Here is a 144179-nt window from a genome sequence, read left to right on the forward strand (position 1 = left end):
CATGGTGGTAGTCTCAGTGACATCACCGGTTGGTTTCTGAAGTGGGTGGTAGTTGTCATATTGGAATTGTTCACTCAACCTACTGTAGCTTGTGGTTGATGAGTGGCAAAGAGGTGGAGTTGAGGCAGGTACAATGTGCCTGCCTGTGAGTCAAGTCAGCCAATGCCTTCACAAACAAATTAGTTATTAAAATAATACAAATTCAGGGGCACCATTGGCCTAGGGTTTTAAGTGTGCACCCTAATGAAGAGGCTATAGTCCTCATCGCAGTGGTTATGGTTTCAATTCCCAGCCTCCAACATTTTCTGCATATTTTCCCCACACTCTTTGCTCCCAACATTTACTGTCTCTCTTCAGCTGTCCAATCAAATAAAGGCAAAAGTGCCCCCCAAAAAATATATATACATTATATGTGTGTGTATATTCACACTGTTCAATGTGTACAGATAGACAAATAAGTTATTCAGATCAAAACGTTTTTTTGATGCAGTCTGTGGACGTGTTTATTCCTACTGTAAATAAGGGCATTTTAACATGGGTGTTAATGGGACTTGCTGGGCTATTAGAGCCAGCCTCAAGTGGACACTTAAGGAACTGCAGGGTTTTGCACTTCTGCATAGGATTCATTTTTCATTGCAGTTTGCCGCTTGGCCCCAATGTACAGAGGCTGTAGTCTTCATTGCACTGGTTACAAGATTGATTTCTTGTCCAAACAGGCTTTGGTGCATTTCATCCTCCACTCTCTCCCCACGTTTTCTGTCTCTCTCTCTCACTGTACTATCAAATAATGGCTAAACCTCCCCCCCAAAATTAAAAAGATATGTTGAGCATTTTAAAATAGATTTCAAAGGAGACTGTATTCAATTAAACAGCACTTTGCCATAACCTAACCCTGTCCTTCACACAAAGTAACGATAACTATGAATGAACCTTGATTTCCTCTGGTTATTACCCTCTACTGTATCTGGTTGTATCTGTCGACATCTCAGTTTCCTCCATCAAAAAACAGTTGATAACAGATGATTGTGGACACCGCACGCATTTTCATTTCACAGTTTGTAAAATTGAAAAGTATCACAGCCACAGATGAACCACTGGTATGATGGCGACAGAGCAGGAGACTGTGTGCTGAGGAGAAGTTGATTTAAAAGTGATGATGTACGATACTGCATGACAGCCTCACACAGCCTGAGGGTGGTATCTCTTCTGCATCCTCTTGAGAATTATACATAAATCCGATGAATGACTCTCCCTCACCTTAAATCCATCGTTATAGTCCCTTGTCTCTGCCTTCATTGCACTTGGATGTATTTTGTATCTATTCAATATGTCAAAGGCAGAAGAAGAGAAAGGGGGGAACTAGAGAGAGAGATGAATATACACAGAGAGAAAAGTAGCACATCCTTCAATATTCCATGTAATTTAAAAACAAGAGAACATAGAATACAAATCAATTAGATACAAGACTCTAAGTGATTGATTGCTGTGAGTGTGAACATTCAAAAATTGGAATCAGTGAAGGGTGAAGAGCTGAAATGAGAAAACAAGTGTGATTGCAATTCACCACACAATTCTGGGAAAAAGAACAAAGCCGAAACAGAAAGACTTGCTGTACCTCTAAATGTGTCTCACTTACCGTAAAGTGTCATTTTATTGCACAATAATAAGAGAAATGTGAAAGCATAGCTAAACAGAAGCGGTTTGGATGAGAAAACAATGCATTTTCTTCAGAAAAGAACACTGAGTGCAAAGGGACCGAACATTGAAAACTAAAAGTAATTACAAAAACGACTGAAAATGTAGAAATATGAAATGGATAGTCAGGGAAAATGTTGAAGATGATTATCAGCACTGCTGAACAATCTATGAACTGAAATGCATCACAGCTCAAACGCCTCTGTAATTACTTTTATATTGATAAAAGTAAAGATGCTACCAGAGCATTAACTCATTTACAAGAGGCATGGATTCATGATTTTAAACATTTCCAAAGATGATAACGTTTTCTAAGATGATCCAAAGAGAAAAGGACAACATAAACAGAGAAAAAAAACTCACAATATGATAAATGAAGAAGATGAACAACAGGAAAGTAGGATGAGTTGATCATATAGTTTTGCAAGTTGTATGTGTGTTTTTAATCATCTTTTTTTTACTTCTTCATTTTTGCTATTGTGTCTTTGGACAGCAAAAACTGTTCTAAAAAATATTTTGTGCTTCTCACACAACTGTCTGTCTATTCTTTCAAAATATATATAGATATATATATACTTTTATATTGATAATATATCATGTTAAATGAAAACTTCACTAAATTCATTTTTATTACATTATGTAATTAATACAATTAAATACAATTCTAAAAATTTAACAGCAGTTATGCTAAATTTTGACTACATTTTTACATTATTTCTGTAATCAGAGAGTAATAGCAAATTATAGGAGAACATGCAATTCTGAAAATAAGATTACAAAATTACTAGATTATTACCAAAAATAGAATTTTTTTCTACATGTGGAGGAGAGGTTGCCCCTTTTGTTAATGTGTACAAATTCCAAACCCATACTTTTTAATGCAAACTTACTGTATCTATGCTATATTAACTAACCTCCCAGCAGCATTCATTTTAACATTTGAAATTAAAATAGAATGGAATTAGAGAGTTGAATGATAACAACAAAAATTTAATTGAGTTAGAAATATGTTCCTTTCTCTGTCGGATAAAAGCAAAGATGCCCCTAAAAGAGCATTATCTGATAGCCCACCTGGTTAAGCATGTGTCTCATCCATCATAGTTTAGCTTGCTTCTTAGCCTTAGATTTGGATCCATGCTATGACAAGCAACTCCCCATCTAATCCCTTCATCTTCTATTTCTTCCAGGATTCATTTTACACTTTTCTTGCTCAGTTCAGTTCTAAACTCCTCCAAACTACTGCCCAAACACGTCAGTAAACTAAATATGCATCTTATTTCAGTATTAATCCTACAGTGATATAAAGCTGCCCACAATTTAACACTGAAAAGCATCACCTTGAACAGCAACAGTAGTTTTATCTAACTCTCAGTCCTGAGTGTGATTCCACCCACTGCCCAGTTTCCTCATTTAAGTCCATTAATAATATATTATTGTATAACTTTTATTACAGTCACATTAGACTAATTTTAAAACTGCAAACAATTACAAATTAAAGGAGTACACAAGTAGCTCAACTGTAGAAGTGATGGCCTCATTTATCAAAGCTTATTGTCTCACACCTTTTGTCAAATCTACATCATCCACTGCCCTACTTTCTCATTGTAGTGGTAAAATACTTTTCCTACACTGTCTATAGGTGAATAAAGTGCTACAGGCCTGTCTTTAGTTGATACTGGCAATGATAAGCCTCTCAAACTTATTTTATTTTCATAATCATCTTAGCATCCAGCGAAATTTAAAGATACAAAATAATGTTGGAGTAAAAGTACACTTTGTAACACGAAAGAGTTTCGGCAGTCTAGTTACTACGGTGGCCCTGAAGGACAAAACAAATTTACAACAGACTGAACACTTTTACAGACTTGGAGACAAATTTAAATTTTTGAATTTTTTTTTTACATTTTATAAAACAAAATTACTTTAGCAAAACCCTTTTACCAAGGCCAAAACACATTTACATTTAAGGAAACAAATTTACAAAAGATGAAACACTTTTACAAAGCTGGAGACAATTTTACAAACAACGGAACACTTTTACCATTGAGTCTGACTCCATTGAGTCTGACTCCGTTTAGCCTGAGGCTATGTGGTCTGAGGCCGTCTCATCTGAATTCTGACACATGATGAAGGTTTTGCGGAGATAGGACGGAGCTTTTACGGACACATGATGCTTTTTCATCTGAGGTCTGACACCTCTCTTTGAGACCCGAGGATGTCCCAATATGTAACCATGTCCATCTCCATTTGGCTTCTCTCCATCAAAACAAACTAAATGACCCCTCACTCGATCACTTCCGGTATTTGGTACATTCCCTTTCCGTAAAAATGAAATGTTAAATTGTTTCAGAAATGGTAAAAGTGTTCCATCGTTTGTAAAAATGGCCACAGTTACACGATTTTTTTTTTAATTCAGAATTAACTAATTCAGAATTAAAGTATTCTCCTTCGTGTTTACATGGAAATAGTAATTCCGAATTGAGGTTTACATAGAAAACACATTCAATTCGTGGTTTATTCAATTCCGCTTAAGGTCTTGGGGTTAGGAAGGGTTCTGATTGGACAGGGGCGGGCGTGACGTATTAACGTTTACCGGAAGAAAACAGACTCCAGTTCCTGTTTCTTTGATTTTCAGTTACAACATGGAAGACCACACAATAAGTGCAATTTTCTCTTTGATTTTGATTATAGTTTTGAATAAGCTTCTCGACAAAAACATACTGCTTCACTTTCATCAGCTGAGGAGGAGAAGAGAGATAGAGGACCGGAGTAGGGAGGTGGATGACTGTACTTTGGCGAATCAAAGCCGGTTAGTTCAACGGCTGCTCTACCTCAGCCTGAAATATGTGCCCGCCAGCGCGGAATATGTGCGTCATTGTTACAGGACAAGGGAACGAGCATGCAAAGAACGACCGGAATTAATTTAAAGCGGAATGAACGTATACATGATCGAGGAATTAATTCAATTCGGATTTTAAATCAGAATAAACCAGCCACTTACATCGGATTAAATTTAATTTGGAAAGATCATTTTCATTCGGAATTAGGTGTTTACAAGGTCATTTTTAATCTTTTTAAAGAGGATTTAATTTTAATTCTGAATTAAAGAGGAATTAAAAGTCTCATGTAAACGTAGCCATTGTCTTCAACTTTGGAAAAGGTTTTCATCTTTTGAAAATGTGTTTCCTTAAATGTAAATTTGTTTTGGCCTTGGTGAAAGTGTTTTGCTGATGTAATTTTGTTTTATAAAATGTAAAAATGTTTTCCAGAATGTAAATTTGTCTCTAACTTTGTATAAGTGTTTCATCTTTTGTAAATTTGTTTGTCCTTCAGGGCCACCGTAAGTTACAGACTACATAAGACATGAGGCATACGGTATCTCATGCTAAAAACTAATGATGGTGTGATGAAGCCTCATGAGGCTTCGAACCACTCTAGCCAATTGGTTGGAGAAAGGGTTCATTTCTCGAAGCTTCATGTGCACACGAAACCACCTACTGGCCAGGTTTATCATTACATGCAGCTTGATCTTAACCACATAACGTGTGATGCGTTGAATTTTTGTGTCTGTTATGGGAATGACTATGAATTACAAAAAATGTATGAACAAATAATTTATGGACATAAATGATCATATATGTGTATGATAAAATATTTTTGAATGTATTCTGTGTGTGCACATTTTCCAAAATAGGTAGTATCATATGATATGGCAGTTTGTGTAACTATATTTTTCTGTCACTTTAGGAAAATGGAATTGGCTTAAGCAGACAGAGGACAGTGAAAGTGATTGTGGAACTAGGAGGAGGGCACTGAATATGCTTGTGTTATTAGGAGTTATTAAATCAAACTGTTACCACACAGGGTAAATCCTCCTTTTTCCTTTTTTTTCAAAGTTATATTTTTGGGCTTTGACACCTTTTATTATAGAGGAGAGGACAGTGTAGAAACTGGGAGAGAGTGGGAAAAATGCGATTAAAAAGGAGCAGGCTAAACTCGAACTCGGGCAAAATGTATCTAATTTGGCTTTTTCTAGCTGGCTCCGTCTTACCTGTCCTCTCCTCACTCCTACATCTTCAAACCATCTCTCTCTAAACTCTCCAAACTATATAAACGCTATCCAAACTCTAGTATCCAAACTATCTAAAACTCTATCTGAACTCTGAACTAACCGCAACTCTCCATCAAACACCCACATTTTGAATGGAGCCTGAGGGGTTTATATTGCTGTCAAACCTCGCAGCAAAATCTGAACCACTTGCCGAAGCAGTCACGTGGTACAGTCGGGCAGCGAGGCTTCGGACGTCATCATTTTCAGCTCCTCCCCTCGATGAAGCAAGCCTCGATACGCGCTTCACGGAAACGCCCCCTCCATTACTCGACACACGCTTCGAAGCCTCGGCACATCCATAGACTGTATAAATAGGGCACATCTCGTAACATCACTACTAAAAACCTTTATTTGTTATTTGGGGGCACGTGAGAGAAAGGACCTGGGCGAACAACCAATCAAAGAGCGCTACGACAATATTTGGCGACTGACCATTTTGACGTCATTACTGCGCGACACGCCGGATGAAAGAAGGCTAGAAAACACCACAACCTGCAAAATTGTGGCTGCAGAGTTGATTGGTGTGGCGACGTTTAAATTGTGAATGTCATTATGAAGACGTGAAGTGTCAGTAACTACGTAGGGGAAGCCTCGTATGTTAAATCCATTCTGATATTCTTACAGACAGAGTTTTAGTATTTAGTGCCATCACCGCTTTATTTCTGACGGCGGGATGAGTTACGGATATGGCGGTGGAGGTGGGAGAAGAGGCAGAAGAGGAGGTCGAGGACACAGAGATGGAAGTAGAGAAAGATGGGACAGAGGAGGTGGAGGGGGTTCAAGAGGGCACAGCTCCGACTATGGCTCAGACCGAGGAGGTGGTGGTGGTGGAGGAGGAGGAGGAGGAGGTGGAGGAGGAGGAGGAGGCGGCGGTGGTGGAGGAGGTGGACAACGGGACCGTCCTCCTCCACACTTGAAGGGCCGTGAGATAGGTCTGTGGTACGCAAGATATGGAGCTGTGAGGAGGAAACAGGCTGACCGGAGATCGGTATGAATTTCATGTGGTTGCATGTTTCATGCTTATGATGTTGAGCAAAGGGGGATACCTGCAGACTGTTAGCTCAAAGATGACAGACATATTGGAACATTTAAATGCAGCAAAGTCTGGTTATATTGGAAATGTTATATAGCAAATAGTCGTGTACATTATGTCGGATTGTACACATTGATCTGTGGGTCAAAACACTGCATGTATTTTCATTAATACCCTGAAAAATAACCCTAAAGTTGGTTAAGCAAGCAATTCTTACACATTAGTTATGATGTTGTTTACCTCCTCAAAAGATTGCTTAAAAGCAAGCTTTAATGTTATGAATGGATAGGACTGATCTCTCTCCTTGACTTGTCTGTGCGCAGCGGGCGGTGGTCCAGATGGATGAAGCCAGGGAGCAGCACATTACCAAGCTGCTAAACTCTGTCCAGAATGATCATCATGGCCCAGGGAGAGACAGCAGAGATGCAAGAGCCTCTACTTCCAGAAACTGGCAGGCAGCTTCTAGTGATAGTGGTCATTGGTAAGAACACCCTGCTGTCCGATAATTGTACAAGGGAATATCTCGCTTACAACAGAGACAAAGAAAAACACACCTTGAAACGTTGTGCTCTAGTGATTTTAGACCTGAAACTGCAGAGTCTGACTCTATTTAAAAATGTATCTGGCCTGTGTATGCAGCTACTTTGATGGAGATCCTCCTGAAGAAGAGAAACTGAAGATTGAGATCAAATCTGAAGAAGACGAAGAAGAAGATGGCCAGAAGTCAACTACTCTTAAATCCAAACGGTAACTTTTTGCCAAATTAGAGGCGTGCTGAGGAACTGTGACATGCTCCAATAATATTGATGTTGCTTTGTGCCACAAGAACAACTAATATTGGCTGCTTTTTGTCTTTTTTGTTTAGTTACTTCTCACATGCAGTCCCTAAAGATGAGACTCCAGACAGCTGGGATGATGAAGGGGAGCGGAAGCAGCAGCTGGAGGAGAAAGAGGAGAAAGAGAGACTGAGAAGGCAGGACAAGGATCTGGAGTTCTTATTCCAGGACATAGTCAGAGACAGTCCACTAGACGACTCATTGAAGAGAGATTTGGAGAACAAGAAATCAGATCCAAAGTACAAGGAGATGTTGGTGAGTGCTGTCAACTTTTAAGAAGATAAGAGAGATATTCAATTATTCTTCCCACAACGGGGACATTTAAAGTGTTACAGCAGCAAAGTAGAACAGTATAAAGCAAACAAGAGCCTGTAAAATAGAAGTATTACAAAATTATTAGCAATTAACAAAGTGAATTAGCATATCTTAAGAAAATATACAAAACTAAATAAGTACTTTTACATGTATTTACAAAACCAGTGATACAGTGAGAAATGTGCACAGACTAGTAACATAGGTTAAAAAACAACGTACAGAACGAAGAAGATGGGTAGAAAAACGTACTGCACATGCTTAAGAGTGAGATGAAGGAATAATTGCACTTTAATAAACAGACGGGGAAGATATTGCACTTGATTACATTTTTGGTGAGATTATTGTTGCTGATTATAAAGTCTGACGACCTGCTGTATCTCTCTGTTAGACCCCAGGTGAAGGAGCCTGTCCCTGAACGAGCTTCCCAGTGTTGCTTGAACTTGATATAACTATATATTTTAATGCTAATGTTTTCATAGTAACATATTTATTTTAATGATGTCACTGTTTTGATTTTTGATTGAGTGTGTGAATGGTGCTTTATAAATAAACATGGAATCTGATAAAAAAAAATGATGTGCTTTAGGGCACATTTTATCATGTTCTTTGATATCCAGCCTTATTGATATTATATTGATAAAGTCATCAGGTTGCAGCATCATCTCTGAGGGAAGAGTCATGTATAAAAGCAATGAAAGCTGGAATTCAAGTAACGGCATGTAATTTGTTGAAAGGCAGCGCAACTGCCAAAATCAGCATGCATTTACTTGTGCCCTATTTGCTATGTTCGCTGCTTTGCTATTACCTTAGATTTATTCATCAAAGGTTGTTTATGTTTACATTTCTGAATATTTTAGCACAAGACTCTAAACTAATACAAGGCTAAGCGATACAGTGAGTTAGTAACGCAGTAGTCAGAAGAATGTTATAAAAATATTCCTTTTATGAATTTCCTTTTCACAAAATCCCAATATTGTGATGCCATATTATTCTACTGAGTAAAGGTTGAGATATGATAATTTTGAAAACAACCACAACACATATACTGTGATTATTAAATTAAATAAGTAATGTTTTTGTAGGTAGAAATATTAATTTGTTAGTTATGAAGGTAGAATAAATGGAAAAAAGGTCTGATTTATTTGCTAACAATTGTTTGTTTTTCTGTCCTCAGAAATTCAGAGAGAAACTCCCATCCTATGGGAAAAAAGAGGTATGTTTTCGATTTCATGCAGGCTCCTCCTTATCATGAATTTCACCATTTCAGAGATATAATTTATTTTATTCAAATACGAACACCTCTGTCCTCTATCATTACCTCTTTCCTCATCCTCATCTCACGATCCTCCCCCTTTCTCTGACCTGCTTCTGCCTTGTCTGCTGCCCTCAGGAGCTGGTGGAGCTGATTAACTCAAACCGTGTCCTGGTGGTGAGTGGGGAAACAGGGTGTGGAAAGACAACCCAGGTCACCCAATTCATCCTTGACGACTACATAAACAGAGGCGTGGGCTCAATGTGTCGTGTGGTCTGCACACAGCCTCGCCGCATCAGTGCCATCTCGGTGTGTACTCGTATGATTATTCCAGTGTGAATGTGTCTGTTTGCAACACGGGTACAGATGTATTTGCATAGATGTTTAATGTGATGTTTCAGAATCACACATCAGTTTGATTGCTATTTGCAGTGCTGATTGTTTGCTGACATGTCTTCATTCATGTGCTCCTTTCAGGTGGCAGAGCGTGTAGCTGCTGAGAGGGCAGAAAGTGTAGGCAATGGAAACTCTTGTGGATACCAAATCCGTCTGCAGAGGTAAGGAAGTCTGAAATGAAATTAAGTTGAGTTAAATCAGATTTTTAAAATGACAGGTGAGTTTCATAGATGTATGACAAACATTGATTATGCTCCCATACACACAGAGTATGGACATTTAGCAAGCTATTGATTTATGTACTGATTTTTTCAAGATAAACCAGGTTAATACATAAAACAAAGATTTAGTTCCCAACTTCTATTGCTTGTGTGAAATTTACACAAATTCAAAAAACATTTATTTAATCGTCAATTTAAACAAAATATTAACATTAACATTGAGGTGATTGTGTTCACAGTCAGATTACTCAGACTAATTCTTAGAACTAAAAGATTATTACTTTTTTTTACATTATTTCATTATTTATTATTTTATTTGTATTCTATCTTCTTATTTTTTAAATTATTTTATTTTATTTTTCTGGTATTTATATAATTTAATTTAATTGATTGACTTTATTCAATTTAAATCATTTAATTTCTATTTTTAAAGTATTTCATACCACATCCCTCTATCTTGTTTTAGCCTTGTATCATTTTATCCGTTGCTGCTATTTTCTGTCTCTGTTTTTTTGTGAAGCACTTTGGGCTGCATGCGTGAATGTATGAAAGGTGCTATCTAAATAAAAATGAGTTGAGTTTAGAAAAGAGACTTCTAGCACTGCAGAACAAGTGAAACTTTACTGTATGATATTTTATGTATGTAAAGTACTAGGGATGCACTTAGCAGAACAAACTTAGTGGAATATAATATTCATAAGTCTGTTTGAATTAGTGCATCAGCTCCTAGATATAACAATCATTATGTATTTTTTTTAACTTAGAGTGAGCCTTTCATATCTACATAAGGGCGAAGGCGAAGACGAAAAAGAAGAAAGCAATTCTTGTTGTTATGCACAAAATGATTGGTATTGATATACGTTTTTGAAGGTAAAAACTTAACAAATAGGGATTATAATTATCATACAGTACATCAAGCGTTCCATTCATTTTCCATTCATGTTACCGCAAAGTATTCCCATTTCTACACACTGTACCTTTAATGTCAATATGCCTGTGCTTGTCACACGTTCCTCTGGTCGGATATATGCCCGCTTAACCAGAAACAGCCTGCATACAACTTTATCTCTGCGATGCGCTGTGCAATGAGGTGCCATGTGTCTTGTGTACTTGTTTACATCCTACCAGGAGAGCATTGTAGCATTATGGTAGGAGGTAGGAGCCACAGCTTCAGCCAGTGGTCAGTGGTAGTGCTATAAACAATATTTGACTGGCATTTCAGGCCTATAATGATATGAAATATTAATAATGTGTTTAATTGGCTATTAACTCTGGTGCTGACTAGAGAGGGTGACAATGTTTGCTTTGGAGCAACAACAGACAACTGTATCCAAGGTAAGAGTAAGCAACTGAGCCAAGAGCCTTTGTAGTAGAGACTGAAAGTGGCGACATTGAAGACTCTGTTATAGTTGCAGTAAAGTTACTGTACTCAGGGACTATCTGCAAACTGATTTAATGACCTCTAGATTTTGCTGTTGCAGTTATACTAGCTAATCCTCAGAAAAAAGGAAGTCCTACCTATAAACGTGTACTCTTCTGTGTATCCATAAACACAAAGTAGCATGCTGGCCTGACCCCTGTAACAGCACTATTTTTTAGTCCTAGTTTCTTTTAGAGATCCTGTGAGCATTTTTTTTTTAGACAGTTATGAAACCGATCAAAATCAATATTGATGCCTCTTCATGACCTACAGAAGCAAACAAGGTTATTAGAATATAGATTGATGTTTTTCTGTGTTGGAATTTTTGATGTCTGAAACTCTGCTGGGGGTAGGTGTCGGATGAGGTGAATAACAAAACTCCTGCCAAGAAAACCTTTTCTTAAGTATGGCTGAGATTCCCGAATGGCGATATATTTGAAAGTTGAGAGAAAGCAGGATGATATTTTTGTGTTTAAAACACGACTTTCTCATGTAAAGGTCAGGTTAGTGAAGAGTTAGGGCCTACTGCTTTGTCCACAGGGGGTGCCAAAATTGTCCTCATAGTAGCTGTCGTGACCATTTGTCATAAAAAAGGATAATCAAAATATCAAACTCAAACTTTAACTAAACATAATCAAAGGGTCACTGATGCACTGTGGGGATGTGATGTATGCAGGCAAAAGAAGTCCAATGTCCATGAAAAAGTTCAGTGGTTTCCAATGGTTTATTTGGGGGCAAGCAAGAAAACAAAAAGAACAAAGAAAATCATGGTTCCTGCTGCCTCTCTTGCGCTGGTAAGAAAAACATAGGCGAACCCAGGTGCATGCTGGCCTTCTGCCACCTACCTACCTAAATAAACCCAGGGGCCCACTGTTTCTAATCACCAAACAAAAAAAAACAAAAGAAATACTAAATACACAAAAAATATAAATATACAACAAACAAATGACTAGCAAAAATATATCCCCAAAATCTAACTTGAATTAACTATAAAAAAGAAAAGTTTAGATAAATCTAACAACTAGTACTACTTCTTAATTCTAAACTAAATAAACAGCTAAATACAAAATATAAACAAGTAGCTGCAACAGTAGCTTTAAATACTTTCTTGATGTCGGGCTAAACTACGATGGGTATGTAATGATATGAATAAAGACCACAGAGTTAATAAAACAACATATAACATTTTTTGATGGATGTGAGATATTCAGACAAGCAGATAGTGGATAGAGATTAATCACAAAGCAAATCTGAGGAAAAAGGCACTTGGACCAAGAGAGACTACAGTGAAAAATTTAACACAATAGAGCATAGAAGATAAGAGAGGATAAGATGAATTGAGGCTCTTTTGTGATACCAAGGGAGACTGATACAGTGGATGAGAGATAAGAGACAGAAAAGTTATTACTGACTGTAAAAGGAACGAGGCAAACAACAAAGTGCTAGACCGTAAATTTAAAACCATTTCCGACTTATTTTCAGTTGTTGTTAATGTGATGGGTTTTTTTTAATCTTGAGTTCCTATTCACTGCAGTTCTGATTCAAGCTCTCCTTGAGGGAGAAAACACTTAAAGTCTGGACAGTTTAGAGAGACTCCTTCACTGCTGATGGTGTCCGGGGGTGTCTCTATGTTAGTATGGATGACAATTCGGGTAAAATGAAGATTAGTTGAACTGCCATTGATGTTATTCAACCATCTACTTAAATGAAAGGTGACTAGACTTCCTCAGTACATGCAAGGTTGAAGGTTTAGCCATGAAAGCTCAGTTCTTATTGAATTCAACAGGTGTTTGCTAATTAAAGCTAAACTTGTTTGGCAGTTTGCACAATCAGAGCACAATTAGAGCACATTTAGAGCCAACCTGATGAGAAGAGCAAGATTAGCGCTGCTTAATTACTTTAACTTCAGGTTTTTAGCTAGTTTTGTTTTGTTTGTTTGTTTGTTTTTTAAATGGGGTTGCATGAGGCACTTGTCAAAAGTAAGTGTGTTAGCCAAAGGGGATGTTGATTGGCCAGGCCTCTTTGTTGGGAAACTGGCCACTGAACCGGAACAGAAGCTATCAATCAATCAATCAATCAATCTTTATTTGTATAGCACCTTTCATACAAATCAAATGCAACCCAAAGTGCTTTACAGCGACTGAAAAACAAGAAAGAAGCAGAAATAAAACAATGGCAAGAGATATTAGGGGAAGATAATAATAATAATAATAAAATAATAATAATAAAAATAGAAAATAAAAATAACATAAAATTAAATTAAATAGAGATTAATGCAAACAAAAATTTAAATATGTGTAATTAAAATAAGTTAAAGCATCAAGATTAAGAATACTAATAGTTAAAATAAATATATTTAAAAAGGGTTGAAAATAAAAATGAGGCTAAAATATCAATAAAACTGAGTAGATGAATACAAATAAATAAATGAAGGAATAAATATATGAAAATAGTGTAAGATAACAAATAAAATTACTAAAATAGTAAAGCAACATTTAAATTAATATTATAGTAAAAGATAAGTAACTAAATTGTTAAACCCTACATAAAAGCCAGACTGAATAAATACGTTTTGAGTTTACGTTTAAAAGTCTCAATATCTTGGTCAGCTCCTCTCAGCTGGGCTATAAACCACTGCAGGATGGGGTCATCTCTAAGAAAATGACCCAAACACTGATGTTGGTGTGAGCGCACACTCTAGTTAGAATTTTTTCAGTACTTTACTTTCCTGTCAGAATGCCCATTCATTTTCACACAGTCCTCAGCCACAGCACTAACTTGTTTTTCTGCCTGCAGCACACTCACGTCAAGGAAAAGCATTTTTTTTAAAGTTCCTAACAGAATAAGTCTCTGCTTAGATTAGGATTAAAATAAATACAGCATCCTCTCATGATTGCAATAAACTTTCCATCCCCGACAATTGCTTATGAAAAACACAACTGATGTAAAAAGTGTGAACACAATTACCTCTTACGACCACTTCTATTACTTATTAAATAGCCATCTCTGTATCAGCAACATTTTATAGCAGCATCAATCTCAGCTTGATGTGCAGCACCGTGTACAGGATAAGCATTGCCTCTGTGAAATAATCATTAAGCAATCGGCTGTAAAAGTAACACATTAAGTTTGTGTGGAATCCATAAATGAAAATAAGCTTGAGCATGCTGTAGAGATAATTGCCTGATTTGTAAAGCAGTCATGTACACATATTGCTGCAGAGATGAAAAGACAATCCAGGGAGTCTTTGTTTATTTTGGTGTGAGTTTGTGTGATTTCAGAAATGTTAAAGATTTTCTTCTGTGTTTCTTTTTCTCCCACTTCTTAGCCGGTTACCACGGAGACAAGGTTCAGTCCTGTACTGTACCACAGGAATTATTCTTCAGTGGCTTCGCTCAGACCCGTGAGTCCCCTCCTTCTCCCCCAGCCTCCTTGACCTCATCAAATCTCCTCTCAGTGTTTCCTTCCTCTGTGCTTTAGCTCCATGTGTATGTGCTTTTTCCTCTGTATCACTCCTCATTGATTTGTGGTTGACTCAACTGTCTGTGGAAGAGGCATTAGTATTGGTCCCCATTCATATAGGCTGAGATACAAAGACACACACACACACAGCTTCTGTTGACTCATCCCTGCGTGCTCATCCTTGCATTCTGAGAGTCTTCAGAAAAACCACAGAGACTGCGCGAGGGTGCCAGCTTTTCTTCTTGTCTTGCTTCATGCTCTGTGAGAATTGGCAGCGACTCTACTCAGAGTCATTTAAGGACTATAGCTGTCTGACAAAATGCTTCAGCTTACAAGCTAACAAGGCTTATAAGCTGACAGTCTGTATGGACTGCAGCTATTTTTCCGCTTGTCACTGATGGTGTTGGCTATTTGTCTGCAGCCACTTCATTAGTGACGCATTAGCATTTTTTTCGTTGCACTGACACTTTCAACTAATAACCACAGACCAGTGCTGTACAGAAAAGCTTTTACGCAGACTATTTTAAACCATTAAATACAACTGACTCAACTTTCAGGAAATATGTATGCAAAATATAAAGAACTGGAGTACTTAAAGAAAAGCTTCCCAGACATGATTACTCTGACGTACAGGCTTTCAAAAAGCACCGGTCTAATAACATCTTTTGAAAAGACATGGGGAAAAAAAGTGCCAACCTTTTATGGTAGAATACGGTATTTTCATTAATTACAGCTGTGACCTACTGAAAGGTGTTAGCAGGCATTTAGATCCGCACTTCACAGCTCAGGAATTATGCAAAATATGAAAAACAACACTAACAACTTGACAAATATAAAAACAATAATTACCGTTTAGTCAGGACCACTCTCGTCAGAATAGTAATAAGTTATATTTGGTGGTATAGCTCTGTTCTGGGAGCTCCTTACCCTTCCATGTGTCTAAGTGGACAGGCAAAGCCTGCGATGGGGAAAACACACCTCCCTTCTCTTTCATGTGCATACATGAAAATCCAAGGCAGGGGGAGCAGCAGCAAAGACCTCCAGGGGTACAGAACAGAGCAAGCATCATTGACAACACATATGACACTGGTAAAATCAGACACAGCGTAAAAAGACGTTATCAGCTGAGCTGTCAGCTCATAGGGGGCAGGGGTAAGAGCAGCTGATGTTCTGTTGGCCATGCTCAAGTTTTGGTGGATGTACCATGTAGCCATAATAGAGACTGAAACACTGATTTTAGGCCTAGCGGGGGAACACACAGCCACTTGACCTAAAATCAATCCCAGACTCAAACCATTCCCCATTCTCTGTTTTAGATTATTGTCCAGTATCAGCCACCTGGTGCTGGACGAGATCCACGAGAGAAACCTGCAATCTGACGTGTTGCTCGTCATCGTGAAGGAGCTCCTCAGCCTCCGAGAAGACCTCAAAGTGATCCTCATGAGTGCCACGCTCAACGCAGAGAAGTTCTCTAGATATTTTGGTATGCATCACGCACCAAGGGACTTATCAATATTTGTGTAGAATAAATGTTCCCTCCTTTTCACGTACCTCCTCTTTCTCCCCTTGTCCATCTCCTTTTAGACAACTGCCCAATGATCCATATCCCTGGATTGACATTCCCAGTGGAAGAGTTCCTACTTGAGGACATTTTGGAGATGACGAGGTAGAACTGCACTGCATCAGACAAACTAAACGAACACAAATCAAACTATTGCATCCTGTTTGTTTGAATGACGTCTTGAATTCATTGGTGTGTCTTTCAGTTATCAGCCCAAGAGTCAGGACCGACGCCCCGCATGGAAGAGACGCTTTTGGCAGGGGCGAAACTCCAGACCTGAGAAGGAGGAGAAGGAGAATGAATACCATGAGAGCTGGCCTGCTTTTGGGCGCACACTGCAGGGCAGGTGGGTTTGTGAGGATGATTTGAAAGGCAGAAACAGCTGCCAGGTTGAAAGATGTGTTGTTTTGGTAGGGAATGGGAGGGTTCTGCTTTGTGGCAGTCATGCAAAAAAGGCTGCGTATTGTTTATTTGAAACTGAAGTTCAGACCTGAGGGAGTAAACACAAAAAAATGAACAAAGTTAGCCTGAAAAATCTGTCCTTTCCGTAGGTTAGTAACAAAGACACTGATGTCCAATCTGCAGCTAAACAGCTTGTTCTTCCTGTCATCTTCCTTGAGTTGATAAAGAGGTTTCAGCTGTTATCACGTAATTTTGCATCATTGATAGTTCCTCCTTCCTGAGATGTAGATGGAGGGTTAGCAGCAGAAAGAGTGATTTTATTAATAAATAACTTAAGATTACAAGCCATGTGCACCTAATTAGTCTACCTTGGAAAGCTTGACAGCCAGGTACTAGAATCTCACAGCATTCCCTCATTTTAACAAGCCTTATGTGTGCCCTAAAAAGAACCTGCAAACTTAAAAATACATATTAAATGATGATTCCTTTGTCTGTTTTCTCCTCTAATGCTAGAAGCAGTGTGCTCTCAACACAATACTAACATATTTCTTATCTTTCCAAATATATTCTGAAATATAAAACTTTAATAAAGGTTGATAAATTCAACCCAGCATGTATCCAAGTTGAGAGTTTGTTTGTGCTGAATATCGACTAAGAATCGTTACACCTTTGGCTTCAGATACTCCAAAATGAATGAACAGAAAACTCTCTTTTGTTTGGTTCTTGCTGAAAGCCCTGCGGCATGTAAATACCTTTTTTAATTATTTTGAGATGCTATGAATTTTTCAGGTGAACATTGTTGGAATTCAGTTCTTGTGTTGTTAAATATTGCAAAGACGACAATGAGTTGCCGTTCTCTTGACCCTCAGGCACAGTCCAAATTTGGAAAATGGCAAGTGTTTATATAACTTTAAAGGTGACATGTCACGCTTTTTTCATCAATATATATTGGTCTAAGAGGTCCCCAAAACATGTCTTTAAAGTTTATGCTCAAAAAAACACTTTGAAATCAGATTTTGGCATGCCTGAAAATCCCTCTTCATCAGTCCTCCTCAGAACACTCTGTTTTCCCTCTGACCACGCCCCCTCAGGAAGTGCATGTGCCCTCGGCTCTCCGGCACGTTGATCTAATGTTTACATGTTGGCTGAATATACACGGCTGCTCAGAGATCACGTTACTTCAACCCTCTGAATCTGATCCAGAATCTGATCCTGACAGAGAGGCGCCTGTAGCAGGACCTTTCTGAAGGATTGGTCACAGATTTAGTGTTTCTTGTTGTTTTATTTGTCAGTGTGTCTTGGTACACAGCTACAGCTACAGCTATGAACATGTAGCTATGTGGCTATGCTAATTAGCGCTAGCACTTTTCCATGACAAATAAAAATCATCCACTAGATCTTCAAATCTGCAGACGTGGGGAGTAAAACCGACCTTTGTGTTTATTAAGACAGCCTACAACTAGCATGCCTCCTTCCTAAGCTCCTTGTTAGCACACATGTGTGCAGGTAATGAAAAATGGAGGGGGGATTCAGTATTATTTTATACAGTCTATGGGCTGAACAAGCTCCGAGCTCTGACTCCGTGACAGACTGGATATTGTTATTACGTAACAAAAACACGGAAGTCTGAAACGGCTCGTTTCACACACATTTATAGAAAGGTGTAGAAATCAAAACAGGGGCAGAATGGATTTTTTTCATTCTCGGGGGGTTCGTAGACATGCCAGGGACACATATTTCAGGTAGAGAACCATTAAAAAGTCAATTTTGCATGATATGTCACCTTTAATGTCAGTATTAATTTTTCTTCATTTCCTGGCTCTAATGCAAGATTAAAAACATAGAGGAAAAAGTCAACCATTCTGGGAATAGATGTTACAGCCACAACCACAATGAAAGCAGTGAAAACCTTAATCCAGAATAAGATGAAGTTGTGTATCTTCACTGTGCAAAGATTATCACCATTTACAGGCTCTACAACAAAAAAATTAGACTCTGTACTCAGGAGTCAAGTGTTCTGGTTTCAGCTTGTGGAACATTTGTAGCCTTAAGTAGTATTGACCAGTCACGAATCAGGAGGCTTTGGTGTAGGCAGGACAAGCAGTCTGTATGGCGAGCAAAAGCAGGCTAAACTAACTCTGCCATAATGACATCCCTACTTCTATCAGCCGTAATCTGACAACTATTTATTTTTCTGTATAAGCAGATATCTGAATGCTTAGAGAATGTTTTATATCAAAATTTTATACTTGAGTGACAGATGTGTTGTAAAAGGTAATGAGCGTTTAGATTTCCTGGCTCCCTAAAATGCATCAGAAGTGATTGATACAGCCTCTGTTCAACAAGTAACAGTTTGATAGTGTTCTTCTTTTTTGACTTTTTACAAATCTTTTTTTTATTTCTACCTTCATTAGATGGTACAGCTGAAGAGAGACAGGAAAAGTGGGGAGTAGAGAGTGGGGGAAGACATGTAGGAAACGGACTCGGCCAGGAGTCGAACCAGCAACCTCTGTGGCGAGGACTACAGCCTCTGTATGTGGGGCGCCCCACTTTCTATGCATCTTTATCATTATTTCGGCAAACTTAAGACAGATAAATTGTAATTGAATAACAAAAAATAGGATTATTTTACTGGCTCATACTGCTGAATTAAGCCAGAGTGTTTGCACCTGTGTAACATACTGTTTACTGTTGAACTGAGACCTATAGATTTCTGAAGATCCAGGCTCTGCCATCAGCTAGTTAACATTTGAGGGGTGGACATCGAAGTGGGGCCAACCTACAAATATCTAGGTGTACACCTGGACAACAAATTGGACTGGTCCCTTAACACAGATGCACTCTACAGGAAGGGGCAGAGCCGCCTGTTTTTCTTAAGAAGGCTCAGATCCTTAGACATCTGCAGAAAGATGCTGCAGATGTTTTATCAGTCTGTGGTGACAAGTGTGTTATTCTATGCTGCAGTCTGCTGGGGAAGCAGTACTAAAACACAAGGATGCAAGGCGACTGGACAAACTAGTGAAAAGAGCTGGCACTGTGATTGGAACCAGGTTGGACTCACTGGGGACTGTGGTGGAGAAATGCAAACAGAAGAAGCTAGAGGCCATTCTAAATTACACAGACCATCCACTTCACAACTTCTTTGTGGACCAGAGAAACAGCAGCAGTGGACAGCTCATCTCTCTGCACTGCAGGACTGAGAGATACAGAAAATCATTCATCCCTACAGCCATTAGGATTTATAACTCTCTAGCCAATGGGAGATGAGCTGACAGACACCTGAATTTACTGCTTTGTGTGATTTTTATAAATTTATCTGCCAGAAACCTGAATTTCCCTACGGGGATTAATAAAGTACATTCTATTCTTTTCTATTTGAAACAGAGGAATAGATGCTACCTACCGGAATGTAATAGACCAAAAATGGTAGCATTAATGTTGCAAAAGTAAATTCTACACAGAGAAGGAAGTCTTGCCTGGAAGTTGTTCTGCAGTAAGCTACTGGCTACACTTACTGATTAGTTGGCATCTGTTCCTGGGACTTTAGACAAGAGTAAGCAATGATTGCCAATAGATTCCAAGATTGTGTAGACAATTGATCAAATCAAATACAGATTGTGCAAAAGATTTTTAAGACAACAACTGGAGAAAATGCTTCAGTCTGAAAATACATCAACCTCTTGCAGTCATAATCCAAGTATGACAGCCAGAGCAACTTTAAGGGAAAAGGTCAGGAACACTTTTATTGTCCTGTAAATGTTGTCTCTTTGTTACTAGGTACTCTGACACCACCATCCAGGCACTGGAGAAGTTGGACGAAGATGAAAAGATCGACTTGGAGCTGATCCTGGCGCTTATTCGCCACATTGTGCTGAATGATGAGGTGAGTTCTTTGTTTGGTTTCAGGGCAGCTAACAAACTTCTGTTGTCTTAAATTAGATTTTTAAAGGAGTACAATGTAACTTTGATGCAAATGTGATCCCAGGGAGTCCCGAGTGCTTCTGTCACTACAACGTATCTCATTCTTGGACTTGAAAATCTTCTTGGAGCATAGGCTGAAGATGATTTCAGATCACATAAAAGTTGACACAGACGTGGGAACTGACAAAAGTAGAGTAGGATAGCACAGTCTAAGGTAGAGCAGATGGAAGGAACAGGAGGGCTGGCTTCCAAACACTGAGCGACATTAGATCAGAGGATGTAACACAGATCCTGGCAGAGGCTCTGTGCTAATGACTGATCGAACAGATGCTCTCCCAACGCACGTCCAATCTCTTTTTTCTTTTTCCAGTTCTTGTTTCATTTCCTTGTTTTATGCCAGCATCATTTTAGGGCTTGATTCAGTCTTCAGTTATGTGCACTGTGCTGCCAGCTCGGTCAGATCAAACTTTTTCTTTGTTTTAGGATTGTTTTATTTTTCAGTTTTCCTACATTGACTCACTGTATCAATGTAAAAGTTGTTTGTGCAGAGAAAAAGTTTTGAAAAATGGCCACTATTCCAGAAAATGGCCTCTTTGAGTTTGTATTTGCAGCATAATTCATGTACCAGCTGTAACCCGACGTGTGGAAACAGAGCTGCACATTACAATTCAGATTCACAATCATTACATTTCAATGCATCCTACTTAAGAGAGAATAATGAATGTGAGAAAAGCCTTGGATATTCAGCATGTGAATCGAAGGAGACCCTTTGCTCTCGCTTCTTCTGTATTTTTCCACATGGAACAAATGTAACTCACTTGTACGTTTGCTGCCTCGCTCGTGGAAGCTGTAGACGATGAGAGAGGAACCAAAGAAAGAGAGAGGCCCAGAACGAGGAGTGACTTACGCAGACGGACAGAATAATTACTCTGTCCTCCAAGGAGCCGTATCTCTATCAGTCACGGCCACCCTGAGCCAGTCAACCAGCTGATTCTTCGTGGCATTGTCAAGAAGCTGAGAGGGGACCGTCTGATTCTGTGTGACGGCGTCGTGAACCAAGGATACGGCCGCCTGCCAGACTTTCCACTGTGATGATTGGTTAATTATGCTTCAGGGCTCCCTGATTAGACACCTAGGGGGCCGACATGCAGGCATTAATGAACGCCTGCTGGGGTGCAATTGTGTGTTGGTGTGTGTCTGTTTATGTGGGTGGATTGGTGTGTTTACTTGCTAAATAGTAGGCCAACAGCACCAAGCTTACCGCACTGTTTCTTGATCTTTAGTTGGAATATTTAGAGCCTTTTCAAACACTGCATGGGTGTAAGCATGTGTTTCTCTGAATCTCTCCTCCTCCTTCTCCTCCTCCTCCTCCTCGTCCTCTTTTTTTTCTCCCACACACACTTACACGCTTAAACAGATATTAATACACACATTAACAGTCCCATGGGGGTGCAAATGGTTGAAGGACTGGTAATCATAATTAGCTTTAATTAAAAGGCAGAGGTTCTCAAAAGCCCAGGAGCTACTTTTAGTGTCTGTTCTTCATCCTCCCTTTTAATCCTCAGAGGAAATGAATAGCTAGCAGCGTCATTTTTAAAGAGCTGGTTATTTTACACCAGCTAATTATTATCATGAGAGTCATTTTTGTTTAAATTTAGGGCTTTGATGTGATGAAATAGTGTTTTCAGGGACTTGCTCCCACAAATCGTTAGTTTGACTCTGCTCAGGTTACCAAAGGTTAGAGTCATAGTAATTACCTGAGCGAATTCTGTAGAGGTTAAAATAAAAATCATAGTGCTATCATGAGAATTATCTTAGCAGATGCTCTGAACTTCTTTTTGTGCGCTGATGTCATACGCACTATGTCAGAACTTGCAGCCTTCACATTTCAAAGATCAGTCACTTATTTCTCAACACCTTTCCTGGTGTCTTGTTGCTTTTGTTTTTACTTCTGGTTAATTGAGTAGATAGTGATTCCAGAGCCAGGCGTCACTACTTCTTGAGATCTAGTTGGTACTGACTGATTAAGTACTTACCATGATCACAGCTCTCAGTATTAAAACTGCTAACATTTCCATCAAAATCCTGAGAACGTTCGAGTAACTTACTCTTGGATCTTGATCATGGGGACCTTACATTGATTTTGAATTGGATTGTGTGAATTGTTAAGGGCAGTTCCACTGTTCTCTGATGTGTATTAGAGCTAGAAATTAATAGATTAGTCAAGATTTTTTTTTTTTTGATATTTCTATGGAAGAAGGTTAGGGCGACTGATTTTTTTTTGTTTTTGAAAGGAAGGGTGAGCAAAACAACATTTCCTTATTCTTGGTAAAGATTTTTGGATCCAAGAATAAAAAAACTTTGTTCAAATGTAGGAGTTTATTTATTCAAAATCGTTGAATGCTACCTATAATGCTACTTACTTATTCTTAACAGTTTTATTTATTTATTATCTATTTCAAATTTTAGTCACTTTTATTCTACTCTATTTATTTATTTATTTACTTATTTATTTATTTTAAGTATAGCATCTTATTTTCTTTTAATGGTTTAATATTTGAGTGTTTTATTATCTTAGAAATGTATTTTATTTTGGTGATTTTATTTTCCTGTGTTGAGTTTTAACATCTTATTTTACCTCCAGTGTTTCCTCATTACGATATCATGACAGCATTTCCTCAGTTCCTTCGGCAACTTATTTTTTATTTTTTATTTATTTATTTATTTATTTTGTTTTTATTACTATTGTTGCATATATTGTGTTCTTAACCTTAGGATTGAGGGGTGGTTTTGGGGTCTGGGCTGGGGGTGGGATCTTTTTCTTAACTTATTCTATTTTAGGTTGTTTTTATGTACAGCACCTTGTGTTACAATGTCATTGTATGAAAAAAAAGTCTGATTGATTGATTGATTGATTGATTGATTGATTGATTGATATAGTTCAACAAAATTGACTCGCAATGCATTCAGAAAAGCTTTTTAGGAAAACGTGTTTGGTTTTCTGTAAAAGTAGGCACTGAAACATCTTATTAGTTTTGGTAGAAAACCTAAGCTAATCTGTGAACAACTAAAAACACTTTCAAATGAGCACCTAGCTAATCAAAAGCATCTGCATTAACAGTTGACTGTTTGGACAATATACCTCCCTTTCCTCCTTTTGCAAAAAAAGTGAAGCCAAATGCCGCTTTGACAGGAGCTGACATACTGCACTTGCTCATTTCTGTGAAAAACATGCGCAGAAATACCTAATTTGGGCATTGCTATCACGATCTTTGATGAGCATTTCTTTTCTATATATATTCTTGTTGAAATTCTTGTACTGTACACCTTTTTGTTTGCTGCTGTAACTCCATGAATTTCCCCGTTGTGGCACGAATAAAGGAGTATCTTATCTTATGCCAGTACAACTGATAGCTGGAATCAAGTGACAAAGGTTTTCACAACTTAACAGATAATCAGACCTCCTCACTAATTTTCCTTAGAACGAGCTCTTTTTCATTCCTGTTTCGATGCAAACAAAAACAAGAAGGTCAGATTTTTTAACTTTCACAAATTTGTGTCATTCACACGCACAACTCGACCGATTTGGGACACCAGATTTGCGTTAATTGCCTACTAGAACTTGCTTCTTATCGCATCTTTACATTGACTTTACATGTTATTCACTCACATGAATAATTGTATTTGCTTCTGGTGTGTACACAACATTAAAGTTTTGGCTTCACTTTGAGGGGCTGTCGTAACGTCCATGTTTTTATACAGTCTATGGTCACTACTGCCAGTTATTCAGATATTAGATGTTCAGTCTGGTCTTACTCAGTGTATTAACCTCAGTGTCCTCTTCTTATTTGCTCTAATATATTATTTCCTTGTCCAGTTAACACTTTTGTCTTTTTTTTTTTTTTTACCATTATACTGTTTTGTCGTTTTTGCAGCTGATTGACTCGAACTGGAACACCTCCAGCTCTATAATCCACAATCGACCGTTATCCTGCAGATGTTTTCCCAGCTTGCATTTGTGTCTCTGTTTTCCAGGTGGCTAATTGGTACAATATTTTGCAGCTTTGAAAGAATCAGGGTTATCCTGTGCTAAAGAGAAGCACAGGCACTCTTGTAGTGGTAAACTGTTGGTGCCATTATGATGTTGGCGAGAAATATCAGGCCCCAATGTGTGGCTCATGGTGGAGTTTGGAAGCTGAGAACAAGTCGTCTCCAGCTGCCTCCCATCAGCTTCTCTGAGGGCACGAGCACCCTGCTCTCTTGGCTCAGTTGTAGCTGAGACTCCCCCGGCCAATGGTCGTTTCTTTCTTTTGGCAGTTTGTTCATCTGTTTTCTTTTGAGCCTGGCTCATTGTTGTGTCTTGTTTGTCTGACAGGAAGGAGCAATTCTGGTCTTCCTGCCTGGCTGGGACAACATCAGCAGTCTGAATGACCTGCTAATGGCTCAGCAGATGTTCCGATCAGGTACACACAACCAATGACAGACAACCAGATCACACAGGTCATATCAAATCAATCTGTGGAAAGGAGTCTGGCACATTTATAAAGTAAAGTACATTGGGAAATATTTTTAACATTGCTTTCAACTTATTTGGAGAAAAAGAGAGAAAAGAAGACGAGAGGAGGAAGCACATGAACCAGTAAAGGATGTTAAAAACACACAAGGAGCTAGGTGAAAGAGACTATCGACCAGATTAAAGAAAATTGACTCAAAGAAACCATAAACCGCGATACGATATGGGCCTAGGTAGTGTTTTGAAGGAATCATGACTCCTCTTTAACATCAACTTGTTTGTGTATTTACTTTGTAGCTGGGTGATAATCATGATAATGTATAGTGGGTAGGTGGATATGCAAGATAGAATCCTGACAGGGTGAGACAACCTTAGGGGATTCTATTTCACATAACGTTCTGCTCAGTATACATTACCCCATACATATGAAATCATCACTCAGATATGCTGATTGTGTTTTCTATGGCCTCCCCTATTAAGAAATGTATATGGTAATCTTGCTTTGATTTTAAACAGGGTTTTGTACATTGTAAAGGGCAGTTCCAGTGTTCTCTGATGTGTTTTAGACCTGGAACTTAAAAAATGATTCAAGAAAATGTTTTGGTATTTCTATGGAAGAGAATTAGGGCCAATGAGAAAGAAATATTTTGAAAAGATGGGTGAGCAAAAAACATTTCTTTAAGCTGTCATTTTTTTTAATAATGAGAAAAAAAAGTCATAATTATGACTTTGAAAAACATTTTAATTTTTTTGCTAGCCTGCCCTCCCAGTGGCCCTGATCCTCTTCCATATATTTTAGATTGGGTTAATTTGGTGATGAAAATATTTAAAAGCTGCAAGCCTAAAACTGTATAAAATATGTGACGGGACGTCACCCATCCGTTCCTAAGCACTGTTTTGAAGCCAATCGACAGCAGCAGCCATATTGGAAATGCATAACTCAACCAGGCAGAGTATAACGTAAAGGGGAGGAGATGGGCCTCTTAGCCAACAGCCATGTGTTTCCGCCTGTCGATCAAGTCAGTCATGTCCTTATTTGGGCAAAAACTTGTATTCTTAATATCTTCTGAACCGTTGCGTTAGAAAAAAAATCACCCCCCTACAGTGTGTGCCATTAGAGAAATTAGCTACGTAGAGCCAAGCTGTGTTTTGAACCAAGCTGTAAACATGTGTATTAATGCTGCAAAGATCGTCTTTTTCCCATTCATGTCTATGTGGTTTCTGGTGGTTCTGCAGCCAGCCTCAAGCAGATTCTTGATGAATTGCAGTTCATAACACTTCCACATGGGCTTCATAGTTTGAGGCCGGAGGTTGCAGCTTGGTTTACACACATACATAGACTCAGGCTCAGAATTCTCTCTTTATTAGAAGTTATGGAGTCGTTTTAAATTCAATATTTTTAGGGGTTAGGGTAAGTATAAATTACATTTTTCCAAGATTCTAATTTTAAATGTCATCAAGCAGCCTCACAAACCAGTTAAGGGTATCTCATGTTGGCTTTCAGTGCTTTGTTTGACTTTTTTTTTTTGTGTCCCGTTGTGTTGCAGACCGGTTCGTTATCATCCCTTTGCACTCTCTCATGCCGACCGTTAATCAGACGCAGGTCAGCATTCTCCCGTTTCTCCCTTTGTCTGTCTCTCTGGCCGTCTACGTCTCTGACCGCTGTCCGCTTTTATTCCCCTTTCAATATCAGAAACGTCCAATCTCATCCTTCTCTCTTACTCATCTCAGGTGTTCAAAAGGCCTCCTCCAGGAGTTAGAAAGATCGTGATTGCTACCAATATAGCTGAGACCAGGTACGTGAGTGAGTGTGCGTAGGCGTGTTGGTTCAGTTTCCTAGCCTTTGTAAAGAAAAAAAAAAAGAAAAAAAAGAAAACAACCTTTGAAATTATATTCTTGGCTTTTACTTTGTAGTGAGTTTCTAGGAAAGAAAAAGTGATGACGATTTGGGCTGTGAGTGTGTGTTTGTGTGTTCAGTTGTGGTGCAAGTGTGTCCCAGTTATTAATACAAGCATTGGTTGGGTGCTAATTAGCATACACTTCTTGGATTGATATGCATACTGTTATAATGGCTTTGATGGAACCAGCTTTGCTTCTGACAGGCAATTTGTTAATGCATTCACAGACGTCTGCACACACACACACACACACACAGACAAACTGAGCAAATTAGGAAGCTGCCTGCCCTCCTGTCACATCACGGCACTAAATATAGCCTCCCGACTTACCAAAGGGCTAAATATTATTTTTACTTCTGAATGACTGTGTGTGTGTATCTGTGTGTGCGTGTAAGAGTCTTTACTCAGCATTCTTGACAGACTGCTTTGAGGAGTTCTTTGTCTGATTTGGCGTCCTTTTTCATTTCTCTGTCTCTTCTCTCTCACAGCATCACCATAGATGACGTCGTCTACGTGATAGATGGAGGCAAGATTAAGGAGACCAACTTCGACACCAACAACAACATCAGCACTATGACGGCCGAGTGGGTCAGCCTTGCCAATGCCAAACAGAGGAAAGGCCGTGCGGGAAGGTGTGTTTGCGGTTATTCGTCTGCACAGTGCACACACGGGTGCTTTAAGATGAGTGCAAGCCACATATAAGTACCTCTTGGTGTGCTATACTAATATGGGAAGATTGTTTTCCCCTTTTATCTGTCATATCAGCTCTCTGTCATTCTCCCCTATCAGCCCAGTCCTTCCTGCCTTCCCATCTGTAAACAGTGAGAAAGTCAAAGCACAGTCACTCCCTGGTTGCTCCCAATCTGGGACTTTCTGTTAGCCCCCTCTGACATCAAAGTGGAGGCTAATAAGCCCAAGCTTCTAACCGAGTGGAGTTTCATCCCACTGATTTAAGATTAAGTTCTCTTCACTTGACTAATACAAGCTTCTATTGTCTTCTAGAGTGTGTCCAGGGAAGTGCTATCATCTGTATAACAGCCTCAGAGCCAGCCTACTGGATGCTTATCAATTACCTGAAATCATGAGGACGCCGCTGGAGGAGCTCTGTCTGCAGATCAAGGTTGTATATGTGCAGAGAAAGAGGTAGAGAGAGAGAGAGAGATAGAGAGAGTGAAGTGTTGGCTCAAGAGTTGAGATGAGGACACAATTGCTGTGAATGAGGTTTGTGAGTGCAGGAGAGGGGACGAGGAACAGTGCTGCTGTTTTTCTCTTTTTTTGGTCTTGCGTTGAATCTCAGCCTCTCCTGCTTAATGAGAGCGAGCAAAGAACGTTCCGAGCTGACTCATGCCCCTCTCTCTCTCTCTCTCTCTCTCTCTCTCTCTCTCTCTCTCTCTCTCTCTCTCTCTCTCTCTCTCTCTCTCTCTCTCTCTCTCTCTCTCTCTCCCGACAGCATAATCGCTCCTCTTCTGAGCCTCGTTCTCTCACTCGCTTTCTTCTGTGGCTTGCTTACTGTTTTTCATCTCCTTTCCTCTTTTTGGCTGTCTCTTTTTTAAAATCCTCAACCACCACTCAGACGTATTTCAACTCATGCTAATGGAACATTAAGCCAAAGTTCACTCAGATGTAGTGTTTGAAATGATTGTTCTCACTACCGGCTTTATTGGATATGCGTTTGAGAGAGTGTGTCTTCCACTAGTGTGTGTGTGTGTGTGTGTGTGTGTGTGTGTGTGTGTGTGTGTGTGTGTGTGTGTGTGTGTGTGTGTGTGTGTGTGTGTGTGTGTGTGTGTGTGTGTGTGTGTGTGTGTGCGTGCGTGCGTGCGTGTGAGATGTTTGAAGCTAGTGGGTGAGAGGAGGACTAATGCATCAGCCTGTCCTTAAAGTGAGAGAAACACTGACAACATGCTAACCCTGGGCCGACTCTCTAATGCACTAACACTCCAGTGCCACGCTTTTAGTCAGGCAGACTCTTCACTGTGTCACAGGGAGATGTTTTGTGTGTTTAGAAATCTCCATTTGAGGTGAACATGAATACTATCATAATATCAGGTTTTATCAAAACATGAATTCAGGGCTCAGCAGTGACAGAAGCATGCTTAGAAGGTTAGCTCTGCATTCAAAAGACTCAAAAACTAGTCTTTTTTTGCTTGCCAACCACCAGTTTTCCATCCCTAAGACATACACATAAAGCTTATTCCTGCAGACTTCAACATTATCTATACACTCTTTGCAATCAACAAGAAAGAGGATCAAAATGTAAAAATATCACATGCTGATGCAGATCAATGTTTGAAGTAATGTGTTGTGATGTGATGTGTGCTGTCTAGATATTGAAGCTTGGGTCCATCGCTCATTTCCTGGCAAAAGCTCTGGACCCTCCAACTGAGAAGGCCGTCAACCTCGCCATCAAGAACCTTGTAGACTTGGTAAGAAAAAGTGAAGATCTATTCATTTTTAGGCAGGTTTGGACCATAGACTGTATAAATAATGGACATATCCATGACGTCACCCATCTGTTCCTGAGCGCTGTTTTGGAGCCAATCGTTGGTGGGAGCCATATTGGAAATCTTGAGCTCAACCTAACTTCTGTTGAGCTAGTGTGAGGTAAAAAGGCGGGCTTTGAGCCTCCTAACCAACAGCTACAGTGTTCCCGCCTATCAGTCAAGTCAGTCATGTCCTTAAATGGACAAAACTCATAATCTTGATATCTTCTGAACTGTCGGGTTCTAAAAAATTCACCCCCCGTACAGTGTGTGCTGATAGAGAAATTAGCTTCATAGACCCAAACCGTTTTTTGTACCAGGCTGTAAACATGTTAATTAATGCTGTAAAGATCGTCTTTTTTGAATTGGTGTGTATGTGGTTTTCAGTGTTTCTGCAGCCAGCCTCAAGTGGACGCTCGATTGATTGCAGTTTATAACACTTCCACATGGGCTTTATATTTTGAGACCGGAGGTTGCCGCTTGGTTTGGACCAAGTAATCAATAACTATAGGTCTGTAACATATCAGACAACTTTTGCTGCTCACTTAAAGCCACTGTGAGAAGTTTTTAAGTGGTTGTGAAACACATTGAGATTCATGGTGATGCTTCTTTTTTACCTATAATAGCAGAAGGGACCATCAGCAGTACAACTGAAAATTTGAACTTTGTCATTTTTAATGCCACAGTTGGCAAAGGGGATAATATCAGGCCAGAAAGTTGATGTCATGCTAAGGAAACAGCCTTTTTTTTTTGACGTTTTCAAAAGCGACTATTCACAGTGAGTGACGGATTTGGTTCAATGACAGCAGGATGAGAATTTTTGTTAAAAATGACTGCCTTTGCATGTTCAGGTCAAAATTAGCAAAGAGATAAGGTCAATTAATCAATCATTATTTATAAAGGGCCAAATAACAACAAACATCTCAAGATGCTTTTACAAACATAGCAGTTCGAGACCATATGCTATGTTAAATTATTAACAAAGACCCAACATCAAGACAGGATAAGATCCATTCCCATATTACAGACAGGACAGTCTTATCTCATCTTAATCCACCATGAGTAGAGCACTTAGCAGTATTTAGCAAGTTACAATGGCAAGGACAAACATCCTTTTAACAGGCAGAAGCCTTAAGCAGAACCAGACTCATGTTAGACAGCCATCTGCCTCGACCAAGTTGGGGTTGGAAAGAGGGATAGAGGAGATTAAGAAAGAGAGAGATGATAGTGATGAGACCGTGTACACCTTTGTACACAGGGGGTGCCTAAATAAACACAAACCAAAAGTTCCTTACTGGAGCTTTAAAAAATAGCTGTTCTGATAATTTTTCAATAACAGTCAAACCCTTAAAAAAGCTAATTTAGTTAAACAAGGGCCTGTGTCCATTAACGCCTTTTTGTTCACTGGTAGCAAATATTTTCTCTACAAAACCGACACATTGAAGCATTTTTATCTCTGGCGTCAGCTGTTTTTTCTCTGCACTCACAGCGTTCTCTGTTAAACTTTTGTAACACTCCTGCTTGAAGGACCCATGTCACTCCCTCTTACTGATCATTCAATGTCAAGAGGGGGCAGGACTCTTCATATCAACTTGTTTCAACAGCAAGGCAGAGGTCTGTACAGGGAAGCCAACCACACTTGTTAGGTGTGGGGTTGCTGCTAATGCTACCTTACAAATTGTATCAGTTGCTTTTTTGTTGTCTTTGTAAAATGCCATGGAGTAAAGGACATATGAAGCATGTCAAGCATCTTAGATCAGACAAAGTAGTCACTGGGAAAGGAAGCTGAAGTGCTGTTTGGCAACTTGTGTCACCTAGCAACTGTAAGTGTTGATGAGAAGCACTCTAAAAACGTGTGGGTGCTGCCAGGGCAATAATCGTTGTTTATCGACACAGCTATAAACATTCCAAACAGATCCTACTATTATGTAAATTATTATAGATAAAAGTGAGAAAGGACTGGTTCCAGGAGTCCAAAAAGTAGAAGTCTGAGGCAGTCTTTGGATTGAGATAAATGCATACATAGCCTCGGTTTCGCCAGATGTGTGTCTAACATGAGTCTGGTTCTGCCTGAGGTTTCTGCCTGTTAAAAGGAAGTTTGTCATTGCCGTTGTAACTAGCTAAATACTGCGAGGTGCAATGTTCATGGTGGATTAAGATCAGATAATACAGAGTCTTATCCTGTCTTGATGAGTCTCTGCTTATAATTTAACATAGAGTACGGTCTAAACCTGCAATGTTTGTAAAAGCGTCTTGAGATAACGTTTGTTGTGATTTGGTGCTATACAAATAAAGATCAATTGATTGATTGATTGAAAAAGAAGAAAGACTAAAGATTTTTCCACAGTTAAGATAGCTTTGTTTAAATGCTAAATGGCTACATGCCTAAAATGCCTCTGTATGTCATCGCCATGTAGACCTTAAATATGAAATATGACACAATTTGGGGAGTGTACATTGGTGCAGTGGGTAGCGCTGTTGCTTCACAGTGAGAAGGTTCCTGGTGCGAGTCCCCGTCGGGCAGGTACCTTTCTGTGTGGAATTTGCATGTTCTCCCTGTGCATGCGTGGGTTCTCTCCGGTAGCTCTGGCTTCCTCCCATGGTCCAGAAACATGCTCACCATGTTAATTGGTCTCTCTAAATTGCCCATAGGTGTGAGTCTGTGCGTGAATGGTTGTCTGTCTTTCCATGTTTGCGCCATGATGGGTTGGCAACCTGTCCAGGGTTTACCCTGCCTTCCGCCCGAAGTCAGCTGGGATTGGCTCCACCCCCTGTGACCCCGAATGGGATAAGCGGTCAAGATAATGGATGAATGGATGAATGGATGGATGGACACAATTTGGCATAAAGCTTTCACCAGGAAGTGAAAAACCTGAGTGTGATTTCATGGCGTGATCATGTAGACCTTAAAGTTAGAGACATTTCAACTGTTCAAAAGAGAGCACCCTGGAGTTTGTTCCAAAACCTGTTCCTCTTAGTCACTGGAACCTGACTGAAATTTCACATAGGGAAAAACTCAAACCATTGATAGACTACCAAATTGATTCACTAACTTTTCTTGTCTGCATCCTCATGGATTAATTATTTTCTTGGATGATTATTTTAGCTTTATTTAACTATAGTTACAAAGCTGATGTTCCAGCTACAAAAGTACATAAGCCATATGGGAGACAATCCCATTTGGGAGGAGAAACTTTCTTTTTTTGCACGTTGTCTCCTGTCTGGCAACGTTTTCTATGTCTGTACTAGTTTCAGCATGGTTTCTTTAAGCATTCTCTTCCAAGGAGAAGAGACACGAAAGAGAGGACCAGGAGAGAATGTAGTATTTATAACCAGAAGTTGAAAATGTATTATTTAATGGTAACAAGGCTAAAACTAAATTAAAATGAGAGAAGTGTACTTTAACCTAAGGTCTTCTTAAAACTTTCCCTGCGGGCGCGGACTTGGCCCAATGGTTAAGTTGTGCGCCCATGTAGCGGGCGGTGGGCGGACAGAAGCCTGCTACTCCCTTCCCGCATGTCATTCCGCCACTCTCTCCCAGTTTCCTACATTATCCACTTAAATACAAAAAATAAAAACAACTTTCCCTGCTGAAACTTTTAACTTTTAAAAGTTTTTGTTGTTTTTTATGAAGATTGGCATCGCAACCAAGCAGTGTCCCTTTTAATCTGGGGGGGATTTGTCCTCTTTGTTTTAATCAATGTTCTAAAGTAAAAACCTGTTGTTTGTTAGAACGCCCTGGACCGTGAAGAGAACCTGACAGCCCTGGGTGTCCACCTGGCTCGTCTACCTGTGGAGCCTCACATAGGCAAACTCATCCTGTTCGGGGCTCTGCAAGGCTGCCTCGACCCTGTACTCACCATCGCTGCTTCACTCAGCTTCAAAGACCCTTTCTTCATCCCTCTGGTAGGGCACTGAGTTCATGGAACATGAAAGCTTACAGTTTGTGGACAAAGACACACAGCCACACTTCAACATATTGCTGCACTCTGCTTTCTCACTGTCTTTTTTTTTCACTGCAAAGTAAAGAAACATTCTTTGATGTCACTTGTCTGTGTCAGGGTAAAGAGAAGATGGCAGACATGAGGAGGAGGCAACTGTCAAGGAACTCGAAGAGTGACCACCTCACTATAGTCAACGCCTTCCAGGTATTATGGCCCACATCTGCCACTTTAATTTCAGCTCTTTCTGCTTTGTGAGTTTAACCTGAAATGATTCATAATCCATTGATCCGTCAGGGATGGGAAGAAGCGAAGCGGCGTGGTGCCAGGTATGAGAGGGAATTCTGCTGGGACAACTTCTTGTCTGCAAATACACTCCAGGTGAGCTGGGCCAATTATAGCTGCGATGCTGCACTTGACACTCATGGGTTTGTAAACAAAACCAGGGGAGGTCCAAAATAGCATTTGCAGATTGATTCTGTTTTGCCAGATTGAAAAAAGCAGCCTTTAAAGAAATTATTTTCACTTTTATCATTCAGATGCTGCACAACATGAAGGGTCAGTTCGCTGAGCATCTAATGAATGTAGGCTTTGTCAGCAGCAAGGACCCCAAAGACCCCAAATCCAATGTCAACTCAGGTAACTGTGACAAAGTTTTCATGCTGCAATTCATCTTTTAGAGCTGATAAAGGAACTTCACTATGCAGCAGTTGTAACATATTCCCTCCTTCCCTTTCTCTCTCTCATTCTGTCAGATAATGAGAAGTTAATCAAGGCGATGATTGTCGCTGGTCTGTACCCGAAGGTGGCCATGATAAGACCATCAGCCAGCAAGAAGAGGCCGGGGTGAGTCTGCACATTCAAAATAAAAGGGGACAATGAACAACGGCAGACAGGAAAGAGCCGCACGGCACAATATAAAGAATGAATCACACAATCATGCTTATTGATCTTAAAACCCAGAAAATGGCCTTCGCAACAATTACCTGAGGCTGTGCGGTAGCCGTGTGAGGAACATTGTCAAAAAGCGCCGCAAATCAATGCATTCATAAAAAAATTGCCCTCAGGCAGCTGTCGAAAAAGGCACCTGTGTGCAAAAGCCAGACGCACGCAACAGGGAGGCAGACAGACACCTTCATAGTACAGCTGTCACTTCTCTTTGTCGCAGCTTTTAGTTCAGTTGCACAGTTAACTTTCTGGGTCATTTCCCCTGTATGTGATTCTCAACAGCACTGATGCTGAGAAAATTGTAAGTTTTCACATCTGCACCACAGCTCTGGACCATTCCAGTAATTCATTGCTTGATTGAAGCGCTTTTTTGTTTGTTGTGCCGCTAAATCAGACCGCTGCAGGGTTTGAAACATAGTGTTGCTATAATGTTTGAGATGATTTGAAGACTGCCTCATAACTTATTTTTGGTTCCCTCCACAATAACAAATGTGTCTTTTAGGAACAAGCCGAAAGCACCTGATGCATTGTTTGTAGAACTACTCCCCTGATTTCATCTCAGTTAAACTGTAACATGGGACAAGGAGCATGAACATCTTCAAACTACTTTGAGACGAACTAAAAAGAGATTCAATCAGACAATATTGTTTGAGATCATACTTTTATTAACTGTCAGTCAAGAGTCCGAGTTGATTTCATCATTCATCTTTTCTTTGTGAAACATTGGCCCCTAAATTATTACAATACAACTTGATCTGAGTCACTCAATTATACAGATTTGGCTGCAATATCACGCTACAGCCCAAACCAACTGACTCAAATGAAGACATTTATAAATTAGACGTAGCCAATGTGTATGCCTGCACGCACTCAGGGATGGCCAGTCAGCTTTGACGTAGATCTCTTAGTTCAACATTGTAACCAGGGATATACGCATGAAGTTGACTTAAAGGTGACATATCACGCTTTCTTCATCAATATATATTGGTCTAAGAGGTCCCCAAAACATGTCTTAAAAGTTTATGCTCAAAAAAACACTTTGAAATTAGATTTTGGCATGCCTGAAAAGCCATCTTCTTCAGTCCTCCTCAGAACACTCTGTTTTCTCTCTGACCACGCCCCCTCAGGAAGTGGATGTGCCTCGGCTCTCCAGCACGTTGATCTAATGTTTACATGTTGGCTGAATATACACGGCTGCTGTTACTTCAACCCTCTGAATCTGATCCAGAATCTGATCCTGACGGAGAGGCGCATGTAGCAGGACCTTTCTGAAGGATTGGTCACAGATTTAGTGTTTCTTGTTGTTTTATTTATCAGTATGTTGACGTGTGTCTTGGTACACAGCTACGAACATGTAGCTATGTGGCTATGCTAACTAGCGCTAGCACTTATCTATGATAAATAAAAATCATCCACTAGATCTTCAAATCTGCAGACGTGGGAAGTAAAACCGACCTCTACCAGAAAGGCAGCAGGACCTTTCTGAAGGATTGGTCACAGATTTAGTGTTTCTTGTTGTTTTATTTGTCAGTGTGTCGACGTGTGTCTTGGTACACAGCTACAGCTATGAACATGTAGCTATGCTAATTAGCGCTAGCACTTATCCATGACAAATAAAAACCATCCACTAGATCTTCAAATCTGCAGACGTGTGGAGTAAAACCGACCTCTGCCAGAAAGGTAGCGGGACCTTTTCTGAAGGATTGGTCACAGATTCTGTGTTTCTTGTTGTTTTATTTATCAGTATGTCGACGTGTGTCTTGGTACACAGCTACAGCTATGACATGTAGCTATGTAGCTATGCTAACTAGCGATAGCACTTATTCATGATAAATAAAAATCATCCACTAGATCTTCAAATCTGCAGACGTGGGGAGTAAAACCGACCTTTGTGTTTATTAAGACAGCCTACAACTAGCATGCCTCCCTCCTAAGCTCCTTGTTACCACACATGTGTGCAGGTAATAAAAAACGGAGGAGGGATTCAGTATTATTTTATACAGTCTATGGGCTGAACAAGCTCCGAGCTCTGACTCCGTGACAGACCGGATATTGTTGTTACGTAACAAAAACACAGAAGTCTGAAACGGCTCGTTTTACACACATTTACAGAAAGGTGTAGAAATCAGAACAGGGGCAGAATGGATTTTTTTCATTCTCGGGGGGTCTGTAGACATGCCAGGGAAACATATTTCAGGTAGAGAACCATTAAAAAGTCAATTTTGCATGATATGTCACCTTTAATGTCAAAACATTTGGAGCATTAAGGCAACAGATATCAACCAGGTTACAGCCATGGCTAGTGGTGGGTGGCTGCGCTGGCTACAGCCTAGACTTAGCAAGTGTCCAAATGTTCATCAAAACATTTTGACCCTTAAAAGTAACTTTAAAAATAGAAAAACATGTACAGGACAAAATCAGCAGAGATAAGAGGTACTGCTTTGTCAACAGGGAGCACCAAAATCAACACAAGCTAGGAGTCCCTTACAGTAGCTTTAATACAAAATGTTTGATTTAACTGTATTATTCTGTGAACGGATCAAGCTTTGAATATTAATAAACATTCATTGACGTTAAAATATTACTTTTAAGTGCATCTTTTTGATAGAGGGCATGTTCTGATATGCATATTTTACATTTTACTGTAATAAATTCTCCGTATTATGTTTAATTTTTTTGAATCATAGATGTAGTGGTTGGTATAAAAACGCCATTTTTCCATTGAGTGCAATTGATAGACTTTTATCTGTAAAGCTGCAATTAACACCCACACTCGCATTCACATGTAATCTCTCAGGGTGAAGGTGTACACCCAGGCTGATGGGAAGGTGTGTATCCATCCGAAATCTGTCAACGCAGAGGAGACCGAGTTCAACTATACGTGGCTCATCTACCACCTGAAGATGAGGACGAGCAGTGTGAGTAGGCGAGGGGACGTATTATTCAGTGTTTTAACACACCGCTGTTGAAATGAATGTTGTGTTTTTACTGTCGAGTGCTGGTTTTTCGCATCCTTTGATTTGGCGTGTAAGAGGAAAGGAGGACCAGTGGTTAAAGGTTGAGAGTGGCGCCAAAGCAGCTTTACGCTGAATGAATATTTGATTAAAAGGCTGCCTTTCAACTCTCATTCAAAGGCTCTTGTGCTTCAAAGCTTCCAAACACAATGTAAGAGATGGTCGTGGGGGGTTAAAACGGTCAATGCGGCTCCCTGACTGCCGCCCTTCCCTCCTCTCCCTCTTCCTACCTTTTTTCACCCCTTTTTACACCTCCTCTTTTCCATTGGCCTGTCATTGTTCTATCTCTTCTGTCTCTGTTTGTGAATGTTCTGTGGGAGAAACACCTTTCAAGTCGCCTTGGACTCTATGAAAAGAGCCCTTTGCTGGATTTCGTCACTGTCGTTTCCACCATGATTTCTATTTTCCCGAGCAGTGAAGGCGGTTTAGTAGACAAGGCTGTGCATTTGTGTGAGTTATAAAGCAAAGTATTTCAAGAGTGGGAGATTGTCAAGGACGTTTGTTTGCTGTGATAGAGCAGGAAGCAGAAGACTAGGGCGGTAGAAACAGATTTCAAAAAAGGTAAAGAAAGAGAAGACGGATGACGTTAAACTCTATCTCCACTGACGCACTCGCCCCTGATGGTCTGTTATATTTCACATTTGTGGGACACATGCGGATGTCCCTGCTCTGTTAAGGCTTCATTTCCCCCCTGTCCTCTACCTACCTTCACCTTTCTCTTCCTCTCTCTCTGACGCTAATTTTCACCACTTCAGTCTACTGCTAATGTGTTCTCCGTGGCTTTTGACCTCAGAGCTGAGCAGTTTTTCTGAGTGCATGCATACAGATTAGCACTTTAAAATTCATCTCTATCACTTTTATTTGTTCTCTGCAATATACAGACTTTTCCACATTTAGTTCCCTTACACTGTCATTCATTTGAAACATTTTTGATCAGGTTTTAACAGTCAAACCACTTTCCATAATCAGCTGTCACTTTAACACACAAAGCAAAGTTGATGGATGAAAAGTGTAACACATTTATGAGACACACAGACGGGGCAAGATGACATTTCTCTTAACACTGCAGGCAACTGAAATGCATTTCAGCCTCGCACAGCCTATCTTCACTAATGGGACACTTTCAGCCCACACCACAGAGTAGCTGTCAGGGCACCGTGTGTCATAATGATGCTGCTCCCTGTCACCGTGTGCGTTGGTGTGTATTGTTTGTTACACTCATGTCATGGTGTGTTAGCGACATCTCTCCTCCGTGTCCTCAGATCTTCCTGTACGATTGCACTGAGGTGTCCCCGTTCTCCCTGCTGTTCTTCGGAGGAGACATCACAATCCAGAAAGACGAGGACCAGGAGACGGTCGCCGTGGACCAGTGGATCGTCTTTAGGTCGCCGGCACGCATCGCTCACCTTGTCAAGGTAAGCTCTCAGAAAACGTCATAAAGGTTAGTCGTGATGGAGCCGGGATTTTAGTCAGGGGAGTGTGCTTGTTTCTGTTTGTTGTACATTTATAGTTTGAGTAGTATTTAGCAGACAAGTGTCAGCAAGCTTTGGTGTGTGCAGAAAAAACATGGAGAGCAAAAGCAGGCAAAACGCAGTCCACTTTAATGTCATCCCGGCTTCAACTGACGTGATATAAGAATAATTTATTTACCTCCATAAATAGAAATAAGCTTGCAAGGGATGCTGTTAAGTGCTCAATTCAACCCTAGCGTCATATTAACTCGATGCTGTGTTGCATAAGCTGTCAAGATTTCCTGATTTCCTTGAATGCATAAGAAATGATTGATCAAACCTCTATTCAACCAACAAGCGTTTTTGAAGTGGTTTTCTTCTCATCTTGAGTACAGACCTTACAAAGTTTGCATTTTTACTTTTTAAAAACTGCATCATGATGAGAACAGCTGAGAAAATTGTTGTTGCCTCTCTCCCCTCCCTCCATGACAATTACTCTTCCCGCCTCATCCGAAAAGCCCTGCGCATAGCAGGCGACCCCTCCCACTCCCGTCTCACAGCCACTTCAGCCTGTTGCCATCAGGTAGGAGACTACGCAGTCTCCGGGCCAGAACCAGCAGACTGAGGGACAGTTTTATCCACCAGGCAGTCAGGATGCTGAACTCTCTCCCTGTTTTGTCCCCTCTTCCCATAGTGCCCCCTTCACAGACTTAACCCGGTCACACTGACACCCCCCCCCCAAAATCAACGCTGAGGTCTGTCATCCTCAGGACTGAAACGCACACGCTCACTTTGATTTGATTTTAAATTGCACTATAGCAAAGTTTTTGCACTGTTTTAAACTGTATTTTATTAGCTTACTTCTTATCTTTTTCCTATGTTTATCTGTTGTTGTCGTTGCTAGGGTCTGAGAGAGAAACCCAATTTCAAATCCTCAGTATGTCTAGTGCATACTGCAGTTTACTTGACAATAAAGACTTTGACTGTTATTTTAATATACTTAAGACCCATACATTTCAAGATCACAAGAAAAAGTTTCTTATGTGGGTTCGTACCACTGATGTAAGAGTGAACCTTCTGTGTAACTCAGAATTTACAGTCAAACCAGGACTAACCAGAAAGAAAATGATCAGGCACTTTGCTGGAATGTAATGAACTAGACATGATGACACTTATTCTACAGACATAACTGGAGAGGTGAATTGACCACTGAGGTAAGAGTAAGGCTTTTGTGTAACTCAGTAGTTACAGTGAAACTGGGACTCACCACAAAAAAATGATCAGGCACTATGCTGGTATGTAATAAGCCAGACATGATGACACTTATTCTACAGATGTAACTGAAGGAAGGAATGTGGCTTCACTGTGATCTTAACGCATGGTCATGTTGCTAATAGGGCTGTTAATGTAGGTTTTTTTTGGCTGGAAGTAGTTTATTGTTGACCGCTGCCTGCACCGAAATGCCTGAAAAGTTGCGTTTATCATCAGATGTTAGCTGATGGGTTCCAAGATTTGGCTCAGATTAGTTTAATTTACCTCTGATCCTTGTCATTTTTTATACAGAGTCTAAAGAAAGAGCTGGATTCTCTGCTGGAGGAGAAAATCCGCTGCCCCGCCCCTGTGGACTGGCAGAACCGACAATCCAAAGACTGCGCTGTCATCACAGCCATCATAGACCTCATCACCACGCAGGAGAAGCCATCAGGCAGCACTAAACCCTACAGCCGACCATGGGCGTCTGGTCCGAGAGGACACCACAGTTACTTCAATGACGACGACGATGATGACGATGATTAGAAGCGGCGTGGGTAGTTTTGGAGCCTGGGAAAAGACTAAATGCGTCCTTGGGTACAGAAAGGTTAGCTTGGATGGGTTTGATAACCAGCTAGCCTCCTTGGCGGTGCTGCTAGGTTTACATTTCATTTTCCCCTGGTGCTCCTTAAGACCAAAACTAGGATGCAAGAACTCAAGAAAATGCGCACTTGAATGACTCCCAATGTAGTTTTTATTTTTCCTACTTGGTCATTATTTTGCAAGGACCAATCCACGTTCAAAAACACTTAGTAGCTTGTTTGTTTTAGTTCAGATAAAGTCATATAATAGACTTTAAAATAAATACAGTGTGTCCTGTTAGAGCTTTATGGTTCAAGGTGAAATTCTAAAAATGACTACCTGGAGAAATAAAGATGGAGGCTTTTCTTTGGTCTCTTGCAGTGGTCCCTCCTCAGGGAAAAGAGATATCCTATTGATCTCAAAGAATACATAACAGGCTGAAGGGATAAAGCTTTTATTCATGGTGTCAGATTAAAATACAAGGTTGACTAAGCAGGTTTCTGCAATATAAATCTGTACTTTGGAAAACATACATATTACAATTCAGGCTGTTTTACATATTTACATGTGCACCGATGATTTACAATAGTTACAAGTTCCAGAAAGTGATTGAAATAAAGGTCAGTTCATGCTCGCAGCTAATTTTCCCTGAGTGCAAATGTGAAGCTTTGTCGGGTGTCCTTCCTGCCGGCTGCTCTGCCTGCTGACCGTCATACTTTGCTTCATGTAGCTCAACTGTTATGGTTTTGACACTTGGGCAGGTGCCAGAGCTGTGTTTAGCTTGATAGATGGCGTGATGGCCACGCTCTGACCAAGCCATTCATTTCCTTAGGCTGAATTTAAAAGATGACTCACACTGGACAATAACATTAAAAGCAGGGCGGGCCATCAACTCACACAAAAATTAATTTTAGCTTCCATCTGTACCATCACAGATATAAATCCTTGGAGCGATATTTAGATTACACTCCTGGCTGGCATCAAGTGTGCACGATATTTCAAACTGTCAAAATCATTGAGCGGATGGAGAGAAAAATGATATTTGTGGAGGAAATGTAGAGTTTGATTCATGGTGTTGACATTAAAACTGGTGACAAACAGCCAGGTAGAGAGCTGAGACTTGACCTTCCTGCTTAGCCCATGAATGAAATGTGATGCTATCACACCAAGTTGGCTTTACATTATCTAAATAATTATAACTCAACCTATTTACACAAAGTGCTACAGGCTTCAGAGAAGCATTCATTTCTCTTTTTTTACAATTTAACAAACACCCATTTCTTGTAAATGTCACTAATAGTTTCATTTGCGAACAGATGCTACAGAAACACTGATACAACTTTCTACACTAACCCACGCGCTGTTCAGAATCAGCTGCCAAACCCACGCTCCAGCCTTATCGCTTTCCCAATTAACATCTTCATAGTTTCATTGTTCCTGGCAAAGCTCCTAATTACATGGCCCGAACCTCGTTAACAGAGCACACATCAGGCCGCTGTTGTTTTCACACTATTTGGTCTGCTTTACCTGATGCAGCAGTGGCACAGTGGTAGTTATCACATTGCACATCACTTACACTCCAGAGAATATGTCTGCAAGTTATCAAAATGTACACATTCCACACTGGCAGTTTTTATGCAGCAAGGATCTGAAAGCTGTGACTGTGGGTGTGAAGTTTTCCAACCAGCCGGGGGAATTAATGAATGTGACAGATCCCACTGTCGAGCCAGCCCACCCACACGGGGACTGATCAGTAATTAGGGAAGTCTCTGTTCTTCCACTGTATTTGTTCTGCACAGTGTTTGCTTTGAAACTCAGACAAGGGATGCTGAGCTTCATTTCGGAATGCTCCCATGCTGGTCAGCTCGGTCCCCGTTGACAGGTCGCCGATGCTGCTACTGAACTTATTCGCCAGGCCCCGCCACAAAAAAAAGGTCACTTGGTGTGTCAAAGATTCTTAGAAAAGCCTTCCCTGGATTTAGCACCGTCTCTCATCCGGCTCACACATTAGTCTCCAGCCCCTGTAGGCGGTCCATCCTCTGCATGTTGCGCTCAATGGTGGCTTGGCATGTGATGGCTTCGGCGCAATCGGCGTGGAACCAACCTCTCTCTCCGTCCCGCAGTCGCTCACCTTCATACCATCCTACGACAGAAAATTCAAGACAAGTGAGACACGTTATGCATCTTCTTGTGCTATTTTGGTGTCTCTGATACGCCGTGCTGTTTGTTCTTTAACATAAAAAAGGAAACATAACCTTTGACCCCTTTTGCATTTGTCTGGATTTAAAACCACATCTTCAAACAGCTTTAAAGCACCATTATGTGAGACGGATCAAAGACGAGAGTGTTTATATAAAAGTGGATGATGAAAGGAGGCAGTTTAAACAGGAAGGTAGAAGAAATAAACGAGAGGAATACTAAACAAGGTGAGTGGCTTTGAAGAGCTAAAAGGCCGAAACGAGGGAAAAAGAGACATTGAAGAGCTGACGTACCGTCTGTCACGGTCTGAGACACAAGCACCACATCGGCCACCTGAAGGGACAACTCGTCTGGCTGCTTGGCTGTGTAAGTTCTGATCACCTCCACCTGCATGGCATCTAAAACAGCACACACAAGTTAATTAAATCACAGCATTCCAGTCCAAACAGCTTAATCTGGATTAAAAAGCCTACTGGTTCATAATCAATTTAGAAAAGCACTTCCATATTATGACCACAAGGTGGTGCCATTAGCTTGAAAGAGACAGGAGCGTGTAAGAGGAAACTCACTGGTTCTGTCCTGACTCTTCTCTTTGTTGACATTCTGTCCCAGAGCGCTGATCCATCGGGCACGCTCATTCCTGAAAGCACACAACATAATTCATGACAATTATTCAACTGTATCAGGTAAAACCCCACCCAGAGTTCTTGTTTGAGCTCCTGTGAGGAGTGTTTAGCAATTATGAAACAGACTGAAAGAAATATTGAAGTCTCTTCCTGAATAATGAAAGCAAACAAAATCATCAGCATGAGGATTGACATCCTCTATGTCAACATATTTGATGTCTGGAACTGCTGCTCGCGGGTAGGTGTCAAATAAAGTGAGTAATGGAACTTCTGCTACAACTTTTGTAACAAATTTTCTTTGGCAAGATCATTTTAAAAACACTACTAACTCATGTACAGGATTGGCATAGAAGAAAGGGATATCACTTTGTCCATAGAACAAAATCAACACAAATCAGAAGTTCCTTATAGGAGCTTTAACTTTGCAACTCAAGCAACTTAAAAATGCTCTGTGTGCTCACCTCCAAAATTGTGGTTGATAAGATTTAAATTGTTGTTTTTAAATTACAGACCTGAGAAGTGCTCCATCAAACCTGTTGCAGACAACATAACTAGATAAGACACAACCAATCATGCAACTTCAAATCTAAGCAGCCTAGCCTCTATGCACATAATTGAACAGCTACTGAAGTTAGCATTTGGATCATTTTGTTGCCCGTCAGGTTTTGCCTTTCCTCCCTCTCTCTCTCCGCTGTCAACAGGAGAACAGAAGTGTGTTGTCTGTGCCAGAGTGGTGAGGGGAAAAACCACAAAGGCTGATTCTCCAGAGAGCACAGACCTGGTTTGCCTCCTTTTATCTCTTGTATGTAATTCACGGGGGGAAAAAAAACAATGGGTGGAGTCAAACGGGTCAGATTCCAAGAAACTCAATCTCATTTCACCTGTTCAGCATCTGCTGCTGAAAGGAGGGGGGGGGGCGAGGATTTAGAAAAAGTCAGAGATAAAGGGGTGCAGGAAATGAAACAGAGGGGGTTTTTGAGGCCCCTCTGTGACTCAGCATCATGCATATGGGTACAACATGCACAGACTATAACACAGCATTCTGTGTGAATGCTCTTTATTTTAGCCTCAAGTGGACCTCAAACAGGCAAGTCCCATGAGTCAGACCTCATTATAGTGTTCCCATTGTACACCGGCCGATTTGGTTCCTTTCAGGACACACAGGCTCTTAAATAGGCAGTCACGTCATCCTATAATGACTAATCGGACTATGTGAACTTATCATAAACTTTTACAAAGATAACTTAAAATAAATTCATTATCTCAGAGTTCATTAAAATTCACCCATAAGGCAATATAACAACTGCTGGGGTGTGACCTTTGGAGTTTAATGAGAGATTTTATAGTCTCAATAGAAACCAACCAGACCAATCAGTGCTCTCTGTGACTTAGAAGAGGGAAAAGGTTGTCCAAAGTTGGAAGACCTGACATTTGATCCCTACATTTTTTTTGTGCAAAGATAGCAAAAAGACCATTTTATTTTTTATTTTTTTATTTTTTTAACTTTCACCACCCCTTTTGCTTTGCTTTTAAAAACTGGGAGGGGTCATATTCCTTGTTTGAAAGTAATCATTAAGTCTGAAAGTGTGTCAATACCTTTGTTTTCATTTTTGTTCCAAGCATAGATTGCATACAGCTCCCCAAAAGTGAAACCAAAACATTAAGAGGTCAAATGCAGTTCATAAGCCCCACCTCCTCCATCATAACAGATGGGACATGGGTCAAACTAGAAAATAAGACACGTCAAATGTATTTACTAAAACATGCTTTCTGTCATGACTCCTATTTGCTATCATGCTAATTTATGCTTTGTTCTATGCTTTTCGGCTGTTTTCACAAGTTATTCGATAAGAGAAAGAAGTGGTGTGATGTTACTCCATCTGACTCCAATTGCACTGTCACTTTGTATTGTTTCTATTTTCTATTTTTTTGTCAGCTTATATTGTTTTCATTTTGATTTTGTTTCCTTTAATGTAAATTCTTGTTTGTATATATATATATCTGTGCGGTGTCCTTGAGTGCTGAGAAAGGCACCTTTAAATAAAATGTATTATTATTATTATTATTATTATTAATAATAATAACTGATAGCTCTGTTGAAAATGCAGCTCCTGCAACATTTTTCATACCATAAGCAAATGAGAGAAAATGAACACTACAAGAGCTAACAAACTTTCCGTAACCATGTCTCTGCTCTCGAATCAACACAACAATCTGTTTTGCTGTGGGCTGTACCAACCTGAAGTTTTACTGGCATTAATTATGTGAACACCAAACCGGGCAGCAATTTGGCTTCACTCTTCAGGAATGGAAGAAGGGAGGCGTGCCGTCCATAGTTAATTACTATCAATGGTTTCGAGCGAAACTCAAAAGATCTCTTATTTGTTGTCTTTACTGGCACTTAGGCAGTGAATGCAGGTATTTTTGTGGTCATTGGTCAATTGAGAGAAAATGTGCATCACAGAAGTTGCGGCTGCTATGCTCACCCTCTCTACAAAACCAACCACTGATAGGTCATGGAAAACACACAGATAACTGTGCCACTAGTTTAATATGTGTGTTATTAGTGGAAATGTTGCCACAGACACTCAGTTTGTCATACTGCAAATGAAGGGGCTTCAATAAGCAAGCTGTAAGCTGACTAACTCGTTTAATAATAGAAAGTGACCTCATCATGAAGCCTTTTTACATGAAGATTTCACAACAACACCATTATGAAGCTCAGCCTCTCCCCTGTCTTTGTACTTTTTATGGAGCCAAACAGCACCGTTGTACTTCTGGACACAGTGTCACAGAGCTGCACATGCAAAAGAGGCAGGATGTGTAAACAAACAGCTAACCACTGCACACGCACGCACACGCACGCACACACACACACACACACACACACACACACACACACACACACACACACACACAGACAGACACACGCAGCATTGTTTTGACTTGTTGGCCCATCACATTACATGAATGCAGCTTTGCATGTTAGGCATCTACTACATCCACTACTGGCTCAGCTGTGTAGTGACTCCCCTCCCCCATTCCTCCCCTGTGCCTTTTATAAAATACATCATATTGTATGGAACCAGATGAGGAAATGACTCTTCTTCTATCTTTATTTATCACCCAACATTTTCCTAAGGAGATAATAGTCTTACTTTTTTTTATTTCAGGTCCTTTTTTTATTGCAACTCAGGGTTTTTATTCATGTTATTGACAGCTCATAACCACAATTCCAGACACGTATTAACTCTGGTGTTCAAATATGGTCACTTCTAGCTGTAAGAAAATCAAGGTGGAGACGGCCAAGAAGCCAAAATCAAGACATTAAGTCATTTACACGCTACAAGCTTGTCTGAACTACAAGGCTACCTAAAACTGGATTATGTTATTAGTCTGGAGGATTTCAAAACTAGGATTAAGGATGTGTGTGTGCACATGTTTTACTGCTAAACACTACAAATTTAGTATTGATGTAATGGTTATTTATTATTGTCAGGTTGTTTGTCTTATCCGTGTGACCCTTTTTTATGCTGCTGTTTTGGCCAGGACTTCTTTGTAAAATAGATTGTATATCTTCATTAAAAGCTTAAATAAAATAATAAATAAATAAAAGACATTTATTTAACCAACAATCTTGAAGATAGTATTTGATCAGATAAAATTGATGTGGATGCGGTCCTCATAAAGAGTCTGGTCCTTTGTCTGTCCTTTACCTGCACTGTGTACATAGGATGTTTTTATAGAACTGTATTTTATTGTATTTTTTATTTAAATTTTAGATATTTAAAAGCTGAAGGAGAGAAACAGCATCTCGTTTTTCCTGTATGTCTCGTATATACAGTGAAAATTGACAATAAAAACCTTTGAATCTTGAATCTTAATGTGCAAGTTCCTCTAACACCCTACTCTGTGAGAAAGGCAGCTGTTAGTCGCCACTTCTGACAGCTGGACACACATGCTGACAATCGGATACATGTGCACACGTATACAACACATCACCATGACAGGTCATCTTCTCATGCTTTAACAGCTGAAGTACTCTGTCATAACTAAGATCCTACAAACATTCAATGCATCCAACAAGGTTGCAAACAGGCAACCTCACATGTTTGAGAAGCACTTAATGCTTATCTGTGGAATGTAAGGCACATACCAACTAAAATTTCAGGTGAAAAAAAAACCCTTCAACTATGAGGGTGTGTATGTGTGTTTACATGCAGGCATGTGAATACTGCATCTGTACAAACAGCAGGTGCTCGCCCTCTTCCCCTCTGACTGCAGGTCTGTGCAGGATCACACATTTCGTGGCAGCAAAGCTCTTTCTCTCTGTCTCTAACCATTCAGCCCTGATGTGAAAGAGAATTTCAAGAACCATAAATCTGTTGTCAGAGGTTCTGGTTTCACATCTAAAAAGCGGAGTGGCCTCGCTGCTGCACTGCAAAACCTCTTTCACACAAGTAGATAAAGAGCGATGACAGCGTCTTTCTAACCTCCCTTCCTCCGCCGACGTCAAATCATCACCACACTACTGTTTTTCATCTCTTTTGGGATGAATTTCTCCCTCACCTCTGAACCCTTTCTGCTTGCTCCTATCATGTTGTTTATTCTCCTCAGAGTCCATCCCTTTTTTCAGCTTAACCACAGGTCAGAGAGGTTCTGGGGTACAGTGCACAACATCTCAACCAACGAGGGAAACTCCCAAGCAGAGGGAACAATTCCCATCAGCAAGTTTCTCGTTATCACATGAACGAAAGCAGACACGGAGAGAGAGAAAAAAATACATAAACCAAAGCAGACAGAGGAAAAAGAATAATAAAAAACAAAGCCAAAGTGTGCACTAGAAGTACAGACACCCTCCTCCGGTTTGAGGCTGTTATGTAACCGGTGTTGCTTTGTGTTATAGCTGCATATCTGCCTAACAGAACTGTTTTGCTGCAGATCTGTGTAGCTCCTCTGTTCCTCTAATAGAGAAGCGCTATTATCTGACTCTGGACAGAACACTAGGGTCATGGGGAAAATGCACTGGCATGCAAACACTGCACAAAAAGCATACAGAGGAAAGGAAGAGCACACAGACAGAGAAGCAGCAAAGGATGCCAGAGAGACTGTCAGACAAAGACACACAGATGTCCTTGTGCCATCTTTGATTCCAGCTGTCTGGCTGGATTCTTCATGTGTTATGTCACCTCTGTTTTCTAAGATACATCCACTGCATGTAGCCTGTGAGACCTCACACAGTGATAGGAAAGGGATCGGCTAAAAGGATTTCGCAGGCAGAGTAGTAATGGAAGTTAAAGCAAAAAAACACCCACGCTGAACAACCTGAGAAAAAAGCCTGTTTCTAAAGTTTCATTTCAAAAGGAATTTAAAAAAAACTAAAAACACAGACGCGCCTTTGGTCAGAATGTGAAGAATTTCACACTGGAAGCCGACTTGAGCTCAACTTAGATACAGAGGTGAAGTGGACAATATCATCAAGCATGTGAAACAAAGAAACGGTCAGTCAATTTGACTACTTTGCTAAACCTCTTTTACAATCAAGCCATAGACAAACTGATCATTTGTGCTGGTGGTCTCTCCCTTTAGATCAGAACAGCTGATTTTCATGTTTAAACCAATTAGTAGCTTTTATCGGGCTTGCCTTACCCCTGTATTAAAATTTTAAAACACATAATGGTTTATTACTATATATTCCTGTTATGTGGTAATTTATCATTTAAAAAAACGATATAAATGTATTACTTTTACATGCCATCTTAAAATGACAAGACTGACTATAAACACATGTGAAATTACATTAATTTGAAAATTACGTCATGAGTCAATTCATAATATGAGGAGTGATACTGACATTGTCTGATGTCGATTTGGGACACATTCCACTTTACATCAACCTTTCACTAAATGTCTTCTCTCTGGTTAATTAATGAATTAATTTTAATTAATGTAATGTTACAAATGCAATAATTTCACAACTTGTATTACTTTTATTATAAAATAAATAACCTACTGTGAGGAATAACAGTATCTTGGGGAATTTCACTTTTTGAAGTTGTATATATTTTTATTTTATTTATTTTATTATTTTTGGTGACAAGAGAATCCAATACATAAATAGGTAAATAAGTAAATAAATAAATAAATAAATAGGTAGTTGCAGTCTGATCAAATACTGCCTGACTTTTACTCCATCAAAACAAGCAAAAGAGAAATGTCTCTCCTGTTTGTGGGCTCACATCACAGGTTGTTTATTTTTTTCACTTTGAGCAAAAAAATAAGTTAAACAGACACTGTTGTTTTTTTGTAGCTGCTTCACTTTCCACTAAAATAACCTTTGGTTTATGTTGATTTTGACGCCCCCTGTGGACAAAGCACTACATCTTATCTCTTTGCTGATTTTTTCTGGTGCATGTGTAGGTAATGGTTTGTGACTAAAAAAATATATATACCCTACTTTATTTAAAAAGTAAATTATTACATGTAAAAAAAACACAAATTAAAAAAAAAAGCTGTTCCTGCATTGGCATCAAATCACTTTGACGTACAATTACTTCTTAGCAATATTCATTTCAGTCTGTTTCATGACCAGTCAAAAACTCCTTGCAGTAGCTTTAATAGAGGGCTTGGTATTTTAAACCATCCTTTTTACTACATATAACTCTGACAGGAACACAAAGTAGTATAGGTATTGTAGTAGTAACACCACTTCCATGTGTCATGTTAGGTTAGAAGACTAAATAGTTTTGGGTGACCAGAGGAAGAGGAAGTTATTCCCCGGTCATCAAAAACAAAGAGCAAACACTGGTCACTGTCGAAAAGATGAGACGCGGGACGGTGAGGAAGAGTCGGTGGGAGTGAAAAAACATGTGAGAGGGAGGGAGAGTCGTGGGAAACGGTCCGCTTAACAATGGATCGCTGCTAGGCAACAGTTTAAACAATGCTTAGCAACCACTGTAACAATGGCAAGCTGCCAGGGTCTGCTCTAGTCAGCTCATTCAGTCCTACAGTGAGTGGAGCTCTGCACCCGACACACTCACACTCACACTCACAAACAAAGTTACAACTAAGCCATGGGCCCCAAACCCCAGCCATCAAAGGGTGGGAGACTGGGGGCTTTCCACGACAACATGCACATGAGACAGAGGGGGACGTTATAAGAGGAGCCCCCTCATGTATGCATGGGCAGCGTACAGGGCTGAGTGGGCCGCATAAAAAGTAATTTCAAAAAGATTACCTCCTACAGAGGCCCAGAGCAGTCACACTTAACACTATTACTGCTGCTGCTTTGTAGAGTATTTTACTACGTGACAGCAGGGGGGTAATGTCAGAGGTCTACGCTGCAATTCAACCAGAAAACATGCTTTAATTGCAATGGGGAACAAACTCCACACAGTGCAGTATTAAGTGTACAGTGCTAGGAGACCACATACAAGGATTAGAGGATGAAGTAAAGAGGCGTCTGACTTTGGTATGCTAATTTTCCTGCAACATCTATGTTGCAGGTGCTTGCAGTAGGTTAAGGAGGGGCTTGCAGTAAGTTAATCTCACCTTGAAAAATCTTTAACGTACTGATGGAGGAAATGTGCTAATTACTGACATTTTGCTAGCTCTGATTGACATCACACTCCCTACCATCACATGAGAGGAGTTACTTGTTATCGTTTTTCTGAAAAAGGTCAGTTTTGATGGGGTTCATAAGTACTGTTAACAGTTCATTGACAGGCATTCTCACTGAAATGTGGTACCACATTTTAGGTAGCACCAAAGGCCAGCACCAAAACAACTACAATACTACAACTCCAATTTTAGCCTAAGGCTAACATGCTTACTTGTACTTATTTGTATTTCTTTAATAACCTAGCTAAAAGGCTTGACTCGGGTTTGTCAAAACACCGTAAAAACAATTATTGATTCTCAACAGTAAAACGGACAACCTGATCACGCACATTCCACCACTGCCTGTTGACACTGTGGCAAAAATGTCAGGGTTCTTCTCACCTTGTTGGGACTCTAATTTGCATAACCACTTCTTTACCATACACCATACATATTACCTTTAACAGTTTACAATTTAAAGCTGTGGTAGGATTTAAATTACCAGCAGCTTTAACACCTGTAAATGAAGTACCTGTGAAAAATATTGCTGATATGAAAAAAAAAGGCTTTAAAAAGCTCTGAGAGACATTTTTTAAGGCAGTGTTCAGTGAGTTAAAAACCACACCTTGTATAATGAGAATATAGAGGGAGGCTCTCCGAGTGCACAGGAATGAAGAGGAACAAGCTCATATGAAAACACTCCTTAACAAAGCCTTGAACCACAGCAAATAATTACAGTGAAATCTGACCGTGTGTGCACGCACGCCTGTGCATTTGTGTACGTGTGCTCACATGGTCCACATCTCCCAAAGTTAACTTGAAGAAATATACCCCGTGTGAAGCCCAGTATATGACAGATCCCCTTTGTTTGTACGAGTTATATAATCAATCTAAACAACCTCGCTTTTCCGTTTGCTGTACAAAGGGTGATGGAATGGGGGACGAAAAGGAGGGGTTGGTTTGAATTTTACCACCAGTCATGAGTTTCAGGAAACCTCATGCCAGCTGACTTTATTTCTAGGTCAGATGTGTGAGTAATCATTCAAGCTGCATATGCAATACATTTCAGCTACAACCAGTAGACTCTAAACAAAGACAGTGCTCTCCCCACAATAGATGACTGGCTCGGAAGATGCTCAGTCAACAAAACTATCATCTGGTGCAGCCGGTCTGTGTTACAGTGCGACTGCAGCAGAGATTATAGCTCCAAAACAGACTAATAAACTCAATCTTCTCAGTCAAATAAACAAAAAGCAGAAAGGCTCAGCCAGTGTATATGTAACTAAATATCCCTGTGAGCTATAACGGTCCTTAAAGAGAAAAAGAAATAAGAGCTGAGAAGAGAGCTGTCTGAGACTTCAAGGTAAAAGCACAAAAAGGAAAGATAAAAGAGTAGGGATTGTTTTTTAGGAGAAGAGGAGGACTTGAGGTATTCAATTATTCTACAGACAAGCATTCAAACTGCAGAATAGAACCCTCTCTCAGCTGAAGACCCTAATTTAAACCTTATGTGTACTCTGACCTACTTATGCTGAGGTGATGTCATGTCAGTAAAAAATGATTCACCTGTCACTTGACGGCAGTAAAACTGTAACTGAAACACTAGTGTTACAAAAACAGCACAGTGAAGAGGGACAAAGGTTACAAAAAATTGCACTCACAGCGACTCTGTCCCGAGGATCATGGGCACTTTTTCACCGGAGTGGTTGCTACGGAAACACAGACGGAAGTGATGGTTGGCACCAGGTTGGCGCGAGCTCAGCATGCTGGCGGTGCTTCTGACCGGTGACAGGTTGAGATCCTCCGGCTGGCAGGAGCCCACCCAAATCTGGTCCCTCAGAGCGTAGTCGATCACATTGTAGCTCTCGTCACTGAAAGAAAGGGAAACAGAAGCTTAAATAAGATTTTGATGACATGTATGATCATCATGAAGTTCGACTCCTGATGTACAGGCACACTTTAGGCAGGTTGTAAGTAAAAAACAGATGTGTATTCAGCTGGTTTTCGAGCCTCATAAGCATTAAAGCTAAAAAATCCAGTCAACACTGGGGCTTGTTTCATGTTACTTCAGTTTTTCCACCCCTGAGAGGCCATAGAAGCGTACTTAATAAAACTCACCTGGATTAATAAATCAGATGTCACATTAAGTCTCAGATTATGTGCCAGTCAAAGGTCCACACATTCAGCTGTCTACATATGCTTACACTAAATCAGCTGACCCCTGTTTTCTATAGTCCATGCATGCCCACATTTCCCATGTGTACTTTTACCTGAGCACGACTCCGTGTCTAGCACAGAGTAAGTTAAAAACATCTGGAGTTGATTATGTAACACGGTACCCCTAATGCAGTGTTGAACCTGCAGAAAAAAAAAAGATTTGTGTGTATGTGTGTTTTCACAGCGCTCTGAAAAACATGAGCTTTAGTCCAGACCACATGTGTTTTATCAACCTAAGACTGAAACAGCAGCCAAGCTGAGAAGCTACTGGACAGGAGCTAGCATCTTGCAAGCCAGCGTGTCCATGAGTATGCGATTTCTACACAGAAACACACACACACACAGATGGGGACCAAGGTAACTGTTAAACACACAGCAGTCAGTGTATCTGTCTCAGTCTTTCATTTCCACACACAAGCTCTGAACTCAGAGGTCGTGACTTGTTGGAGAATCCACAGTCACGGTTGGGAGGCTCCCAACAAGGTTCAACTGTTACCCATTGGCCCTCATTGTCAACCAATCATTTAGGTTAAAGGCGGTTACAACAACCACTTAGACCTCTGGGAAAGGGAGAAAGAAAATAAAGGGAGAGATCCGATAGGGGTGTGGGTAGGAAATGAAGTAAAGACTAGATCCGACCACAGCTGCTACAGCCAACGGTAACCACAAGCTACTCTCCGTGCCATGTTAACCAGACTGACCAGAAGCTTAACAGACGAGGACAATAACACCAACATACTAATATTATTAAAGACTTCATGAAAAGTCATACCATATTTTTGTCTATTATGAAACTGATGAAGCTTAGAGGCCAGGAGATGAGATTTGGTGCCCAAGAAGACTGAGAACAGAGGGTCTGCTAGTGTAGCAAAGTGTATCAATGTTAAACCAAAAGTTGACATTTAAATTAAACAAATGAGAAAAGAAAGAAGATATTAATTACTGCTTTAGAAGCTTGAGCCGGTGAAATTTGCGCCAAGCTAGCTGTGTAGCTTTATCACGTCTCCTGCTAAGCTTGCTAACTGTTTGCTCGCCCTAGCTTCATACTCAACCAAATTAACTCTCCTGAAATCACTAAAAATAATGCAAAAAAATAAATAAACTGAAAGTTTGGGTGAGCCAATTTCAACCAAGTTGTCTAATATAATGCATTTGCTAAGTTTCCTAACTGTTTGCTAGCCCTAGCTTAGTGAACACATCTAAAATTGGACACACAGCCATGAGAGTATCTTCTCTCTTATCTTTCAACAAAAAAGCAACTATTTACCAAACTGTCAAACTACTTTTCACAAACTCTTCTAGTTTATGCCTCTGTTTTCAAAAACTAAAAAAAAATCTTTAGATTTACCAGAGTGTATTTCTGTCAAAAGAATCTGGAGAAATATAAATCCATCTGTCTTTTCAAATTGACCATACTAAATTATTAAACAATCATTCTATTTACTATGCAAAATGTAAAAAATATGTATTTTTTCAAATAGGCTGTAGCAAATAATACATGGAATAAGCAGTTTAAATAGGTCCTGAGGGACTCCTACATAAATCCTTAAATGCACGATGAAATCACCAGAACTTCTATTGAAAAATGACCTAATACACAGTTATGGATGAAATAAAAGAATAGTGCGGTATAATCATTTTTGAGCAAACTCTCAGAGGTTTAAAACTGCTGAAGCAATAGCTTCAGCTCTTTAAAAATCAATAATAATGAATTATACATTTATTTACTAATGAGTTAGCCTTAATTTGATTTGTAAACACCTTAAAATATCACCAAGTTTCACCTACAAACATGTCAGATCTTCATAAAAAAAACAAAATCCTAATGATAATCATTGAAGAAAATCTATCAATAATCTTTTTCTTTTGTTTTCTTTTGTAAGATAAGAATCTCTTGATGTGATTCTAGGGTCGTCAGCGTTTTGCCTCCTGGCAGCCCTTCAGGTGAAATGCTTGTAATTCCATGTCCATGACACTGGGGAATGGTATGGTGGTATGGGTGTGTCATGGCATGTTTGTGGGCTGAGTTTTCTCATGTGTGGGATTGAGTGGGATATTACTAAACAGAAAAATGAAGGTGTGAAATTGTTGTCATATCCTATGTCAAAATGTGGTAAGATGTAAAATACTGAAATGATGAATGAGAAATAAATCCAATCTAGAGATTTAGATCTACAGATATGAAAACACAGGCCTGCTGGAATGAAAATCACTCCGTTAGTTAGAGCTAGCACAAGTATCTTCCACACGCACGTCATCACTACTGTGCCAGCTGCCGTCTTCCAGTGAACAACCAGTTCTTTAACACACACGCAGAATAACACAAATCCCCTGAGAGATGTTGAGATAAGACTCCAAGTGAGAGCATGGAGATGTACACGCACACAGACACATACACAAACACATACAGAGCCAAGTGTTCTGATGAAAGTAGGAGTGTTGAGACTATGGCATAGTTAAACAAACAGAGAAAGGAAAACACTCAAATAGAAAGTGTGGGATTATAGACTTGCACTCATGCACACAAAAAATAAAGAAAGGTTATGACAAAAGAAAAGAAAGGACAGAAGGAGAAAACCACGAGAACAATGAGTAATGGAAACTTCCATAATACCTAATGTTTAGTGATGCCCGGCATCACAAAAGAAAAAGGCGGGAAGTGAATTTGAGAGAGGAGCCAGATGGTTTGGACTCAGTGTTATGTAAGTGTTCCTGCGAGCCAGAGTGCAATAGATCAGCATTTCCCCGCTGCGTGATAATAGCCCAGTCTGACACAGGGATGGATTCTAATACTTCTAATGTGCTTCCAGCTCAAAGTTGATTAAAAAAGCAGACCTGTTTCACTAACAAGACTATTACTAAAAACTACATCTTCTCTAATAGAACTCACAAGATGAGGGACTTCCGGTGACGTCATGGGTGAAGCAGCACCTTAACTCTCCTGCTGCGGGATAGCCCCTTTAAAAAAACAGCCAAAAACTTACATAAATTAAAAGAATTTTTGCGAAGAGCTTAAATTAAGAACACGTTATGTCTGCGCCGAAGAAAGATACTGAGAAGAAATCCAGACCGAACAGAAAAGACGAAAAACGAGACTCGCCGCTACCAGGTGACATGTGCACGGACGACAACATGGCGGCCGTGCTAACAGAGTTACGAAACCTACGTAAAGAACACACAGAAGCCTCTCAAGATGCGAAAGCTACCCTCTCTAGAGTTGAGTCCTCTCTTACTGATGTTTTGGAACGCACATCAAAATTGGAACAGCAGATGTCGGAGGTCGAGCAGAGAGTGAGTGATGCAGAGGATAAGGGATTCAGAAGCGACAGAGCTATCCGTTATCTGCTCCATAGAGAAGCGAAACTGGCGGCCAAGTGCGAGGATCTGGAGTCGAGAGCTCGGCGAAACAATCTACGGATTTATGGAGTTAAAGAAGGAGAGGAGGGCAATAATATGGTTGACTTCATAACCAACCTGATCCGCACTTCACTCAAGCTGCCGGAGGACCTAGATCTGAGTGTGGAAAGAGCACATCGCTCATTGACTATGAAACCGAAAGATTCTGCCCCTCCAAGATCCATTATTGTCAGGTTTTCAGACTACAGGATCAGAGAAACAGTACTTCAACAGGCCTGGAAAAACCGAGGGATAACATACCAAGGACAGAAGGTGTTTTTTGACCAGGATTATACGGCGGACGTACAGAAGAAACGCAAGCAGGTGCGGGAGGTAATAAAGCAACTTAAAGAAAAAGGAGTGAAAGCCCAATCGCCGTTCCCCGCCCAGCTAAAAATCCATCTGGATTCTGGAGTGCAAATTTTCCACACTCTCGCGGACGCAGCCTCCGCTCTTGAAGAGATGGGGATTCACGTTAAGCCAGACGACAGGGAGACTCTCCAGAGGGAGCTGCTGCGCGACAAATGGGTCACGGCACCGAACGCGGACAGAGCAGGTTCTTCAACACTGACCAACGCGGATATAAGGACTCTTATTCAAGGTGAATGATGATGTGTATCGAACAGTTTGGAGATTTAAGTCTGTCAATATGCACGTTATAAATCCATATTGCATCAGAAGTTGAAGGAGGAGGAAGAAAAGAAAAAAAAAAGAAAATAGGGCTGGTTCATAAAATTAGTAATAGAATGAATAATCAATACAGGGGCTTAACCCCAGATGGTTAGGGGTGATTTAGTTTTAGGTTACTTTATTTTAGCTAGCAGGCAACCGCATTTACAGCAACTTGGCTGATAGGTAGTTGCAGTAGCACTTAGTGCATTCCCCGGAGAGATTAGTCACAACTCTCCGTCTTTGTAGAGGCTGATTAATACTGTTTGTATAGTCAGCTGGGTATTTGGAAGTCAGCTGTTTTTTTTGTTGTTGTTTTTTTTTTTTCATATATGGAAGTATGTTCGTTCAGCTATGTTTAAAGCTTGTTCCTGTTTTAACCGATATGCAGCCGTGTTTCTCTCAGACATTGTATGTATCTACTGCTCAGATATGGAGGCCTGGTCTGTACACAAAGTTAAAGATCAGTGTGTCTCAGTTATGCGTGCATGAATAATCTGATTATAACCACCTATAATGTCCATGGACTGAATCATCCTATTAAAAGGAAAAAGATATATAGTCAACTAAGGAAATTGAAATGTTCATTAGCCCTGCTGCAGGAAACCCATCTGTCGGAAGGAGAACACAAAAAATTACAAAGAGAATGGGTCGGTCAGGTGTATAGTGCTTCCTACGGAAAAAAACGAGGAGTAGCAACCCTAATCAGTAAAACATTGTCCTTTTCTTTAGAAAAAAATATTCAAGATAAGCTGGGGAGGTATGTCTTAGTGGTGGGCACACTGGGGGAGGTGGAGATCTCTATTCTAAATGTATATGCTCCAAATGAATATGATTACTTTTTCTTTAAGGAAATTGCAAACATTATTGCCAATAATGCTAAGGGCATGATATTGATTGGGGGAGATTTTAACACCGTGCAAGATGGAAGCATAGATAGGAGTCCGGTAGAGGGAGGACCCCGGTCAAATAAAACCAAAGCACTTTTGAATATGATTTCAGAATTGGGCTTGATTGATCCATGGAGGGTTAAAAATCCTTCAGGGAAGGATTTTAGCTTTTTCTCTAATGTCCATCAAAGTTATTCCAGGATTGACTTCTTCTGTCTCTCACAGCAACACTTACATAAAGTAGTAGATTGCCACATTGAACCAATAACACTGAGTGATCATGCCCCTGTCATACTGAGTATAGACCTAGGTAAAGAGAACTTTTTTAGATACTGGAGATTAAATGTGTCCTTGCTTACTAAGGCAACAGTAGTAGAAGAGATAAGACAATCATTAAAAGAATATTTTGAGACAAATGACAATGAGGAAGTGACTCCGTCAATCCTCTGGGGTGGAGCCAAAACAGTTATTAGGGGGAAAATAATACAGATCTCTTCCACACAAAAGAAAATAAGACTGGCTGAACAAACAAAGTTAGAGAATAAAATAAAACGATTGGAAATGGAGCATAAAAGCACAAGATCTAATAATACCTTGCTTGAATTGAAAGAAACTAGAAAAGCGTTGGATAGGCATCTTACATATAAAGCAGAAGGAGCGTTGAGATTTTCTAATCAGAGATATTATGAAATGGGTAACAGGGCTAGTCGCCTATTAGCATTCCAGCTCCGCAAAGCTCAGGCCAGTCGTGTTGTCCAGAAAATTATACATCCGGTGATAAATAAGACAGTATCTCGACCAAAAGAAATAGCAGAAGCCTTTGCGTCATTTTACAAAAACCTATATGAGGAACCTGGGCCTGAAGGAATAGCTAAAGATTCTGCAGCCTTTCTTGCTAGCTTAAATATGCCCTCACTGTCAGAAGATGAAGCAGTACATATGGTTTCTGAGATAACAGAAACAGAAATCAGAGAAGCCATAAAAAAATTGAAAAATAACAAATCCCCAGGGGCAGATGGACTTCCCGGAGAGTTTTATAAGTGCTTCATTGACGACCTAGCTCCAATACTAACCAGAGTTTTTAATTATACCCTCTCTAAAAATGACCCCCCTGATTCCTGGTCAGAGGCCATCATATCCGTTATTCACAAGGACGGCAAAGATCCAAAATGCTGTGAAGGGTACAGACCTATTAGCCTGCTGTGTAATGATCAAAAGCTGCTGACTGGTATACTGGCAAAAAGAATACAGAAAATTATAACAAAATTAATTAACCCTGACCAGTCCGGTTTTATCCCTGGCAGACAAGGAACTAATAATATAAGAAGGACCCTTAACATTATAACATGTGCAAAAAAAAAATTACAGAATTCTATGTTAATCAGTTTTGACGCACAGAAAGCATTTGATACAGTGAATTGGCAATTTTTGTACAGAACCTTATCTTCTATGGGATTCCACCAAAAATTTGTAGATTGGATCAAGATCATATACAAAGACCCCAAATCACGTGTTAGAGTAAACGGATGCTGTTCAGATTTCTTCCACCTTGAAAGAGGGGTCCGACAAGGGGACTGCCTTAGTCCATTACTTTTTGCAATAAATATTGAACCTCTTGCAAGTTTAATTAGACAAAACAAGAACATTAAGGGTATAAATGATGCAAATCAAACAGAACACAAAATTTCACTTTACGCAGACGACGTACTTACATATATTAGTGACCCACTTAATTCAGTTCCTGCATTGATAGGAAGTCTAAAAGAATATGGAAACTTTTCAGGATATCAAATAAACCAATCAAAGTCAGAGGCGATGATGCTAGTGGGGCAATGGCCTGCAGAGCTGACAGGGAAATTTAAATTTCGATGGTCAAACAATGGGTTCAGGTACCTAGGAATAATTATTACTCCTGAGAAATCACAACTATTCAAGACTAATTATGGAAAATTGCTGAGTGAAATAAAGAATGATCTAGATAGATGGGGAGTCCTCCCTCTATCCTTAATAGGACGAGTAGAAACGATACGAATGAATATATTGCCAAGGCTACTCTTTCTTTTCCAATCATTGCCCATAGAAATACCCACTTCTACATTTAAAATAATGAATAAATGGCTATCTAGATTTATTTGGCAAAATAAAAGACCCAGAATTAGATTAAAAATAATTAAATGTTCAAAAGAAAATGGAGGCCTGAACTTGCCTAACTTAGAAAAATATTATTGGGCTGCCCAACTTAAATCTATGACTGCATGGTTGGCTCAAGATAGGGATACTTTATGGGTGGATATGGAACAGAGTGATTGCCCGAAAATTCACTTAGACACAGTCCCATTCATGAGAAGAAATGTATGGAAAAAGAATAAATTAGATAACCAATGGGCTAAAACCACCTTAAACATATGGTCAAAGGTAAGAAAAAAGTTACGCCTTCCAATGTCCATATCTAGAGCAATCAAGATTGCACACAATACAGACTTCCTACCATGCACAACAGACACAGGGTTCCAAAGCTGGGAGGGGAAGGGTCTAATTATTGTAGGTCAGTTATTTGAAGGAGGAGATCTGATGTCCTTTGAACAACTCCAACATAAATACAACCTTTCAACCCATGACTTCTTTCGATATCTCCAAATAAGGCATTATTTACAGAAACATGATGAATGGGAAAAATTATGTGCTTTACCTTCTACATTAGAACATTTTTTTATGTTAACAATTAAAGGAACTGTTAAAAAGAAGGTTATTTCACATCTATACAAAATATTACAAGAAGAATCAGAAGATAGTAGTTTGGATACAAAAAGAAAATGGGAATTGGAGATGAATACAATAATTTCAGATGAAGATTGGGAAACATCCTGCAGAGTGGGACATGGAGCAACAGGTAGCCCCATCTGGAGGGAATTTGACTGGAAAATTAGGATGAGGTTTTTTGATACCCCTCTGGTGACCTCCAAATTTTGTGGATCCTCGGATGGGTGCTGGAGGGGCTGTGGCCTGGTCGGAGACCATACACATATATTCTGGGACTGTCCAAAACTAAAAACATATTGGAAAGGTATTCAACTTGAAATTAAGAACTGTCTGGGTTTAGAACTGCCATTTGAACCCTCCTGCTTCCTACTGGGAATATTACCAGAGGATGAGGAGTACAGTGGCCATGCAGCTTTACTGAGGGTCCTGCTTTTAGTTGCAAAGAAAATTATCACAATTTCCTGGTTAAGGCCGCAGCCCCCCACAGTCACACATTGGAAGAACAAGTTGAAGGACATTTTTTATATGGAGAGTATAACTGCAAGATTACAGTTAAAAACTGATCTTTTCCAGATAAGGTGGGCGCCTGTTGCTTCATTTCTTTTTGGCTAATTCTCTGATGGGCTGATTTGGGGTATACAGAATTATTATTATTTTCTTTGAAGTTTACTGTGAAGATTTCTTTTTGTTATTATTGTTGTTATTGTTGTTGTTGTTATTATTATTATTATTATTGTCCTAATTACTATTTATACAATTATTTATATTGTTGTTATTATTACTATTATCAATATTTTTTAATTTTGTGTTAATTATTACAATCTTAATATTATTATTATTTTGTATGTTTGTATTCACTTATTTTTTAATTGTGTACTATCTATTTATTCATGTCTTTACTTCCTGACTATGGACTAGGTGTTTTCAAAAATCTTGTTTATATCTGTTTTGTCTCTGAGTCTGATCGCTGCATTGTTGCTTTGTGATGTTGGCTGAGTCTAATAAAAACGTTCAAAAAAAAAGAACTCACAAGATGATACTGACCAAAAGTTTAAAAAAGCCTGATATATCCTACTTAGTTTGTTGTGTTTGTACATGATCATTATCAGGTTCAACTTGGGCCGATAAAAAGAAGATAAGAGGGAAGCTGGTTGAGGCTCAGAGGTTAAAGCCTGCACCCCATGAACAGAGACTACAGTCATCAAAGCAGCAGCCCCGGGTTCAACTCCCACCATTGGCCATTTAACGCATGCCAATCCCCACTCTCTCATCTCTGCTTCTAAGTCTATCCACTGTCCTGTCCTCTCAATAAAGACATGAAAGCCCCCATAAATTGAGAACAAGAAAACAAGGCTGGACGCTCAATAAATGACATAAAAAGTTTCAAAAGCACACCGTTTCAAAGCAACTAATATTCCTGTTGGTCAAACATACATTTAAATTCCAACAAAATGATCAGTGGAAAGTAGGGGTGCAACGGATCAAAAAACTCTTCGGATCGGATCACGGTTTTGAGTCACGGATCGGATCATTTTTCGGAGCAGCAAAAAAAAAAAAAAAAAAGACAAATATAACTTTGTCCTCCATTTATTTTGTAAAACACTTGTAAACTTTTGCCCATTAAATAAAAACAACCATCAACTCAAAATTTACTGTGGGCCCAGTCCTGCCTCATTCACTGCATTTCATGGCATGGCAAGTGAAGGGGCAGAGGAACTTCAAAAGTTTCACTCCATTCTTCTTTCATTTGCCGATTTTCACCGTCCACTTTTCTTTGAGATGCAAACTGTGAACACACCGTTTTCATGCATTCTAGGGTCCTACAGCTGGCAGAGTGCCAATATGCGAACTTCCATAAAAGAAAGTGAAAGTTAAAAATTGCACTCGCAGTATTGGATTAATGACCCAGTAACAGCCTGTCTGCGTATCGTTGACATGGAGACAAGGCCCGGTAAACACACGGTGACACGACCAAAACACAGAGTGAAGGAATAATAGTTCGGGGGCCACAAATAGGCGGCCGGATGTGGCCCGCGGGCCACGTATTGGCGGCCTCTGGTCTAGTGGGTGCGCGACAGAATTTCATAACGTGGCTCAAGCACATTCAGCATTCACTGTATTTCACAGGGAAACCAAAATGCTCCCATACATGTGAAGGAACAGATACAGGAGGGTTTTCAAGTTCCTCTGCTCCTTCACTTGCCATGACTACCACTGTGCTTGATGAGTGAGTGTGGATTCTACATGCGGTCATCACGTGAACACGCGCAACTTTTTTCATCAACCGATCCGTGGATCACGTCCGTGCCAATCCGGGGAGAGGCATCCGTACGGATCACGGATCAACGATGATCCGTTGCACCACTAGTGGAAAGGAAAGAAATCACTCAGTTAGAAAGTCAAAATTGAGCACAATTTATCTACCACAGCTAATCATGGGTTCACAATGTCTGCAGGCAGACAATGTCCCATTGATTTCACCAAATATGGCTACCTCTAGCAGAGCTAGCACCACCTGCCTCTGGTCCTGCTTGCAGGTTAACGTCCACATGCCTGTGCTGGTAATGCATTGCCCTGGTTGAGTGGTTATATGCCAGTTTTACGAGACACAACATACAACTTGATCTTCATACAACTAAATACTCCCAAACTGTGCCACACTACGAGATGCCATCTGTGCTTGTTTACATTTGGGTAATAGAGCAGTAGCTACTCATGAGAGCTAGAACCCCAGCTAGGGGCGGGTATTTAAAATGTCTTAAACCCACCAGTAATTCCGGTGCTGACATGCAATTGTTTAGTCGACCTAACCTGCATATCCCTGGTATTTAGTAAGGTAGTTGTCTTATCTTCTCTTTCTCACTGCTGTATTTAGTTGCCCATGCACCTATGTGATGTGTATAACCACCCTTTTTTATTAGGATAAACTGACAATTATTTTCATTGCTAATTCACCTAAAATTGTTGGGGGTTTTTTCTTGCCTACAGACTCTATTGATCATCAACAAAAATAGAGAATTCACTTAAATTCAAAGTAAAACAGTTTGGCTGTTTCCCTGACGATGATCTAGAAATAATAGACTGCAGAGTTGCTGGGTTTAGCTCAGCGGTGCAACTGCGCACCCCATGAACAGAGGCTATAGTCCGTTAAGCAACGACCCGTGTTCAAATCCAGCTGCTGCACTTTTCTACATGTCTTTTCCCACTCTCTTTCCCCTGTATCCTGCTCTATTCACAGTCCTATCTCTCAGAATAAAGACTTGAGAAAGACCAAAATGTTATCAGGCTTCTACACATATGTCCTTGTTTACTCCCACATGTTTAGAAATATAGTCCTAGAAAACTTAAGTATGCTAAGGTCACATGTATGTTTTCACTCAGCTGTGTAAGATCTATGGATGACACCTTTGACCATTTCACCCCTTCCTTCTGGTGTATATCGTATTCCTAGAAATGTAAGCTAATGATAAGTGAGTCAAAAGCTGAAAGGAAGCACATCACTGCATTGTGCAAGAAAGTGTGCACACACAGACGCACACTCTTAATGCACACACTCATCATGTCAAGCCTAAGAGCTATTAAAGCATTGTGTCTAGTGGAGTTTGTGACCCGACTGTGCCTGGCCAGCCCCCGTGCAGTCCTGGTCTGTTTTTGTTTTGATTACTGCAGATGGAGTGCAGTAGAGTAGCGTGCCACAGCAGGGCTCCAGCACTCCCCGCAGAACAGACCAATATTATAACAGCTTCTCCCATTCAAACTCGTACACACGCACAAATACACACTCTGATTCCGGAGCACTCCCTTTTCCCAAATCCTTCTTCCAAATACAAGCCTGACACCACACACTGCTGGAGTCTGCTGCCCTGGATCAGATTCCCAGAAAAATATCACAAGGAATGTGTCTTTACTTTTTTTTGGGATGGTTCTCAGGAATTCTTAAGTCTGCGAGTGGCGGTAAAATCAATTCCAGGCTCAGAGGGAAGAAATGGGAAGGGATTTTTTCGTTTTTTGGCGAAAATAAACACTATTGTAAGTGCACACCCAAACTACACACGCAAATGAAAACCACATCATTTCGAGGAAGTCCTCTTTATGGCTTACTTCATGCCGTTGCCTGAAACTAGAGGAAACAGGCGAAGGGAAAGCAGAGACACAGCCAAGGCTGACAATGAGCAGGTCTGCTTGCTCCAGATGATTCATGACATCGGGACATGTTGAAACCTCAGCAGCATTCAGAAAAACAAGCTTGGGTTCATGGTGCCAAGTCGGAGCAGGTTCAGGTAACTGCACCTGTCTGGCTGAGTACACAGCAGGTAAGGCAGGGGGCATCGTGGAAGGTCCCTGGGATTTAATAGCTTTCTAAAAATCATCCTCAACTCCACCTCAATTTCTTACTAATCTTCATCATCTTTCCAAAGTTGTTTCACTTTCATTTCAACATACAGTAACAGGCTAGTTTTCCAAGAAGAATCAAAACAAGAATATTGAGGGAACACTATAACATAACCTGCGCCCAGCCATAACTGGTAATACACTCACACCGTGCAAACCAAGGGCTTTTGGTTACACTCTCACCCTCGACATGTCAGAACAGGTGAGTTATGAGCAAAGCCTGCAAGCCTGCACGCCAAGGCCACTCTTTCATCCGCTAAATCAAACACAGAACCCCGCCTGCACCTTCCAGAGAGTGCTCTGCAAACTCACCTCTTCTTCCTGGTGACGATGAGGACGTCATTGAAGAGGAAGAAGTACACCTGCTGCCGCGACGTGCGCTTCATGAAGATGCCGTTGTCTTCTACAAAAGCTGTCAACTCTCCTCTTTTCACCATCCACCTGGAAGACGAGACCAGCGGGAAAGGCTGGAGGAAGAGAAGGATTGTATTTTAGAATGTATGCAGTGTGAAGTAATGCTTTAACAACATTTGAATGCATGTGAGAACAGCTGGCTATGCAGACTGAAAATATGTTCCCTAGACATCTGTGAATCCTAAATGTGCCAACAGCTATTTCCCACACTACTTAGACACACTTCATCCTGCCAAGCCTTGTGTTCATTATGTCTATAGAAAATCACCCAATGAGAGACGTTGTGTCCTCTTTGTATTGTGGTGTCTACATGTGTGCACATGTTAGTGCATGACTAGAAAAAGCCAGTGCTTTAGATGCAAACAAAACTAATAACTGATGACAGGTTTTTTTCTTCTTTGCAGAATGCTTGATAAGAGGATTGGAAACTGCCAGTGGCTGGCTAGCTTAGCTTAGCTTAGCTTAGTTTAGTTTAGCATGCAGACTGGAAACAAAGGAACAAAGTCTACAGTAACAGAAGTCAAACAGCTCTAGAAGGTTCTCCTTTTTTTTTTTTGCTGTCAATCAAACAAAAGTTGTGTTTCAATTCTAGCTAGCTAACAAACAGGTTTCTTCCCCAAGCTGCAGCCTCTGGTGTTGAAAAATGAAGCAAGAGTGGAGGTGCAAATAACTGCAGTTCCTGAAGTGTCCACTTGAGGCTGCCTCCAAAAGCAAAGGAAGTCCCATTAACACCCATGTTAAAAAGCTCCTTTTTGTAGAGGAAGCTATGGCCCTTGTAGCACTTTGCTGCTGTCGGGGTGAAACCTCTTATCTCCAAAACTATAACTTTTCAGAAAATTAAAAACAGTGTTCACTTACAGGATTCAGTCACAATGGAATTAAAGGAATATGGAGATACAAGGTTTCTGCATGATAGCAGCAACTAGGACACACTGTAGGATCAAGTAGCAGATCATCTGGTGCATGTGATTCTCCATTCTTTCCCCTCATTTCCTGTCTCTCTCTATCAATCTTTGTTTTATAACTCTCCATTTTGATTACATGCAGACTATGAGTTAGCTACATCTGCTTAATTTTGGGTGTGGTTTATTTGATTGACAGATGGGTGGGGGAAGCCGATGACTGGTCTAAGCTCCACCTCAATGCCTGGTTGACCAAAGGTAAGTTGGTGTCAGCATTTCCATTAGGGTGACCACTATTGTTGAGCTTCAAAATGCTTCCACTGGTCTAAACCAACTGGTGACATCACTGGGACCAAGCCCATTTCTTACAGTCAATGACTCCCTCACCTGCTTTAAGTTAGTACTCTAAGCTAAGCAAACTAGCTAGTGTGGTGGCTGCAGCTTCATATGTAAAGTAGCATATATTTGTGCTATTGAGCTCCTCAGCTAAGTCACAGGAGTACTTAACTATTGTTTTATGACTTCTTCATTTACGTGTGGTCGAAACAAACGCTATTCAGGATGTGAAACAAGTCGACATATTTGAGGCTGAATACAAACCTTGATCTTGAACTCCAGCTGAGAGTTGATGGTATACATCATCTCTATTCTCTCCATGGTGCGAGCTCCTTCATTGCACTTTCTCACCACCTGCTCCCACGCACACACATAAACAGAAACACAGCCTGTGAAGCACAATGTACAGATTCTTTCTGCTGTAAACCTTGGGTCCGTGTAAATAGTGATGGCTACCACATTATGGCTTGATCATAGTCTCCTATGTTAAAACATTGAAGTCTGAAGGTGCACATTTATGAAACACAAAGAGTTCAGAATAGGTGTATAACATGTGATTTCCACACACCTTGCTGACTGCTTGTAAAGCCTTCTTGCACTCTTCATATTGTGCTGAGTCTTTTGGTGTCTTTTGACAGATGGTCTGCAACACAAATAACCAAGATACAGATCAGTTTCACAAATCTTCAATGTAGAAAACCTCAGATACAACACAAATACAGAAAAATACATACAACTTATTGCATCTGTAAACATTGCATACTACAAAAGCCATACAAAATATTGGTCACTAGAGAAGCTGTGGGAAGGGAAAGATTTGAAACCAAACTTTCTCAGGATCCAAAAGCCTCTGAGTGTACAAGCATAAACCCCAAAGTCCCTTGGGAGACACTGACGGAAGAAGAGAAAGGGGGAGATGAAAAAAGAGCAACAGAGAGGAGAAAGAGAGAAAGGCACAGTAGGGATATAATAACGTGGTGCCAAAGGAAGCATGAAACTTAAGAAGACAAACATTAAAGAGGAAAGAGGAGAGAGTAAATCCGTTGCGGGTCAAGCAAACATCTTTGAGGTTAGAAAATGTCTCATGGAGGATTAGTTAGGTCAGTTTGAGTAAACAAGCTGTTGCATAAGAGTCAAAGTCTTGTAATTCCAAAGCTCATGCTACTGTATGTCTTCAAGTGACTCACATCCATGAGCAGAGGCAGGCGGGTGATCCTCTGCATGGGCAGGATCAGGAAGGAGATCATTGGGAGGTTCCTGCAGTCTGGGTGGCCCTCTATCCTGGTCAGCACCTCCTTAAAAGCTGGATTCTTGGACCTGCAGGAGGAGTCGTAGGGCGAGAAGAGTAAGAACATTAATGTTGGATCAAATCCATGAGAGATACGATGAGAGAATCTGTTTGTGCATGTTTGCCCGGTCACTCACACCAGCCTCTGCAGGGTCCTCTGCTGGTAGACCTCGTTGGAGCAATACGTGACAAAGGGATCAAAGTTGGACTGAGCATGCTTGCAAACAATGTCGCTGATGTCATCGATCACTATGTTCTGTTGATGTCTTTCCTCAAGTTCCTTAAAGAATCTGTACACAGGATGAATGAATGAGGGTTAGTGTGTCAAGGATTCATACCTTACATGGCAACAGCTTGAGTCAGATGCATAGAAATCATGGCTCATCCCACCCTGGGGAAAATATAGGATACAACTACTGACACAAAGTCAGGAAGGAAGGAAGGTATGCCAACACCTTTCGTCTAAAACCCTGCTGGAGGATCACAAAAGAGGAACTCCCTGCCTCTTAAAATAGACCTAGCCTACCATTAACCATAACACGGAGGCTTTTCCTCTTCCTGAGCGCCAGCAGATGGCCGGTGTAACGTCACGCCACATGGCCAGCATCAAGAGAATAAGTGTTTCGACAGGCAGGATCCAAGGTGACAAACAGGACGCTGTCGCACGGGGACAGGACATTGACCTTGACCGGTTGCCTGAGATGGAGCTTGTCTGCAAAAGCACCTATAGTGCCCGCATCCCTACTAAGCAGGGTGCTGTGTCTATCTATGGAGAACAAAGACATGACCATGTTTGTGCCTGACCCTGCACTTTTTTAAAACTCTAACCTTTCTAATAAGAGTCAGAGCGCACGGGATAGCAGAGCGCACACATGTTGACCTGCCTAGTGGCCCGTGTCCCAAAGGTGCAAGCAGGGGATTCACAGGTCAAGGCTGCACAAGTTCAGGCTGCGCTCCCTCCTGAGGCAAAACCCACTGACCCCAATAACAGCATGTTGTCATGAGGGAAGAGGTCAAGGAAGGGCAGCTAAATAAGGAAAATGAAAATCAGGGATGTGCACAAAATTAGGTTACTGGTTAAAACCAGCGAATAAAATAAAATGCAGCCTGCTGAGGTGTTAACCAGTTTCATGCAGGCAGTGTGAAATGAGGTTAAAGTAGCCTTCGTCACTCCACTGCCCAGGCTGTAAATTTAAAAGCCATTTAAAGACCATTTGGTGAGTTTAAGCTCATCGTGGCTGTCTTGTTAAAGGAATGCGTGTGCACATATGCAGAGCTTTCCTGCAACTGTTCGTGACATTTGCTCCGGGGTGTCTTGCCAGGATTGCAGCCCCCTCCTTATTTAGAAAAATGCAACCATTGCATACAGTATACCTATGACTTCAACAATCAACTTACTTCTGATTGCACAAAGTGAAATCTGCTTCTAAACATTGAAATCCTCCTCCAGCACAGCTTTATTTCAGCACATGGACCGACATGTGGACAGAATCTATAATATTTTCACTGCATTCCAAATTTGCATGCAAAAATTCCTTTGTGTGTTCAGACATGCTGCAGCCCATCTTCCTCCCCTTTCTCATTCCTATACATTGGCCACACACACACACACACACACACACACACACACACACACACACACACACACACACGAATGCAACACTTAACCCTGATCCACCAAAATATTTAGACAGGAAAGCAAATGACAGAGAGAAGACATAGGGTAGAAGAAGCTCTAAAGAAGCACAGGTTAAAAAAGATGCTTCACTTGGAAGTGATTGTCAGGTTTTGTAGTTAGCCTCTCAGAAAACAACTGCAGGGATATCTCTGCATCTGTGAGCTGCTGCTCAGTCTGTGTGTGGCGAGTGTTTCAGATGCAGGTGTGTTACTAATTGCTTTGCACTTTCAGCCCAGGGATATAAAAACCTTAACCATAACTAGAAGCTGCTTTACATAAAACCAAGCTGAGTTATGACTACTTTCTGAGGGGTTTCTAGAAAAAGTTAGCTCCCGGGTTGAACACAGCCAGAGCACTCTTTGACTTTGACTTGTTTTTGCATTTAACGAGACATTTGAATATAATACTGCTTTGGTTCAAGCCTGGTGTGATATTAACAATGGTGTATTGAGAACAACCTTTCAAACTTGTATAATTTGTTTCACAGTAGTCGCAGTAAATTTGGGAGGGGAAGTGTGAAAGTGGCTATAATAGCTGTTATCTCATAAAGAGCATGATTAATGAGCGCACTGTTAATGACACCAACATGTGTGAAGCTAACGAAGAACACATGAGGTCTGAAAATTCTCCCGTCAATCATTCATAGAAATAATGGAGTTCAGTGCAGTAATTGCTGAGGTAGCACAGTTTTCAGTTTCCACTGTTTTTTATGGGTTTCTGTGAAATACATGGTTACCTGACCATGAAAGTTATAACATAGCACACACGCATGCACCTTTAAATCCTGATGGACAGGTGAGGTTTTAGTGGTTATATTAGCACATTTGGCTTATGCATTTGTGATGCGCTTACTCCTAAAAAAAAAAAGGAGCAACTGAACATTCAGTCTGTTTGATCTCACTCAAGCAACAATGAATTTAATCTTTAACTAAACAAAATTCTTCCTTTGTTCTTCCCTGTTTTCTTACCGCGCCCTGCTTCTTCCCAAACTTTGTTTTCCGTCTGTTTTCTGTCCGCATGCAACCTAACAGACATATAGTAAACAGCTCAGTGGTGCTTACCCACAATCCCTCACACACTGAAAACAACTCTGACAGTAGCTACAACTCTAGGCTGAAGGAATGATACCACCATACAATAAACAGTTTTTACACACAAAGCGCCGTCAAACCCACTTTTAAGTGCTGTTAAATCAGAAAATGATCCAGCTCATTAACCAAAAACCACAAACCGCAACATCGCCAAACATCTCAGGAACGAATCAAAGCAGCCTAATAATACCATGCTGCGTGTAAAGACCAACTCTTGTTATGTTACACTTAACTGAACAACCATGAAAATATATTACAATGCATGTGTTATTATAGCTCTGCCAACAAAAGCTACAGCGCCCTTACTTTTTGCTCGCCTCACAGACGTCGGTGATGTTGGAGAAGAGATGGTGGTGTTCAGTCTTGGTCATGGCCTCTCTGAGCTCCGCAGAGTTCTTGAACATGCGGATCAGGATCTCTAGACTGTGGAGGTAGGAGTGCTCGGACGAAATCACCTCGAATATGGCCTGAAGGAGGGACAGACGGGTGGAAACAGGAGGAACAAAGAGAAGGAGGTAAGAGGAGAAGGGTTGAGTATTTTGATTATTCTAAATATGACATCAATTTTTTGTTCTGCGTGCTTTAGTTATCAAACCAAGGTCCTGACTCACTCCCTGCTCTATGAGGCAGTCTCTGTCATGAGCAGGCTTGACATAGCTGCACTCTACAATCATGTTAGGAATGCTATTAAACAATACCATGCGCACCTTCACACTTTCATTAGTGTGTCAATCCCTTTTGTGTTTCTAATCATGACTCGTCATTCTTTCTATGACATGAATTCAGGTTGGTATTTGTTCAAACATCTACTTCCTCCTCCCCTTTGTAGTGAACATGCTTTAAGGTTAGAACAGCCTGTGATGCATGTTTCCTGTTCTGCTCCTTTAATGTTTTTTCTTTTGGTCTGGATCTGTGTTAGCAAGGCGTACTCCCTCCCTAGTGTTTTGCATTTCTTAACTTTTTATGCAATGTACAACACAACACATAAAATAAGACTCCTACCTCTTGTCTCTTGCGCTCCTCCTGGTTCATTCGATCAGACAGTCCACTTTTTTTGACCTGCAGACAAAGAATTTGTGAAATTTGTTTCTTTAAAGTCACAAAAGATATCACAGAAAGCCACATTTGTTTCAAGTTTGGGGGCTCTTATTACAAAAGGGTGTTTAACCGATTTCCTTACACACAAACAAAGGAGCACCTAGCATACCACAGTGAATAGAGAGCTAATGGAGCTGTTGTGGAATAGAGGGAAATAAAAATATCATTTAGCAGAAAGCATGCAGCTGTAATTTTAAGCAGGTGTTAGTATTTGGCTGGTAAGATTTGCTCCATTAGACTAACACTGAAACCATGCAATCTTCTGGAATGGCCTGGGTGTGGAGTGCTATGAATAAAATCAGCCTGCAGCTCTGACAGACTGAAGGTAAGGCTGAATAAAAACACACCTGTCTTGTGTTTCACCACATTTCACCGATCTGACCTCGGGCATCTTCACATCATACGTCACTACATCACAGCGGAAAGGACTTAAACTTGAGGGGCTATCTTTCCTTACTTCCACTAGATTCATATCCTGTTTTGGTGTAGAGATACAAGGAAGTGATACTGCTCCGGGAGCAGGCTTCCTTTTCTCTAGAATCTACCCTGCAGCCTTTGGCAAACACGAAGAACAAACAAACCGGCAGCAGAGCAAACATCTCTTGACATTACTTTCACACACAGATCAACTTTACAGTTCCTCTTGCTCTCACTATTCTCTCTTAAAAAGCCTTTAACGCTCTAAATCAGGAGAAACACAGCTAACAATTCCTGGCTGGAGTGTCATATGCAGCATGCACCTGGCCGTGCCAACTAACCTTTACTCTGCAGAGTGCCTCAGGAAAGTACCAACTCGGGAAAGCCCCACCTTCTACAACTATAGGTGAAGATTCCTGGAAGTGTTCAAATTCAGGATAGCATTTGACCGAATATTTAATGTCAAGAGGCGCTGTAAGGACATTAAGATAAAGGAGGAGGTGAGAGACACTTGACTTGAATATCAGGTTCTTGACTTCACCGGAACTACCCTTCCTAAGTTTCCCATCACACCAATGTGAAAGTACCAACTCAGGAAAGCCCAACCTTCTACAACTACAGGTGATGATTCCTGGAAGTGTTCAAATTCAGGGAATAACATTTGATCAAATATTTAATGTCAAGAGGCGCTGTAAGGACATTAAGATTAAGGAGGAGGTGAGAGACACTCAACTTGAATAAGGTTCTTGACTTCACCGGAACTAACCTTCCTCAATTTCCCATCACACCAATGTTATTCCGGTTTGGAAAACAAAACTTGAAAGCTTAGGAAAAATCCCATGCCGTTACATCATGTTCTGTCTGGCCAAACACACTCACACTAACAGATGCGCAGCTGTAACACAGCTGTGGTAGAAGATATTCTGATACACTTAGTAATGTCCTAGCTAGATTCACATCAGTGTTTTGTTTTGAGAAACAAGAACAAAAAGTGAAAATTTCAGAGTGTTTTTCATTTTAAACCCAATTCCCCATTTATTAGAGACTGTGTGCTCCTCATTCTCCACACTGAACTAATCCTGATTGCGTCTTTCAGTACCCTGGCCTTGTTTTTGCTCCCACACTCTCCCTGCCTCAACAAGTAAACAAACACATGGGAATGCCTAAGTGGAAAAGTAAATTAGCTCAGTCCCTTCCCTTGTACTCCTCTATCCCTTCCTAAACTACATTACGTAATGCAGAGCCACCACACTTCTCTGTAGGGGCAACATTTTAAGCATATTTGCAGTCTGACAAGTACTAAGAGTTTGCCAACACACTGGCACAAAGCCCAGCAGTGCTTCCAAGACTTCCTGTGGGTCTGGCTGACTGTCTGCCTCCTGGCCCACCCGACTCCTGGAAGAAATGCTCCTGTACTCCCTGATAAACAAAGCGAAGGGGAAGAGGGGGGAGGCAGAAGCAGTGGGAGGATGGGTATGGACTGTGGCCAAACTGGATATGACAGCATTCTTCACAGCACTCGCATTCCAAGACGCTGCAGCCGCAGCCTGCATGTGAAATGTATGTTTTGCTTTGGACTGTAGAGTGTGAAACTGTGAGAGAGATGTAAAGAGACTGACCACACTGAGCTGGCTCCAGGAGGTGCGTATAGGTCTGTACTGCACAACAATGCCATTATCAGGTTTGGGTTCTCTGGAATCAGCATCCTCATCTGAGTCGTTATGTAAGGCCTTCTCCTGGTAGTTCTGGTACAGCTCCTCCTCTGAAACACACAGATTGTATATCAGATAAGTTTTAGTTTTAACAAAACGGAGGTTATGTTTTTAGTGAGGGGAAATGAGGCAAAGAGGACCACAACTGTAAAGGTAAAAATGTGATGAAAACAAAACATGAATGTTTCTCACCCTCGCTGTCAAACGTCCGCTGAGGTGTCAAAACTTTCTTCTTATCTAGACTCTGGAAGAGAAAAAACGTGCAACACAAATGTTATCTTTGACAAACACTGCAGGCACACTTGAAAACTTTTAATGACCTAAGTTTGTGTCCCTCTATCACCTGTCCATGACCTGTCCGTGACCTTCTCATTCACCCCCATCTAATTACAGAGCCTCTGTGTGTGTAAGTGTGTATGTGTGGGCATGGTGTCACATTACGTCATGTCTCCCAACAACCCCATTAATTGTTTCCTTGTAAGGCCCTGTCTGAGATTGTGCCACTGCTAGTTGCTGCTGCTAAGTTTGTTCAACAGTAATCGGCTTGTGTTGTAGTTTCAGAGTTTGGACTTTGCTCGACCCCAATAGTCAGAAATCCGTGTGGGAGCAATCTTTAAGCACAATCAAATAAAACCCCAGCAGATGGATTATGATTAACTGAGTCAAGTAATGTCAATATGCTCAAGGGGAGAGAACATGTTCGATGGCAAGTTTCAGAGATTACTTCTAGGGCTATTTATGTGCACTGGGATTTTCTTGGTCAAATAAATCATTGTCTTTTCACTTTCTTCTCTAAAATGTGTACAATGGAGAAAGTTAGGTATGTTCATTTATATTGTACAGTTTACGAGTAAGAGAGTCAGACGTCTATTAAAGTAAAATCCCACACTGGAGCAGTTTTGATAACAGCATTGTTCTCGCTATTGCTATCACTATCAGCCTTTGATATGTTGTAGTACAGGGTAAAGGCAAGTATCCCAGTCAACATGTAAACAAGTCCGCCTGAACACTTAATATATATATATATATATACACATTGTCAGCTGGGGTGTGTCCAAAGGGGTGGCATGAGCACCCTTTGAAATCAGAATGGCCACCTCTGGTGTCACCCAAAAATCCCAATGCACAGTTAGCAATATCACTTGCTGGAGGCGGGACTTGTGTCAAAATCCCCTATTTAGGCTACATTGCAACAGTAGCTCGTGACTTTCATTTCAATGTGGCACTTTTTTTTCTAGAACGTTAATTTTCAAAGCTTTAAGATTTATTTTCAGGAATATAATGTCCAATTAAATGTTAGCTCAAAAAAGTAGAATGTAATTATCTGTGTTTACAAAAACCTCATGCCACTACTGGATAATTAAAAACCTGAGCTAGGCCACCCCATCTAAAAAAATACAGATGCACCCCTGATTTTAGGACATTACAACCCTTTTTGACAGTCAGGAGCATTAACATCTATTTTAAAGCTCCTCTGAGGAGTTTCTTTCTGGTTATGAGAAAGAACAAATCTAGTATGCTGCCTATGTATGAGCCACAAAGCATATTAGATCATCAACATATAGACTGATAATTTCCATACCCACCCACTGCAGCAGTGTAGGTGTCAGATGAGATGATTAATGGCACACTGCATTTCAGACATTTCCTAAAATCATTTTTTTATTTTAAGTTTCTTGAGTGATCTTTTAAACAAAAATCAGAGAAGACATAATGGTTGCTGTTTTGTCTACAGCGGGCCCCAAAATCAACACAAACCAAAAGTCCTCCACAGGAGCTTTGAAGTATTGCAAACATTTACCCTTTTAACCTTCTACCTTTTAGGGACTAACAGCTTTACCCACCTTTTTCCCAGTGCTGGTGGGTGTTTCTGACCCAGGGCTAGCAGGCTTTGAAATCCTTGGGCTGGTAGCTTTTGGTGTCATCAAGCTAGTAGCTTTCAGTGTCACTGGGGTGGCTAGTTTGGGTGTCCCCGGGGTGGCTAGTTTGGGTGTCCCAGGTGTGGCTAGTTTGGGTGTGCCAGGACTTGATGACGTGCCTGTCCCAGGACTTGCAGTTCCAGGACTTGCTGGGCAGACCAGTGAAGCTGAATCAACCCCATCAAGCCCTTTGAGAGTTGGCTCAGACAACCGATGAGCCTTTGGATCCACTGATGGAACCTCCATGTCCACTCCGCTAACAACAGCTCTCCTGTAAGACGTACTCCTCAGGCCTCTTCTCAGAGCCCCTGGACTTTCATTTTCTCCATCTGCCCCCTCACCATGACCCCCTCCTGTGGAGAAGTAGCTCCCTGATTCCACCATACTTAGAGCTTTCACTGCTCGTTTTGACTGGTCCAGCAGCCCTGAAAAACCCTGGCCTTGTGACCCAGACATAGGTGTCTTGTTCTGGCGAAGATCAGATGCCAAACTCTTGGGTATGAGCTGCTGGGTGCCCATCTTCAAGGCGGCAGGGCTATGGGTGCTGAGGACGACGGAGGGGAGTGGAGAGACAGTTGGAGAAAGTGAGGGAGAGGGTGAGGTGGAGGAGAGGGAAGAAGTGGATGAGGCATGCCTGGTGTCGCGTGAGGAGGAAGGCGTAGATGGGGACTGTCTGAGGAGTGCTTGTCCTCTGTCTGCTGGGGACGGGGAACGTGGGGTCGGGGGGTCTGATGAGGTCAGAGATGAGAGGGAGGGGATGCTGGAAGTGGAGCTGTGGGAGGGGGTGGGGGTACGCTGGGCTGGAGGAGAGGGGCTGGATATGGATGACAGGGAGGATAGTTCATGGTGGTTGTAGTTGTTGTTATGAGTGTGTTGGGCAAGTACAGGAGAAGAACCATTGAGGGGAGGAACCTCTGGGGAACTGGTTCCAAATGCTATCTGGTCTTTCTGTGAGTTAAGACTGAACAGACTGGATAAGCGTTTCTGGGTATCCTGGAAACGCTTCTCAGGGAAAACTGTCAATCCATTACTACGTTTTCCTTTCTCAGAGGCTCCATTACACACTCTATTGTCCAGTGAAGAAGATTTGTTATCATCCGACCTAAATTTGGACAGCGAGAACAATCCGTTAGAGAAAGGCCCGATGCTAATGCTCCGAACAACTCGTGTTTTCTTTGATGGTTTGTGCAGAATGTGCTTCAGCACCACCGTGTTCTTGTCCCAACAGGGAGGTGCAACCACCAGTCTCTCAGCAGGTTGACTCAAGGTGAAAGAGGGCTTGTTATCCTCCACAGGGAAGTCTGTCGTCATGACCCCATTGGTGTGATAACTGAGGGGCCGTGGTTTGGGTGTGCTTGAAAGTTGGGCTGTTTTGCAATTGTCCGTGCGGCGTCTCCATAACGGGGTGATGTTTTCATTGGACAGATCTACGTCGTTCCCAAAATCCATGGTCCTAGAGTGTCGGTGTCCTCTTCACTATCACCACAGCCCTGTTGAAAGCTGATCTCTGCGGGTAAACAAAAGAAAAGAGACCTTATCAGCATCAAAGAGATAAGTGTGGTGTCCAAATTCCCATAGTTTACTCATTAACAGGGATACAGAGCAGACACTAGAAGCTAAACTTATGAAACACATGTTGAACTGTGCAAAACATCACCCAATGTGGAGAGGACAGCTGGTGATCCTTTTGTGTAAGTTCACTGAGGTGAATGCCCTTATTACAGGCACAGAGCTGAAGAGATATTGTTAGCTGTGAGCAAACGTTGGTATGTTCCAAAAAGGAAACAATGATCCACAGCAAAGTGGAATACCAAGTTTTATCACTTTAAAGAGGCCTATCTGAGATTCTGTGGGACCTATCCGTACAAGCACGGCAATTTAAACCAGGCAGTCGAAAATCATTAGAATACAGTTTCTGATTCAGCTGTGAGAGAAATGTCATGGAGTTTATAGTCTTGAGTGTTTACTTACTTCTAATGAGTCGATCTCCTGAAGAATGCGCGCATTGTACCTGCGCTTTGGGGTAAAACAAGCCGTCTCGGGATGGTGAACAAAAACAAGTGCGCTTAATCCAGCATGGTATCGAAACCAGTAGAAGTTACCGAAAGTTTGAGCTGTAGAGTAACTTGCTGCGAAGTCTGTGTCCGACTGGGAAAGCGGGAGTGTGCGCGTCTGAAGCGGCGCTCACTGAGAAGAGGAGTTTCTATGAACAGGAGGAGGGAGGAGGGAGGGGGGGACTGAACTTCTGTTCACAGGAACACTCAGGTCACACCACACACAACTACCGATCTTCCCAGGTAGACTACTACTTCTTGAAGCTGTGGTTTCAGAATGTAAGGTTTTAATTTCACAAAGATTTACATGATGAGAAAACAAACCAAGAGTAGTGTTTGTCGCACTAGTTGGCCTATAATTTCATTTTATGCTATGTGGGTTGTTCCTTAAGTGGTCTGTAAACCTAGTAAAATGAGAAAATAATTAAAAAAAAACATTAGTAGAAGTTTTGTCCGTTCCTGCACAAAAACAGCACGATTAGTTGACTATAATTTTGACCTGTTGCTGTTGTGCGCCATCGTGTGCTTTGTGGTGTTACTGCAACCAGCTGAAGTGATGAATCAGTTTGTACTTTTTATGATTTAAAAATCTCACACATTACTTGAAAATGTTCCAGAAGTTTCAAACGTATGCCAGCAGAAACGAATAAGTTGTGATGGGAATGTGGCATAACCCATTTTAAGGACTGACTGCATTACAACACGCTCGAGGTTCACTCGTGCCATCATGATCCCTCCTGTCTTATAATGTAGGCCGAATAAGACCCGTTAACATCTGCCCTGATGCAAGTTTTGAGTGACATTTGCAGATGGTCTTTTCGAGTAAACACAGGATCTGGAAGGATTTATTGTTTTTCATTCACATTCCAATAAAAATACGCGTTGTGCAACTTGCGGCTGTGGCTAATTTACGCACCACTGGAAATCTAGGATTGTGAAATATTGTGTGACAAAAGCATTTCCCCTCATTAAATCCACCCATCTAATAACCCACTTTCAATGACTCAAATTCAAGGCATGGACCAAGGGCTCACGATATGCTGTTGTAATAAAATATCTCCACCTGACCGCATAGAGGCGCAATTGCCTTGTTTCCAAGTAATCTCTGCTCATATTTAAACACAGATGGAAATCAGAAAGTTTGATATCAATTCAAAATTAAGCTTAGACTTGTGTTTTATTTTATTTTTTTATACTTATATTTTATTGTTTTTCATTTAAATCAAAACATTATAATAATAACCATGCACATACTCACACGTGCACACCTGTACATAAACAGACCATGGCAGTGGGATACATGGTTTGTTTTTTAATCAACTTGGAATGTTTCCTTCTTTAGCAGTGAGTATCACTGGTGACTATGTGAAGGGGCTTATAGGTGGTCCATTTGTTCCACTTCTTTTTTAATTCTGCATATTGTGTCCTCAAAACGTGTGAGTCTTTACATGTCATGTATATCCTCAACAATGACCAGCCAGTTTCTTAGGGTGGGAGGATCCTCTTTGCACCACTTTCTGGTGACGGCCTTCTTAGTCGCTGAAAGCAATATTTTAATGAAGTATCTGTCCTCAAACTGAACAACCTTCCCAATCAGGTCACCAAGATACAACACTAAAATGTCTTTGGTAGTCCATATAGATTTGTATTTTCAACTTCAACTAGATTTGTAACTTAATTGCTCTCACTGTTCAGTAGTTTTTCAACTTTTACAAAAGTTACAGTCTAGTTGCTGTCCGATGAAAGGCCAAAGAATACAGTGTTTTTTTAGAACCACAATCAAAATATTGTGATTTATTATCAGGTAGACAGAGTGATTCGGTGAAGAGTAAAGACAGTAAGAATTTAGGAAAAATAGCATGCATGCTAACACAGTTACAGGGAGAGAAGGAAATAAATCCGATTGTATCTGTCTTCCTCTGACAGTCAAATAAGTTGAGGATGTAGAGGGAAGGGGACATTGCTTGTGAGTGACACAAAAGTCAGGTATTTATTTTTCAGTCATATTTTGTTTGTCAAAACATTAAATTTGTTGATTATCATTATAAACATGGCCTCTTTACTTCTGAGTCTGTATAACTCATGTGAGCTTTATTATCAAATTCCACCCACTTTAAATCCGCAATATAATCACCCGGAAAACATTACCACCACCGCATATCATTAAAATTCAAACAAGCATTGCAATCATAATCATCATCATCAGGCGACTTAACACAAAGATATTTTAAACATTGTTTACATCATACAGACTATCTGACTCCACTGGTGTGTCAATACTCATTATTTCCTATTGCGGAAGTCCAGTCGTCTATCCTGTTGTATTGTTTAAAGAACCTATATATTTCCTTATGTTGTGTGGTGGGAAAAAATAGATGTTTCCTCTTCCTCAGACAAGACTCACCTCAGACTGGAAGGCCTGAACACAAGCCCCCAGAGCCTGCTAACATCTGATGATGAGTTAGATGAAACAATCTCCCTGCTGCTCTGTAACTAACCCTGACTTTTTCTTTGGTGTATCTTTGTAAATTTACAAAGTTGAACAAAAAAGAAAAGAACAGTTACATGTATCACTGGTATCTTCTTTAGTGGAGTTTGAGTCAAACAAAAGGTGCATGTGCTTTGACACAAAAAAGCACAACCCGAAACATTCACGCTACAGAGAAGGCTTTTTAATATCTAGGATATCTGTTTCTTTTTTTCCACACATCAGAGAATAATAAGGCAATTAGCTTTGTGTGTGAACGAAGTCTGCTTCAAAGCAAAGCTCAGTCGAAAAAAAATGTGACAGGGTCTGTCTCTTTCAGTGTGTTTTGTTATAATAACAAAAAATGTACCTGACTTGTCTTTGTGTTAGAGGGCCCTTGAACTGCTGATCACTTTGGACTTTACTTACATGCATACTTTTATACACACATACTTTTTTACACCTCGTGCACATTGCTTGTTACTTGTTCACTTTTGTTCTATTTTATGTTTATATGTCTATGTGTGTGTATGTGTTCCTGTTGGCGCCTCTTGGTCAGGTCATATTTGTAAATGAGAACTGTTTCTCAAACATTTTAATAAAGGTCTAATAAACTCCCTTATGAGTTAGTATTAGTCATTAGCAGCCCCTATTTCTGGTGTACTTTGTCTTTTATGGTAAACTGTTTATATTTGTTTGAGGCAAGCTGCAAACTCCGACCGCGAGAATTGAAGCCAAAGCAGAAGTGTTAAAAGCTGCAGTTCATCGGCTGTCCACTGGAGGCCGGCTCCAGAAGTACCGGAAACCACATTCACACCAATTCAAAAAAGCCGATCTTTACAGCAGAAATAAACATGTTTACAGCCTGGTACAAAAAACGATCTGGATAGCTCATTTCTCGATTGGCACAAACTGTACGGGGGGTGACATTTTTCATAACGCTGCAATTTCAAAGATATTAAGATTACGAGTTTTCCATTATGAAAGGCACAGCGGACTTGATTGACAGGTGAGAACCCTGTAGCTGTTGGCTCAAAGCCCAATTATCACACACTAGCTCGACAGAAGTTAGGTTGACTTCAGCATATCCAATATGGCTCCCCCGACGATTGGCTTCAAAACAGCGCTTCAGAAACAGATGTGTGACGTCACGGATACTACATCCATTATTTATACAGTCTATGGTTTGAGGGCTAGCGCTTGCTGTGGGACCTTGGTGTCTGTTAGCCAAGTTATTATCTCTATCCATCTTCGTTCATTTACCGGTACGTGCTGCATATTTATATGACCTGTGTGGGCCATAATGTTTAAACATGAAGGTTCTGTCTGTGCCAGAATTCATTCAGAAAAGTTGTAAAAGTAACATGACAACATGGAAAGCATATTCATCCAACACAAGTAATTTATCTCTGTTGATATCTGATTACTCTAGGAAATTACATGTAGGACTGGAGATAGTATTTTGCCAGAGTTTGCAACCCCCAAAAACAAGTTCCATAAAGTCATATAGGAAAACCTTGACACGAAGACTCCTGAAAGAGGTGAATGAATGGCTGTTTGTTTGGAGCACTGTGAAATAAGCTAATAAAAGCTTTGATAGAAATCATAATATACACAGAAATGGATGAAACCAGACTAGTTAAAGCTAATATTTTCTGCACGGATGAGCTCCTTTGAAACCTCAGCGGCCAAGGCAGGTGAACCAGTCTTTCAGGTTTTTATGTTTCTGAAGAAAAAGACTGAGATTAGAGAGAAAAAACTACCTTCCATACAGTTACAAATTTACATTTTAAAAAGGTATCTAGTCTTCATACCCATGTGATTATTTTGTCTTTATATGAGCTTTACATGCTTCCTGTAAACACTCACTGAATTCACATCCTAAAATCATTGGAGTTCACTCCAAACAAGCTTGTCAGAAAGCAGAGGTGTTATCTCTCAAAGCGCTGCATTATGGCTAATACTTTCATATAGTGTTTGTAACAGCAAGAAAAGAATATCCTGTTATACCAAGGGCTAAGGATTACTTTTTATCCTCCATTCTTTTGTATATAAGCGTCTTAACCTGCAGGGTTTAACCTAAAGGGTTCAAGGCTGGTGTGAGTTTTCCCATTAAAGCATGAGACCTCACCGTAACAACATCTCTGCTGTGTGTCGTAGCAAGTGTTAAGCTGATTAGTCGATATGTTTTAGGATTTTTCTGTAGTCTGGATCTGATTGTAGTCATACATTTTCAGGGAGAGTGATGTTAAGTGTTTTTGTTCCAGCTTAGGGGATAACTTTTTCTTGCTTTGGGACTGTTAAAGGGTGTTTTTTGATCTCTTGATAATAATAATAATAATAATAATAATTAAAAAAATAATAATAATAATGATAATAATAATAATAATAATAATAATAATAATAATAATAATAATAATAATAATAATAATAACAATAATAATAATAAAAATAATAAGAATAATAAAATGATAATAATAATAATAATAATAATAATAATAATAATAATAATCTTTATTTATATAGCACTTTTTAAAACAGGGTTACAAAGTGCTTTACAAATAAGAAAGAAACTAAAAGACAATAAAGGAGAAAGAATGAGGATGAGAATGAAAAAGAATAAAAGAATAAAAAAAGCAACGATACAAGATGAAACCTGCAGGGAGGTGAGAGCAAGAAAAAATGACAGAAAGGAAGATAAAAAAAAATTAAGACAAGAGGTTAAGATAAAACAATGTTGGAATACTAAGAACAACAAAATATAAAAGATTAAAACAATTAAAAGATCAGTATTATAGAATAAAAAATATTAAAAAAAAACAAAGAATAAAGAGAGTTCAAACCTGCCAGTAATACTGCCTGATAAATAATAAAACATCTGAACTAAAACACACTCAGGTGACATCCCCTGCAAAATCACATCTATATTTATTGTATTTTATGTATTTCTTAAACTAGGATAAAGAGGTGGCCAATCTGATCTCCTCGGGGAGGTCGTTCCAGACTGTCGGAGCTCTGGTACCTTTCACCTTCGGTCCTCAGCCTCGACTGTGGGACGGCAAGCAGAGCCTTGGCTGAGGACCTCAGGGTACGACCAGGCACATATAGGGTGAGGAGATCAGATATGTACTGGTGTGCAAGTCCAGGGCGTGCTTTAAAAGTCAACAATAAAATCTAAAAATTAATTCTAAAATGTATCAGAAGCCAGTGTAGGTAAGCTTGGTTCTTGTTAGGGGTCGGGCTGATTTTGAACTGGCTGTCACTTGTTTAAACTATGTTTGTTAAAACATGTATACAACAGGTTACAGTAGTCCAAGCGGGAGGATATAAAAGCATGAATGACTGTCTCAAGTTTTTTCCTAGATAAAAATGACCTAATTTTAAAGCAGAGATGTTTTTCTGTGATTTGTTTCTAATTTTCTCCCTTTTTAGGGGATATTTAAGAAGGCCACAAATCTAATTCCATTTATTGCAACTGCAATCATCAAATATTTATTAACCTTTGAAAAATTCAAACCATAGGCATTGATTACATAAAGAAAACAAAATAATATACTGAGAATGTGACAGGGACCGCAATAATTAAAGCCAATTCATCAGTAAAGCTCTCAATAACAGCAGGCATGTAACTGTATCTTATAAACATGAACTCAGACCAGGACTGTGGTCAATGCTGGTTCCAGACAGCCTTGTGTCAGTAAGACCTCGGTCCAGAATGTGCTCCTTTGGTAGATCAAAATGAGTCGGTGTTTAATAAAATGTGAGATGAAAACTAGGAGGAAAAATTCTGTGAGCTGGTGTGATGAGGTTTGAAATAAAAATAAAAAAAAGATAAGGAAGAAAACAGTGTGGATGAATAGCTTGGATGACTGTGGTGTCTGTTTTGCTGCTGGGCGTGCAAAGTAGCATAGCATATAATTCAGATAATTCAGCCGCTGACAATGGAGATAACTGTGTGTGCAGTCTTGAGAGTCAGGAATGCAGGGGTCAAGTGGTTCTTCGTCATGATGATGGTGGTGTGGCGAAGAAAACTGAGGAAGGTCAAAGAGTTTTTTCAGTTACAAAAATGCAGAAAACACTTATTTTTTTGTCTGAAGCTTAAAACAAGCTCATTTATCCTAAGAACAGGAATTCATAGTTGTGTATTGTTGGAGTCATTTTCATGTAGGCCTTGTTTGCGTAGCATACCTATCCTCTCTCTCCTCAGTGCACCGTGAGTCACCTGCTGGAGTCCTGCCTATCCAAATATGAACATTAAAGCTGTGAAACACAAAGTGCAACATTCCTGAGCATTCTCAATCTTCTGGCGTTTAAAAAAAGCCCTCCAAACACTGACCTTTTCTCAGCATACCTATCTTTTCTCTCCTCTTTTTTCCCTCTGACTCACGGCCCATTGTACTTCTCCTACTCAGCTGTGCTGTTTGCTCGCTGTCCTTGCCACCCCCTCCCCTCGCCCTCCAATGCCACCCACATGTCTCCTCATCCATCCTCTCTGAGAACAATACAGAGGAGAGCTAACGACTGTAATTACCATAGTCTATGAGTTACAAGGGGCTTGGGGGAGAAAAAAAAAAAAAAACATACCAAAAACAGGAAGTACATGCAGAAGCTGGAAGAAAAAAAACATGCAAGGATCTCATTATGAATGCATTAGCCATATGTCATAAAAGTAGGACAACAGCTCTTTAATGTATGAGTGGTGGTGGGACTTCACCTCTGTGCCTCCTGATGCATACACCCACCTACAGTATGATGTACACTTGTACATATTATGGAACCAACACAGGGGGCATCTGCCACACACAAGTGTTTGAACCCAGGCTAATCACCATGGTTACAGTCATTTGGCTCGTGGTGATTGGCTGGTGTTATGGCAGTGACCCGTGATTGACTGCCCCCTTGTTGGTTCTTATTGGCTGTTTGCCCCAGGACGATAATGATGTCATCATGTATGGCATGGTGTGGTGAATGTGGCATTGAGGTACTCACCACTAGGTATGAATGAAGAAGGCAGGATTAGATATTAGTTGGAAGTGGGGGCGGCTTTTGGTACATTTACAGGACTTTGTGTTTCGTGACAGGCTTTTGTTCTTTCTCATAACAGAGGGGAGGGTATCCTGATAAACAAGTAGATTGTTTAGAAATACAGTATTAGCTAGCTGTCTGGTAATCCCTAGAATTACCAGTAGAGGGCGTATTAAGAAAGCAAAACAAGTAAGAAGACAGGAGTTAGAGTAACTCATGCAGACACTTGAATCAATCAATCAGTCTTTATTTATACAGCACCAGTTCATAAATTCATAAAGCAAGTCTAGACTGTACTCTTTGTTATTCAAGACCAGACTTAAGGACATGTTTTAGAAGTATTATTTTTCTTTGAGCATGAGAAATGTTTCTGTTGTCCATGCTTTCTTGTGAAGGAATAAAATCACAGCATCATTTTCACAAGTGTTCACAAGTGTAAGTACTGTACACTTTGAATTTTGTGTGCCCTCTGGTCCTTAAATGAAATCTGTATTTACATATTAGTCAAACAAGGTGTCATGCATTAAGTCATATATACTGCATATATCCTGCAGCTTTCACTGCACTAGTTGTGCATTTGACCGCGTCTAGATTCAATCAGCTATACTCACTGATCATCTGTGACCGTCCTGTGATCAGCATGAGAATATGCGCATTTAGTCCAAGGCTGTACAGGACAGGATGATTGACAATCTGGAGGTGCTGTAGCAATTCAAAGTGCAGTGGGTTGAACAGAAATGTAATAGCAGGGACACAAGTTATTCTTATCATATATGTCCATAACTCAGGACACATGCACAAGGATCTGTTTTCTGACACATGGTGTTATCCTGTATTCTTTGAACAGTTAAATGCATGACTTACTGTGAATATTTTCTGTGTGTAAAGTAAAAAAAAAAAAGGCTGTTTCTTCTGTGTTCTGGAACCTAATTCCTTGTAGTGGCTTTAGTCATTAAAATTCACAATATAGAAATTGTTAATCTGGTTGCTGATGGTCTTGTTTGCTTTTGTAGGTCCTAAAAAGGCATCACTTTGAATTTCTGCCTGTTCAATGACCAGCTAAAAAAATCTCACATGTGCTTTTAAATAAGTTAAATATAGCCTAAGTATGTTATAAATACAAAAGAGTGGTAACTCCATAATGGAAGATTATACAACTATGCTTGCAACTCGTGATAACATACCCAAATTATGGATGCTAGCAACTTAGAAATAATGTCTAAAATGTCCACCATCTGATTTTAGCTTTCTCATTTTACATTGACTTACTTTTTGTTCTGAAACATGTATGATTTGGGTACCATGTGTTGGTTTTCATTGTGGTTAAGCCACTGTATATTACCTTCCATCAACTGAAATGTTTTCCTACCTTAAACAAAAAGGAAGAACTCAACTTCCTCCTACAAAGAGGATTTGATTCAAATGTCAATTCAAGCACACGGACACACTCTGCACACACACACACCAGAAGGACAAACGGAGTAAAAGTGTAACAGGAAGAGGAGATAGCATCACTTCCCCTCAGATAACTATATAGCAGCATTTGCAGCTGAGTGTGTGACTCTGGGGAAAAAAAATAAAAAAACATGGTGATTTTGTGACACTCCATTCACTTTCCACTGCAGTTCCTTCACACTAGTGAAGGGACAGAGTGTGATTTAGAGCTTCATCAAATGTGCAAAGTGAACATTATCTCATTGGTTTAATATAAAAAGTGATGAAATGATGAATCTCTGCAGTTTTTCCTCTGTAGAATTCTCTCTGTAGCTCATAATTCATCACTGCCTTTTTTGGTAAATAGCTACAACACAGATACCTGTAATTAAATTCTTACACTCGTATATCAGATATGAGTGGCTTTACTTTTGCCGTTCATGTGTATTTGCTTTTCAATTTTCTTGTCCTCGCATTCAGAATGAACATTTTGGATATACTGTATGTGACTGTAATTCTTCCTGGTCAGAAAGCACTTTGTCATCAGATCTCTTTCACAGTTAAAAATGGAACAATGATCTCTCTCTGATTCCAAGCTTGTTCAGTTTCTTGGCATTTTCTTGTGATTTTTTCGATTTCCACCAAACACATGAAAGACGTCTTTTCTTGCCTTGTACTGAAGGAAACAACGTTGACCTATTTTATAGACATCTGAAATGAAGACGATAACCTTATTTTTTGTGGTATGAATGAACCATGGATGTCCCAAAAGACGCTAGCTCACATCAGTTATATGATTGGTTGGATAACAGATATCTGAAATGGGAGTTTCTCCTGGGAAGAATTATTTTACAGTTAAACAAATTGTTCAATCGAAATACTAAGAATGACATTTTAGATAAATAAAAATGAAAACACAATACTAGCAAAAGTGATGTAATTGGTACCAGAATGACGTCTTGGGTATCTCAAATGTTCATTTTAACCAAGAAGAATTGAAAAACAGATATCTATAATTGATATCCAATCTAGCTATTAGATTTCAAAACAGACTCTTAAACCTTTCAAGATCTCTTTGAATGAATTTCAATCAGGGGTAGTAAAACTTAAGAAATCTCAAAACACAGTTTATACTTTTAAAAATGTCATTGCAAATATCGTCTGTTGCTCCTCAGACTATAGTGTGAATATATTTTATACCAAGATAAATGTTTTTATGGATATCTAAAATATAATTGTGGTTGTTGAGCCCTTTTTATGTTTAAATGATGTCCTATATTTTCCACTAACAGATACCCACAATACGTTTGTGGATATCTATGATTGAATGTCTTCCAGTCATGACCCTGATTGTAGATATATTAAAGCCCCTGGGAGGAGTTTTTACCTGATATATAATGACACAGTCTGAGATGAATGCTGATGTCTCTATGTAAGTAGCAAACAAGACTGTCATTGACAAGACTGACTCTGTCCGTATTGTTGTTATTATTGCATGAAATTGCTGACACAGGGAAGGTAAGCAAGTAAGTACATTTTATTTAGTATAGCACCTTCCATAGAATAAAATCACAAAGAGCTTCAGAGGAAAAATATTCAAATGAAATTATAAAATAGTAAAAGAAACAGACAATAGCATAATTAAAACATTATTCTGTACAAGGTGAGTCGAAGGCCTGTTTAAATAAATGTGTCTTTAAGAGTTTTTTAAAAGTGACAACAGAGACAGCTGAGCGAATATTTACAGGAAGAGCGCTCCACAATGTTGGTGCCACCACTTTAAACGCACGGTCACCTTTTGTCCTCAGACAAGCTCGAGGGACAACCAGCAAGCCCTGGTCAGAAGACTTGAGTGACCTACTGGTAAGGTAGGGGTGGAGCAGGTCGGCGATATATTCAGGAGCCTGACCATGAAGAGCTCTGTACACAAAAACAAGAACCTTAAAATGAATCCTAAATTTAACTGGAAGCCAATGTAGGGAAGATAGAATCGGAGTGATGTGGGTTGTCCAGCTGGACTTGGTCAACAGCCTTGCAGTGGCATCAACAGCAAGCTAACATTTTTCAAGATTCATTTAGAGTTGCTCGTTTCACAAAATGTTCATTATGGATAGTAAGGAGGACGTCTTTGATATTTAAAGTTGAAAGGCCAATACACATAAACGACAAAAGTGATATCATAAGTTGTTGTAAGTTTAAGTTTATTTCATTTACACAGCACCTTAGAAGCAAACCAAGTTCTGAACCGAGGTGCTTCACAAGAACAGACATAGGCTACACATATCAGCATAAGGACAGACGATATATATATACAGTATATGCAGAGGAAATGTTATAAAACAAGATTAAAACAGAAACATGTCTGAACCGATTGAATAGTTAAAAGATAGTAAGTCTGAACCCTCCTGTTATCCTTGCCGTCATTTTGACCCCTCTCAATGTTTAACGTCTCTGAAAATATGGTTAACATATTTTTTTGCATCATATTTCAGGACTTCTCCTAATTCAAAGGGGACAACTGGGTAAATAGAAAAATGAATATGATAAGTTCCAATTTCCTCCCTACATTTTATACACATGCGTGTTCCCTGTGGCTTAATTTGACCCCTGGCTGTTTTAGCTGTTTAAAGGGGACATATCACGCTTTTTTCATCAATATATATTGGTCTAAGAGGTCCCCAAAACATGTCTTTAAAGTTTATGCTCAAAAAAGCACTTTGAAATCAGATTTTGGTCTGCCTGAAAAGCCCTCTTCTTCAATCCTCAGAACACTCTGTTTTCTCTCTGACCACGCCCCCTCAGGAAGTGGACGTGCCTCGGCTCTCCAGCACGTTGATCTAATGTTTACATGTTGGCTGAATATACACGGCTGCTCAGAGATCACGTTTCTTCAACCCTCTGAATCTGATCCTGACGGAGAGTCGCCTGTAGCAGGACCTTTATGAAGGATTGGTCACAGATTCTGTGTTTCTTGTTGTTTTATTTGTCAGTATGTCGACGTGTGTCTTGATACACAGCTACGAACATGTAGCTATGTGGCTAACTAGCGCTAGCACTTATCCATGGTAAATAAAAATCATCCACTAGATCTTCAAATCTGCAGATGTGGGGAGTAAAACCGACCTTTGTGTTGTGTTACGTAACAAAAACACGGAAGTCTGAAACGGCTCGTTTCACACACATTTACAGAAAGGTGGAGAAATCAGAACAGGGGCAGAATGGATTTTTTTCATTCTTGGGGGGTTTGTAGACATGCCAGGGAAACATATTTCAGGTAGAGAACCATTAAAAAGTCAATTTTGGATGATATGTCACCTTTAAAACATAAGAAATATCTACTTTTTACACATATTTGTTTTGGTTGTTTTTGGATGATACTGAGATCCCTTTAACATACAATTGTATTATCTAGAAAAAAAACTCTCTCTGCTTTAAGGCCCTAACTTGACATCACCATACCTGTCATACTGTGAGAATTCTGATAGGTCAAACAACACGGGACAGGGGGGGAATTTCTTTCCCATGAGAACATTAATAGTTTCTGTATGTTGGGTGGGAAATATCCTCTTCCTGTGAAGACATTGATGATTCACACAACATAGGGTGGAGCTGACATAGAAGAGTGCACAGCTCAAATTTGAGGATAACAGGAGGGTTAAGGTGTTTCTTAAAAGTCTCAACAGAGATCACCTGTCTACTGACCTTCGACAGGCTCTTCCAGGGCTGAGGAGCTGTTGCATAGAAAGTACTCTGTCCCTAGTGTTTTTCTTCCTTGAATGGGGCAAAGCCAATAAGCTGCATTGGGTAGATCTGAGGGATCTGGTGGTGCTATAAGTGTTGAGAAATTCTGGATCTATGTAGAGGCGAGACCATGGAGAAATTGTACACAAATAGTAAGAATGACCGCCTGAACATTCTGAAAGGTTTGTTTTGACTATAGGAAGAACTGAATCACAGCCATCTGTAATTGATACTCCATCTAGCCATTAAATGTTACATTTCTGTTTGTGTTGACTTTGGTGAGCCCTGTAGACAAAGAAGTACCTCTTATCTCTTTGTTGTTCTGTTATGTACATGCTTAGGATTTGAACCCTGAAAAAAAAGTCATCCTGCTTTCTTTTAACCGTCACGTGTCTCTGACTGTGCTGTCGGTTGTCTGGTCTGACACCCCCTCACAGTGGTTACAGGGATTAAAAATTACAATATAGAAACTGTCAGGTTTCTGATGCTCTTGTAAGTCACAAAGAGACATCAGTGTAATTTTCAGTCTGCTTCATGACCAGCTAAAACATCCTCACATGTGCCATAGATGAATAAAGTTTCAGTTATCATTACATACAACAAGTAGGAACGTCATCGTGCAGATCTTTCATTATAATTTTAACAAGTGAGAATACAGAAGAAGAAGATGAAGGGGAAATGATGTCAATGCTTTCTAAAATATAATTTCCTGATCTGAGTGTGTTTGGATTACATGTTAAAACAGCTTGAAGTACTGGGAACCATTAGCACTATGTGGGTTGTAATTAGAGATAATTGCTTACCTTTAGGATTTGCAGCCGCCAAGATTTAAACCCCAAAGGTTCACACGTCTCTGTTAGCACGCACACACACACACACACACACACACAAATAATGCCAAAACAGACCCATGCGTTCACCCTGCAGCTTCACATTGAGTCATCTGATGGCAGAAACAGAGGCAAAGCAAGAACAATGGACAGATGTTGAGAGTAAAGCGGGGAGAAGAAGAGATGCTCTTGTGGTGTTAATCACATCCGGAAATGTTTATTCGGGAAAGAGAAAGTGTGAAAAGACACTGAGGTTACAACAATGGAGGTGTGTTGTAAAGTGTGTTTGTGTGTGTTTGTTTGAGAGGAGAGGTCGCCAAACAGTGACAGCAATTTACCCTGAGAGGAAAGAAACTGAAAAAAAACACTGTTTAATTTTCTCACAGAGTGCAAATGGACGCAAAACACACACACACACACACACACACACACACACACACACACACACACACACACACACACACACACACACACACACACTCTCCAAAGCAGCTGACAGGTAAATCCGGGAACACTCAGCAATGGAACTAATTTTCTCCAAACTGCGTGATAAGCAATATCTTTGTATTCAAGATAAATAAGGAAACAGCTACACATTACACACACATATACAAACACACACACACAATAGAGGGCCACATCTCTGTCCCTCTGCAATTAAAGTCTTAGTCATACTGCGCCAAAGGCTATTTCAGTCCTCTTCCAGCCCAGTTTCCTCCTCAGCCATCTTCAGAGGATGTTCTTTTTTCATTTTTCTGTCCTTTTTGCTTGGTGACAAGGTTGTGAGTCAATAGATGCTGATAATAATTGACACATGCTATGAGGCCAATCTGAACACACACAAAAACTGGCTGTAGAAGAAGAGTGTATATTTGGAGGGAAGGGATGAAATAGTTCTTTTTTTCAACAGCGCCCACTCATTAAAAAAAAATCATCCTCACACAACATGCTCAACAACTGTCCTTCTAAACCACTTAAACACACAGCAATCTCACACACCTCACTGTCCTGTCACTCAGTCATAAAACAGAACACATCCCTCCGCTCTGGCTCCTGTCACTCTTCCCTCCCACACTCCTCCTCGGCTTGCCGTAGATCCGCCGTTCCTGAGCGGCCCAGAATACCGCTGAGTGACAGTTCTGCCCAACATGCCACGTCTGCCGCTGACAAATCTGGCAGCCTCTCCTTTTTTCCCTCGCTCATCTGTTCACGGCGTCTTCCTCTCAGGCTAAATTCCCGTCCCTGTTGTTCAGCTGTTTTTTTATTCCTCAGACCTGTAGGATTCTTCTGTTGCTGTCAATTTCAAATCAGTTTCTTTCAGTGTATCTGTAAGGGTGTATGTCTCCCTGTTGCATAAGTTCAAATATCTTTTGTCATATTAAACCTTGAGTATGAAAATGGCTACAAACAACAGCTGGAGGAGATGCATGACCGCCAACATCATGTAGATTTTTCCCAGCACTTGTGACACATTATGAAAGCAGTGTGGTGGAAATATTCACTCTGTCCTTCTCTAAATGTGATCTTCTGGAAAAACCCTGCGGGATGTATCGACACTCAGGAGAACGAGGCAGCGGTATGAAGTCATGGTCACATAATCAAAGTCTGCAGGGGGCTGAAAACATCCACGGTTAAAGATTTAAGATGGCCTGCCTCCATAGAAACAGTGATATCATCAGGGCATACACACTGACATCACTGATAAATGTTTGTCATTCACTGCAGTGTGACTAAAACCATGGAGGGATGTATGGGGGGTGATCGGGAAAAAATTTAAGTCAGCATGGCGGGGAACAGGTTGAGGATGTTAAAAAAAATTCTTGGCCATGTGTTGAGAAAGGCGCTGCAGGATGAGCTCATCAGTGAAATAAATGAGCTCATGTCTTCACTGTTAAAGCGGTAGTCCATGAGAGCCCGCTTTGGCGCCAAACCAGTTTGGGCTTAATATGTTGAAGTAATGAAAAACTAGATTCAGATTGAGTTTTAAAAACATCCTAAGACCTTGAGAGGAGGAATTGCAATTTTTGATTGATGTCAGAAAGATATAATTTGTGACATAGGAGTAGACAGCTCGGCTACTTAGCTTGTACAAATACACAGTGATAAGGATTCTTCAGTGTGTGCATTATTTAACTGTTTTTAACAGGCGTGCTCATGATGAGTAAATAGATCTTCATGCGTAAAACATGCTGAGGGTACCTTTAACAACTTTAAATATGCAGAAGTAATAAGCCTTTGTTCCTTTAAAGATAGCATGCAGCAGAGGTCATATATCAACACTGATAAAGGACTTCTGTTAACACAATGACGCGTATTTCCTCATCTTTCAAAAACCTTTATGCACTGTTAAAATCTGGTAAACTCTCATTTAAGGAACTTCTGATTTGTGTCAATTTTGGTGCCTCTGCTAGACAAAGAGGAACCTCTAATCGTTCTTCTCGTTTTGTGCATGTCTAAGGATCCTGTTTCTTTTTAACAGTCAAGTATTTCTCTCATTGCCGATCTTTGCTATGGAAATTGTAAACAAAGGCTGTCTCAGCCATCACCTCTTCTGACCCCCTACAAGCTACACATGCTAAACTGTTGCCCAGTAAAACAGTATCCTCCTTCATCATCTCAGAACAATTAAGGCAACTGACAACTTGCATGCAAACACAGGAGGAAGGAAGGCAGAGAAGTAAGGAAGGATATATTGGCAGAAGGAATGGGGGAAAGAAGGGAGGAATTGGAGGAAGGAAGGAACGAAGGATGGAAGGAAGTAACAGGGAAATAAAAGAAGAAATGGAGGAAGCATGAAAAGGAAGGTAGGAAAGGAAGAAGGGTTTGATGAAGGAGGGGGTAGCATTGGAGAAAGAAGGAAGACAGGAATGGAGTAAGAAGGAAGACAGAAGTTGAGAAAGGAGGCATTGGAGGGAGAATCAAGAAAGGAAGGGAGGGAGGAAGTATTGGAGGAAGAAGGTAAAAATAAATTGAGGAAAGAAGGAAGGAAGCTTAGGAGGAAGAGGGAAGGAAGGAATGGAGGGAGGAAGGAAGCTTAGGAGGAAGGAAGGAAGCATTGGAGGAAGAAGGTGGAAATAAATGGAGGAAGGAAGCATAGGAGGGAGTTACAAGAAATAAATTTAGGAAGGGTAGAAGCATTGGAGGAAGAAGGAAGAAAGGAATGGAGGAGGGAAGGAAGGAAGCATTGGTGGAAAGGAAGCATTGGAGGAAGACTGTAGAAAAAATCGAGGAAAGAAGGAAGGAAGCATTAAAAGAAGAAGCAAGAAAGAAATTGAGGAAGGATGGAGGAATTGGAGGAAGGGAAGAAGCATTGGTGGAATGAGGGAAGCAGTGATGGAAGAAGCAAGGAATAAATGGAGGAGGGAAGGAAGCTAGGAAGTAGAAGCAATGAAGAAATGGAGGAAGGAAGGAAGCATTGGAGGAAGAAGGTGCAAAGAAATTGGGGAAGGAAGGAAGCATTGGAGGAAGAAATGAATTCATTGATTGGGAAAAGATTTGAGAAGTAGAAAGAAAGGAAAAGAAGATGAAGGAAGAAACAGATGAAGGAAAGGATGAAGGAAGGATGAAGTGGAGGCAGGTACAAAGGAAAGACAGAAGGGAGGAAGAACTAAAGGAAGAAAAGATAGAATGAAAGGACAGACAGATGTTTAGATGTTTAGATGTTTAGATGTTTAGATAGATAGATAGATAGATAGATAGATAGATAGATAGATAGATAGATAGATAGATAGATAGATAGATAGATAGATAGATAGATAGATAGATAGATAGATAGATAGATAGATAGATAGATAGATAGATAGATAGATAGATCTATCTGTTGCTTGGAGCAACAATCTCTCTCATCTTTATTTTGTATCTTTCTTTCACTCTTTTGCAATACAAGATAAAGTAAAAAGCCTGAGGGTCCAGAGTAATCTATTTTCCTGCACCTACACACTGTGAGTCATCTCTCCACACTCTGCTAACCTCTGCTTTCTCTCTCTCTCTAAAGATGGCACATTGGAAGAGAGCCTCCTCTCCCAGACGAGCTGTTTGACTGTGACCCCCACAGACTAATGGAGCTCTTCACAGTGACACCAAAACTGGATTAGAAAGCTGTATGTAAAGCAGACCGCAGGGTTCATTATACCTGCTGGTGTCCCTGGAATGCAGGTAGTAATGGATTCAGTTCTCAGTGCTTAGTGTTATCTAATATTTCTTTGGTTTGCTCCTGTGGTGAGGGAGAAGAGTAGAAAATCTTTGTCCAAACGCACATGAAATATCTCATTCTCCTCATTTAGTTGGCGTGTCATAATAGTGTGTCAGAGGTGGGGTCATTTCCTCTGTAGAGCTGAGAGTCATTACAGTTGTGGTTTGATGTTGTGCAAGAAATTTGTGAGATATTTTGAATAACATCTGACCTTACATCTTAGGTAGATTTCCAAATCTTTGCCTCAGTATTTCAAACCCTCAGATGCTTCAAATTGTTTTGTTCACTGTGGGACATTATAATATACTATACATGTGGTTTTCATTTAAACCTCTTGCCACATTCAACACTAACAAGTCATCCAAATTTAATGACAAAATATGGAGTTTGACCATCCTCTCATATGAGGAACACATGGAAGAAATATCTCGGATATAATCTCTCAGTCCACACAAATCACTTCAGATAAATAAATCTGTATTACGATGTGATGACACTGGTTAAGAGAATGTGGTGAAGTTAAGGATGACAGTGTGGTTCTGGTTACAATGACTACATCGCAAAGTAAGGGGAGATTAGTCAACATGTTACTACTTTGGTTGTCCAGTTCATTAGGTAAACCTTGATATTACTACTTTTTATCTTATCCGTATCAATGAGGGTATAAATCTCATACGATTATGCATTTGATAGGATGAAATTTGAAATGTATGAAAGTCAGATGTGCCTCCAACATAAATAATCCACTGCACAGCACTTGAACCCAGTGACTTTGGTGGAAAACAGAGCTGGGTCAGTGTGTTTGTGGGTCTGTTACAGGGCCTTTATTCACGTGAACACAATAGTGCCAGCTAGTACAGTCGCCCCAGTGTCCCGTCTGGTGGCCAAATGGCAGAATGCAGACTGACCTACAGTATGGCTCCTCTCTCTCTCACTCCTTTTTAGGGGCAGACACACTCATTACACAGAGCACAAGAGCCTTCTCAGACCTCGAGTGAGAAGAAGCATTCATTGAAGCATAACAGTGAATTTGGGGAAAACCGTTTGGCTGGCAGGAGGGGACAGGGCAAATGTTCAGACAAGCACAGCACTCACTCACATACACACTCACACGGACACAAACAGGCATGTAGATTTGGAACAGCACCATCCCACCCTGTTTCAGTTTCCTGTCAACGGCCACAATAGTATCTGCCTGCAAGCTGTGCAACCCAACCCTATCTTATCAACTGCAGGCTCAGACACAGCCACAATACTCACCAGAGAGAGAGAGAGAGAGAGAGAGAGAGAGAGAGAGAGAGAGAGAGAGAGAGAGAGAGAGAGAGAGAGAGAGAGAGCATGCTAGCCCCAGGAGGCATGAGGAATGAATTCACTTCACAGGAATGCACAGCTGAGTCTGAGTCTTTTTACATCAAAACACCTACTGTATGCTTTTGATAAACGCTCGCCAGTCACTCTGTATTTTCTTACTAACTTACATCTAGTTAATGTATGTACCTGTTGTTCAGGGCACCAATAATCTTGGGTTGAATGTGAAAAACAGCGGTAATAATTGCAAAACCCGCCCTGTTTTTTCTTCAAATATTTGAAGAAGAAACTTCTGTTGACTGTGGGAGTCGGGCCTGTGGGAGTTGGTGTGTATGAGTGCTTGGACTGAGTCAAGCGGAAAAAGGAGAGACTGCAAAATTATTGATCAGAGTTTCTTGTGAGTTTTATAAAAACACACGGACAAGCTTCAACAGACATGATCAATGACAGCTCGATAGCTGTTAGCCAACAGCTAACATAGTCCCTGCATTGTGTTTTTGGCGGGAAATAAACGCTAATTCTTTAAAATTTGGCTATACAAATCATCATCATGTTAAGACAACATTTCTCATGAAACTAGGAAAAGAGCTTTAAATATTAAGGTTTCAAAAAGCTCTTTTCTAGTCTTGCAGTTTTCTCCTCTGATTACCTAGGCTATATGCTAGAATAGCCATTTGTTTTCTCTCACTATTTAATCCTTGATTTCTCCTTATATTACTATATTTACTACCACTAATCTGTTAATCATCCTCTCCTCATGCGTGTTCTCCTCTGTGACTGCAGCTGTTACATTCTTCAGAGAACATCTCCATCCTGTCCTGGCTTGAATACTTGCTCTTTACCGCCTACAGTTCTCTGAAAATAGACAAATAACCCGTGGGGAGCCTGAGAGACACATTCAGAGCTCTGCACCTTGAGAAACAGTAAATTGCCTGTTGCCAGCCACATTGCCATCGCCTCTTCACGCTTTTAATTCTCGCTATTATCAAATGTTTTGAGAATTTGCATACTTATGAACAGCTTTTACAGCCAATAATTATGGTGAAACCTGTAGAAAGAACAAGCAGACAGAGGCTGGAGACAAGACGTGCTGGAAGTGAAATGTCAAAACTAAAAACACTCTTCTGATGTAAGCTCTACAGACTTGAATTAGGCACACAAAGCCTGCAGCAAAACTTGAGCATCACATCACCTACTCTACAAGCAAGTCTCAATGTGAGATTAAAACAACAAGACCTTTTTTGATTGCTTACATCTTAATCACTTGTTTGACTCATATATGTAAATTCTATTTACAAGAAAATTATGCACAAAGGTTGCCTGCAGGCCAAAAAAATCAAGGATTTAGTCTTCACTGGATTCATATTGAATGGAAAATAAGAAACTTTGGAGGCAACTATGATTATATTATGAACTTCTCATACATGTAGGTACAAGTCCATTAAAGCATACCATTCTTGTCCTGAAACAGAACCCAGTCTGGGAGCACATCGCCTATCACCTGACAACAATCAATGCCAATTTAACAGACATTCCTGTGTAGCCAGGAGCTAGATATAAGCTAATTAATACAAAGACTTCAATTTCCATGTGCTGCATTAAGAGTCCAATGAGCAACTTCAGTGGTGACCATGTGGTCAGATCAAAAGCAAAGCAAAATCCTCCTATCCAAACACAACTGCAGAACAAATGCCGTTATACATCCTCAAAACAAACGCCCCTTCAACAGTGTCTTGGTAAGTCTCAGTCTCAGTTTCACTGTAAACTGTTTGCTAAACACTGGCTTAACTTGAGCTTACTTCCATAGTATGAACCCCAAAACGGAATCCAATAAACTTGTAATTAACTAAAATCAAGGGGTAGTCCGTTTGTCAAAGTAACAACACCATGAAGCAGGCAAGCTTTGGGGCCTGTGTCCATCAACACTGTTTCTTTGCGTGGCACTGGTGGCCTAGCGGTCTAAGCTCCCCACATACAGAGGCTATTGTCCTCATTGCAGAGGTCGCCAGTTCGACTTCCGGCCGTGACCATTTGCTGCATCTTCCCCCACTTTCTACTCCTCACATTTCCTGTCTCTCTTCAGCTGTCCTGTCCAATAAAGGTAGAAAAGCCCCAAAAAATATTTAAAAATCACTGTTTCTTTGTGTTTCTTTCACATGACATACATTTCAGTGCATGTCTCACCAGTGCCTACTGTTGCTGGGTTACAAAAGTTCTCTCAAGGCACTTCTGTTTCCCTGACCAATCTGTTTGTAGTTGTTCTGTATGCTTAATAATTTCAAATTTTCATCAAAATTTCATTAGGAAATTACAATTACATCCTCAAAATATGAGTCTGGTTAAATTCTTCTCAGTTATTGTTGCTGACAAAGTTGATATCATAAGTCCTGCCTCTTCTTGGTTTTGATTGGCTGTGAGGGAGAAGTAACGATTACAAGCTTGGCGGTGATCCAAAAGTTGAGCGATTTTCAAATTAAAACGCTGACAGTGCAGCAACATGAAACAGATGATGCCAAAGGTGTTTTTGCCCTTAGGAGGCTGAATTTAAAAAAACGCTGAACTGCATTGGTATTATGTAGAAAATAAGTGCAGCCAGCACAGAAAACACTGTCAGTGGACACAGGCCCTTGTCAGGTCTGTCCTCAAGAGGAGAAAAAAGCAACTTGAAGTCAGAGCGACCATTTCTGTTAGACTTCAGGGCGTTATGAAATCTTAATACTGATTGACTTACACAAAACAGCATCAAGCAGATTTGTTGCATAAGTTGAAAATTTTTGATGTCGTTTTTTTTCTTGCGTAAACCAAACAAAGCCTGCAGATACCTGATTAATCCATACTGCTCAGACTACAAACAGAGTTTTTATCTGACTTTTAAAGAAGGCTGTATTTAAATTTTCACTGAACATCAATTATAAGTCTATGCAATACACTCCTAAATCCTCAAATTATGTGTGACAAGTGATATCCATAGTAATAATTACAGTAGAGACACCATCTTATGTATGCACTTAGTCATGCCTCTGTCGATCCTAAATTTCAAGCCTCACATGATGTTTAACTCATACTCAGCTGAACCATATTACAGTATTACATTACAAATCAAACACAATAATGTATATCATAGGCAGGCTTGTGCTAGTACATGATACCCACAAATCACAGTGTAATTATATACTGTACACTGAGGGAGTGGATGGAGATACAACAGACAAGTGCAGACAGCGCCAATTAAATGCTGGTTTAAGTGTCTTGTTGTCATGGCGACTAAGCTAGCAGGCTACCTCTGAAATTCTGTTTCATATTAAATGCCGTTGCTTTTGTTCCAGCGCCCGTCTCTTTATCCTTAACCTCCCTCTGCGTGTGTCAGTCTCTCACTTCTTCCCTGCGTGTAAGTGTTGGACTTGCTGAAAAAACATCAAAAAACAGTCCCAGTTAACCAGCTCCACGCTGCCTTATCTGCTTCTCCGCCCCTCTCTTTGTACAACCCTTTCCATTTCTCTTCCAGCTGTGCCCTCATCCATGTGTTACCACCTTCGACAGTTAGCAGACACTGTGGCAGAAGATGCAGTGGGGGGTGGGAACATTTGTGCCACAGGGGTTTACAATCTGTCTCTCCCCACATTTCTAAAGGAAACACCGTGTTTCATTGTTTACGCCAGTGTTCACAGACACAGAGGTAAATGGTTTCTACGTGATCTGTCTAATCTGAGCGAGAAAGCCTGACAAAGAGGAGAAGCGTGGGAGCTTTGGAGCACTTTGATTTCAATGACCTTCCCTTTTTTTGTTCAGTCTGGCTCTGCTGTAAGTCCACACAGGTATTAAACACACAGACAGGAACAAGACAAATCAGACAGATTAAAGGATAAACAGTAGTAGTGTTTTTGCATGTTTGAGCTTTTTGACAACACATCATTGTCTTTTTACTTTTGCAAGCTCATGCACACTCAGAATCAAATTTTTCCATTTTACTCTCCTGTGAAAATTAAGTAGCAGACTGAAAACCTGCTTCTAATTTTCGATGTACCATGGCAAACATTACATCTGCATATATTACTCAAAGAGAATGTATTGCTGCTTATCAGTGCAGTGCAGACTCTTGAAATAACTAACAGTTTAAAATAATTGTTTGTTTAAATTCAGGTCTCATTTTCATAGCCTCAGACATCATTTCTATCTGTTTTAATACAACTGTACCCAGGAAAGTAAATTGTGCAACCTCGAATCACAGAGAAATGACCAAAGTCAGATTAGCAGGAAACATAAGTAACCCAATTAGATGGTTTGTAAACAAACCAACAGCTTAACCAGATTATCAGAAGTATTTAATGTAGAGGTAGACCAAAGGTTGGTACTGTTGGTAAAAGTTGAACCAAGGAGTTTGTCTGGATGCTGTGCTGGTTGTTTGCAACAAATTCTACTCTCTACCAAAGAAGTTTGGCTAGCCTGAACATCAAAGACAGTATGAAACATGGGTGTAGTCTAAGTACGCCCTTCATTGGTTTTTCTGAAGAGGCATCATGAAGCCCGATAATGGTGGCCGCCATATTGAAAATGCTAACTCCAACTAACTTTTGGCCAACCTAGAAAAAGGCAAAGAGGTGAAGTTGTGGTGGGCCGAATTAATGTTTGTTGTTTGCTATAAAATGTCCACCTGTCAGTTAAATCAGTCATGCCCCCCAATATGCAAATTCATTCATAACTCCTCTCCCTAATATAATCAAAAAGATGTGTCATAAAAAAGCACACCTTGCACAGTTTTGACGAATAAAGAAATTATTTGTTCCACGCTGTAAGCTTGTTTATGTCTCGGGATCCTAATTTGCATAACCACAGATTCACTATACATTATCCCTGACTTTTTTCTTTTTTTTATTATATTTTTTTGCCTTTTTATTTTATAGGACAGCTGAAGAGAGACGGGAAATGCGGGGAGCAGAGAGCGGGGGAAGACATGCAGGAAATGGTCGACCGGCCGGGAATCGAACCGGCAACCCCTGCGACGAGGACTGTAGCCTCTGTACAAGGGGTGCTTAGACTGTTAGGCCACCAGCGCCCCTATCCCTGACTTAACCTGACCATATAAATTGGAGCCTAATGGGGATACTTTTGCGTTTGGACCCAGCCTCAAGTGGACACTCAAGGAACTGCAATTTTTGCATTGACTTAATTTGTCAACTGGAGGTTGAAGATCATGCTTTATGTGCGTTTTTACCATGAATCTGACTCTGGAAGTATTTAAAGTCAGTTGGCCGAATGAAGAGTTGGAAAGTCACTACAAGTGTAGCTACTGGAGGTTGGAACAATAGATGTGTCCTTGTTAGCAGCATTTCAGTGTTTGTTTATGTTTCCTCATCCTGCATTGTTATTGAAATAGTTAAATTATGCCAAAAAAATTACGCTAATTTTTAAGTTTTCTCAAAAGATTGATGTACTGAGCTCTAGCATCACCATCAAACCCTTAGTATAGTCTTAGAAATTGAGTACAGGTTCATGCAAGGATGCTAGTATAAGAAATATACAAAGGCTTGCAGTTGGACTGGGAAAAAAGAGAATCAGAGCGAAAATACACAGCTCTCTGAACCAACCAAGCATGCAGACAAACTTCCATATGAGTAGTTGGACGTGTGGGAAGAAGATATGAGCTGACTTCTACATTATAGCTCCAGAAAGGCTTGGTGACTCAGGTACGCTGGGGGCAAGATTTCTTTGGAGAAAGATAGAAAGCTTGGAGATGTAGACAAGTATAGGCAGGCAGGTAGAGAGCAAATCGGCCCCGAGAGGAGGAGGAGGAGGAGGAGAAGAAGAAGGAGAAGGAAGAAGGACAGGAGGAGTGTGAGGGGAGTAGGGAGACTGACAGATGAACACAACACAGGCCTGTTGGGTTTCGCTGTTACACAACAGCAGCCATGAAGGTGCAGAGTAATTACGATGCACAACACAAGTACATGATACTGAGGTTGTGCTAATTGTGTGGAACGTGTGTGTGTGTGTGTGTGTGTGTGTGTGTGTGTGTGTGTGTGTGTGTGTGTGTGTGTGTGTACTGGTGTCTTTGCTGCCTTTGCATGCGGGATTTATCTTTGCCCAGCAGGCAGTGTTGTACCATATGGTCCACAGAGTAGATATTGCTAAAACAACACACATACACACACACATACACACTCAGACACACACTCAGACAAAGACACGTAAGCTGAGACATGAACACAGACATGTGCACATGGGGAAAAAAATGTGATGGAGAGGAGGAAGAGAGAGAGAGAGAGAGAGAGAGAGAGAGAGAGAGAGAGAGAGAGAGAGAGAGAGAGAGAGAGAGACAGAGAGTCATTGGTGAGAGAGACAGAGAGTCATTGGTGAGAGAGATAGAGCCATCTGTCCATCTTGATTTTCTGGAAATCAGTGGTTCACATTCAAATAAAATTAAAACAACAAGCTAACACTGTACTGGGGCGAAAATTCATTATAGTTGAATTACTTTAATACTTGTAAAAAGCTCAGTAAAACCACAGGCATTGGTGGAAAGGAGTGGAAAAGAGATGAGTTGACTAAAGACAACTGATTTATTTTCTATTCTCTGCCAAGAAGTTCAAAGCAGCAGAAAAAAAGGTGACGAGACGGCCCCTGAATTCCCACCAAACAGCAGGCCCTCCAAGGGGGGCTGGCTGGAGGTCTACTAAGCCACCCCCCCCTCCCCTTCTCAGAGCCCATATGGCCTGAGGGTCTTACACACCCTGAGATGACATGAGAAGACGCTCCCAGGGGCTGGATCCATGGACATTAGGGTAGGAAACAGGGATAGGGGGGGCGATGGACGACTAGTTATGAGCACACAAAGACGTAGGTTCATGTGTGACACACTCCAGGAAGAGCGTAATGTGTGGGAATGTGTGTTTGGATAGTCGTTCGCCTGGTTCTAAGGCTACAGTGGGTTTGTGTATGAGGAAATGAACTCTACGGGGTGATGTGGCATGCTGGAATTTATGTGTGCGTGTCAGGGTAAATAAATAAAGAGCTGTAATGGCCATGTGTCATATGATCCGCCTGCACGGTGACACTAATGGCATTAGCTTGAATGAAAGGCCTGCAGTGTGGCCTCCTCTCATCCCTCATATCCTTGTGTTTCCTCCCCTCCCTCTCTTCCTCTTCTCTGTTTCCTTTTCCAGCTATTTTCCCCAACATTTCCTTCTCCCTCATTCCTTTGTTGTATCCAGTTTATTGATTTGTTTGGGATTGTTTTAGAAGGACGGTTGCTGCAGTAATTGGGTTCCCCTACTTCTTAATTGGAGGACATCTCATTACGGCTGACAGCTCACACCCTCAGTAATACACAACCCAGATATCAATCAGTATCATACTCACTGGAGTCAACAGCTTCAAATTGAAAGAGGATCAAAGGAAGTAATTAAGATAATGAAGATGAGATGTGCTTGTTGAAGTAATTATCCTGAGAATTGACTTTGTTGATTTTTGATATGTCAGTCTGTTAGCTTTGCAGAAGTTCTTTTCCTTAAGTTCTTTTTTCAGGCATTTTTTCCTTTATAAGATAGGACAACTGAGGAGAGAGTGGGGGGAGAAATACAGCTACGGCTCTTTGCAAGGAGCTGAACCTGCGACTGCTGAGATGAGGACAACAGCCACATACATGGGGCGCCCACTTAAACCACTAGCTAGCCCAGCAGAAATTAATAAATTATTTGCTGGGTGTTTTATGGTGTCATAAAGTGGGCTAAACACTTCATTTCGGCAGCAGTAGAAGAAAACACTGATACCACTCCTATAAGACCTTAACTTCAACCAACATATCAAAACCACAGTTCAGTCTTGTATTTACCAGCTATGCAAAATCTCTCAGATCAGGCCCTTCCTTTCACACCATAACCTAGAAATTGTCATCCATGCATTCATCAGTTCCCCATTAGATTATTGTAACTCACTCTACACCTGCCTAAGCAAACACAACCTCTCAAAACTCTGGTTAGTCCAAAACGCTGAAACCAGACTCCTCACACACACACCAAGAAAAGGGAACACATCACACCCATTTTAGCCTCCCTTCACTGATTGCCTGTGGGTTTTAGAATTGATTTTAAGATTTTAACACTCACTTTTAAAGCAATAAATGGACTGGCCCCTGAGTATCTAAGTGAAGGCCTTAAAATGTATGTCCCCAACTGCTGCCTGAGATCCTCCGGCAGGTCCCTCTTTGAACTTCCAAGGGCAAAGTTAAAAACCAGAGGCGACCGGGCCTTTGCAGTCAGGGCCCCGTCACTCTAGAATGACCTGCCGGAGGAGATGAGGCAATCCACATCCTTGTCCTCTTTTAAATCTCTTTTAAAAACACATTTTTTTAAATGTGATTTTACTTCTTAACTTATAACTAACTTTTTAATTTCTGCATGGTTTTTATTATTGTTTTTTACTGAACTCATTTTAGCTCTCTTTACCTTTTTAATGTGCTTTTGTGTTTTCACTCACTATGTCTTGCACTCTGTAAAGCACTTTGTAAATGTGTTTTTAAAAGGTGCTATATAGATACAATTCTTTATAATTACTATTATTATTATTATTATTATTATTATTATTATTATTATTATTATTATTATCATCTGTGTACAGTAGCTTTAGCTAGCAGCTTGATCTTTTTAGGGAGCCTTTTTAACATCAAGCAAGGGTCTACGGATGTAAACTAGCCTTTTGGCTAACTGGCATATTTACAGAAGTGTTAATTAATATGCATGGTCCTTTTAAATAATAATGAAATAAAAATAAGCTAGTTATTCTAGCTTGTAAAAAAGAGAAAACAAAAAGGAGCAGTGTATTTACCCTGTCCAATGGAAACAAATGCTTTCGACCAACACTTTTGCAGCTCACAGCCAAAACGAACACTTTCTTTGATTTAGAGGTACAAACTGATACCACTCTTATCTGTGTACAGTAAACATGTAGCTTTAGCTAGCAGATAGTTAACTTAGCTTGTAAAAAAAAAAAAGGAAAAACAAAGAGAAGCCGTGTGTTTACCCTGTCCAAAGGAAACAATAGCTTTCTACCAGTACTTTGACAGCTCACAAATTACCACATTATCTCTTATTAGTGTAATATATGTCCAAAAATGTAGAAATTATAATACATGTTCTCACAGGGAGAAAAGTGTGAACTACTTCTTATGAGGGCACAGCTTCTCCCCGGAATCTTGTTATCAAGTGTTCTGCCAAATAAGATTCCAATATTGGTTCATTACTTTGTATGGAGCCAAGCTAGCTGTGTGCTAAGCTAAACCAAGCTAAGCTAAGCTAAACTAAGCTAGGCAAATCAGCTACTGTTTGTATTGCAACATGTAGGCATGAGGTTGGTGTTCATTCCGCATAAAACTCTTGGCAAAAAAGTGAGTTTATCTTTCCAAAAGCATGGCACTACCCACAGAAGGTTTAAAAAAAATACTCTTATAGCAAGTATATAGATAATCACATGTTGACTTTTCAAAACCTAGACAGATGGTCCAACAAAAACTAATAAAACAATTGAAGAAAAATGTTCCTAAGAGAAGTGAGGATAGACTGAGGTATGCCCAGGGGGAGGGAGGGAGAGAAGAGTGGAGGGAAAAAGGAAAAGAGAAGCACAAGGACCAACATTGAGTCACACAGCAGGGCAGGAAGTCTTAGATGGAGACACCCTTCCTTCCTGTCAGCGCTATGATCACTAACACTGGACACCATCCCGTCACATCACATGAGATATGTGACAAGTATTACTGTGGACAGTACCGGGCATTATAAAGTTGATACGGTGTTATTCTTAAGGCTATGTGTTGCCCATAGTTACTTGTTTCAGAGAAAGTGCTACATCGATTCAGAGAGTCTGGCTCCACGTGAAGCCAGTCAGGGTGCAATCTTCTCTGGGAGCAGTTGGTTTTTTACCACCTCCTGCTTTTGATTTCAGTGCCTGTGATGATAAAAAATTGATCTCCGGGGGGTGTATATCTATCTATCCCAGTGGAGTTTTCTTTTGGTAAAAGCCTGCAGGCAGAAAGAAGAGTAAGGACACACTGAAATCTCAGCAGCCAGACAGTGAATTTGAGCACACCCATTGATCAGAAAATTACTTTGTAACCAAGCACAGGATGCCAAAGGCAGAAAGAAGCAGTGAGCTCTAGATTTATGTGCAGCTCCCATCTGTTAACATGCTTTTCAGTTATCTTATTGTGCCTGTAGCCCAGCACGATATTTGCATAAGAGCAAACTGCAAATATCATTTTGACACCTTCTTGAAAAAAAATGAACAAGGCTGGATATAATTTTCACAGGCAGACATTGGCTAAGTCAGATCACACCACTTAGTGTGATTTGTTCAGATGGAGGAAATGGCAAGCAGCTACAGTGGTTTCAGTTTGGATATCTCATACACCCTACTACTGCTCTTCAAATGTACCAGATCTGGATTTAGATTTTGACTCTGTGGACTTGAACTGACATTGACAACTTTGCCACATTTATACACGCACATACTCTACATTTATCCTAAGTTTTGTAGTATTTCATGCATGCTCCTATGTGTTTATGATGAAGTTTTTTCCTCTTGTATGAGTCTCCTGAAGGCAGAATTAATCACCTTGAAGATAATGGCACATTTTTTACCACCACAGTCTCTCTAGAGCAGTGATTTATATGTTTTGCATGCTAGAAGTTGCACACAAGAACCTACAAGTTTGTGCATGGATGCTGTTGACAGTTTTCTGCTACTTTTGTGATAAAAAAAGATGTTGTGCCAAGGCGAGCAGAAATGCACGAGCACAAATCTATATGTACCAAGTTTGAAAACAAGCATGCATCCTCACAGATGGTTTAAACCTCAAGTATACAAATATAATGTGATCTGAGAGGAACATGTAATGTATCTGGAACCAAAAACTTGGACAGTTTAGAATACTTCACTTACACAACTTTGCAAAAGTTTCTCCACTGACAAAACCCCCCAGAGGTTTCATTTCAAACTGTCATGACTCTACAGTGTATGGTTGAAAACTGCAGAACAAAAGTGCTAGCAGTGCAGAAGGATTCAGAGCCCCGTGATGTGGGTCAGTAGAGTGGAGATTCCCTGTGTCACAGGAGACTTCCTCTTCCAAAAGCTCCACACAGGATATGAGCAATTTCCTCAGAGGCTAATCTCTCCAAAAATTCCCAGAAACCTCTTGAATGTGGAGGGTCATATCTTGGTTATCAGCTACATCTTTAAGATAACACATAATGGCAGTTTTATGTTTGCCTATTGTGCGCTTACACGTGGGAACCAGGTATATCTGCAAGTGTAAAAGCAGTTCCTCATCAGCACAGAAATAACTCAGCAGTTTCAGTGAAAATGAAAGAGACTTAAGTTTGACTCATAACCGGTTGTAATGTGTTAGCAGTGATTTGGCCATAGAGGTATGACTGTTTCGTTCTGACTGCTGCTCTGTCACGCTTACTTCCTGCTGCAGTGTGTTGGCGTGTGAGACAGCTACACTGGCATTCTGGGTGGGGCTCCTATGTAATTTCACAGGGTCAAATAAACTAGCAGTCAGCTGTGCCACTCGCTGATTTGCCTGCAAACACTTCCTGTCAAGACCATGTTTGGAAAAGGCTTCCGATAAGTAAATAACACGTTGTGGCACACTGGGTATCAGCTGTGTGATGGTAGAAAGTGGTATTACGGATCATAAAGATAACATAAAACAAACTACCAATCACGTTTTTACAGTGGTCATGAGAAGCAAGTGAGCAAACTTTTTATGACATTTTCAAAAGTATTTCACTAAGTGCCAAAACAATTTTCCTGAATGCAAAATTGTTTAATCAATCACATACATATTTGATGAAAAGATTTAAAAATATATTGCAATATTCCAAATATTTTCACATTTTGTAAAATGTTCTTGTGTTCATGAATTTTTTTGCGTTAATTTTGATGTTTTAAGGCATTCTGTGAAATATTATCTTGTGGTCATTATATTATATATTATATTTTATTATAGAAATATATATTTTATAATATATTTTTTAATTCCGTTAAATATTTTTCTATTTTGTAAATTTGAAATGTCATGTTATTTTTTTGCTTCCTATTAAATGCTTTTATTTTTAAGGAATTTGCATTTTTTTTAGATTTGTGTTTATAAAATATTTTTGCTAAAAAAAATGTAATTCCATATTTAATTTGATATTATCTTTACTCTTTGATTTGTTTTTGTGTTCATGAAATATTTTAGCACTAATGGAAATGTGTTCAGGAATTCTGTACATTTTTTTGTAGTCATGAAATGTTTGTACATTTTGACCTTCAGGAAAACCGTACATTTTTAACACAAAAAGTAAACTATTTTCATGTTTCACAATTTAACAAATTTCTGACTCCTTTTTTTTTGCTGCAAAATGTATCTACTCATTGGTAAGAGATTGCAAAATTCTGAAAAAGAGCCACATTTTCAGGAAGCAGAAATGTACCAGGGGCCTGATGACTGAAGGTTCTACCACCCATACTACTTTTAGATACTTTAGGTAACACTCCCAAAAAGCAGGCCTGCATGTTGGGAGCATAGCGTTCTAGAGGGGTAATATGGCACTATGAGCTCTTTAAGATACGAAGGTGCCTGAACGTTAAGAGCTTTGTAGGTTAGAGGAAGGGTTTTAAATTATACTCTAGATTTTACAGGGAGCCAGTGTAGAGAAGCTAACACAGGAGAGACGTGTCTCTTTTCATAGTTCTAGTGAGTACTCCAGCTGCAGCGTTTTGGACAAGCTGAAGAGTCTTTAGAGACGTATTATTACTAAGCAAATTCAAGTAGAATGATAGCAGTTTAGCATTGCCTTTTCTACTACAGTATATTTTACTCAGAAAAATTGTTAGAAATCCCAACTAATATTCCCCAAGGATATATGCCAAACACATATAGCCTCAGAACTCACTTAAACAACGCAGTAAGACAAACTCCACAATACACATACAATCTTCTGTTCTTCTTTTTTAGATTTACTCTCCCACAAGGTTCTTTTCCTGACCTATAGATGCTCTGCAGGTTATAAAAGAGATGTTGCATAACCCCGCCTCAGGAGAAAAGTTTGATGATGAATCTGGACTCCTAACTCGGGGAAGGAGTTAGACGTATAGAGACAGAATAGGAGTAAATAACTCCATAAGCAGTCCTTGACAGCAACATGGCAGCTATTTTGAAAAACATCCTCTCTAGCATTTCTCGCCCCAAAGTGAAAAAAAACGCACAAACTGAGCTGAAGAAGCAGAAAAAGACGCATTCCTAGAAAGGCACAACAAACTAAATTGGACAGAGGAGGTGGCAGGAGACAGAATGTAGAGTGTTGATGAAAACAGTAACTCGGTGGAGATGGGGAGAAAAAGATGATGGAGTGAGAAAAAGAAATGGGATTGCGAATGGGGGAGGAAGGTCATGGATGTCACGGCATGTTAGTCAGAATGCTGACGTTACCGTGGTGACAGGAGTGGTGGGTGGCGAGTCACGTGAACCAAACGTCGAGCCCTGGAGGAGGATGCCACAAACCTTTCTCTGACCACAGATCTACCAAATGGGGGGATGGAATGGAAAGGAGGGTAGGAAGATGGAGCTGACTGCAAGTTAAATGTATGTGTAAAAAGTTGAACTCTGCTAAAGGATGTTGTATAGTTTGTTTTACAACTCTGAGGACTGAGGAAGGGGAGTGATGTAGAGAGTGGAGACAGATTTCTGTCACCACAGGGTCAAGGGTTATGTCCTGCTTACATCAAGCATCCTGTCATAATTAAGTGTCCATAGCTTGACATTAACGCACAGTGGAAGCAAAATGCACTAGCCCTCTGTCACTGAGCCTAAAGGTAAATGTTAGGTAAAGACTCACTCATCATGACAGTAAATCTGCTTGCGCCACAGAAACTAGTTCTCGCGCAGAGATTGATTGTAACATTAGCACCCAGTAGCTGAGCAGTTTGAGTAACCACACCTATTAACAATGCTAACATTAGCATTGTTAATAGGTGTCTCATCAATACTGTCAACTTCTCTAAGAGCTTGCACTTGATGGAACTGCTGTTAAGCGGTTATGTAAGCTTGAGCTGTTTTGGCTACATATTTTTAAATGTAAGGCCAATCACATTCACCCGCTGACTGAACAAAAGTCTGCTGTTTTTAATGCCTCTAATGTTACTATAACTTAATAGAACCAAGGTAGTGACAGATTGACATATCACTTATTTTTTAATGAGTTCCAGGCTGTGGCAAATACTTGATTCTGATTGGTCAAAATCCATCACTACGATGATTGAAGCTAGGGTTGGTAGTCACTGAAAACATGCATTGAATTTGAATGTAACATTTCCTCAGGTCTCCGTCTAACCCCTGACCCCCCTTCCCCTCATAACTACTCCAAAACGACGTCCCCACTCACATGCACGAGCGCCGCTGCTTCGCGACCATATGATTGTGACTGATTTAAAACCGGTCCTCAGCACATCGTTTGTGTGATGCACTACGTCAACTCATGTCTCACTCAGCGGTAAGAAAACACCAAAACATTATCATAGTGAAAGTTACAAACACAAACAAACATGAAATGTACGCGCAGGAGGCGGGGAGAACGGCAGGACAGGATTTGATTGGTTTCATATTTTGGCTCTTAAAGGCAGGGATTGGTTGGTGTTTTCCCAGGTTTACTCCAGCTGTAGAGAAATAGATTTTTAAAAACACCTTATGTATTGATTGCCATCGGGACAGAAAGATCATTCTAATCAGTATAACAAAAAGTGTATCTAAATCTGACTACCAACCCCAGTTTTAAATCTCAGCAGCAACGTCAAGGGCAACCTGATCACACGCATAAAATCTATCATATACATGTATATCATATCAATATGGGGAAAAGAAGCTGGCATATCTCACTTCAGCCTGTTGACACTGTGGCATAAATGTTAGCTTCTGTTTCAGACTGTTTTTTTAAATTATATATTTTTTGGCCTTTTTGCCTTTATTTGATAGGATAGTGAAGAGAGACAGGAAATGTGGGGAGCAGAGAGCGGGGGAAGACATGCAGGAAATGGTCGACCAGCCGGGAATCGAACCGGCAACCCCTGCGACGAGGACCGCTAGGCCACCAGCACCCCATGTTTCAGACTGTTTTTAAGAGTTATTGGACATGGATGTCTTGCTCACCCTGTTGTGATTCTTATTTACACAACCACCTGTTCACTCTACATTATCCTGTATATATAGCTTGTGGCTGGCACACATTACAGGATTCTTCAAACCTTCACACTTTTAGAGACCATACACTTGATGACAACAAAAGACAGATTGCACAAGATCTCTCTCTGCTGATCTTATAGTGTGTGGTGTGCACTACGTAGCACACTACACACTAACTGATTCTTCAGCAGAGTATCAGGTTCTTCAAGCTCAATATTCCAAATCTTGCGTAGTAAAACGTGACTTCGGTGTAAACAAACATGTCGGACCAACAGGAAGAAGCAATGATGATTTTTTTCGGCCTCTTACTTTCCGAAAACACACAAAAAAAAAGAAAAACGATTATGGACAAAGTCATGGAGACGACGGGAATGTGGTCTGTATGCATTACAGCACGAGTTGTATTCATTACAGCGGTGAGATTTCGCCGGCACCATGTTTTTGTTTGTTTTTACTTCCTCTTAGTCAGTCACCTGAGTCAGCACACGAGTGTCTTGATTGGCTTTTGCTCCGGTACACTTGACATTACACACTGTACCTGCTCGGCTCCTCTTGGAGCATCCCACACACTAAAGGATTTCTAGTCGCAAATATTAAACATGTTCATTATTTACAATCTCTCCTTCTGAAGCCTTTCAAGCGGTCCGACCGGACAAAATCACTCTTAACATACCCCACACCACAGGAAAATCAGACACGATGCCGTTTGCAAATATCAGACAATCAGGCCTTTGCTGGCTTTGATCGTAAGGGGGAGATTGGGACAAAAATCAGCCCCATTATTCTGTAGTGTGTACCCGCCTTTACACCCCCTTAACTGTTTAATTTACCCATGTTTGTGAAGATTTCGGTTGCTCACTCTGTTTCAGACATGCTCAAAGAAACTTGACTTAGCTAATGTTTTAAAGGCTTTTATAAACCCCTTGTATGAAACTAAGTAGAAGTTTTTCACGTTAAAAAACTCACGGATGCATTTCCAAATTGCTGGTGCAACCCTTTCTAGATCCAGTTCATCTCGTTTCTCACCTCTTTTAAGGAAGTTACAAGAGCTAACAAGACTTAATAAACTATAATACTTATCTGTTACTGCACTGCTATTCTATAATCCACATGTCTTATGTGTTTCAAGGTGCACCATATTTTAGTAAACCCTTTGTATAGATCTTGCAAATTGTTCGTGACAACATCAAAAAGACTACGCAGAAACTGTTTATAGATGGCTGGTGCAACCCAGTCCAGATCCAGGAGCTTTTCTGCTGCTAACTTTGCCCTCAGAAGTCTTTGTGGTTGGAGTGACAGTGGTTTTGAGGGTGTGGGTATTATTATATCACAGAAAAATATCTTCCAGCACAGTATCGCAACCAATACTTTGAAACTTCTAACTCTGCTCCTCTGTGGTTTAACCCAAACCCTCTGAAATCACTCAAATAGCAGAGACGGATCCAAATGATGTCGTTCCTACTTCTGTAAATGTGACCTAATGCAACACTTCTGATCATGCGATGTAGGCCTCTGATCTAACTGTGACACTAACAAACTAAAGGGAAATATTCAGGGCCATTCACTTCTCCTCTGCTGGGGAAAGCAGCTTGTCAGTCAAACCACACCCAAACCTCAGGGGCCGCGTGAGAGGCATGCTGCAGGGGCGAGAGCAGCGGTGACAGACACACTCTCGCAGGCCAAAGGTTACATCACAATATCAATGATGTTGTTGAAGTTTGAGAGCTTATCAGCTCAAGATGCCAATTATGAATTTAATCATACCCACAGAAAGATCAAATTGGAGTGTTTCTTTCCTCCACACACTCAGTGCCCTGATTTTTCCTCTTCATAATTAAAACACTTGATTGTAACCCAGCTCAATTACTAATCAAGTCCTTGAGCGTCACTCGTCCTCACTGACACCAGTGAACAAAAGCTATTAATCCACACAGGGGACGCGGCGAGTAACTAGTCCTGTCTGACTGGCTCATATGGCCTACTTTTCTCCTCAGATCAAGCTCTTGTGCGAACTGAGACGACTGTGCTATGATTATCTAAAGATGGAATAAAGAGCAGTTTGACTGCGTGCCCAGTGGGATCCATCTTGTGACACAGTGGGGCGGTGTCTGGAGGCCTGTTTAGACAAACCCTGCACTCTCTCTTTTATCCTTTATCTCTGCTGCTCTTTATCTCTTCTCTACCTTTTTGTTTGTTCTCTGTGATATTCATCTCTCTTTGGCCTCTATCCGGAATCGTGATCAGGAATAACCAAAACAAGGAAGGCCGGAAACAAAACAAGACAAGTGAGTTTCAATCTCACACGGAGGGCAACTGCAAGGCGGTAGCCTGAGAAATGAACAACAAAGAGCACAAAAAATACCACTTCTTGTGCTGTCACAACTTTCTCCACGGTTCAATCTCTCCCTCAGTGCAGGCTAAAGACATGTCCAGACATTTACAGATGAAGGAATGAAAGGAATGGGAGGAATTCTGGGGCATTCCCATCTCAGCACTGCTCTGAGTGAGAAGGCCACTCCCTGATTTACAGAGAGCTGAATGGAGAATTTAATGGATGATCAAGGCTGAATATTCACGGGAATAAAGCCTGTACTGTCTGCAGAGAAAGACACTACTGCTCAAAGTCAACTTTCCTCAGAGAAACCTACATTTATGCATGATCAGTCACAATCTGTTAGCACTAGGATGGGCAGATATGGTAGTTCAAAGTGCAGTGTGGTCAAAGAATAAGATATGGTTGCATGGACAGAGAGATAACTTTTTCATCACCTTTCTGTTCGCTGTAGGAAGTTGGTTCAACAGAGGGGATGAGTGATGCCTCTGCTGCTTGTGTCTGGACAAAGTCTTTGAGCTGGAATGCTGCAAGAATCTAAACTACGATGTTTTTCCATGTGCACAATGTAGGTTAACTGCTGTGTGTGTGTTTGTGTGTGACAGAAAGAGCAGAAAACAAAGCTCATTCAGGCTTCTTTGAGGAGACAAACAAGCAGTGAATGGTTGCTCCTGTGTTGTTATGGTAATGTCCTACACTAAGAAATCACGGTGTAAAATGGTGCAAAATAGCAGCACTGCTACAGGTGAAAAACAACCACTGCCACCTGCTATTTGTGTCGATTTGTATGGAAGAAGTAGAGTTAAAATCATTTCAGAGGCAGATACAGTACATAACGGGCACATCTGTCAAGGAAAAAAGAGAGGGCAAAAACCGCACTCTCCAACACAACAGAGCCTCAAAAATAGCATGATGACGCTGGGAGAGAAAGAGAGGTCTGTAATTCTGCTAGGAGTCTATATAGTGATTAAGTCCCATGTAAAAAATGCAAACACACACCACCCACTCTCACTGGCTCTGTCGCAACACTTCCTGTCAGAGCAACTGCTTTCAACAGCAAAAAAGGAAAACAGCAAAAGATCTTGCATGCACAAAACACACATCCTTCTCTTAATCAGCCAGGAATCAATATTTAGCTAACTACAACCAGAGGAATGAAATATTTATCTAAGGCTGTAAATGCTGCCTCTACAACTGTCTTTACACCGCAGAAATTAGCCAAAGTATAATCACACTCCCCGTCATCACGAGTAAAGAAAATATGTGTTTGTGGCAACTTGAGAAAAAGCTGATCAAACATACCGACACCCTCCTCTCTTACAGTCACCATTCCAGCAGTGACTCAACTCCCATAGGTCACGAGGCCACCCGGAGCAGCCATACCACATCCCAACCCCCCCTTAACCATGGCAACCACATCACATGACCATCTCCCATGACCAGCAAACCACTGACAAGCCGGGGCCATCTGTAAACCTGAACGCTGCTGATTTCCCGCTGGCTGCAACTGGAACCAATAGATTTAAAAATAACCCAATTAAATTCCTGACAACACTGCAGTGCAAGTATGCAAAAATGTGGCTGCAACAAAGTGAGACTCTATAACCAAAAGGCTTAAACCGATTACACTCAGGACCACACAGAGGACGCTGATGCTGAGATGTGCATTTGAATAAATGCTTAAAAGCAGGAAGATACACTTTAACCTTAGAATGAGATGGATGAAAAGAAACAGGAACTCCTCAGGCCCCTTTCTCTCCAAAGGGCAAATTCTTCTGCTATCAGATGTTTATACCACAGCAAGTGACTGAAGCTGCACAGCAGTCAAAGACAGGGGGTGTACATTTACAGTATCTGGGGCATAGCTGTAATAACTGCTCTCTAACCCCCTCATCCACTACAGGTTTCACTCTAATATTTGAAGGCAAGGAGTTTGACTCGTGCAATTTGTATCAAGACTTTTGGAGAAGGCTACTATTAGCCTTGACTCCACATATAGCATAGCTAAACTAGCCAAGGCTTGTTGTGGATAAGGGGAAGACCCAAGACTTGCTGTTAACAGTCACACAAACATACTTCTGCACGGAAGACTCAAACCAAATATTAAGCGGTGAAGCTGTCATTTCAGCTTCAAGGAGCAAGAAGAGTGGGATAAAGTGTGTGTGGGCCCATGGTTTGCTACTCACACAAACACTCTGCACAATACTGAAAGGTAGAAATATAGACACAAGGACCGGGCTTGACTTTTACTATTTAAGAACATACATTTAAGAAAAGTACTGATGATATGGATAGATATGCTGTGGAACTGTTTTGCTAGTTTTAAGTCTAAATTAAAGATTTCAAGCAAAGTTTGACTTCAAATAAAAAAAAAATGTCCTGAATAAAACATGATCCAGAAACACCAGCAACTTCTCTGGGTCTGAACCCATTTGAGATTGCCTGAGGCAAAGAGGAGAACTGTCTTGCGCTCTGATGAATCAAAATGTGACATTCTTTTTGGAAATCTTGGACGATACGCCCTCTACTCTAAAAGGAGGGACCCCCAAGCTTGTTACCAGCGCAAAGCTCAAAAGCCAGTACCCATGATGGCAATGGTAGTTCACAAGCAGCAACCATAGACTGTATAAAATATGGACGCAATATCCGTGATGTCACCCATCTGTTCCTGAGAGCTGTTTTGAAGCAAATCGACGGCAGCAGCCATATTGGTAATGCGGAACTCAACCAGGCAGAGTGTGACGTAGTGTGAGCCCCTTAGCCAATGGCTGTGTGTTCCCGACCGGGAGTCACGTCAGTCATGTCCTTATTTGGGCAAAACTCGTAATCTTAATATCTTCTGAACCGTCACGTTAGAAAAAAATTCACCCCCCCGTACAGTGTGTGCCATTAGAGAGATTAGCTTCATAGGGCCAAGCCGTTTTTTGAACCAGGCTGTAAACATGTTTATTAATGCTGCAAAGATCGTCTTTTTCCCATTCATATCTACGTAGTTTCCGGTGTTTCTGCAGCCAGCCTCAAGCGGATTCTCGATGTACTGCAGTTTATAGCACTTCCGCATTGGCTTCATCGTTTGAGACCGGAGTTTGCCGCTTGGCAGCAACCTCTAGTATCAAAATATCAAGCCCATGCAGAAGTGCTAAAAACTGCAGTTCATCGAGCGTCCACCTGAGGCTACATACACACCCATTCAAAAAAGATGATCTTTACAGCGATAATAAACATGTTTACAGCCTGGACCAAGAAATGCTCTAGGTCTCAGTAGCTAGTTTTTCTATCGGCACACTTTGCAAGGAAGGGGTTACTTTTTTAATAACTCAGTATTTTCAAAGATAATAAACTAAGAGTTGTATTCCAAATAAGGATATTGCTGACTTGATTGACAGGCGGGCACCCTGTAGCTGTTAGCGAAAGGCTAAAGGCCCTCCTCTTTACCTCACACTAGCTTGGTTGAAGTTGGGTTGTGTTCAGCGTTTCCAATATGGCACCCACTAACATTTGGCTACAAAACAGCGATCAGGAACAGATTGTTGACGTCACCGATACTACATCCATTTTTTTTTATACAGTCTATGGTAGTTTACGCATCTGGGAAGGCAACATTAATGCTGAACAGTATAAACAGGTTTCGGAGTAGCATATCCTGCCATCCAGACAATACTTTTTTCAGGAAAGACTTTGCATATTAAAGCAAAAACAATTAGTATTGCAACAGCATGGCTCTGAAGTAGAAGAGTCCAGGTGCTAAACTGGCCAGCCCACAGTCCCAATTTTTCATCCTGACAAAATTTGGCACATCACATCACATCTACAATTTTTCTGTTTCAACATTTGATATGGTGTCTGCAGAATTTTTAATTAAACGGGCTTTAAATGATTTTGAATTGGGGTTGCGCATTGATTGGATTATTTTATATGATTTGGTATCCAGTCAGTGTATTTTCAATGATATGCAGTCAGCCACATCTCCGTTTTGTTGTACACTACTATGTAATACACTTGTTGAATGTAGTATTCAAGCTGAATCGCCCCCTAATACAGTCTTGTCCCCTGATCTCGTCATTTCCAGCCACATGGTGTGTGGACATGGCCGAAGAATACTTATTATACTATTGCAAACTCTGCCTAACTCTACCCAGGCTACACAGTCACGTAAAGCAGTATAAGCCTGAGCAGGAAGGTGACAGGCAGACATCTGCTTGGACTCTTAAGACACATAGAGTACATTACATAATACAACACATATATAAGCTACAGCTTGAGGACCAGCACACATCTACTCCCAGAAAGACTCTATGAGAAGCCTGTCTTGTGTTTGTTTACTTTCTCCCCCTGAAGCCATACAGCAGCCGACCAGCCAGCCAGTTAGTCAGCCAGCCAGGGCTCCGTAATCCCTGTAGGTAAACAGAAGCGGAGCAGGGCCTACTCAGTCATATAGGCCTCTCCACATCACACCACTACACCCACACAGGCTTCACCCAGGCTGAAGCTCTGGGCTCAAACACTACTACACCCACACAGCTAAAAGAGACGCTTTTCTCTGGAGCTGCAGAGCCTTGCCTTGTCTATTAATGCTTGTGAGGATGATGCACCGATAGAGGTGCTTTCATCTAGATCACATGCTGTTTGGTGAATACAACCGAGGTTCAACAAAGAGGCAGGAACGGCAAATCTCATCGGGCACTTTACAATTATCTTTACAAGAATCCCTGCTGTTGAGGGACATCGCGGCACTGAAAATGTATGACGCGTAGAAAACCAGTGTCATGTAAAACGGCTGACAAAAGGGAGTTACTCATCTGTTTTTAAGACAAGTCATATCACGTAACCAAACTAGTCTGTGTTCTTTCGGCTTTTTGATTTTACACCACAGTGAATCCTGTGTTAACCACACATAGAGTGCTGTGTGGTAAAAGGCAAACACAGCTAGGCAGCAGTTGAAAAAGAAAACTAGGTTTTCTGTAAGCTTCCTTTAAGGAACCCTCTTCATCAACATAAACTCAACAAACAGCAATTCATTTGTGGGATATTCCCGATCAAACACCTCATGCAAACTTGGGTTTTGGTGGAAGTCGATGTAAATTATGCACACATATGAACGTTTACTTTCTGAACCACTATTATTTTGAATATTTAAGGAAATCCAGCAGTTTGTATCTGTCTTAACTTACTAAGTTGGTGATTAGCGGTTGTTCAAACTGCTCAGGACAACTTCATTTAGCAAACGGTACAGGCTATTTGCGACCATGCTAATGTGCTGAGAAAAAAAAGGAGTAAACAAAGAGGAAACACAGCCTGCTTTCGTTTTTTTAAAAATTCAATTTGTATTAAAAGTCTTTCTTTTTTTTTTTAAACAGACCGCCCACTGTTAAAAGGCTGATCTGAAATTCAACTTACAATCAGGTTAGATTTGTCAACGGTACATCATCACATTTCCTGTTAAAAACAACAAAATGAACAGAAACTGAACTTGATTTAAGGTGGACTGGAAAGGTAAGAGTTTGGTGTTGTCGTCACGTCTTTAGGGGGTTCCAGTACCTGTGCATTTCAAGATAAAAGTCTGGCCTTAAACTAAGCAGACATTGCAAAATGAACACCTTAGACTTCAGAAGAGGCCAACGTAAAACATACAGATAAATCGCCATTCCTTAAACAAAAAAATCTATCATGGTTTCCGTTTTTAGCCTCCACCCCACAATGCAGAAGTACAGTTCGCTTGATTTTGGATTGCCGTGATGACGGTGTCTTTTGGTGATACATGTTGGTTGGCACTAAATCTGAACAGCTGATTTGTTTTTCGGAAAGGCACTCGACACGAGGGCAATACGGTCACCGTCCTCATGTCACTTCAGTTAAGGTCCTCTCACACGCTGAAGAGGTGATGAAGGAAAAAAAGTGGCACTCATCACATTTACTCCACCAGCAGAAAAGCGGTGTCAATTATGATTGACTTTGGACAGAAAAAAAATAGGATTTGGAGTGTTGTTGGAGAAGTTCTCCAAAATGGGTTAGGCAGAGACATCACCCCAATCTTTACCCGCCCCATACTGTGCAGTTATTAACAAAATATACTCTCTCTGTCTTCTTCTTATACAGAAATATCCATTTATGAGTGTCTCTTAAGTGTTGCCCTCTGTATCATTTCCACTGGAGTTTGGTTCCAGCTGTAGGTACAGTTGGAACAGGTGGGAGGGCTGTTGCTGAAACTCTATGTCACCGCGTTGGCATCAATGACAGACACTGATCGTGCAGCAAAGATACTCCAACCCAGCAGAATTCCTGAAGAGTGGACCCCTCCCTCTGTCTGTCTCTGTCGCTCCCCTCCTCCTCTTCTTCTTCTTCCTCCTCCTCTCGTCCCCCTGCAGCATTCCTCCCCTGTATTTTTCTCCAAGGCCAGGGTGAGACACGAAGAAGAGCTCAACAGTACACACTTGCTGCAACACACTGCCACAAACAAAGGGATAAAAAGAAGCATGAATGAGCTACAATTTCAGACAAGAGATAGATAGAAAGGCTACAATGCTAATGTTGAACTCAGCTCAAGAAAAACACAACAACTTGCTGATCCTTGTATGTAGGCCAAGCAATAACATTGGAATCTCCCGACTCCTGTTAACCTCATTCTGGAAAATACCATTTGAACAGTTAGCTTGAATAACTCAAGACTCTATGTGTACAGTACAAGCCCTAAGTTTGTGAAGCTATTGAAGGCGGCCGTAGCTTGCCTCTCCAGTTCTGCAAATGAGTCAGACACTTCCCCAAGCTGCTTGGCCAAACAATAGACTTCAAGTTCCCTACCGTCAGCGGTGTGTTCACACTGTTTTTGACTGGGGTGGCCCATACTGACTTGTAGAAGGGTGGTTTGACTGCAGATAATTAATTGCATGTATTTACAATGTTTGTCTCCACTAAACATAACTATTCTAACTCTTGACATGTCAGTATAAAACAGGTGCTTTATTCCTGTGTATAAATCTTATAAACAACTTTACAAAGTTACACAACTGAGTGGCAACATGTAAATCATTGAGCTAAATACATTGCATTTATGTGTAAAATAAATGTACGTTTGTTTCCAATTTTGGATTGACTGATTCCTATCCTACGTACTAGGGATGGGACATGATTTTCAAATATTTGAATATTCGCTTACTTCCTAAAAATTGAAGCGTTACTGTGAATATTTCGTCATTTTAAAAGTACAATTTTTCAGCGTTTTTTACCTGGTTGTAATCATAGACTGTAAAAAAAAATAGACGTCTGATCGCTTGGCTGTAAGAGAGGCTTCCACAAAAACCCCTCCCCCTAATGGCTGGCTGCAGTATAGGTCAAAAACTCTGTCTCCCCCATTCATTTGAATGAGGCTGCAGTCAAACTTTAAAAAATAAATACACGCCGTACGAATATTTCTCACATCCGTATGCTGTGGTGATATGTAGTTATTATTAGACTGTTTTGTGTTCAAGGCCTCTTTTTTTCTGAAAAGTTTCTTTTTCGTTAGTTATTAGAGTTTAAAAAACAGGTTTTACTACCGGATTCACTTTGATTGACAGCTGCCGTAGAGAGAAACTCTATAGGAGCTTGTGACGGTACGCTGTAGGGCGGAGCTTGTTACCGTGGCAATACAGAAATTACCGTGGCAATCATGGTGGCAACACAGAAATTCTCTGTATCTCTGCATTCGAACTGGGTTTATGGCTTCAAAACCGTTCAATGGGAAAAGGCAGAGCAATGCTGTCCTTTTTTTAACAGTCTATGGTTGTAATACCGTATTCCCACCAGATGGTGGCTAAAGAACGTCTTAAAGCTGTTTCCAACCGCATTAAGTAAAAGCAAAAGCAGAAGAAAACATTAGCTGCAATTTTCTCAGTTTCTGAATCTCGCACTACTACACAACACGTTTTTCCAGAGACTGAGCATGGCTGTAAAATGTAAACAAACACACCACGCCGCGTTACAGAAACACAGACATAAAGATCGAGACAGACGCCGTCAGCGCCGGCTACTAGCAGCACCTCGTCCTGCTGCTGGTTAACATGACTGCCACACAAACGGGCCATTAACGGGACAGGTCTGTGTGTGTGTGTGTGTGTGTGTGTGTGTGTGTGTGTGTGTGTGTGTGGGTGGGGTTATTTGAATAATTGCTGAATAGATGCCAACGATTATCGAAAATTGTTTTGGCTTTACATGCCCATCCCTACTAAAGTACCCTCTCATGAATAACATGATGTATTCTTCTACAATATAAAGTTGGATAGTTCTTTAGTTTATTGTTTTTACAGACTATTAGCAAAACTGAAGCCTTATCTTCACAGAAACGATGTCAAGAGAGTTACTCACACCTTTGTTATCATGCTTAGATTATTGTAACTCTTTGTTTGTTGGTCTCGACCAGTCAGCATTTCACCGTCTACAGGTCGTCCAAAATGCAGCCGCCCGCCTGCTGACTGGAAAGAAACGGCGGCATCACATCAGTCCTGTCCTTGCATCTTTGCACTGGTTGCCTGTTAAGTTTAGGATTCAGTTCAAGGTTTCATTAATTGTCTTTAAGTGTTTAAATGGTCTGGCACCGTCTTGTTTATTAGACCTTGTACAGCCTCACAGTACTTCCAGAGCACTTAGGTGGTCAAACCAGCTGCTCCTGGCAGTACCTCGGTCCAGACTCTCTACTCGAGGGGACAGAGCCTTCTCAGTGGCGGCCCCAAAGCTGTGGAACAGCCTACCTTTCCAGGTTAGAGCGTAACGTCACAAGACGCTGTGTGCCCTTTGAAGTTTTGTTCTACGGCGGCTGTGAATCAAAGGAAACCCGGAAGTAAAACCCTGTTTTTTAAACTCTAATAACTAACGAAAAAGAAACTTTTCAGAAAAAAGAGGCATTGGACACAAAACACTCACATACTAACTACATATCACCACAGCATACGGATGTGAGAGACATTCGTAAGACGTGTATTTATTTTTTAAAGTTTGACTGCTCCCCCATTCAAATGAATGGGGGAGACGGATTTTTTGACCTATACTGCAGCCAGCCACCAGGGGGCAGTCACACTGCTGAAAGCCTCACCACCAGGGCCGTATCCGGCACGCTTGGCGTTCAGTCCCAGCTGAACGAGAATCCTTGGCTTTTTACTTTTTTACTCTTTTATTTCCTAAATTGAGCTCTTACTATTCTTATATTGTTTTTATTTATTGTTATATTGTGTATGATTACATTGTATTTTAATATCTGTTTAGCACTTTGGTCAACTGAGGTTGTTTTAAATGTACTTTATTAATAAAGTTTGACTTGACTTGACTACAGCAGTCCCTCCTCTGTCAAGTCAAACAGCCAATCAGAGATAAGGATTTTGTAGTTGGTAATACAGAAATTGCCGTGGCAATCTTGGTGGCAACACAGAAATTCTCTGTATCTCTGCGTTCGAACTGGGTTTTTTGGCTTCAAAAGTGTACAACGGGAAAAGACGGAGCAATGCTGTCCATTTTTTTTCAAAAATCCTTGGCTTTTTACTTTTTTATTCTTTTATTTCCTAAATTGAGCTCTTACTATTCTTTTATTGTTTTCATGTATTGTTATATTGTGTATGATTATATTGTATTTTAATATCTGTACAGCACTTTGGTCAGCTGACATTGTTTTAAAAGTGCTGTATAAATAAAGTTTGACTTGACTACAGAAGTCCCTCCTCTGTCAAGTCAAACAGCCAATCAGAGATAAGGATTTTGTGGCTGGCAACAAGGGGTGGCCAATCAGATTTCAAGGGGGGGCCAAGCCACCCCAGCAACACTACAGCACGTCCCTGTCTAGTGTAGATTAACACTGAACACTTACATTTCGAAAGACACTTGACATTTAACTCAGGAAAACTTGAAGGCTTATTATAAATACAGTGACAATATATGTGGTATTTGCTAACTGACACTTACTATGAACTTTAGCTAGCAAAATACCTCAAAAACAAGTGTTTCATGATTTAAAGTGCAACTTATTAAGTTACAGGGAATGTCAGCTGTACATTGTGAGTGTAAAGTGTGTCAACTTACCATTGCAAACTTAAAATCGAGCAAGGAATAAAACTTCACGGTTTTCCTGTTTCTTAAAGAATGACACAAGACGAGCAGCACTGGTCGTCGCCATTTGGAGTTGAGGCATAGTTCATCTGTCGGACTATTTCTGCAAACAGTTCATCCACCGAGGTTTTATTTTTGGCTGAAGTTTCCATGAACGGGCAGTTCCACTCGTCCGCCAGTGCCTTCCCCTCCCCGGACGAGACCTCCCTTTCCCCCTCCAGGTCCACTTTGTTTCCCACCAGAATCATCGGCACTCTCTCGTACCTTTTCACCCGAATGATCTGATCCCTCATCGGTTTGATATCCTGAAAGCTCTGCTGGTTGACCAAGCTGTACACCAGGATGAAACCCTGCCCGTTTTTGATGTAGAGGTCTCGCATTGAGGCGAACTGCTCCGTCCCCGCCGTGTCCAGGATCTCCAGGACGGACGGAGAGGAGTCCACCTCGATCTCCTTTCTGTAAAAATCCTCTATCGTGGGGTCGTATTTCTCTATGAAGGAACCTGTCACGAACTGGACGGTTAATGCGGATTTACCGACCCCTCCGGACCCGAGAACCACTACTTTGTACTCTCTCATGGTTCCCAAAACAGCCGACACTCCTGCTTCCTCTCCGCTGTGAGCCCGCTAGCCGCCCTGCTGGGTTTCAAACCGCTCACCGTGTCGCCTCCGCCAGCAGTTTTGTACGGGCTCCGGTCGGTGGATACGGGGCGTGGCCGTTAATTATAGCTGTTCAAAAGGTAAACACGTTTTTTTCCGACCCACGCTCAACATTTGTACTGTGGCATGTTGAGTCCCAACGACAGCCCAGCCGGTTCTTTGAGCAAGCTTCCCCCGTTTTCGTTCAAGTAGCCACCGTGCGCCCGTTGCTCTCTTTGAAAGTCTCAAGTCACGCGCTGTCCAAGACAACTACTTCCGGTAGACGCTTTCAAAATAAGAGTGCAACAGGCTACTGTGTTCAACAAAGAATCAGAATCAGATTGATCATATTGGCCAGGTATGCTTGAACACACAAGGAAATTGACTTTAGTAAACTGTGCTCCCTTCGTCCAAGGCATAAGAATAAGACATACAAATAAAAAATTAAAATATAATAACAATAACATCAGCTTTAAATACAAAAGAACAACAAATAGGCATGACTAATATGTACAGGCTAAAAAATATGATATTAGTGCAGTGGTGAGTAGCAGAGGTGGTTTTTACATTAAAAAAATAGTAGTCACATAATAAAATAAATAGAAATATGGAATTCTGTTTGGACAATTGTTGCATTGTATATTAACATGTATATTTACAGAGAGTATTGATCCAACAGGTATGACACTGATATGGTTTAGTGTTCATCAGAGTGACAGCCTGGGGGAAGAAACTGTTCTTATGGCGGGTTGTTTTGGCGCACAGTGATCTGTTGCGCCTGCCGGAGGGGAGGAGTTTGAAGAATTTGTGTCCAGGGTGTAAGGGGTCAGCGGTGATGCTACCTGCCCGTTTCCTCGCCCGGGACCGGTACAAGTCCTGGATGGGGGGCAGAAAAGTAAATCTAATAATAACAAGTTCACTGGTTGTGAAATATTACATTTGTCAAGCACTTTATTATAAAATGTTCTTACTCTATGTATCATTATCAGTGGTGGACAGTAACAAAATAAATTTACTTGAGTACACTAGCTCAACTCTTCTCTTCTGTTGCCCCTAAATGGTGGAATTAATTGGCCAACTCCGTTCGATCTGCAGAGTCCCTCTCTACTTTCAAAAGACAGCTTAAGACCCAGCTCTTTAGGAAGTACTATGCACTTAGCTAGACTGTTCTCCACTGTTGTCCCCAGTGGCAGATCATGTCTTCCAGCTACAATTCACTCGCACTGTCCTGCACTACTCTGGGAATCTGTGTTCAGCTCTTGAGTGACCCAGCACTTGGTACTTTGGTCATTATTGTGGTGATGTTAATTGTTGATGATGATAATGGAAGGTCTTAAATGGTTTGGTTGCTTCATTGTAGATGTTCCTTATTTTATTAAAAAAAAATCCTTACTACCCAAATGCACCCAAATTGACTTGAAGCACTTTGTTACTCTTCCTGATCTTGTTTCCTCCTGTCTAGATCTTTGCTTGTGTTGTTCTTATTCTCGTATGTACGTCGCTTTGGATAAAAGCGTCTGCTAAATGACATTGTAACATTGTACTGAACTTAAGTTAACTTTTTGAGTATCTGTACTTTACTTTAGTATTATTTTTTGGGGAAACTTATTACTTTTCCTCCACTACATTCAGAAGACAATTATCATACTTTTTACTCCATTACATTTCTATCAATGCTCTAGTTACTCACTACTTTTGCTTTGGTGTCAGCTCATGAATTTCCTTCTCTTTTCTGAAATCTGATCCCTAAGACAGTAAAATGTGTTTGTGTAAGCTAAGATATACTTTATTGGTCCCCCATTGAGGGAAATTCTTTTGTTACAGCAACTTACAACACGGGACAGGGGTATACAACAGTGTACTAACATTGTTAAAAAATATAATAACAATAATAATAGCAATGACAAAGTAAAATAGAGTAAAATAAAATAAAATAAAATAAAATAAAGTATGACAACTATTATAGATGTACACACACTATGTACACTTGTACATAGTATGTTATTGCACGGATAAAATTGCACCAGCTTATTTAAACAAACATACACAGAATGAAGAATCAGTGCGACTCAGATTCAATAGTTATTTGTGAATGTGCCAAGTCACATAGTAGCTGCCATGTAGTGAAATGAAAGATGAGAATAGCTGATTAACGGGACATTGTGGTGCTGGTGTTAAACAGTCTGATTGCAGATGGGTTGAAGGACCTGTGGTGCTCTCCGTCCTGCAGGGTGTAGTTCTGTTTGTTTCAGTGGTTTAGTCGTACCTGTATATCATGCAGCTCCAAACACAGAGCAAATTTCACTCAGATCAGGCAGTTCATTTAGAGGTGATGATGATGGCAATAATTCACCACCTGAGCACCCATGGCCATATCTTCAGCCTGTGTTAGAGGTTTTTGAAATGAAGAATGACATGCATTGTTTGAAATGTTCACCCTGTTTCCCACTCTGCCCAAATATACAAACATTCACTGTCCAACCTGAGAAAGCGTGTCGAGCTACGTAACGTTTGTTTAATTCCAGATGAACATTTCAAACTAAGTTTTCTGTGCTTGGAGTGAGTTCCTGTTTTTATTCCATGGTATAGTTTTTAGAGATTAGGCTAATGTTTTCTAAATAAACGTAATGTAACAGAATGTACTCCTATGTAATCATGACTGCACTTATTTATTGTGAAAATACAAAGTTTTGAGATTTCTTTAGAAGTTCTTTGAATACTTAAGTATTTTTAAAAGCAAGTACTCCAGTACTTTAACTCAAGTAATACTCTGACAGAGCAACTTTCACTTGTATTGGAGTAATATTTGACCTGGAGTATCTATACTTTGACTTAAGTAATGAAGCTGTGTACTTTCCACCACTGATCATTATTGATTCTCTAATGTCTTTTTGTTATGCTGCCCTTATAAAAGCCAGTCTATGAACTTCCGGTACAGGTCTTGCTAACTCATGCTGGCTTGACGCCGTTAGCTATCCGCGCTTCCTGCCCACACTCAGCACGCAGCCTGCGTCCCACGTCACTCAATAAATAGTCATCAGTGCTGAGTTAAAGGTGCAGTGCGGCTGTTATTGCACAGTCAGCGTGGCTACCGCGCTGAGTACCCACGCAGAACTGCCACACCTTAGTTTCGACATTACTTATCCATGGGCTTACTTCGGCTTGAGTCATCTTCTCACAACTTACTGGAAAAGGCATATCTGTTGTCACATCATTGCTTAACCCCAAAACAGATTGTGGAAAGTGGTTTTCTTCACCTCAACTTCTGGGTTTATCACAAATCTCTTCTGAGGACTGGTTATTGGCCAATCTTAAAGACATCACTCTAAATGAGTCAAACAAAAGAAAATAAAACAAAAACTTAAGAACTAAAATAAAAAATCTAATTTAGCGAGACTCAAATATAACATTTTTTATTTCACTTTGTATGTTACCTTGACTAAAAAATCTCAGCAAACCTGTATGGCATAACAGGAACACTTAAGAGGAAGTGACTCATCACATCACCAATTCTGTGAAAGACACATTATAGAGCAGCTGTCTTGCATGTCCTGACACTCCTATGCTTGCTCTGTCTTCTTGATGCACCCCAGTATCAGTTTGATCTCACTGTCCTTGTTTACTGAAATGCACCATTGAACCTCTTTTTGAAGTCCTTCAGATCGATATCTGAACAATGCTCACACGGAACAGAAAGGTTCCCCCCCTTGTCATCGGAGATTGTAAAAGTAAACATGTGAGTCATTATGCTCGTGGGGTGTGGGCTAATTATTAATCCTAATGAAGACCATGTGATGAGTTATGAAATCAATTATTTAAGTCATCACATTTCTCTGTTTGTGTGTGCATAATGGGTGTGTGTAAGCTCATCATTACATCCCCTTGTAATTTCTGAAACAACCCCTGTTTCCAATCAATGCCCGTCAGCGCATCGCAGTGATGATTAAACCAAAGTCGTGACCTCATCACCTCAAGGGACTGATGGGAAATATCTGCTTGATCAGTAGAGCTAAAATTCAACCACAGAACGCAGACAGCAAAACAACACAAACATGTGCTGTGCAGTCAAAGCAGAGAATAGGGATGTGAATCTGTGAGTCAGTATGCGTCAGTGTGAGTGTTGACGCTCAATGAATATGTCAATGTTCACATAAAAACACTTGAGATGACACACATTCAAATCCAAAAACAACCGTGAAGATTTTGCCAGAGGTTTGGCTCGAGGTGACAGCAGGTAAAGTATGTGGATTGGCCTGTCGAGGGGGCTTTCAAAGTACCCTGCAGTCAGCTCCTCCCTAAATCCCATTAAGAAACAACAAGTCAAGAGCCTCACATGAAGACAATCAGCACTGTGCCCCATGGGGGGTGAGAGGTAATGTGACCTAAAGCTCTGTGATGTGGACTGTCACATGTGTGAGAGTGATCAGGCTCACTGTAAAACCAGGGTCTCCTGTCAGAGGAGAGCAGCATTTATTTTCACACACAGCTGATAATTAGATAGACATGGCCACGTTATCAGTTGTGTGTCAAACCCTCCGGGGGAATTCTTAGCAACTGTATAACAAAGAGTAATGTGATGTAGGGCCCATCAGGCTGTTGTCATGGTGCGTTGGCTTAACTGTAACTAGTCTGCTTGTGTTGCAGAGAACCCTCTCTCCCTCTCTGAAGCACACGCAAGTCATGTGAACAAAAAGACAGCAATTGTTGAGACATAATTTATGCAGAATAGAAATCTCCTCATCGAGTTGTATGAATAACTTTTGTGTTACTTTCCTTTCACAGCAGTTTAGCATGGACTTTCAGACTGAAGTGAAAGTTTAGGTTCTAACTTTCAAAAAAAGTATTCATAACATTAAGCTAACTCACACATGGATGCTTCTTTTTAACCAACTAGATTATGCATGGAGCGAGTGAAGAGTGTAGATTTTGACCCTCATATCTTAACTTTTGAGTGGCAAAGCGAGAAGGACTTTTTAAAACAACACTGGGGAAGTTTAAAAGATAAACTGTTTTTATGGCATGTTAGTTTTTTATTCATTCAAACTATAGAACTAATCATAGATTTATTCTAAGCAAGGGTAAGTGCTTGAAAAGAAGTAAAAACTGATAAAAGAAAGCACAAACAACACAGATCGGTATCAGATTTAAAAAAAAAAATCTTAACCCACCATTTTACTATTTTTGGCAAGTTCAGGTCAGATAAAAGAGACTGCAGCTAAGACATAATATATTATAGTGCTTAAGAACTGATGTGGTGAGCTTAGTAGTAACCAATGCATGTTTTAAACTCCCAGGAAATAGAAGCAACTATAGCGTTCACACAGAATCATATGTTTTGCCAGTCAAAGCATGTAAATTGGACCATTCAGGCACACACCATTTAACCATTATTCACAAAAATGAAGAATCTATCAGCAAGGCACTGTATTTTGGAACTGGTGGTGTTCTGGCTGAAGTTTGTTACTAGTACTACCAGCATTGATCAATAGCATATCAGTAGGCCTTGGCTGTATTATGCAGGACAGTGAAAGCAGGATGCACAATCTTGAAACCCACTAGGAGTCAACTGACAACTATTGAGCTTTTTATTAACCCCTAGAAACCCAAACATGATGCAAATGCAGCTATAAATCTCCTTTTGGACGACCAGAGTACAACTTAATTTGCTGGCTGGATCTTACGCAGTGGCAAGACACAGAAAAATAAGTCTTGGCTGGATGTCCAGGAGCCCCAACTCACAGCAACATTTTGGTGAAGCCACAAAAAAGTTGGGCACTGCTCCTAGAGGGTATACCATTGTTACTTGCTCTGCTTTCATCTTTGTCTGTGGTCCCTTTGGCATATTTAGCTACTGAAGCTTTCTCAGGTTTATAATGACATAGCATCTGAAAGTGGTATCGATGCCAAAGACTGAAACACAAATTGAAATTGCAGGCCAGAAAAGTTTAGAAACATCTACACAAGTCATTTGCTTCATTGTTAACTTAAAAACAATGTCTTTCTAGTTGTAATGTAGTGATGAAGCTGGGTTGGTGCACAAATGTTCCTTCAATTCAAGCAATACGATCAATTCAAAGAGAAATGTGTTGCTCAAACAATACAGTATCTCTTAAACTCTCTTAATTTGCAGATCTTAGCTCTCTGTGTTTTGACTCCTTATAACCTCTATCAAGAGGCCTGGGCTCATGGCTCCTCACCTAACACCACTTTCATCTTATATCATCCTCTTGATGCTCTAATTGAAACAGCCGGAAATAGCCTGAGGACGGCCCCTGTGTGACCCACTAAGTAAAAGGTGAAATTCTACAACAACACAAGAGGATGTTAAGCGACAGGTCTTTAAAGCGCTCTCCTTGTCCTGTGAGAGTGACAGTAGACTAATTAAAATGTCTGAGACCGCTGAGCTAATTAATGACAGAGATAAGACTCCTCCGATGTTTTCATCCCACAGGGACTCGGAGGCCTTTCAAAAAACATGTTTCAGGCTGTTATTTCAATATGTGGTAAGACTCTATTACTTGGTTTGGATGTTTATAACCTCCTGACCTTAAATTAATTACTCTTTTCATAGCTTGTATGTCTTGACATCCTCTGTGGCGATATGTGCATCCTGATTTATGAATTATTCAAATGGTTTGAGATGTCCATTCATCATGTTTTTCTATAGCTTCAGAGCACTGTGTAGAGCCAACTTGTGATTAAACTTCACAGCTTTAAAGCCACAATTGTGGGCAGAGCATAGCCGCTATGTACAATACAAGTTACAAAGTGTTACTCATTACGCATAGTGACTAGAATAAAAGCTATGAAGGTGTTTTATGTTTAAAATAATTCATCTTTGATCAGTTACTATAAAAATCCCAGTGTAACCCTATTGTTATTTGAGTTTCATAAAGAAGTCTTCTCGAGTCTCACCAAAGTGTCTACTGTTGTTTGATGCAATACATTTTTAATCTTTAAAGACAGCACCATGTGTCTATAATATATTTATTTTTGCCCAGTGATGATGACTCCCTTAAACAGAATACACATACTTTACATGGTTTCATCGTCTTGCTGCATGATGTCTTTCTTTGCTAATTAAAAACAGCATTCTTAAATGACATGACACCTCATTATACAATCAAATCTCATTCCTTATTTAAGTGATTTGATTATCAGCACTGTGAGTTGCATTGGGGTATAAATTAAGGAGGACCCAAGTGAAGATTTTAAAATAAAAAAGTTTTGATAAACAACAGGTACAAACAAAACTAAATCCAAAGGAAATGCTAGAGAAACACAGGGACACAGACCATAGTAGAGACAAACAATGATCCAACACAGGACAGGGGAAACAGCAGAACTAAATACACAGAGTAGTTAACACAGGTGTGGAACACAGGAGAAACTAATCAGGTTAATCAAAAAGGGAGGGAAACACACAAGGGCAGGAGGTAAAACTAAACTGGAAACACAGGGAAAAGAACTTCAAAATAAAAACAGGAAACACAAGACAAGACCAAGGCTGTTTTTGAAACTGCCTGCTACATACTACCTACGAATATAGTATGCATTAAGTACAGCATACTATTGCGTTTGAAGATAGTATGTAGTATGACTATTCTGTTGGATCTGTTCTGCAGGATGCTGAGTCAGGTGTTGCTGGTTTTCCAATTTCGGAAAGCAGAAGTAAACAATGGCCAAGCCAATAGCGAAATTGCTCCTTTAGCAGTGGTCTAGACCTCCTATGTTTGTAAAAGCGTTTTCAGATAACATTTGTTGGGATTTGGCGCTATACAAATAAAGATTGATTGATTGATTAAGCATCACTTATGATTTAAAAAGTTAAAGAAGTGGTTTATATGGAATTAAATAGTTTTCACAGCATCCCATCAAAAAAGAAGAAAAAAATAAGCAAGACATTAGTGTTGTGCATTGTGGGAAACAATACGTGGGAGACTGGTCCGATGCATACTGAGAAATGTTCCCTAATAAGTACGACAGTTTTGGGAAACTGCAGGTTTTGCTCTTGTTCACATACTGCATACTACATACTGGATTTTGGCCAAAGCAGTACGTACTTCTTGTATAGTAAGAGTTCAAAAACAGCCTAAGAAACACAATAAGAGACATGGATCAGTAAACACAAAAGGGTGACAAAGGATAACTAATAGGACTACACAATAAACACGGGGATGAACCAAGGCATGAAACACAAGGAAAAAACTAAACATCAACTCATGACATTGTGCCTTCCATAATTAAAAAAGTCTGATAATTAAACTGATATTGGGGATTTTCTTTTAAAGAAACTTATTTTTAGATAACATAGATATTGTATTTGACATGTATAGGAGCCAAACTAGGGCTGTTTTTGAAACGACATACCATACTAGCAGTATTTACTGATTTGGCCAAAATTCCATATGTAGTATGCAGTATGTCAAGACTCCCCGGATGTTAAACTGATTCGGTAAAATTTCTCAGTATGCAGCAGACCGGTCTCACTCACGTTCTGTTTCCCACAATGCACAGTGCTAACGTTCGGCTTCTTTTTTTTTTCCATATGATGGGGGCACCCGGTTTTTAGGTGTTGCAAAAATTATTAAATTTCATATAAACCACTTCTTAACTTTTTAAATAGTAAGTGGATGCTAAAGAAGCAGTTTCGCTATCAGCTTGGCCATTGTTTACCGGATATCCAGTGACGTCTAGCCCAGCATACCGCACTACTTTCAGACGTAGTACACAGTATGCAGTATGTACCATATACGTACTGCATACTGCATTCGTAGGTAGTTAAGCAGGCCATTTAAAAAAAAAAACTTGGTCTATATTTCCCAGTGGAGAGGCATTATGGACTTAAAATACCAAGATACCAGAATGCCTCTCCAGGAGGGCTTTCAAAGTGCTGCACTTAAGTTTTTCACAGTAATTAAATACATATCTTGACACAGCTAACATTTAAAAGTCATTGCCTGTGTTCCAGAGGCTGTTTGACTTGTTAAATGTACTTCCATCAACTTGTCATGAGGTCATGTATGCCTTTCAGGCGTGAAATAGCCCAAAACAACCTATCACCATTTATGAAAATATTTTTCGAGAAATTGAGCCCAAGATTGCACAGAAAAAATGCAGCATAGAGCAGCATTCCCAAAGCTCAGGGCCACGACCTCCTGAGAGAGCACTTGATAAATCTGCAGGTTTGCATATGTCTGAAGTAGGACAGTCAGATGAAATTCATTCATATTTATTTTCTAATATTTGAAAGGAAGCATTAGATTCTTTATCCCCCTATATGATGGGTTCTGCCTCTCTTCTCTGCAGTGCAGCCTTTTGTCCAGTGGAGGGCAGCAGACCTACATCCAACCACAGAAGTGCGCTGGCATTTCCTGGATCACGTCACATGTTGTTCACAGCTCAGGTGAGAGAAAGACTCCACAGTGAGGTGAGAGTGCTGTGAAATCTGCTGTGTGCGTGTCACTTTACACAGAAAGTATAAAATTACCCACAGGGAAAATTGCTTTCATAATAAGCAAAAAGAAATACAAGAATGTATTCTTCTTCATTTGTGTTTGCTCATGTTGTAGATACGGCTTCATAAGTGAGAGAGGCCCAAATTTAGCACAGAAACATGCACAGGAAGGAGAAGATTTTCTGTTGACGTCTTGCTGAAAGAGAATTGGGTATTGTTCCGAGTGCAGAAAGAATGAAGACAAAAGGCTGTTGTCTTGAGTTGAACACCATTATACTCGGCAACAAAGCCAGGACAGTCTGGAGGGGAAATGATGGAGTCATTGACACAGTTTGTTTGACAGACAATTTTTTAATCAAATTTACAGCAAAATGTACTTAAGTTAAAGAAAATGAGTCCAGGAAGATTAGACAAAAGCAGGGGAAGAATATGCAGTGTATATGAAGGAAAAGGAGTGACATAGGAGAAGGACAGACACAGAGTCTTTTATCCGGCCCACAATGGCGGCCTTTCAAGCGTGGAATTTGGCCATCATTAATAATACATACAGTCTCATCCAGTTCAGTACAGTTGACTGCAGCTGGGGTTAAAGTTTAAGGTTGAGAGTCACAGTCAGCATCATCATCACAGAGAAGAGTCTGACACTCACTTCCTCTTTAAAGCTGACGGCTGTGGCTCATAATAAAGAGAAATGCTGTCAGGGAGTGTGCTCTTTTCATGGTTCAGAGCCCGTAGGTCTGCCTTTGTGGGCTGCAGCAGCTTTTTAACATCCCCAGGCAGATGTGAATCCCCTCGTCAGAACCAGATGCAATTTTTAAGAGCATCAACAGTTCAGTGATGTGACAGAGGAGGAATAGCAGAATTCCAGCACAAATGTAATTACTGCTGCAGCGAACACAATGGAGGCAATTCATGAATTTAAATAGGAGGTGTGTGTGTCTGTCATACTCAAAACCCAATCCAGACCGCTCACACACTCTGTGCTAAATAGGAATTGGAAGCAGAGAGTCTCGGAGGTCCACTGGGGTTGCATCAAAGTACTCGAATAGACACATTTGAAGGGCGTAACTTCTCACCTCATATTGGAAGCTTACTGTGATTGAAAGAAGAACTTGGGTCACATTTTAGACATGCTCACTGAATGATGTCTGCTCACACACGCACATACAGATTGTATTCTGTTCTAAGAAAAACACCCTGACATTTCTTTCAGTCTCTTCTTCCTCTTCTTTTATCTAAAGACTCTCCTGCTGTAAGTCAGATCAATATCACTTTAATGTCTGTGCACTTACAAAGTGAACAGCTAACTTTTGTTCAAGTGTGAAAAAGATTTATTCCTAGCAGTTAATTACCACTTTGTGTTTTCTATGTGAGATTTGTTCTGATGTCACAGTGTAAAAATGACAGGGTTCAGTGTCACATGGTATCATGTGGCAGACTATTCCTTGGCTGTGGCAACACTCGCAGAAGTGTTGTCATCACTGTGAGGATCAGCAGTTTCCGCCTGTTTCTAGTGTTAATGCTAAGCTAAGTTACAGAGTTCCTTGCTTCTGTCTTGACTAACACAAAGACGGGATGGATGCATTTTCTTATCTAATGTTCTGTTTTGTTTTTTTCAAAGAACTTTCTGGAACTCTGTTCAAGTTGTCCTTAAAGTTATACGATGGAATTTAATTTGCACCCTTTGAAATGGCAGTTTGAGAAAAATAATAACAATGTAGCCTTAATACTAAAGCTGCTGCCCCCGCGACCCGGACCCGGATAAGCAGAAGAAGATGGATGGATGGATGAATTATTTGATTGTGTCATCAACAAAGTACATAGGCTTGAAATTGAAACAAATCTGTATCGTATTTTAAATCTGTATATTTACAAATATCTTCAAGTCTGCACCAAGCGGCAAACTCCGGTCTCAAACGATGAAGCCAATGCGAAAGTGATATAAACTGCAATACATTGAAAATCCGCTTGAGGCTGGCTGCAGAAACACCGGAAACCACATAGATATGAATGGGAAAAAGACGCTCTTTGCAGCATTAATAAACATGTTTACAGCCTGGTTCAAAAAACGGCTTGGCCCTACAACGCTAATCTCTCTAATGGCACACACTGTACGGGGGGTGAATTTTTTTCTAACGTGATTGTTAAGAAGATATTAAGATTATGAGTTTTGCCCAAAAAAGGACATGACTGACGTGACTCCCGGTCGGGAACACACAGCCATTGGCTAAGAGACTCACACTACGTCACACTCTGCCTAGTTGAGTTCCGCATTACCAATATGGCTGCTGCCGTCGATTTGCTTCAAAACAGCTCTCAGGAACAGATGGGTGACGTCACGGATACTACGTCCATATTTTATACAGTCTATGGTCTGCACTAATATAGTAGATAAAATACAGTGTCAGGGTTCATCATATATAAACTGGATTTCATCACTCTGTAAGTTGCTTTAACCTGATCAAAATATGTCATACATTAATGAAATGTTTTAATGAACTTCAGTATTACTGAAAAATACTAAATATTCACTAAATGTATAACTTACCTTTAAATTACCACTTGTTTAAGTGCCAGAGTGGTGAAGTTTATGGGCATGAAAAAACACTAAAATTGATTATCTCCTGCGTAACAAAATGAATACTGGATTTTTTTTTTGAGTCAACACAGTTTGATGACTTACAACAATACTAATTTTATGACTGTATTATTTTTTATGCAATGTCAGATTTTTAAAAAACTTACGGTTTTGTCCTTCAGGCTACCATAAAATGGGCTGTCCTTTAATCTTTTATAAATTTGCCCTATCATATATTTTTTTTCCACTTTTTGATAAAAACTTTATATGAAAGTCATATATTACCTTATATAAAAAAGAATATTTTCACATTTTAATTTTTTATTTGCCATTTTTTGTGACTAAAAAAATCCAACTGGCTTTATAAACTGCAGTCTCTCAAGTGTCCACTGGCTATAAAAGCATCGTAAATTACATACACATCCATTCAAAAAAGCAATCTTTACAGCACACAAATGTTTACAGCTTGACTAAGAAATTAATTTAGTCTTAATAGCTCATTTCTCTAACTGCACACATTGCACAGGTGGGGGTTGTAGCACCGCCCAAATTGTTGGTTTGTACTTAAAACCACCTCTGACGAGTCATATAGCCAATTATGATTTCTGAATTAAGGGTATTTACCTTGGGTGGCCAATCGGAATTCATGGGTGAGGGTGGGGCATGCCATCCCAAACCAACCCCCTGGATGCACCCCTGCTGCTGGTTTTAAATTAACTCACAAAATTGCATTAAAACAACAAACACCTGTCTGTTATAACACCTGTCCCAAATGACTGGAAACAACAGAAAAGCTTCTACAGAGGTAAAGGTCAGTCATGTGGTATTTATGATAAAAGCTTGGTTTTCACATTTAGAGTACAAATTAATCTATGATGAAGGGCTATTAAAAAAACAACAAATCATTCACCAGGTCAGAAACACAGACTAGATGTAGACAAAGGGACACATTTATCCCAATTTACTACTGTATGTCTGCCTCAGGTTGAATATGACCTTGACTCTGCTTCAGACTATAAAACCTTGGAGCCATGCTTCTTTGACGCACAGTGAAGCCACTCATGTCTGTCTCCAGGCTGGATCAATAATCATGGCTGAAGCAACAGGTACCCAGGCCTGCAGAAGAAGAGTGCAGGTGAACAGCTAGGTCACAGTCAGTGAATTATGCTGATGACCGCTTGATCATGACTACAGCCTCTTGGCTAAGTTTAGCAGGGAATCCAGGACAAGTGGATCACCTTACATGCATACACTCGCAAATGTACGCACTTGTAAAAGCCCAGAGGGGAACCCCAGACAGAGGAAACAAAAGTTGTGTACAAAAACTATAGAACCAGTTTGAGGGAAAAACACAACAGGCAGCAGATGACAGTCGTTTGAGGCACTTTTCTCTGAACTTTCCGTCTTGTGCTTTAGCAGGAGTTTCGACCTCATTTTTAGACAGCTATAGTCACAACCGCTCTTTCACAATTGCACTATATTCCTCTTTAATGATCCATACCTCCTGTTAAAGCACACCACTTCCACTTCAGTTCAACTACATCCCCATTTCACTTCTCTCTTTGACGCGGCCCATTGACAGCAACACAACCTCACTCTGGAGTCTGTTTTCATCCAGACTGTCAAACCCCACCAGACAAGATATTAACCCAACACCTGTGCAAGGTGCGAGTGTGAGTGTGTCCACATGTGGTGTGGCAAAGGCGTCTTTCCTTGTGTTGCCGTCTTTCAGCCCCCCCTAGACCTGGCCCATTAATCATTTGCAGCCATTCAGTATAGCCAATACACTTTTACACTGCTGGCACCACTTATAGCTTACACAGACATCCAGAAACACACACACACACACACACACACACACACACACACTCATACACACACACTGAACCGCCAGGATTAATAGGGTGAGGCAGCCAAGCAGCACAGGATAATAGAATCTAAACAACAAGGCTTGAGGGGAAGAGAAAAGAGGAAAGGAGAAATAGGAAGGGGAGGCGTCAAGAGAGGGAGCGACTAATCACTGGAGGAGGTCAGGAGAAGGGGAGGAGAATATATGGTGGAGAAGGACAGGTGAGAGGTCAAATTGGTAACACAAAGAAGGTGCTGGATGTAGGAGATGCACATTTTATTTTTGTCAGGCTGTTTTGGTGTATATCTCTGATTAACGCTCACTCGCTGGATGTGTGTGTGGGTGTGAGTGCGGCAGTTCTAAGGGAGAACGTTTGGTCAGCTATTTTCTTGAGGGGAGAGTGCACTCCACTGCTGATCATCTCTTTCTGCTAATGGATAATGGAGGTGTGTGTGCATATACAGAGAGGATGCATTTGTGTGTGCAGTTAAAGAAAGCATGTATGTCATAGAGAAAAAGGGAAATGTTAGCAAGTTTTGTTTCATGTCGGATTAAAACTAACATGGTAACACGTTTTTTGTTTCCAACTTCTAACCTTAACTTTCTCTTTGTTTTGACACGCTTCAATTCCCTATCAGAAAGCAAAAGGAATCTCATCTTGATATGGACATATTTGAAAGAAGAAAACACCTCCCCTTTAACAATCTGCATACCATATCTCAACAGCACAGCACAAATAACATGGCTCAACACCTGAGAGTCACCTGCTCGGTTTATTCTATCTAATGAACAAGGAAAACACAGCTTTATCACATTGGTAGATGAGTGATAACACAGCTTTATCTCTGGTGGATCATTAACACCCATTATCCAGAATAGGAAGTACAACACATGAGGTTACAGAGTACAAAAATAACGTGTCAGTGTGCAGGAATCCACAGCACTCACACAGCAGAGGAGGGAAAAGTGACAAAATAATGGTGGCAAAAAAAATGACTTTGAAGTGCTTAACTTTGAAGAAGCTAAATCACACTTTCAAAGGAGAAGTGAAATGCCAATTAGCACCATGTGTCAGCTTTAGAAGAGATTTGCTATCACTTCTTTTCATTTCACTTTTCAAAGCTGCAGCTGTTAATAAGATTGAAAAAGGCTTTTTAAGCCCTCCTCGAGAATTTAAAGACAATTTTTGTAATGTCTAAAAAAATAACCAGCTTTTAACTTCAACACGATAACAAGGTTTGACTTTGAATGTTTACCTCCCGCTGACTCTTCCAGGATGTAACAAAACCGTTCAGCTTAATGTCAGACCCTTCAGAATGGCCTTTTCTGATCTACGGTGTTGAAAGGTCACTGACCAAAAAAGGCAGCTTTTACTGCACAAAGTCATTGTTTGCTATTCTAAATGTGTTTCCTAAGTCACTTTGACCTGGAAGTCTTTTTTATTGTCCAAAGTCATCAAACGGTCAATTGATTCTGGCTGCAGACTGTTACACTCTGTCCACCATGCTGCTGTGTGCAAAATGTAGATTGAAAATTGAAATAAAAGCATCAGTTTCATAATGTTTAGAAAGTGGGATCATCAAGGCCCCCGGTGCAAAAGTGTTCTTAATGCAGAGTGGATACTTAATGTCTATCTTAAAATAATTGAGGCATTATTGTGACAGCATCACTGATGCTGCAGCTGGTTCAGTTTGAGCTCATTTCAGTGACTTTATATACTACTGAAAGCTCAATCCACAATACTAAACTACAACTTGTATTCTCATTTGTATGTTGCATTGGTTTTCTACATAAGCAGACAACCAGAGAAGCCAATTCATGTTCTGAAGTAGCAAAATATGAGCCTCCGAAATGTTCAATGTTAAATGTTAATTAAAAACGTCTGTATATATGTGAGAGTAATTAAAGCTACTGTAGGGAACTTTCATTGTGTGTTGAAATTGATGACCCCTATGGACAAATTGGTATTTCTTATCTATTTTTTACAAATAGAAAGCAGTTAATGGTATTATACAATGTACAATTGTATTAAGAATCGCCTCACCTGAGATGAAAGACAGTCAGGTATCCACAGCTGCAGACTGAAAATGTATTTATGAGGAACAATATAAAAATGCTTGGTCAACTGTCTATATTGCACAGTAAATAAAAAATATTGCATGGTTAATAATACCCAAGGCACAGCAGGTTATCTAGATAGATAATGATATTACACAGAAAACAATATATATTGCACTCTAATGCATATTGCACAGTATGTTTAAATATATTGTACGGTAAAAGTGTATAATAAATGGTCGCTGAAATATATTACATAGTGATTTTGACTTAGTGTATTATTGACAATAATATTGCACAGCAAATCACATATTGCATTCCAATTATATATCATCAGAATGACTAATGTACATTTCATGGAGGATATTGCTGAATTGCACAGCGTTAAACTTGCTACAATATATTAAACAATGATATTATAGAGCAAATAACATTGGATGGTCAGTGATATAAATTGCATGATTCATGAAATATATTCCTTGGTAGATAATGAAAGTTCACATTAAATAAAGTATATTGCAAAGTAGATTTTAACAAGATTAATGTCTTGTGTTTGGAGAAAAATATATTGCACCTGTAGGAATGTGATTATTTAAAAGTCTAACATGAAACTCACCATGACGCATTTCTGTAAAAAATGTAAATGAAATTTTGGCACTGTGTTGATAATTGCCTCGTCTGACAGAGTCCAGGTTGCAAAAGTGACAGGTATTTAAAATAACACAGAGAAAGGATTTCCATCACTGATGATGTGTTTGCTTTTGTAAGTTATGTACTTCATGACAAGCTTCAAAAATTCCTTACAGCAGCTTTAAGTTATCTAACATCTTTTTATTGGCACGGAAACACATGTGCATAGCATATGTTACCAACATGTGCCAGCCATTCCAGTCTATATGTTCTGAAGAGATTCAGAGACAAGTAAAATAGACTTTTTTAGGAGTTGCTTGTGGCTGCACAAGAAATAATAAAACCAACATTAGCTACACTTCATATACATTTTGTTGTATATGCTCTCTATGCAGTGATGAAGCAGCTGGATGGATGTTTCTGAAGGTAACTTCTTTTGACACGCAACAAAAGTGACATTGTGGTGTGTGCTGTAATAATTTAGCTCCCAAGTTGCTGCTCTGTTACCTTTGAATTTCTTGTATTTCCTCAGGGCTCTTCTCACTGGTTTGAAGTGGGCAAGCCTCAGCTGGAGCACTGCGATGTCATGTGCTCTGGTTCACCAATCAGGATTGAGCAACATTTGAATGTGGACCGATAGACAGTTGGGAGGGACTTTAGTCACAGTCAGTCACACCCATACAGCCCTTATTGGCACGGCTACATTCAGATAAAGAAATATTTAATGATTTTTAAAGCTTTAATTTCATGATTGTATTTAATCCTTCTTATGGCCATCTTTTAAAAATGATTCTTGGATTCATATAAAGCCCAATGCATATGTGACTGATTCCTAAACTGCTCCCAAAGCTAGAGTGTCATTTTACTGTTTTAGGATCCAGAACTCTGCTCACCAAACTCAGATTGGTTTCATGAGTGTAATTCATTCAGACACAAGCACAAGTTCTCATGGGAGGTTGTAGCAGAGGGTGTGTAGCGGTTCATCTCTTAATCCTTTACAGAAACAAGGCTTATGCTTCTCCCACTACACACAGCTCTGCACCTGCATGAACCCAGAGCAGTGAGGAGGAGTGAACCTGAGAGGGTGGAAGATGACCCTTCTTCCTTCTTAGATTGTGCATGGTTATGTTGGTTCAATATTTCCACTACTTACCTGCTGTAAATAGATACAACCCATTGCTTGATGCAAAGGTCATGTTACTTTTTCTCCATCATACACTATAGCCTGTCCCCACACAGGCACTCACACACTTTGAATATGGAGCAGTGTATGTAATCTTCCGGTACATAAACTTTGCTCTTAAAGCATTTATCATCCAGCCTGCAGCGGGGCAGCATGCAGACTGACAGGTTGCCAGCTAATAAAAGCATTGGACTCTCTGAGGAGTGCATAGCTCATCACCCTTTAAACCAGTCTGAAGACTTGCAGACAGGCTGCAGGCAAAGAGGAGCTCAAAACTGAGGATCTTGTTGACAAATGTCCTGTGTTTGTTACATTTTTCTTCATGACAGTATCCTCCCATTTGTGCCCTTCTAGTATTTTTTGTTTCAGAAGTTCTTGAAAGTAATCACCGGGAACTTCAGTGCTGCAAGCCTCTTAACCTTTTTATATTTGACTTTGGTTTCAGGGTGTATTTGGACACATAAACAAAGATTTTCTGCCTTTCAGGTAAAGACAAAAGAGGTCCAGATGTTCCACAATAGGGAGATGATCTGCAGCAAACTCCACAGCAGCAGGACATGCAGAGGCCTGTGCAGCTATTGATGTTATAAGCCTTGCCTTCTATATTAAGAAAGGGTTTGTTTAACTTAACTTCTTGACAAATTATTTCTCTTACATTATTGTGATCTATTTTTTCCTTCTTCATGCTTCATTCTCCAGTAACCCGGCAAGTACCTTCATGTGTCCTTTTATTTTTAGCTCATCTCTTTCTTTCGGGCTTAGTGCCTCTTGTATCTTTCTCGTCCAGCTTTTATTTGCCTCCAGCACATTTGGTA

General features: G+C 40.3%; 3 protein-coding genes across 3 annotated transcripts; 1 reads left to right on the forward strand and 2 right to left on the reverse strand.

The window, feature by feature from the left end:
- The first annotated feature begins 6060 nt into the window (after positions 1 to 6060).
- Positions 6061 to 41345, forward strand: dhx36 (DEAH (Asp-Glu-Ala-His) box polypeptide 36). The gene is made up of 26 exons (XM_034700501.1): positions 6061 to 6794; positions 7163 to 7320; positions 7479 to 7586; positions 7705 to 7930; positions 9165 to 9203; positions 9381 to 9551; positions 9720 to 9799; positions 14608 to 14682; positions 16058 to 16224; positions 16326 to 16407; positions 16508 to 16648; positions 20482 to 20587; positions 25001 to 25088; positions 26686 to 26741; positions 26870 to 26934; positions 27525 to 27668; positions 28039 to 28156; positions 29361 to 29459; positions 33249 to 33422; positions 33578 to 33664; positions 33755 to 33838; positions 33997 to 34096; positions 34213 to 34303; positions 37203 to 37323; positions 38682 to 38834; positions 40434 to 41345. The coding sequence occupies exons 1-26, from the start codon at positions 6480 to 6482 to the stop codon at positions 40665 to 40667; spliced, it is 3282 nt and encodes a 1093-aa protein (XP_034556392.1). The 5' UTR covers positions 6061 to 6479; the 3' UTR covers positions 40668 to 41345.
- LOC117824973 (rho guanine nucleotide exchange factor 26-like) lies at positions 41142 to 78641 on the reverse strand. The gene is made up of 15 exons (XM_034700502.1): positions 78278 to 78641; positions 76232 to 77813; positions 74580 to 74631; positions 74295 to 74437; positions 72163 to 72219; positions 71467 to 71627; positions 68529 to 68681; positions 68291 to 68420; positions 67672 to 67746; positions 67368 to 67457; positions 65764 to 65918; positions 52789 to 52998; positions 43472 to 43542; positions 43196 to 43300; positions 41142 to 42846 (listed from the first exon to the last, which is right to left on the reverse strand). Exons 2-15 carry the CDS (start codon positions 77753 to 77755, stop codon positions 42704 to 42706), a joined length of 3069 nt encoding a protein of 1022 aa, XP_034556393.1. The 5' UTR covers positions 77756 to 77813; positions 78278 to 78641; the 3' UTR covers positions 41142 to 42703.
- A 41561-nt stretch (positions 78642 to 120202) lies between these two features.
- LOC117825311 (ras-related protein Rap-2b) lies at positions 120203 to 125858 on the reverse strand. Its single transcript, XM_034701083.1, has 2 exons — positions 124945 to 125858; positions 120203 to 121347 (listed from the first exon to the last, which is right to left on the reverse strand). The coding sequence occupies exon 1, from the start codon at positions 125547 to 125549 to the stop codon at positions 124998 to 125000; it is 552 nt and encodes a 183-aa protein (XP_034556974.1). The 5' UTR covers positions 125550 to 125858; the 3' UTR covers positions 120203 to 121347; positions 124945 to 124997.
- Between the last annotated feature and the right edge of the window lie 18321 nt (positions 125859 to 144179).

Source organism: Notolabrus celidotus, chromosome 14 (assembly GCF_009762535.1).
Source record: "Notolabrus celidotus isolate fNotCel1 chromosome 14, fNotCel1.pri, whole genome shotgun sequence".
Lineage (NCBI taxonomy): Eukaryota > Metazoa > Chordata > Actinopteri > Labriformes > Labridae > Notolabrus > Notolabrus celidotus.

Excerpts from the sequence above, each read along its gene's own strand:
- dhx36 (XM_034700501.1), top strand. The coding sequence starts at position 6,480 with ATGAGTTACGGATATGGCGGTGGAGGTGGGAGAAGAGGCAGAAGAGGA. Across the intron at positions 9,552-9,719 it reads GCCGCATCAGTGCCATCTCG|GTGGCAGAGCGTGTAGCTGC; the intron begins GTGTGTACTCGT and ends TGCTCCTTTCAG. Across the intron at positions 9,800-14,607 it reads TACCAAATCCGTCTGCAGAG|CCGGTTACCACGGAGACAAG; the intron begins GTAAGGAAGTCT and ends CCCACTTCTTAG.
- LOC117824973 (XM_034700502.1), bottom strand. The coding sequence starts at position 77,755 with ATGGATTTTGGGAACGACGTAGATCTGTCCAATGAAAACATCACCCCG. Across the intron at positions 71,628-72,162 it reads AGGAGCGCAAGAGACAAGAG|GCCATATTCGAGGTGATTTC; the intron begins GTAGGAGTCTTA and ends TCCCTCCTTCAG. Across the intron at positions 67,458-67,671 it reads CTTTACAAGCAGTCAGCAAG|GTGGTGAGAAAGTGCAATGA; the intron begins GTGTGTGGAAAT and ends GCGTGGGAGCAG.
- LOC117825311 (XM_034701083.1), bottom strand. The coding sequence starts at position 125,549 with ATGAGAGAGTACAAAGTAGTGGTTCTCGGGTCCGGAGGGGTCGGTAAA.